The sequence below is a fragment of the Canis lupus genome, chromosome 13 (genome assembly GCF_048164855.1).
Source record: "Canis lupus baileyi chromosome 13, mCanLup2.hap1, whole genome shotgun sequence".
Lineage (NCBI taxonomy): Eukaryota > Metazoa > Chordata > Mammalia > Carnivora > Canidae > Canis > Canis lupus.
The window spans coordinates 8414812-8553603 of NC_132850.1; the positions used below are offsets into that span (position 1 = coordinate 8414812).

General features: G+C 56.0%; 4 protein-coding genes and 3 long non-coding RNA genes across 15 annotated transcripts; 3 read left to right on the plus strand and 4 right to left on the minus strand.

Annotated features, from left to right (window-relative positions):
• Positions 1–4640: 4640 nt before the first annotated feature.
• LOC140602479 (uncharacterized) lies at positions 4641–54704 on the plus strand. Its single transcript, XR_012005421.1, has 2 exons — positions 4641–4922; positions 54474–54704. It is a non-coding gene; the product is annotated as an uncharacterized lncRNA (long non-coding RNA).
• On the plus strand, positions 7292–30973 carry LOC140602478 (uncharacterized). Its single transcript, XR_012005420.1, has 3 exons — positions 7292–7554; positions 14939–15104; positions 27866–30973. It is a non-coding gene; the product is annotated as an uncharacterized lncRNA (long non-coding RNA).
• On the minus strand, positions 30228–32916 carry GJA4 (gap junction protein alpha 4). 2 transcript variants are annotated; one of them, XM_072772023.1, is made up of 2 exons: positions 32867–32916; positions 30228–31776 (listed from the first exon to the last, which is right to left on the minus strand). In XM_072772023.1, exon 2 carries the CDS (start codon positions 31757–31759, stop codon positions 30758–30760), a length of 1002 nt encoding a protein of 333 aa, XP_072628124.1. In that variant the 5' UTR covers positions 31760–31776; positions 32867–32916; the 3' UTR covers positions 30228–30757. The 2 variants fall into 2 exon arrangements, with proteins under 2 accessions (XP_072628124.1, XP_072628123.1); XM_072772022.1 differs by having other exon boundaries at positions 32681–32901.
• Positions 37579–43003, minus strand: GJB3 (gap junction protein beta 3). Of its 4 annotated transcripts, none has more exons than XM_072772017.1 (2): positions 42775–43003; positions 37579–39139 (listed from the first exon to the last, which is right to left on the minus strand). In XM_072772017.1, the coding sequence occupies exon 2, from the start codon at positions 39103–39105 to the stop codon at positions 38293–38295; it is 813 nt and encodes a 270-aa protein (XP_072628118.1). In that variant the 5' UTR covers positions 39106–39139; positions 42775–43003; the 3' UTR covers positions 37579–38292. The 4 variants fall into 4 exon arrangements, with proteins under 4 accessions (XP_072628118.1, XP_072628120.1, XP_072628119.1 ...); XM_072772019.1 differs by lacking the exon at positions 42775–43003 and adding an exon at positions 42387–42504; XM_072772018.1 differs by lacking the exon at positions 42775–43003 and adding an exon at positions 42221–42374.
• Positions 54705–56893: 2189 nt separating the features above from the next.
• Positions 56894–59473, minus strand: GJB4 (gap junction protein beta 4). 2 transcript variants are annotated; one of them, XM_072771540.1, is made up of 3 exons: positions 59090–59473; positions 58626–58828; positions 56894–57992 (listed from the first exon to the last, which is right to left on the minus strand). In XM_072771540.1, the coding sequence occupies exon 3, from the start codon at positions 57922–57924 to the stop codon at positions 57124–57126; it is 801 nt and encodes a 266-aa protein (XP_072627641.1). In that variant the 5' UTR covers positions 57925–57992; positions 58626–58828; positions 59090–59473; the 3' UTR covers positions 56894–57123. The 2 variants fall into 2 exon arrangements, with proteins under 2 accessions (XP_072627641.1, XP_072627640.1); XM_072771539.1 differs by lacking the exon at positions 58626–58828 and having other exon boundaries at positions 59090–59471.
• Positions 59474–60430: 957 nt separating this feature from the next.
• On the minus strand, positions 60431–63361 carry GJB5 (gap junction protein beta 5). Of its 4 annotated transcripts, none has more exons than XM_072772024.1 (2): positions 63261–63361; positions 60431–61519 (listed from the first exon to the last, which is right to left on the minus strand). In XM_072772024.1, the coding sequence occupies exon 2, from the start codon at positions 61493–61495 to the stop codon at positions 60674–60676; it is 822 nt and encodes a 273-aa protein (XP_072628125.1). In that variant the 5' UTR covers positions 61496–61519; positions 63261–63361; the 3' UTR covers positions 60431–60673. The 4 variants fall into 4 exon arrangements, with proteins under 4 accessions (XP_072628125.1, XP_072628126.1, XP_072628128.1 ...); XM_072772025.1 differs by having other exon boundaries at positions 60431–61522; positions 63261–63359; XM_072772027.1 differs by lacking the exon at positions 63261–63361 and adding an exon at positions 62699–63085.
• Positions 63362–103354: 39993 nt separating this feature from the next.
• LOC140602123 (uncharacterized) lies at positions 103355–104849 on the plus strand. Its single transcript, XR_012005119.1, has 2 exons — positions 103355–103403; positions 104645–104849. It is a non-coding gene; the product is annotated as an uncharacterized lncRNA (long non-coding RNA).
• Positions 104850–138792: the final 33943 nt, after the last annotated feature.

The window sequence follows — 138792 nt, forward strand, 5'->3', positions numbered from 1 at the left end:
CGGGTGTTAGGTGAGATGCGGCTGAGGCTGCTGCGGCCTGGGGCGCGGGCCGGAGTTCCGGAGACTCGCCAGGTAGTGGCTGAGGGGGCGCGATGGGGGGGGGGGCGATGTGACGGCGCCTCTGGGGCAGGACAGGAGTTGGCTGGGTGGCCCCGGCCTCTGTGCTGCCCTGCTGGCTCTGCTCAGGTGTACTAGTCTTGGGAAGGGCCGTGGGGTGGGACGGTGACTGGGGATTTCTGGGACCTTGGCATTGGAGCAGGCACCGGGGTCGCCAGGTGGACGAGTGTCCTGGAAGGGTCACGGCTGTGGAGCCGCATGCAAGTGACTTGGCCTCTGTGACCTCCACTGACACCCTAAAAGCCCATGCGACGTGGCTTCCCGTCCTTAGCCCCCCCAGGCGTCTGTCTCCCTCCAGAGTCCGGGATATTCACGTGCGCTCCTCGTCTGCTGTTTCCCAAGTGGCCCTGCAGGGGCTGGAGGACCCTGAACCCCAAGCCCAGGCCGCCCCCATCCCCTCAGACCTACACACAGGGTGCCAGGTGACATCACGTGTCCTTGCTCACTTGGAGCCGCGTGGAGCTGCGTGCAGAAGTGGGGAGAAGGGTCCTGTCGCCAAGTCCAGCCCCCAACCATGCGGCATGGGGGACTTCTCTCGCCTGCCCCCCCGCCAAGCTGCCGACCCGGTCCCGGGAGCCGGGCCCCGTTTCTCCAGGAGCCGGGCTCCTCCATACTCCCTGGCGCGGACCTTCCTCTCGCGGGGGCACCGCTAGCAGAGGGCATGGGCATTTCCCAGGCGTGGGACACAACCCGACTCTGAATCCCGACCCAGCCTCCTGTGCAGATCTCTTCTTCGCCAGAACAGGGCTTCCCCGATAGAAGGGGTGCTGTGCGTGGGTGCTCGCCCACCGTGGGTGCCCCGCCCTCAGGCCCTAAGTCTCCTTCTGGGGAGGTGGGGAGGACGGGGTCCCTCATGTGCCTGGGGAACCTGCTGGCCTGGAGACGGAGCTGGTGTGCGTGCAGCCTAGTGGCTCTTCTCTGGTTTTGGGGACGAGCCTCCTGGGCCCTGCACGTGGTGGGTCGAGGTCCTGGCTGTGTGAGCCCCGGGCCCGCAAGGTCGGGGGAGGCAGGAGAGCCCGGGCGGCTCCCCGCGGCCTCCCCCTGCAGTGGGAGTAGCTGCCCCCGCTGCAGGCCCAAGCCCCGCGTCCATCCAGGCAGGAGTGTCCCCTGCGGCCCCCAACGGCTGCTCCTGCTCGAGCCCCCGGGGTGGGGGGCGGAGGGCTCCACGGGGCCGGGTCTGTGCATCCCACCTCCACCCTGCATGCGGGGCCCTGGGACCGGGCTCAGCCCTGCGCATGTGCCGCCCACCCAGCCGGGCACCTGCTCTTGGGGGCTCGGGGGCTTGGGGGCTCGGGCACGACCGCCAACCCTTCCCACCCCCCCGGCTCTCGTCCTGTACGGTTGATCCAGGCCCAGGACCTCCTGTCCCCTCCTCCCCACCCCCCCGCCAGCCCCACCCCTGAGAAAGTCCAGCTCAGGGGTCCCCAGGGCTGCACAGGAAATGCTTTGCACACCACGGGTCAGCCAGGCTATTTTCTGTCCCAGAACCGGAGGGAGGCTGGGCTGCGAGCCGCCAGTCACGACAGGCCGCCCTTCTCGGCCTCGCTCCCGCGGCCTTCTCTCGGTCTCTACGAGTTTTCTAAAAAAGATTTTATTTATTTATTCCTGAGAGACACAGAGACAGAGAGAGGCAGAGACACAGGCAGAGGGAGAAGCAGGCTCCATGCAGGGAGCCCAGTGGGGGACTCCATCCCGGGACCCAGGGACCCCACCCTGCGCCCAAGGCAGGCGCTCATCTGCGGGGCCCCCGGGCGCCCCGCTGCCTCTCCCATCTCTACCTTGTCTCTGTCTTTCCTGCCCTGGAGGCTTTTAGACCCTCTGTCCTTTGCCTCCTCGTGCTTGACGGCCACCTGCACACCCTTCAAAGCTCAGCTCAGCGCCACCTCCTGCAGAAAGCCTCCCTGAGCCCCAGCCTCAGTCCCCGAGCCCCGAGCCCCAGCCCCGTGGGGATGAGCAGCGCTTATGCCCCGGGGCCAACCCCCCCCCCCTCCGGGGCTCAGGCTGCAGGGCGCCAGCCCGTGTCAAGGCTCCAGCCTTCCTAACAGCGGCCACTGAGCACCATCCGTGGGGTGGGGTGAGCCGCACCGGGTGGGATCAGGGCCCAATCCCTTGGGACCGTTGCCCCGCTATAAGGGGCGTGGGCTGCCCGAGGTCGTGGCGGGTCCCCCAACGACCTGCCACCAGGCCAGCAGGCCTAAAGCAACACGGTTTCGCTTTCACAGGCCTGGGGGTCGGTGTGTGAAATGCGCCCCCACCCCGGGTCCAAGGCCGCGTCTCTGCAGCCTCTGGAGGAGAACCCGTGTCCCCGCTTGTTTTCGCCCCCAGAGGCCACCTGGCCCCCTGGCCCGTGGCCCCCGTCCCTTTTCCCCATCGTTACAGCTCCTTGCAGTCCCCATATCCCGTTGCTCCAACGTCCGCCTTCCTCTCCCACTTCTCATGGCCCCATCGGTGATCTAGAACCGTCTCCCCGGCTGCTGTCAGCTGACCGATGACGCTGTGTCCCTCTGCGACCCCAACCCGCCTTTAATCCTCCGTGGAACCTAACACGCTCCGCAGGGGCCGAAGACCGGGATGTGGACATCGGGATGGGGGCCGGCCAGCTCGGTCCGCCAGCATGCTGGGAAGGGGACTGGGAGCACGTCCGGAGGCCTTGGGGGGCCGACCTCGTGAGGGGTGTGCAGGTCCTCTGTGCTCCTTACCCAGCCTCCAGCCCTCGGACGTGGGTACACATGTCGCCACGAGGAAAGACCCGGGGCTTCCCACAACGGGAGGAGCCGGGGACTGGGTCATGAGTCCCTTCCCTCCACCTGGTGCGCCAGGTGCGATCACGTGGGGTGGGGGGGTTGAGGCGTGAGGATCTCCCCCTATGGGGCTCAGAGGGGCCTCTGCTTCGTCTGTGGGGAGAAGAGGCCGGGGAGACCCAAGGAGGTTGCATCTCGTCCTCATCTGAGTTTTGAAGGCTGAATAGGAGTTCACTGGGTGAAGGGGGGAAAGCGTATGACTAGACTGGAGGCACCTCCTTTGGCCGAAGTCCCCCCGGAGTCGCCACAGCCCACCCGGGATGTCTTTGTCAGGGTCTCTCATCAGGGCAAAGAGGGGAGTTGATTTCACACCCGGTCTCTAACCTGAGACGGACTCTTCGTGTGCGAAGGCGTCACACTTGCCTACATCACCTGTAACGTCTCAACTGATTTTTGTGTTTTTTTTTTTTTCTTCCCAGCTAAAGAAACCAAGGCTCAGCGAAGGCATGAACCTTTCCCCCCGCCCCACGATCACGGCCCCACGGCAGGACCTCCACCCTCCTGCTTCCATGCCAGGCCCCGGGCTGCCGCTGACTGTGGGGTCCCCTCCCAGGTGCCAAGGCAGCTGGGACCCAGGCCTGGGCTGCCCAGTGTTCTTCCCCAAAGGGCTTTCCTTTTTTTTTTTTAATTTTTAAAATGTTTTTTTAATTTTTATTGGAGTTCAATTTGCCAACATATAGCATAACAACCAGTGCTCATCCCATCAAGTGCCAAAGGGCTTTCCTGAGGGTGGAAGTGGGTCCCGAGGCCCTGGCGGGTGTGCATTGTTCAGCTGCACCTGGAGAGTGAGCTCATGTCAGCAGACAGCAGGGAAGGCACTGCGGGCGGGGACAGGGGGGACGGGACGGGGGACGGGACGGGAGGCCTGAGCAGCCTGGGGCCTGGCCCTGCCTCCACCTCTGTCTCCTCTTCCCGGGAGCAGGTCCTTTCCCCGAGTCCTGGGCTGACCATCAGGACACCAGGGGACCTGGTGATGCCAGGAAAGTCCCTCCGTTTCCCTGTCTAAAAATGAGGGTTGAGTTAGATCGGGGTTTCCCTGTCTGCTGAAAACCAGTCCTACGGAATATTCTCCAAGAAAAGGGTTGCACAGTCAAACGAGGGAAAAGCCGGAGAGCCCTTCTGCTCCGGGACCTTCACAGTGCACATGACGTATTAAAGGCTCTGAGAAGTCCTGAAACGAGGAAACCCACGTTGGCGAGGGTCTGTCCTCCCCGCCTTTCTGGCAGCTTGGGCGGGGACACGTGATGTAGGCTCAGGACTGGGTCCCCGAACGTGAGGGACGGCAGTGGCTCCGCCGAGAGAGGCTGGGCCTGCAGGCAGGAGGCATGGGCGCCTGGAGCAGGACCCCGTGTGGGTCACCGCAGCTGGAGTGCCCGCCGTTGAGCTTGCCTGGGTTCACGGTGTTCTCTGAGCCGCGTTTTTCAGTCTTCCTGTTACTACCGCGTCTTCCTCCAAGAACATTTCCCACCCATGTGAGCCCACATGGTTACTATCGTGGACGCACCCGGCATCTTGACTGGGCACATGGCAGGTGCTCAATAAATGTTGGCCGAATGAACCTGTATAACCGTTTCCTTTTAGTTTTCTCTTTTTTAAAAAAGATTTTTGTTTTTATTTATTCATGAGAGACACACACAGAGAGAGAGGCAGAGACACAGGCAGAGGGAGAAGCAGGCCCCATGCAGGGAGCCCGATGTGGGACTCGATCCCAGGACCCCAGGTCACGCCCTGGGCTGAAGGCAGCACTAAACCGCTGAGCCATCCAGGGATCCCTACAACCTGTTTCTGACCCCTGATTGAGCCCACTTTCCTATTTTCAGCAATCCAATCCGACTTGATCCAGCTGCACGGCTCCTGAGGACGGACCTTCCGTGGGATGATGCCGCGGAGGGTCCTGTCCCCTGGGACCCCCAAGTCCGCTGCGGGAGATGGACCTGTGCCAGCGCAGAGGACCCGACAGTGTCTTCAGGGACACGGAGCGTCTTGCTAGCTGAGACCTTCCAGGTTGGTGCTCCCGACCCGGGTCTTGAGGAACGGAGAGGTCTGGTCGCACAGGAGAACATTCCAGGCTGAGGAAACAGCACAAGCCTGGGGCGGCAGCCTGGGACAGGCAGGCCTGGTCTGAGCACAGCGACAGGCAAGGCCCAGGGTGCAGGCCACAGAGACCGGCTTTCACTGAGGGTGAGAGTCGCAGAAGGGTGGAGCGGGGCGGGCCGTGGGGTCGGCCTCAAGGGCAGTGTGGTGCCCCCAGGAAGAGCGTGGGTTCTGGGGACCCACAGCCAGGTGTTGACGCTTAGGAGCTATGGCTTGGGCAGGTCGCTTGGACTTCCTGAGCCTCCGTTTCCTCCTCTGTAGGAAGGGACGTGATGACACTTGGTAGCATCACTGCAAAGGTTTGAGACATTTGAGGTTCACGGTACTTAGTGTATCGCAGGCGCCCACCAGGAGATCACGGGCCATCATCAGACCCCCGTGCGAGGAACGTGAGCTCCTTCACTACATGGGCTCCTGGATGGTAGGGCTCGGGCCTCCTATCCTGTCATCCTTCGCACGGCATCTGGCACAGGACAGGTGCGAGGCGACGTTGTTGGATGAGGATAGATGGGCGGAGAGTGGCACTGGCGTGGAGTAGGGGTGGGGGCGGCCTCTCGGTCCCCCCACGGGGGACGGACGTGTGCCGCGTGACCCTGCCACTTTCACTGCAGGGGCTGGGGAAGAGCAAGGCTTCAGAGACCCGAGAGGGTCTTGCCCTGTGCAACACAGAGAAATGAGAAGCTTTGGGTTTGGGACGTGCTGACTTGGGAGCGCCTGATGGGTCCAGGAGAGAGAGAGAGAGAGACCAGGCTGCTCTTGGGTGCTTCTAGGAGTTTGGCAGGGGAGGAGATGCAGGGGAGCAGGTGCAAACACGCAGGGGGGAGCAGATGCAAACACTCCAGGCTGGTACCTGGGCCGTCCTGTGGCATTTTGTTGGTCATAGCAGGCCAGGAGGCTGGCCCAGGGTCAAGGGGAAGGGAAGCAGCCTGCATCTCTTTAGTAAGAAAAGCTACAAAGGCACAGACAAAGGCGGTGGGGCCAGGGAGGGGTGAAGCTGTAGAGTCCCAGTGAGATGCAAAATGGGTGGGAATTAGCCCATTGTTTTAAAATCCGAATTCCCTGTCAACTAAAGGTTTTGAACGTTTTCCCCAGGGATCCTTGTAAGGCTTAGGGGAGGGTGACAGGGTGGAGGTTTTCTCTGGGCTGCTGTAAAAGGCCTCTTACCCTCGTATTAACGGTGTATTAGTCACTTGGCGATAAACACTGGTGAGGACTCTGCACATCTGGTGTGCGTTGGCTCCCGAGTGAATTCCCGTGAGAACCCTGGAGACGGGCATTCTCACTTTCCCCGCCTGGTTGGGGGAAAAGACAGCGGACCTTACAGAGCGTGAACTCATCCTGTCCGATTTCAGGGGGAGAGCCCAGCAGGGCCGGTGCGGAGAGGATGGGGTAGCGGGAGAGCGTGAGGGTCACTGCGGGTGAAGGAGGCTCAGAGGGTGACATCCCGCAGGCAGAGCCGTGCTGAGGCTGCCCTGGGTGTGTCTGGGCCTCAGGGGCCCGGGTGGGGGCCAAGGAGAGCATCTACTCCCTCCCCCTGCTAGAGGCTGGGTGCCTCTCCTATTCCAGGCCCTGCCCTGCGTGCTGGGCACACAGAAGGGAAGAGGGTGGACCAGGTTGCTGCCTTTTGGGAATTGATTCCCAAGGGGAGGGAGACACCAAAGCTGTAAGCAAACCCATCACGGAACTCCAGGTTGTGGGGAGTGCTGGGGCCAGGTCTCCGTGAGGGGCCTTCCCCCCAACCCCCCGAGGGCTCACGACCATGCACAGGTGAGAAGTCACCATCCAGAGTCCCCTCTGGGCCTGTGCCATGTGACTCTTGGGGGAGATCACGGCCCAGAGGTAGACAGGCTGGAGGCCAAGCGTTTGTGGATCCAATTCTAAGGCCAGGGCCCTAGGTGTCCTGGGGTCAGGAAGCAGGTGTGGAGCTGGACAGGAGCAGAGCAAAAATAGAGCCCCGAGGACAGTCAGGGAAGCTCCCTGAGGATTGTGACATCAGAGGGGTAGGCATGGGGTGATGCAGGCCAGGCCCCACCCTCACTTCTTGACCAGGGCTGGGTTGGTTGCTTAGAGCTGTGGGTAGAGGATGGGGTTGGAGGCAGCACCCCCTTCAGTGGAAAAGAGCCCTGATTGAGTCAACGAGCTTGTTGTGGATACAGGGGTGGGGGTGGGGTGGGGGGAGGAGTAGCAGAGCACAGTGGGGTGGGGGGTGGGAGCCTCTACCTGGGCGGGGGGGGGGGGGGTGCTATTTTGTTACTAATATTCTTGAGAGTTACCAGTGCTTGGTGATAATGGAAAGCACTCCGAGTTCTAGTCAGTTTTATAATTATTCCCTTTAATTTAGTACAGACGATGCACCCCTTTAGTACCCACATCTGGGGCGGACCATTCCCCCCACACACAACCCCTGGCCCCCCCCGGAATCCCTCTGCTCATATGCAAATGGTAGGACGAAAGGAGGAGGCCGCCCCTTTCTAGCATCTGTTATAAGGTCTCCAGCTACTGGATGCACATGCCCCCTTTCCCTGAGATAAGGAATCGGAAGGTAACCTGCTAGAGGGGGCACCTGGTGCCTCAGTTGGTTAAGTGTCCAGCTCCTAGTCCCGCCCCAGGGCTCGATCTAAGGGTCATGGGTTCAGTCCCTGCATTAAGGTCCATACTGGGTGTGAGCCTAGGAAGGAGAAGGAGAAAAAGAGGGGGAGTGGGAGGAGGAGGGGGGGAGGAGGAGGAGGAGGAGGAGGAGGAGGAGGAGGAGGAGGAGGAGGAGGAGAAAAGGAAGGGGAGGGGAGAAGGTGGCTTGCTGTGTTGAAGTTGGACAGATCACTTGAATTTCGAGCTTTTCCTCATCTGTGCGGGGAAGCGCCTGGTGCGGTGTCATTTGTACACCTGCTGCCCTGGGTGCTTGTCACCAAGTGACTAGGCCTCCCGGGGTAGTTTGCACAGAGCTGTGGGCGTAGTGAGGGGGATGGTGAAGGGTATTTTGGGGACTGATTGCTCCTGGACCTTCTCCCCAGGGGCACCTGAGTGGCTCAGACAGTTAAGTGTCTGACTCTTGATCTTTTTTTTTTTTTTTAAAGATTGTATTTATTTATTCATGAGAGACACACAGAGAGAGGCAGAGACACAGGCAGAGGGAGAAGCAGGCTCCCTGCAGGGAGCCCGATGGGGAACTCGATCCCGGGACCCCAGGGTCACGCCCTTGGCTGAAGGTGGACACTCAACCACTGAGCCACCAGGTGCCCTCAGCTCAGGCCGTGATCTCAGGGTTGTGGGTTCAAGCCCCACATCGGGCTCCACACTGGGGATGGAGCCTACTTAAAAAAAAACAAAAACCAAGGGCACCTTCTCCCCCAATAGGAGGCAGTAAATCCTGCCTCTGCCTTTTGGAGGGGGAGGTCGTGCATGGGGTTGGAAGACAGAGGTGGAAGGGAGAGGAATCCAGGGACGGGGTCAGAACGGGTGCGGATGGGGAGGCTCGCGGTGTCTGGGTGGGGTCCCCCGTGGGCCGTGCTGAGAGGTCGGGCGCTGACTTGGGGCTGAGGATGGGCCCAGGGCATCTGAGTCCCCGTGGGCAGGGCATGTGGGGTGGTGTCCTGTGCATCTCCTCTTCCACCTGGGGACGTCCTCGGGTTATGGGGACACGCCCAGCCCCCCACGGCACCGTCTCGGGGGCTCCAGGACTAGGCCTCAAGCTTGCCTGCCCGTCTGGGCGACAGTCCTGCTGTGTGCTGTGCCCCAGGGTCCCCGGTGTGACCGAGTGCTGTCTGCCCACGAGAGGTTCCTGGGGCTCACCGGCGATACAGTGCCTTGCACCATGGCCCACGGATGCGCGTGGGGCTGAGGCGGGAAGCCAGCAGGTGTGCCCGGAGCCTCCAGGTCGGGAACCGGGGGCCTTGGGAGGCGCTCGAGGCCTGCGGGAAGGGAAGGGCCGCAGGCTCCCGGGCGGCCTCGGCCGGGTCCCCGCGCGTCTCCAGCCCGTCGCCTCGGTCCCTCTGCAGCGTGGCTGGCAGTGATGCAGGGACAGGGGAGCGTCTGGACACGGGCCGAGAAGCAGGAGCCCCGCGGCTGTGGTGTTTGTGCTCTCCCTGCCAGTGTCCCCCCCCCAGCGCCTCCCGCGGCCCGAACTCCCTGTCCCCCCCCCCCCCCCCGTGACCGCGCCTGGGGCCTGGGGCCGCCCGTGGCCGCTTATCAGCACCCGTGTTTGCTCAGGAGGGCACCGGCCGCCTCCTCCCGCCCCGAAAACAAGCAAACATGTTTTGCCCCGGCGTCGGCGTCGGCGGAGCGCTGCCCCCTGGCTCCAGGCCCGGGGCCGCGGCGGGCGGCAGCTGCTGGTGGTGGCCGCGGCCTGCTTCCTCCAGCTGTCCAAGCACGGCCGCCCCGCCGGAGGAAGCCCGCTCGGCCCCGGCCTCTGTCACAACAAGGGACAATGGCCCGGGCGGGCGGCCGCGGGCCTGCTCCCGGGCGAGGGGCGCGGGTGTGGGGACGCGGGCTCCGGCTCCGGCTCCTGCCCGGCCCACCTTGTTTTCCAGCTTGCGGCCGGCGTGTCCCATCCCGGGGCCAAGGCAAACAGCGGTGGCAGGAAGCGGCCCTGGCCTGGTGCTGGGGCTGTGTGGCCCGGGAGGCCGCGGGGGCGGGGGTGGGGGGGCTCACCCAGCCTCTGTCCTGCCCAGTCTGTGTCCCCCAAGCGCCCCGAGCACCGTGTCCCCGCGTCTCCTGTCCAGTGCTCGGCCTGGCGCGGGGTGGAAACGGTTTCCTGCCTGAATCCCTCAAAGACTGAACATGTGAATAGGTTCGGTTTGTAGCTCTGCTCCGCGGCTGTGGGGCTTCCAGCAGGTCGCTCAGCGCCTCTGAACCCTGCTGACCTTGCCTGCAGAATAAGTACTTCACAGAATTGTTGTAAACATGAAATAGGCTTATGGATTTTTTTATTATTATTATTATTTATTAGAGGGAGAGAGAGAGAGAGAGAGAGAGAGCATGAGTGCAGGGGGAGCGGAGGGACAGCAACAAGCCGACTCCACGCCAAGCAGAGTCCAGCATGGGGCCCGATCCCACGGCCCTGAGGTCACACCCTGAGCCCAAGCCGAGAGGCAGAAGCTCAATGGACTGAGCCCCCCGCCCCACCCCGGGGAACCCCAGTGCTGAGCTTCGGCAGGTGCAGGCAAGGCAGTCAGCTCGGGCGGCCGCCCACAGCACTGACGCCTGCCTCGTCGGAGTCATTGGATCTGAACTTGTACAGCAGCGTGTGCGTCAGGGGGCTCGGGCGGTCTGCGAGCTTCCTGAAACGGCCCGAGCGGAGAAACCCGGCCCCATCCTCTTTGACGAGATTGATGCCACTGGAGGGGCTTGATCTGAGAATGGAGCTGGAGGGGCCATCAGTGCGCAGACTGATGTCGTCGCCGATCAATCAGGGGGACAGCTTTGATCCTCGAGGTGACAGTCAAGAGCTGATGGCCCCTCACGGATCGGACACTTGGGCTCCAGCCCCGGGAGGCCGGGGAGATAGGATGGGAAGCTTGGATTTCGCTCACCTGAGCCACAGAGGGCTGGACTCGCCTTTTTAAGAGTCACACTGGTTCGATGAGCGTTGAAGGAGGCATCAGATTTGAACTGTTAGTGTGACTGTGTCTAAACAGTCTGCCCTCAGAGCCGGGTAAAAAACTGCTACTGAGAAGGATTTCTTGGAGGCTGTAAATAAGGTCATTAAGTCTTTTTTTTTTTTTTTTTTGAGATTTATTTATTTATTTATTTATTTATTTATTTATTTATTTATTTATTTATGATAGACACAGAGAGAGAGGCAGAGACACAGGCAGAGGGAGGAGCAGGGACTCGATCCCAGGACCCCAGGGTCACGACCTGGGCCGAAGGTAGACGCTTACCTGCTGAGCCCCCCGGGCAGGGGTTGGGGGCCCCAGGTCACTAAGTCTTATACCAGATCCAGTACTACCCACCCCCCTTGCTCTATGACTTACAGCTGAGCCCTGAAGACTTCCACGAAAACACTTCTTTCAATGGGGACCTAACCTTATTACAGATGCGGGAATAACCATTGCATAGAGAGAAATCAAAGAATCGCGAAATTGAGTGCTTTCAGATGTCTTTTTCTCGGTAGTGCAATAAGAGAGATATCTAATGTCTCATATCTCGGGGCAGAAAAGCCGATTACAGTGCACACTGGCTGTTTTTCGATCCGCCGTCGTTTACGAGTCCCGTGTCCTAACGTGCTGGCTTCGAACACGCGTGTTCTAGGCACATGCTGGCTGCGGCCTGGTCGTATCCCTGCTGCCTGCCCAGTGAGGCGGACCCAACGCACATGCACAATCTCTCCCACCCAATTCACTCGCAGCAGAGCCGGGATTCAAGTCCGAGTGTGTCCGCTCTGTCGCCTGTGCTCCTCACCCTCCTACTCTCTGGCCTCCCGTCAAAAGAGCCCATCTGGGCACAGGGCCACCTGCGTTTCAACGTTTCGTTTTATTTTGCGTTCCTTCCACATCAAGTACGAAAGCCTCGGTGACTTGTTTTGTTTTGTTTTTTAAAGTGGAAGAAGCATCTGGTCACATTAAGTTTCGCTTTGGTGTTTGAGTTCAAGTTATCAAGAAGAACTAGCGATTGTCACGATGAGCGATGTAGTGAAGCAGACAGAAAACTGTACACGCATAATAATCTAATTTGGGAAATGCAGAGTTAGTTTCATACAGAGGAGTAGTTACTTTCGTCTTATAAGTTAATGGTTTACAATTTGGTGAGGGTCCTACTTCTGGCCCACAGTGAGGCATTTCTAAAAATAAGGTTGTCTTAAGATCCTAAAAAAAGAAAAAAAAAAGATACTGTGCTAAGGTCTCTATAGAGGTCGTCTCCTCGATCCTTGCAACAACTCTGGTTGGTTGGTGCGGAAGGAGCTGGCTTTGCCCTTCACAGTTGAGGAAACCAGCAACCGTTGATCTGCTTTCTCTCACTGAAGTTTTATCTTTTCCAGAATTTCAGAGAAATGGAATCATATAGTCTATCATCTTTTGTGTCTGTTTTTTTTTCCAGTTAGCGTGTTTCTGAGATTCATCGTGTGGTTGGTATGATCAGTTTTTTGGTTGTTGTTTTAGCCATCCTGGTGGGTTTCGTAGGGGCATTTCATTATGGTTTCCATTCATATTTCCTTAATTTCCAAAATGTCATTGAATACCTTTGCACGTACTTCAGTTATTGCTTCTGCTCAAGTCCCGTTTATCACTTTTTTCTTCTGTGATTTGTGCTTTTTACATTCTAGGAAATGTTTACTTAATCCACGAATTTCTCTTCTTCTTACTTGTAGAATTTTTATAATACGAGCGCTCATGGTTAGGCTTTATGACATACTTGCAGTTAATTTTGGTGTATGGTGTGAGCTAAGGGCTCGTGTTCCTTTTTCCCTCTCCCTAGCCAGTTGTCCCAGCATGGGTCGATGAGAAAACTATCCTTTACCCACTTACTTACCTTGGCATCTTTGCAAAAACTCAATGGACCACGTAGGTATGGATCTATTTCTGGACTTTCTGTTCTACTTATTATCTGTATGTCTATCTTTATACCAATACCACACGGGTTGATTATCATACTTTCATAGTAAGGCTTGAAAACAGGTGGTGTATGTATGTCTTCCAACCTAGTTCTTTTTCTAGGTATATTGCGTTTTTGTATACGTTTCGCATGAGCTTGTCAGTTTCTATCCAAAAAGCCGGCTGCAATTTTGATTGAGATTGTATTTAATCTATATTATATTTAACTTATGTTGTATTTAATTTAGAAACCAGTTTTTCAGGAGAATTGCCATCTTAAAAGCAACGAGTCTTGTTATTTGTGAACATGGTACATCTCTCACTTATTGAGACCTTCTTTAACTTCTCTCCACAGTGGGTTGTAGTTTTCAGTTCTTGTACATTTTGTTAAATTAACCCCTAGGTTTCCATATTTTTGATGCTGTTGCTAATAGCACTTTAAAAATCCCAGTTACAGGATCCCTGGGTGGCGCAGCGGTTTGGCGCCTGCCTTTGGCCCATGGCGCGATCCTGGAGACCCTGGATCGAATCCCACATCGGGCTCCCGGTGCATGGAGCCTGCTTCTCCCTCTGCCTGTGTCTCTGCCTCTCTCTCTCTCTCTGTGTGACTATCATAAATAAATAAAAATTAAAAAAAAATCCCAGTTCCAGTTATTTTTTGAGTATATAAAAATGAGGTTGAGTTTTTCATGTTGACCTTATAAGTTGGGATCTTACTAAACTAGGTCTAGTATCTCTTCTTTTATAGATTCCTCAGGATTTTCTAAATAATCATGGCTCCAGAGAATAAAGACAATTTGACTTTTTTCTTTACAAAGCCGCATGCCTTTTATTAATATTTTTTCTTGTCATTGCTTTGATCAGTATAACATGGACTAAAAGTGGCAAAATCAGACATTTTTGCCTGGTTCACCATTAAGTATGATGTCAACTGTAGGTTTTTTGTAGACACTCTATCAGATTGAGGAAATTCTCTTTTATTCCTAGATAATTGAAAGTTTTAAATCAAAAATACATGCTTAATTTTATTAAATGTTTTCCCCCACCCTCATCTATTGAAATGATCATGTGGTTTTGATTTTCTAATATTATATCCAACTTGCATTTCTGGAATAAAGCTCACCTGTAAAGTGACTTCTCTCTTTTCTATATATTCCTAAACTTTTGTTAAGGGCTTGTGTTGTCTATGTTCATGAGGGATATTGGTCCTTCCTTCCTTCCTTTTCCTTCCTTCCTTCCTTCCTTCCTTCCTTCCTTCCTTCCTTCCTTCCTTCCTTCCTTCTTTCCTTCCTCCTTCCTTTTTTTTTTTCTTGGAATGTCTTTATCTGTTGCTTTTATTAGAGTAATGCTTGCTTCATAAACTGAGCTGGGATATATTCCTTCCTTTTCTATTTTCTGAAAAAGTTTGTGTGAATTGTTAATATTTTTTCCTTATACATGTTTGGTAGAATTTGCCAATGATGTCATCTAGGTCTGGAGGTTTTTTTTTTTTTGTTTGTTTGTTTTTGTTTTGTTTTGTTTTGTTTTTGGCAGGAAGATTTTAAACTACAAATTCTATTTCTTTAGTAGGTATAGGGTTGTTCCTATTATTTGTTTCTTCTCCTCCTCCTCCTTTTCCTTCTTCTTCTATTTTACTTAGTAAATAATTTCTTATTTAAATGAAAAAAAATTAAAGACCCAACAAAACAGCTAAATGATAAGTTCAAGTTATGTTATTTAGTGAATTGAGGGCCTGTCCAAAAAGATTTTCTGGGAAGAACAAGTAATTAATACAAATGTGAGTGCAAATTTGCTTCTTTTTTGAACTTCACAGCATATTGTTCAGAGTCTTAGCTTGTGTGCATGATATAAATTCTACACATTGTTTTCTCAATGACAATAAAAAGCACGGCTTATAAAAAACTCAAGTCAAAATCAAAATAACTCTTTAAAACCTCAATCATGGTTGTGTCATTGGTATAGGGAGGTGGTTCCAGGGGCCCATCCAAAGCTGCTCATCCTCTGAGTGCGTGTGGTCACTTTGGAATTCCAAAGTCTCCTTGATGTTCTTACTGTCAACCACGACTCCTGTTCACCTGGGCTTGTCCGCCTGTGCCTCAGTGGCTTCCCTGCTGTACCGTCAGTCCCCGCAGGGCAAGGGGCAAGTGTAACCAAAGTTGGTCTCATGTTCATCTTCTCAGTAGAAAATGGGCCCTTCGATTATGTGTTCATGTGTCACTGTCAACTTGTTGAGTTGCTCAAAGGGTCTCCCCAGTCAGACGGAGGAAGTAGCTTTCAAGGTATCCCTGAGGCAGGCGCAGTGGGTTCTCACTACGGAAACATTCTGTGCAGTGTATACATTGCCGTTGATGTTACTTGTGTGTTTGGGTGGTAAAGACAGCTTCTCTGACATTCCAGAGCACCGTGTTCTCCAGTGAAGCTAGTTTCATGATCATGACCGACATCACCTCGACCACTCTATCTCGCCTGCTGCCGAAATAAAGAATGATGAGTCACTGTTAAAGGAATTACGGGGGCAAAGATGACAGTGAAATTCAAGACCTTGGATAAAAAGCTATCAAAGGTGAGGAATTCAAAAGACCTAGAGAGAAGCAACTCTTCACTAACATCACATTTTTCCTGCCAACTGTCCACTGGTTTTAGTGCTTAACTTCTCAACAAAGTATCGCTCAGTTAAGGAGCAGACATTTCAGGAAACACTTGTATATTTGTTTCTTCTTGAGTGTTCTTTGGCTGTTTGTTTCTTTCCGGGAACTTACCCATTTTATCTAAATTGTTGAATTTGTTGGCACGAAGTTGTTCATAATATTTCCTTATGCTTTTAATGTCTGTAGGATCTAGAGTAGTGGCCACTCTTTCATATTTGATATTTGTGATTTCTGTCTCTCTTTGTTCAATCTGGCTCATGATTTATCAATTGTATATTTTTAAAGAACAGCTTGGTTTCATTGACTTTCTCCATTATTCACCTTTTTTTCTTTTCTACTTCATGGACATCTGATCTTATCTTTGTTATTATTATCATTATTTTTTAAAAATTTAGATTCACTTTGATCTTCTTTCTAGCTTCCTAAAGCTTATTGTTTTTAGAACTTTTTCTTTTCTAATAGAAACATTTACATCTATCCATTTCCATGTAAGCACCGTTGAGCTGCATCACAAAATTTTACGTTGTGTTTTCATTTTCATTCAGTCTAACATGTTTTCTAATTTTCCTTGTGACTTCTTTTATTCCTGGCTTATTTATAAGTGTATTTTCCAAATGTTTTTTTCCTCCATCTTTCTATTGTTCATTTCAACTTTAATTCCATTGTGGTCAAAGAACATATTTTGAATGATTTCAATTCTTTAAAATTAATTCAGACCAGTGTTATAGCCCCAAATGTGATCTATCTTAGTGATGTTTCATGTGAACTCAAAAAAGTGTGTATTCTATTCTTGTTAGGCGGAGAGTTGTATAAATGTCAATTGGGTCAAACTGGTAAATAGTATTCTTTAAAAAGAATTTATTTGTTTATTTGAGGGGGGGAGCACATGAGTGGGAAGAGGGGCAGAGGGAGAGGGAGAAGCAGATTCCCTGCTGAGCAGGGAGCCCAATGTGGAGCTTGACCCCAGGACCCTGAGATCATGACCTGAGCTGAAGTCAGATGCTTAACTGACTGAGTCACGCAGGCGCCCCAGTTGATAGGATTGTTAAAGGCTTTTATATACTTATAAGATTTTTGGTCTATTTTTCTATCAGATTTACTGAAAGAAGGGAATTGAAACCTTTAGCTATAATTACAGATATATCTGTTTCTCCCTTCAGTTGTATCAGTTTTGCTTCATGTATTTGAGACTATTACTAGGTGCATGCATACCCCTTTAAGATTGGTACATTTTTTTTTTTTTTTTTTGTAAAGATTTTATTCACTTACTCATGAGAGACACACAGAGGCAGAAACAGGCAGAGGGAGAAGCAGGCCCCCTGGATCTGGGAACCCTGGGATCACGTCCTGAGCGCTCAAGGCAGATGCTCAACCACTGAGCCACCCAGGCATCCCTAATTGGTACATCTTCTTGAATTGGTGCCTCTACATGATAAGATGCCCTCTTATCCCTGGTTATATTCCTTGTTCCAAAGTCTATTGTGTCTGACATTAGTATAGCTACTTAACTATCGGTTAGTATTTGCATGGTATATTTTTTCCATCCTTTTTAACTTACAAAAAAATATTTTTTTAATTATTCATCTTTGTTATTCAGGACTATTCATCCCCTCCTCCTCCCTAATTCCTGGAAACCACTGTTGTTTTTACTATCTTCATAGTTTTACCTTTTCCGGAGTGTCACACAGTTGAAATCATATAGTATGTAGTCTTGTCAGATTGGCTTATTTTACTAAATAGTATGCATTTAAGGTTCCTTCATCTCTTTCCGTGGCTTAAAACTTGTTTCTTTTTAGTGGTGAATGATATATTCTATAATCTGCATGTACCTCAGTTTATTTATTTACCTACTGAAGGACCTCTTAGTTGTCTCCAAGTTTTGGCAATTATAAATAAAGCTATAACCACCTATGTAGAGGTTTTTGTGTAGACATGAAATTTCAAAATGGGTAGATACCAAGGAGCACAATTTCAGGATCATATGGTAAGAGTATATTTAGTTTTATAAGAGACCACCAAAGTGTCTTCCAGAGTGGCTGTACTAGTTTGCATTTCCACTAGCGATGAATGGGAGTCCTTGTTGCTCCATATTCTTTTTTTTTTTTTTTTTAATTTTTTTTATTTATTTATGATAGTCACAGAGAGAGGGAGAGAAAGAGAGACAGGCAGAGGGAGAAGCAGGCTCCATGCACCGGGAGCCCGATGTGGGATTCGATCCCGGGTCTCCAGGATCGCGCCCTGGGCCAAAGGCAGGCGCCAAACCGCTGCGCCACCCAGGGATCCCTTGTTGCTCCATATTCTTATTAATAATTGGTGTTCTGGACTTTGGGGGATTCTAATAGGTGTGTAGTGGTATCTTGTTTTAATTTCCCTCAGATAGCTGATGTATATCTTGTCATATGCTTATTTGCCATCTGTATATCTTCTTTGGTGAGATGTCTGGTAAGGTCTTTGGCCAATTTTTTAATTGGGCTGTTGATTTCTTATTGAGTTTTAAGAGTTCTTTGTATATTTTGGATTGACAGTTCTTTATCAGATGTCTTTGCAAATAATTTCTCTCAGTCTGGGGCTCGTCTTTTCATTTTCTTCACAGAGGAGAAATTTTAATAATTAAAAATTTTTAATTTTAATAAAGCGTAGCTTTTCAATTACGTCTTTTATGGATTGTGCCCTTGATGTTTATTTAAAAACTCATTGCCAAACCCAATGGCATTTAGAATTTCTCCTATGTTATCTTCTAGGAGTTTAATAGTTTTGCATCTTATGTTTAGGTCTATGATCCATTTTGAGCTAAATTTTTTTTAAAGATTTTATTTTTATTTATTTATTTATTTATTTATTTATTTATTTATTTATTTATTTATAGAATGTGAGCACAAGCAGGGGAAGTGGTAGAGGGAGAGGCAGAGGGAGAAAGAAAGGGAGAAGCAGACTCTCCACTGAGCAGGGATCCCAATGTGGAGCTCAATCTCAGGCCTCTGGGATCATGACCCAAGCCAAAGGCAGAGGCTTAACTGACTGAACCACCTAGGCTCTCCTTTTTTGAGCTAATTCTTATGGAAAGTTTAATATCTGTGTCTAGATTCTTTTTTTTTTTGCATGTGGATGTCCAGTTGTTTCATCATTTGTTGAAAAGACTACGCTTTATCCACTGTATTGCCTCTGTTCCCTTTTCAAAGATTGACCATATTTATATGGGTCTATTTCTGGGATCCCCATTCTGTTTCCCTGTCTATGTTTCTATTCTTTCATCAATACTGCATTGTCTTGATTCCTACAGCTTTATAGTAAAGAAGTTGGGTAGTGTCAATCTTCCAACTTTGTTCTTCTCTTTCAATGTCATGTTGACTATTATGGGTATTTTGCCTCTACCTATAAACTTTATGGCTGGCGTGTTGATATCCACAAAATAACTTGTTAGTTATTCCTTGTTAGGAATTTGATTTGGATTGCCTTTAATCTATAATCTATAGACGGAGTCTTCCAATCCATGAAACATGGAATATCTCTCCATTTATTGAATTCTTTGATTTCTTTCACCAGAGTTTTGTAGTTTTCCTTACATAGATCTTATACATATTTGTTAGATTTATACCTAAATATATAATTTGAGTGAGTGTTAATGTAAATGGTATTATGTTAATTTCAAATTCCAGTTGTTCATTGCTGGTATATACTAAAGTGATTGATTTTTGTGTATTAAACTTGCATTTTGGCAACCTTGCTACATTGCTTGTTAGGTCTGGGAGTTTCTTTGGTTGATTATTTTGGATTTTCTTTTTTTTTTTTTTTAAAGATTATTTTTTATTTGTAAGAGACACAGAGAGAGAGAGAGAGAGAGAAGCAGAGACACAGGCAGAGGGAGAAGCAGGCTCCATGCAGGGAGCCCAATGTGGGACTCGATCCCAGGACCCTGGGATCACACCTTGAGCTGATGGCAGATGCTCAACCATTGCACCATGCAGGTGCCCCTAAATTTCAATAACTTCTAAAAATTGCTCTATAAGTTTGATTTAGTTCTCTAAAATGCATGGTCCTTAATTTCTTAACAATATCTTTTTTGCTCACTTTTAAATTTCTTTTTCTTGATCATTTTAAACATACTTATTTGTATAATTTACCTAGTTACATAATAATATTGTGTAAGTTACCACCCCAAAACTTAGTGGCCTAAAACAAAAGTCACTTATTCTTATGCATCTCTTGATTGGCTGGAGCAACTCTGCAGAGCGAGACTAGGCTTAACTGGGAGCCTCTGCTTAACACAGCAGCTGGCATGGCTCCACTTTTCACTACAGATCTGTGGTCAGCTGGGGCAGCTCTGCTTCTAGAGTGTTTATTCAGGGCCCTGGCTGAAAGGGCAATAGACACCGAGGGAAGGATCTTCTCATGATGATTGAAGAGGCACAAAAGAACAAACAGAATAAGTGAGGCTTCTGAAGACTTATTCTGGGAACTGATCCATGGTTACTTCCTCCACATGCCACTGGTCAAAAGGAAGGCATCTACTTAAGCTCTAAGTTAAGGGGTCTAAAGGGTGTAAGTTAAGAGTGTAAAAGTACACTCTGCCTTTGATGAGGCCATTTGCCAGGGTGTAGACGCAAGGAGGGACAAAGTATTAGGGCCAGTAACTCAGTCTGTCACAATTCAATCTACTGAACCTATCCAGTGTTTCAGTGATTTGAAGCTTTGGGGGGGGATCAAATTCTTTATGTTGTTTTGCTTGAATTCATAGCACATTATTTTCTTGTGTGTTTTGTAATTTCGGATTGTGTTATCATATATGGTTGGACTCTTTCTATGGGATTTCCATGTGACTTTGCTTGAGGAAACAACCCTCAAGAGTGACTTTCTTTCAGTTTCTTCCAGGGGCCCTAAGGCTCATATTAGCCAAAGACTACTTATTATGTTAATTTCTGAGATTGGGCTATCTGGCTGTTACAAAGAGCAGAAATTGAACTCTATACTTGTGTGAGAATAGGTTTGTGGTTACTAAATCTCAAGGGAGGCACTTTCCCTCCTACTAGCACCAGGGCTGAGAGAGAAAGACACACACACACACTATTGGTTTTATCAGGAGTCTCAGTTCCAACTCTGCCATAAGTGGGCCCAAAGTCTTGTTTCCTGTTCCCATATCATTATTAAAGTGTAGACTGGCACTCTGACCTCTGTCTTCCTGGCCTCCAGAACTGTGAGAAATAAACTGTTGTTGTTTAAGCCACCTAGTTTATGGTATTTTTGTTATAGCAGCCCAAACTGACTAAGACTATCATACCACTGGGCTCATCTCAACCCGTCTTGTGTCTAGGCAGCACTTCCAGGAGGGTCCTAGGCAGAAACATCTGAGTGCCTGAACTTAAATCATGGTCCCTGGTAGCTGTGTTCCAGGGGAAAGATGTTTTCACTTCAGTTTCCATGCTGGGAGGTAGACCCATTTTGTTCTAGAACTCCCTCCCCACTGGGAAGGGTTTGGATACCTGTTCAGAGGCAGCTGAACTTCTCTTACGTGCCTGGGTCTCCGTTTGCCCCATTTCCCCCTACCTTTGCCACATGCTCCAGGGATGTAGCTTTCTTTCCTTTCCTTTTGTGACACTTACCTGCCTTCATGCAATCTCTTGGATTTCTCTCCTAAATTGGTTGCAAATCTCTTGCTTTCCACTTCTTCATATTGTGCAGATAAACTCATAGGCTTTACTCTTTTGAAAATGTTCCTGCTGTGCCCTGTTGGAATCTCTGAGTTCAGTTCAATTAAATTCTATAAACCTTAATGAATCCATTTTTTCTGGTTTAGAAAATGGTTATTTTTTTGTGGGAGTTTCCTGATTGTGGGTTTTGTGGATGCATATTCCAGGCCCTGGGGGATTTCCTGGTCCTGTGGAGGAGACCTAGAAACTCAGATTATTAAAATCGTTAGTCCAGGGGCACCTAGGTGGCTCAGTGGTTGAGTGTCTTGCCTTTGGCTCTGGTCCTGGGATCGGATCCTGCATCAGACTCCCCACAGGGAGCCTGCTTCTCCCTCTGCCTGTGTCTCTGCCTCTCTCTCTCTCTCATGCATAAATAGGTAAAATTAAAAAAAAAAAATCCTGAGTCCAGGTTTCTCTTTTCAAAGCCTGTCAGGTATTGAAAAGCCTGGACTAATTTTACTTCTTAAGGCTCTTGCTATATTAGATAGTAAATAATTGTGTATTAAAATTGTGGTATGTTTTAAAGATATAAATTTTGAATGCTTTTGACAGACTTGCTAAAGCACAATTGTATGTATAACCTCACTTGGAAATAGTGTCAAAACTTCCACTGATGTTACTGCTGGGTTGGTGTTCTCAGTCTTGGCTTGTCCCCTCATTGTCTCTACTCTGGTACGTCTGGCTCAGATACACCCTGCTGTTATCGCTCAGTTCCTAGGGAGGCCTCTCTCAAGCCAAACTCAGGAAGCTAACTGGGATCCCTGCCATACTGTGTTCTGTTCTCCGTAGGGACTGACTACTCTAAGGCTGAGAATGTTTCTTCCTATGGCTAAAGCTTGGCTTGGGCACCTGTAGTCCTAACCTAAGGCCTGGGCATCTGATCTTGAGAAGCTTTATGGGACCTGTGCTGAACTTGACTTTCCAAGTCTGTCTCTCATTCCCCTTGTAAGAATCGATCATCCCCCTACCCTTGAGTTTCGGTTTTTGCTTTCAGAGATCCTTTGGGTCACAGCCAACCTGGGCTGATTGAGATTCTCCAAGTGCAGGGCATGGCCTAGGTAATCAGGTCCCCCACGCCCTCAGGTTCTCTGTGATACATGCTGCCTCCCCTCCTGTGGAGTGGGCTGGAGCAAGGGGTATATAGGCTTTTAGGAATAGTATTTGCACTTGATAAACATACAGACCCAGGAATAAATGTAGACTCCATCAGGGAAAGCCCCTTAATTGTATTAAAGTCTCTGACTTACCAGATGAAGGATAAATCCGATTTATCAAAGCTAAGAGTGGCTAATACTCTGGATGAGAGTCCAGATTTAAGAGGATAGTTCTTGTCAGTTGGCATAATGGGCTGAAGTGGCCATGATGGCATTTTGCTGTTGGAGATGTCAGATGTGTAACTTTTATTGTCTAAATTCCCAATTACATAAGCTCATGCTTAGTAATAGCTTAGTGGCAGCCTACCAAACTAGTATAACTCTGACACAAAATGTCTCCACAGGGCACACAATGAAGCCAAGGAGCAATTTTATTTAGGGTGCCTAGAAGTGTAAGCAAAGCGAGAATAGGTGGTGTGATTACCTAAGGCTGCCCAAGTGCTGAATTTAAAATAGTATTTTGTCTATTAATCGTGGGAAAATATAAAGTTCTAAGATCCATGAAGAAGGAAATCTGAATAGGCAAATAGTTGCTGGAGACAGTAAAAAAAAAACTTTAAAGAACGACATAAAAAAAGACATTGAGAGAAGAGTTACCTATTCTTCTCAAACTATTCCAAAAAATAGAAGAGGAAGGAAAACTTCCAAGTTCCTTTTATGAGGCCACTATCACCATGATACCAAAATGAAATAAAGACATCACACACACACAAAATAACTACAGGCCAATATCTCTGATGAACATAGATCCAAAAATCCTCAACAAAATATTAGCAAACTGAATCCCATAATACATTGTTCTTTTTTTTTTTTTTTTTATGATAGTCACATAGAGGAGAGAGAGAGAGAGAGAGAGGCAAAGACATAGGCAGAGGGAGAAGCAGGCTCCATGCACCGGGAGCCTGACGTGGGATTCGATCCCGGGTCTCCAGGATCGCGCCCTGGGCCAAAGGCAGGCGCCAAACCGCTGCGCCACCCAGGGATCCCAATCCCATAATACATTGAAAAAAAATCATTCACCATGACCAAGTGGGATTTATTCCTGGGTCTCAAGGGTGGGTCAATATTTGCAAATCAATCAATGTGATATATCACATCCATAGGAGAAAGGATAAAAATCATATGGTCATTTCAATAGATGCAAAAAAAGCATTTGACAATGTCTAACATCTGTTCATGATAAAATTCCCCAACAAAGTAAGTTTAGAGTAAGTTTATGTTGCCTCAACATAATAAAGGCCATATGTGAAAAACCCACAGCGAGCTTCATACTCACTGGGGGAAAATTGAGAGCTTTTCCTCTAAGGACAGGAACAAGACATGGATATCCACCCTCACCACTTTTATTCAGCATAGTACTGGAAGTCCTAGACACAGCAATCAGACAAGAAAAAAAAAAAAAGGCATTCAAACTGATAAGAAGTAAAACTTTCACTATTTGCGGATGACATGACTATAAATAGAAAACCTGAAAGACCACCAGAAATCTCTTAGAACTGATAAATGAATTCAGTAAAGTCACAGATACAAAACCAATGTTTAGAAATGTATTGCATTTCTATACATTAATAATGAAGCAGCAGGAAATTAAAACACTCCCATTTACAATTGCACCAAAAATAAGATACCTAGGAATAAAGCTAACCAAAGAAATGAAAGACCTGTACTCTGAAAACTATAAAGCAATGATAAGAGAAATTGAAGATGACACAAAGAAATGGAAAGAAATTCCATGCTCATGGATTGGAAGAGCAAATATTGTTAAAGTGTTTATACTACCTGAAGCAATCTACAGATTTAATGCAATCTCTATCAAAATACCAACAGTATTTTCACAGACCTTGAACAATCAAAATTTGTATGGAAAAAAAAAAGACCCCAAATAAGCTGAAGTTATCTTGAAAAAAAAAAAAAAAGCAAAGCTGGAGATATCACAATTCCAGACTTCAAGTAATATAATCAAAACAGTTTTGTACTGGCACAAAAATAGACACATAAATCAATGGAACAGAATAGAAAACCCAGAAATAAACCCACAATTATATATCAATTAATCTTTGACAAAGAAGGGAAGGATATCCAATGGGAAAAAGACATTCTCTTCAACAAATGGTGCTGGGAAAACTGGACAGCTACATGCAAACGAATGAAACCGGACCACTTTTTTATACCAGATGCAAAAATAAATGCAAAATCAGTTAAAGACCTAGATGTGAGATCTGAGACCATCAAAATCCTAGAAGAGAGCACAAGCAGTAATTTCTTTGACATTGGCTCTAGTAGCATTTTTCTGGATTTGTCTTCTGAGGCAAGGGAAATGAAAACAAAAACTGTTGGGACTACATCAAAATGAAAAGCTTCTGCGTAGTGAAAGAAACAGTCAACGATACTAAAAGGCAACCTACTGAATAGGAGAAGCTATTTGCAAATAACATATCTGATAAAGGGTTAGTATCCAAAATACATAAAGAACTTCTACAACTAAGCACCAAAAAAACAAATAATCCAATTAAAAAGTGAGCAGAAGATATGAATGGATGAGTGACAACATCCAGATGGCCAACAGGCACATGAAAAGATGCTCAGCATCACTCAGCATCAGGGACATGCAAATAAGAACTATGAGATACCACCTCACATCTGTCAGAATGAAATTTTGCCATTTGCAATGACATAGATGGATTTAGAAAGCATAATGCTAAGCGAAATATGTCAGTCAGAGAAAGAAAAATACCATATGATCTCACTGATATGTGGAATTTTAGAAAACAGATGAGAGAAAGTGAAAAACAAAAGGAAAGAGAAAAGAGGAGGAGAAACAAATCAAGAAACAAGACTCAACTATCACCAGAGGGGAGGCGGTTTGAGGGGATGAGGATGAAGGAGGAGGAGGGCACTTGTGATGAGCACCAGGTGACCAGAGAAGTGTCGAGTCACTATAGTGTGCACCTGTATGTTAACTGTACTGGAACTAAAATTTAAAAAATATGGGGGTCCCTGGGTGGTTCAGCGGTTAAGCACCTCCCTTCGGCTCAGGGCGTGATCCTGGAGACCCGGGATCGAGTCCCACGTTGGGGGGTCCCTTCATGGAGCCTGCTTCTCCCTCTGCCTGTGCCTCTGCCTCTCTCTCTCTCTCTGAGTCTCTCATGAATAAATAACAAAATAAAATAAAATATTTTAAAAAACGTAAGTGAAGGCAAAAAAAAAAAAAGACATCATGTCCAACTGGCTTTTTTTTTTTTTTAATTTATGATAGTCATACAGAGAGAGAGAGGGAGAGGCAGAGACACAGGCAGAGGGAGAAGCAGGCTCCATGCACCGGGAGCCCAACGTTGGATTCGATCCCGGGTCTCCAGGATCGCGCCCTGGGCCAAAGGCAGGCGCCAAACCGCTGCGCCACCCAGGGATCCCCCAACTGGCTTTAAAGGCACATTTGTTCAAACCTTAGAGGAGTCATGCTATTGAAACCATTGCAGAGCGTATAGCCTACCTGCACCCGCCATTGGCCTGGATATAGAATTCCAGGTTGAAAGTCGTTTTCCTCAGAATTTGGAAGGCATTGATCCATTGTCCGGTAGCTTCCAGTATTGTTCCAAAGCGTGCTGGTGTTCTGATTCTTGAGACCGCGTGCGGAACTCTGTTATCTCTCTGCACACTTGTAGGCTCATCACTTGGTCTCCTGCATCCTGAAAATTTTCAGCAGTGTGGACCTATAATGTCCACTGGGCTGGGCACTCCGTGGCTTGTTTCAGACTCTTTCGTATGAGGTGCTTTCCTCAAATGTCTGGCGTTCTGGGTTGGGTGCTCATATTAAGGAAGGGTCACCAAAAAAAAAAAAAAAAAAAAAAAAAAAAGGCTGGGAAGCTCAGAGTGAATGGGTGGGGTCTCATGACTGGTCATCACTGCATGGCCACCAAGTGGTCTGTGACCTCCAGTGACCCTTAGGGCCCACATCTTCAGGGCTTTCCTGATGGACCCATCAGATTCCACTGAGAAGGTCTTCCAGACACCTGCCTAGGGACTATATACATGGCTTTCAGGATTCTGAAAAGAAGTAAAAAAATAGGAGAATATACCCTGCCAGATTTTAGAGTGTGTTCCCAAGCTACACTGGTGCAAGGGGCATTAGTACCATATGCATTAATAAATCAATGGAATGGCATTTTAGATAGTCCAGAAATGGATTATTTTTTTTAATTTTTATTTATTTATGATAGTCACACACAGAGGGAGATTGAGGCAGAGACATAGGCAGAGGGAGAAGCAGGCTCCATGCACCGGGAGCCCGACGTGGGATTCGACCCTGGGTCTCCAGGATCGTGCCCTGGGCTGGATTGTTTAATGTATAAAAATGTAGTGTGTGGTCAAGCCCATATCACAAATTAGTGTAGGAAGGCTCATGCAGTAAGCGCAGCTGGAATCGTTAGTCGGGGGCGGAGGGGGTGGGAAACGTCAGCATCTCACCTTATATGCTAAACTCAATGTATTTGTTCATTATTTTATTCAACAATTATTTATTTGTCTCCTATTATGTCCTAGACGAGTCAAACATTAGAAGCTGAAAAATAATTCTAGAGAGGCAGAAACGATCTGAACATGAGATTATTGTACAGAAAGGAATCCATAAACTTGACCACATAGCGGTGAGGAAGGACAAAATAACACACTAAGGAAATTTTTTATTTTATTTATTTATTTTTTTAAAGATTTATTTATTTATTCAGAGAGAGAGAAAGGAGGCAGAGACACAGGCAGAGGGAGAAGCAGGCTCCATGCAGGGAGCCCGACCGATGTGGGACTCGATCCCAGGCCTCCAGGATCACACCCCGGGCTGCAGGCAGCGTTAAACCGCTGTGCCACCGGAGCTGCCCAGGAAATTTTTTAATAACACGTATGCCCGATAAAGAGTTTTATCTTTAAAACTCAGGGCTGCTGAGAGACAGATACCCTCTGTCTATAAAGAGCTTAAGCAAATTGATTGGAAAACACCAAAACCCAAGAGAAGAATGGGCAAGGAAAATCCACAGAAGAAACATGAAGTGCCGAAGAAGTAGTTTTAAAATGTCCAGCCCCGGCAGTAATCAGGGCATATGTGTTAGAGGGTGATATCATATATATATATTTTTTCCTGACCAGTAATTAACAGAAGAATTGAAAAAAAATTTAATAATGTCACTGTGGGTGCCTTGAAACAGGCAATTTCATACAATGCTATTGAACGCATGAATAATTTTTTTTTTAGTCTCGGCTCCGTCCTCTCGTGAGCACAAGCTTGTGTCCCTGTAAGGGGGCGGGAGGAGGGATCCTTCCTGCCTCGTGCCTTAGGGCCCCTCTCCCCTCTTCCGCTGCACCTCGTCCCCCATGCGCAGAGGTGTCTGGTGCCTTCCCTTCTTAGAATTTGCTGGTGCGTGTCTGCATCTCTGAATCATCCACAGCGAATTACTTCCATAATCGGAAAAAAAAAGCCCCTAACTTTTTAGAATGAAAAATGCCCTACTTTTGACCCAGTAATTTCGCTTCTTGGAATGGCTGTCTTTTAAGGAAATAGGCAGTTTGGAAAACATTCGTGCACAGGCGCCTGCATCACAGCACAATTTATAAGAGAGGATAATTAATTGCAAACAACCTAAAAATCCAGTATCAGGGTCATGGTTAAGGAGATAACGATAAGGCCGTTAAGTCGCGTTTCCCTCTTGATGACGTGGGGAGAAGGCTTATGACTTATGTAAAGTGAAAAAAGAACACAAAACTGTAGGTACACCTTCACACCTTCATTCAGATTTTATTTAAAAATATGCATGGAGGAGCCTGAAAGCAATTATTTCCGAATATTCACAGTGATTATGGCTGGATGTTGGGATCTCATTGTCTACGATGATCTGAGCCTGACCTTTATAGTCTGAAAAAAAAAATGTCTATATATGGAGAAGAGAATAGAAAAGTTCATCTAATCCCACGTCGCACATAGAGGTGGACATTTTGAGTCCATAGAGGTGATAACCTGGATTCTGGCCACCTCGACTATCATGCCCAGTGCCCAGCGGAGTGAGGCTCGTGTTGAGCGGAAAGTAGACAAACATGCCGACTGGCCAGAGACTTCTGGAAATCCGAGGCGGCCGGAAGAATAGAAGGGCAGACTCAGCATCAGCCAGCGGCAGGTGCGTGTGACTCCGGGGCCTGCAGGGGAAGGACAGAGGGTTGAGCCTTGGTGGCTTTGGGGTCAGAGCCAGTGTTGGTGGGGGACGTCGTAAGGGGAGAAAGTACATTCTAAGGATCCCCGATGAGCCTTCGCCCGACAAACGTTGGTGGTCACGCTGAGGTCAGAGCCAGAAGGAAACGAAGGATCATGGGTGGAGGCGCGGGGGGCCGGGGGTGCAGTGGTGAGGTCGGCGCCCCAGCGGCCAGCGATGGGGAACAGGTCTGACATCACCAGCCCACCCGCCCACTCTGGTTACGCGCTGCCTGTGACGTTCACAGGCTCCCGTGGGTTGTAGATAAGGTGACCTTGGGTCACGCAGAATTCCCAGAGCACGCCACATAACCCCGACCCTTTCGTTCCTACTCAGGAAGGCAAGTGAGCTCAAGTGACTGGAACTGATCTTATTATAGGAACAAACCGGAATCTGTGCTGATTGTTGAAAACAGCACGTCACTCAGGAGCTGTAGGCTAGGGATGAGTGACAGGTCACTCCCCGCAACGCTCCTTGTATCTTATTGCTGCATACCTGTTTCTCGTTCAACCCTTTCGTTTCACGGTGGAGAAGCTGAGGCCCAGTGAGGCCAAAGGACCAGAGTCAAGGGAGTGTGAGGAGCTGGAGGCAGGAGTCAAGGCTCTTAGGGCTCTTGCCGTGACTGGGAATTGCCTGTCACCATCTTCGATGGTGGGGGTGGTGGTGAGGAATAGGCGGGTGGGAGGAAGAAGTGGAAGGTGGAAGGTGCCGGGTTCCCTCCAGGCCCACGTCACCAAAGAGACACCCGAGTCCCACACACACTTAACATTCTTCTTGGCCTCACCCCAGTGCTCACCAGTGCTTAGAGGTGAGGTAGGGCTGGTGCGGTGGCAGTGTGGGTGGTGTCCTCCCCCAAAGAGGTCGCCCGAGTCCTAGCCGCCAGGACCTCAGAACGTGACCTTATTTGGAAACAGGGTCTTTGCAGAGGTCATCAAGTTAAAGCCATTAGAATGGCCTTAAAAATCCAATATGGCTGTGGTGTCCTCATGACAAAATGTGGACGCAGAGGACAGATGCACACAGAGGGAGAATGTCACGTGAACATGAAGGCGGAGTTGGGGGTGATGCTTCCATCAGCCAAGACACGTGACAGCTGGCCAGCAACCACCAGAAGCTGGGAGGGAGGCCTGGAGCACACGCTCCTTCACAGCCCCCGAAGGAACCGACCCTACAGACACCTTGATCTAGGACTTCGAGCCTCCAGGGCCGTGAGAGTTTAGGTTTCTGTTGTTGAAGCCACCCCAGTCTGTTGCGCTTTGTTCCGAAAGCCCTAGGAAGGGAGTACTGGTGAGTCGGAGCTTATAGCTCCGTCTCTTCATTCGTAAGTCTTCACCCTCCTGCACGGTTCCCACCGCTTTGCGTGGCCCCGATCTCGCTACAGTGTTCTCATCCCTAGACTGCTGTCCCCACCGCTCTGCATGGCCCTGATCCCGCTACGGTGTTCTCATCCTTAGACCGCTGTCCCCACCACTCTGCGTGGCCCTGATCCCGCTACGGTTCTCATCCCTAGACCACTGCCCATTTGCCTCTGTGTTCGTGTGGCCACCTAGCCTGGTCTTGCCCAAGACCCAAGTCCCTGGTCTAACCTCAGACCCAAGACCCAGCTCACAACGGATGAACGGGCTGGCAGGCACGCTTGGGTAGCAGGGCGGCCAGGGTGTTGGATGGCCACGGGGGCAGGTTGGGGACTGGCATGGCTTTGGCTGCTGTGGGGGCCCAGGTGGTGAGGACGGGAAGGAGGACCGTGAGGGAGGCATTTCAAAAGATAAGTGTTTAAGACGCAGGGCTGCTGAGAGGCAGGATGTAGGGGTGTGAGGGTTCAAGGTGCTGGGTGGAGTTGGGGTCGCCGAGGCCGAAGACAGGTCACACAGGCGGGCCAAGAGGTGGGAGATGGGAGATGGGCGAAGGGCGAAGCAGCTGCCCCCCCCGCCCCTCGGAGGACACCACGACGGCATCAGTACACACCTAGCTTGTGATCAAGTCTTGTTTATTTTAGAAGCATAAACAGTGGAACTAGGGAGGATTGAGGAGAATGAGAACCAGTCCCTGTGGCAGAGCCGGATCCAGCACAGGCTCCGCGTGTGTGTGTGTGTGTGTGTGTGTGTGTGTGTGTGACCAAGGCCGACCCCGCGGCCTCCATCAGCCTCCTGGGGGGACAATGTGGGTGGAGGTGGAGCTGCCGTGAGGCTGGGGTAAAACTGGCTCCAGGTTTGCTCTGAACCAGGTGAAAAAGTCTGGAGGTGCCGCAACACCCTTGGCCCAGAGCACCCCAGGCTGGCTCTGTCCATGCCCAAGGCAAGGTCGTGCCCTGGAGGGGAGACCTTGGTGCCTCCTGCTCACCAGGAAGGCCCCAGGTGTCCAAGAACAAGCTGCAACGAGGCCCCTGGCCAGTGAGCACCTGCTCCCCTCCCCACGTCTTCCCTGCAGTCTTCAAGGACAGGGCATCCCAGGCCGCCAGACTTCTCCGGGCCCCTCGGTCGGGTGACCGAAGCCCCGGGCCCTACACATACTGCTTCTTGGAAGCAGAGCTGCTGGGGCGACTGGGGGATTTCTGGCCACTCTCGGGGGGTGGGTCCAGGAAGAGGGGGGCCCTGGAGGAAGCCAGCCTCTCCTCCGTAGTCAGGTTGGCCCAGTTCTGCTCGCTGGAGGAGAGCCCGTTGTAGGTGGGGCACGGCGGGGACGAGGGTCCCTCTCCCATGGGCAGGTAGAAGAAGACCTGGTCGGCATAGGGCTCCGAGGAGGCGCCCCGGGGTGGGGGGGCATCCTGGCCCCGCTGGGCCTTCATCCCCCGGCTGAGGCAGCGGCACAGCAGGTGAGCCAGCTCCAGTAGGTTGAGCACCAGGGAGATGAGTCCAACCACCAGCATGAAGATGATGAAGATAGTCTTCTCCGTGGGGCGCGAGACGAAGCAGTCCACGAGGTAGGGGCAGGGCGCGCGCTGGCACACAAACACGGGCTCCATGGTCCAGCCGTAGAGACGCCACTGGCCGTAGAGGAAGCCGGCCTCCAGCACGCTCTTACAGAGCACGCTGGCCACGTAGGTGCCCATCAGCGCCCCGCGGATCCGCAGGCGGCCGTCCTCCGCCACTGAGATCTTGGCCATCTGACGCTCGACGGCTGCCAGTGCCCGCTCCACGCGCGGGTCCTTGGCCGGCAGGGCCCGCAGCTCCCCCTCCTTCTGCCGCAGCCGCTCCTCGCGCCGAGACAGGTAGATGACGTGGCCCAGGTAGACCAGGGTGGGCGTGCTGACGAAGAGGAACTGCAGCACCCAGTAGCGGATGTGGGAGATGGGGAAGGCCTGGTCATAGCAGACGTTGGTGCAGCCCGGCTGGGCCGTGTTGCACTCGAAATCGGACTGCTCGTCGCCCCACACCGACTCGCCAGCCAGGCCCAGGATGAGGATGCGGAAGATGAAAAGCACCGTCAGCCAGATCTTGCCCACGACAGTCGAGTGCTCCTGGACCTGATCCAGCAGCTTCTCGAGGAAGCCCCAGTCGCCCATGGCTCGCTGGCCTCCGTCTGCGGGAGACAGGACCTGTCAGCACGGCCTCCTCCTTTGTGGTCCCGGCAACCAGCCCCAGGGAGGCGGGCCACGCCCATTTTGCCTACAGGGACACTGAGGCTCAAGGAGGGGGGCGCTGGCCGGGGGGGCTCCCACCCAGCAGGGTGGGCAGGACTAAAAGCCAGTCCTTGGATGATGGCGACTAAGCTCTGGCAGATAGACAGCCAGGGTCCTAGTCCTGTCACCTATCTGTGTCCCTCCTGTTCCCAGCCCGAGTCCCAGGCTGACACAGCCCAAGATCTGGGTCAAGTTGAGGCTCCTGAGCTCATAGGAACAGAGAATTTGAGGAACTTACTTGAGGCCACACAGCTATGCTTCGCCCCTCCTTCCTCCTGCCCCCGACACGCTGTCTGGGGTGCGGGTGGTGGTGGTGCTATCTTCACCTTCTCAGGGGCCCCAAAGCCTCAGGTCCCCACTCTTCTGCCCAGTGTAGCTCACCCAGCTGCCCTCACTCTAACCTTTCAGCTGGTGGTGGGGAGGGGGGCGGAGGGAGGGGCGTTAGGCGCTAAAGGTCATGGTCCCACCTGTCAGCAATAGCGACCACCTGCTGCTGAAGCGTGGCCGCTGCTCCAATCTCCTTCCTCCTTGCGCCCCCCGCCCCCCAAGCTGTTGCTACCAAGTTCTCAACTCTTGAAAGAATTGTCCTAGCGGGATGGCTGCCCCGGGGTTGGGGGTGGGGGCTGCAAAGTTCCCAGAACATCAGAGAGCGGAGGGAAGGGTGCAGGGAGGTGCCTCTTCTTGGAGCCACGCTGTTTAGAGCCAGGCGCTGGTCCTCCCTCCCCCTCGCCGACTCCCCCTGGGTGAGCAGCGACCTCTGCACCTGAGTGTCCTCTCCCCATAAAAGGGACGCAATACTCTTACCTCCTAGGGCTATAGGAACACAGGGACAGGCTGACGGGAAGCCTGGTCACGGGCCGGCTGGGTGAGCGCGGCCGTTGGGGCTCCCCACGACCCCGAGCAACCCCGGCCCCGGCGGTGGCGGACGTGTCCCCTGCTGCCTGGCAGGTGGCGCCCGGGTCCCCCAGCCCCTCTCTCCGCCCCACTCACCGCCTGCCTCCTGCCTGCTGGGCGGCGGGGAAGCTGGACGGCGCCGGGCGGCGGGGCCTTAAATAGCGCCGAGGGGCGGGGTGGGGGCAGGAAGCGGCGCTGTGGGGCGGGGACGGGCCGGGGAGGTGCAGGCGCCCCAGGCAGGCCGAGGATGGGCCTGGGGGGCCTGGGGGTGGGGGGGTCTGCGGCCCCTGCTTTGCCCTTTGCGCCGTGTTCCAGCCCGACCCTCCTGGTTCTGGAACCCGAGCGCCTTAGGACGGCTGGGCGTGAAGGGATCGCTGAGAACTTTCTGGTCCTGCAGCTGACCTGAGGGCTCGAGGGATGGGCAGATGGGGGTAAGGGTGTGGGCGCCTCCCCGGAAGGGCCTTTCTTTAACCCTAGGGGCCTCTTGCCCTTGGTAGAGGAAAGGAGCCAGAAGGCCGCTGATTTGTGGGTGGGCCAGCGGCCCGGGCTGTGCAGGACTCGGCGGCCCCTGGGGACCGGGAAAGCACCCTGGGAGAGGGGTTCTCTGCACCCCCAGAGTGTGGGGGAGCTGGCTCTCCACCCGGCCTGAAGCCTCCCCGGCTTCTCAAACATCCCCACTCGGGGCGGCCGATCAGAGGTCACTGAGCACCCCCCGAGGCCCTGGACGCTGAAGGGGAGGGCCCCCCACCTTGAGTTTGGATCCCACTCTCAGCAATAAGAGGTGGGCGGCACCCGCCTCCTTAACGGGGAGGATGAACCTCCAGGAGGGGTCGCCCTGGTCCGCGGGGTGGGGCTTGGCGGGAAACCTGCCAGGTGTGCCTGCCCCTCCCCCACCGACCCCTCCAGGGGGCAGGAACTGAGCATCCCAACCCTGGGGTAAGCCTGAGGTTGTAAATATGGAAAGTTTTCTTGCCGACTACAGGGTGAGTAAGGGGAGACTTGGTTAGTGAGGCTTTCGAGGAATTAGCCAGTTGAGGGGGCCTCAGAGACCTTGGCCGCTGCCCCTTGGGGGCTGAGATGTTGCTGGGCAGACGCAGAAGGGCCTAGAAGCTGCGACTCTGCTGTTGACCCCGGTGCCTCAGTTTCTTCCTCTGTAGAATGGGGATAGTAGTGGCTGGTAATGAGCAGGGGGCGGGGGGTGGCGGAGGGGATAGGAGATCCAGGCAGCCCACGGCTCGGCCCTGGAACTCAGAAACAAAGCAGTTGCCTTAAAAAGCTCCAGTCCTTGGACTCCCGGTGACCCAGGGATGGGTCCCTGAGAGCCACAGGACTTGTGGGCGGTGAGGGGGGTGGGCTTGGCCCAGACCTTGGCTCAGGCCTCCCTCCCAGGCCCGTCCCTTGGGGCCAGGCCGGGCCCAGCCTCCTGGATTTCCACCGCGGACAACTGCGCCCACTTAGCCCTGACCCCTGAGGGCATGAGAACGGAGGTCCCTGGAGGCCCCCCCCCAGGCCTCTGCTCCCAGAGTTCCTCTCCTGGGCCTGACGTCATCTGCTGGCAGGAGGGGGAGCAGGTGGGGACGGCAAGGCCCTTCACCGTGTCCTCAGCCCTTCCTCGGCGCCCTGGGGTCGCGCTTTCCAAGGAAGCAGGGTGGGGTCAGCCCCCGGGGTGGCCGCTCCGCCTGGGGGTCATCCCGGAGCCCCACCCTCCCTCTGTTCCCACTGCCTCAGTGGCCTCCCAGCCGGTCTCCTGGCCTCCCCCGCCAGGGTCTGGTGCACGCGGCCCCGCTGTGGCTCCCGTTGCCCTCCCGGCCTCATCCCCCTGCCCGCCTTCACTGCGGGGGGCCCCGGGCCTGTGTCCCTGCGTCCCCCCTGCAGCAGCGCCCTCACGTCATTCAGGATTCTGCTGTGTGCCACCCCCCCCCACCCCCGCCCCGTCCCCCAGAAGTCCCTGTGCTGGCCCCGGCCTGCGCCAGGTTGGCTAGGTGAGCCCTGGCGCTGCTGGGGGCTCAGATACCGCCCACGTTGTTTTATCTGCGGACCTGTTGTTGTTTTTAAAATTTTTATCTTTGTTGTTGAAAGACACACAACATAAAATTGACCGTTCTAACCATTTAGAAATGTGCCATTTAGAAATGTGCGTCCTAAGTACGTCCGCGGGGTCGAGGACCAAGCCCCTGAACTTTCTCATCTTGCAAATCTGAAGTTCTGTTCTGGCTAAACACCTGCTGCTTCAGTCCTCCCACCCTAGGGGCATCACGTACTGTCTCCGCCCCCTTGGCCTGGGGCTCCGGAGGGCAGGGGCTGGGTCGCATTTATACCCCCCCCAAGCCCCCCATCGTAGCAGGGTCCATGTAGGCATTTACTAATTCCACAGAGTTTTACTGAGCACCCCGGGTGCTGAGACACTGTCCTAGACACTGGAGATCAAGCCGGGGCCGACCTCAGAGTCCCTGCCCTGGTGGATTTTACGCTGTGGCTGTGGGGACCTGCGAGGTGGTGACAAATGCTTCGTGGGAAGCAGGGGCGGGAGGGTGCAGGGGGCGCAGTTTCCCTGTTGAAGGGAATTGCAACCTGAAGGGAGGGAGGGAGGGAGGGAGGGAGGGAGGGAGCCCTGTGGCTCTGGGGGGTGGGGGACAGCGCCTTCCAGGTGGAAGGAACCAAGAGAGAGTGCAAAGGCCCTGAGGCCCAGGGGCCGCTGATGGGGCTGCCCTCGCTCCTGCGCCAGGACCCAGTGCCACACACCGGGGGCTCAGATGGCGGAAATGTGCTTCTCGCAGTTCTGGGGGCCGGAGGCCCGGGATCGGGGTGGGGGGGGTCCAGCGTGGCTGGGCTCCTGGGGACGACCCCTTCCCGCTTTACCCGGGGCTGTCCTCCCAGGGTGAGGAGGCAAAGGTCATCCCTCCCGTGTCTCTTCTTTGAGTGGCACCAATCCCATTCCTGAGGCTCCATCTCGGAAGGCCCCCGTTCCACACGCCGTCACGCGGAGGGTAGGATTTCAACGTATGAATCTTGGGGGGACGCGAATATTCAGTCTGTAATAGCTTTGGACCAGGGTGACGGGTCCGAGACAGTCTCCCGTTCACCCTGGCGGCGTGGTGGCCGTGCTCCTTCCTGCAGGCGGCGTGGCCGCGGGGCTGCGGGTCTGACCCCAACCCAGCCTTTCTGCAATCCCAAGTGCGTCCTCCCGCCACGGGGACTGAGAGCAGACCGGGGGACACGAGAGCCACCTTGTGGCGACAGCCTGGTGCGGGGACTCGGACGGTGAACATGTGCTGCTGGGGACGCGGAGTGGTCCTGCTCAGGCCCAAGGTGGGCGCGGGGCGGGGACATTCCTTCCACCGCGTTCCAACCGCAATCTGCAGAAGCCCAGCTGGGGCTGGAGGAGCAGTCATGCCGGGATGGCGGGGGCGGGGGGGGGGGTGGCAGGTGGGTGAGCTCGGAGACCCCCAGGGCAGGGACGGCCAAGGGCATCCCGAGTGGGTGAGCTCGGGGCCTCTGGGGCAGGGACGGCCGAGGGGACCCTTGGGTGGGTGAGGTTGGGGACCCCTGGGCAGGGACGGCCAAGGGCATCCCCGGTGGCTGAGCTCGAGGTCCCCCGGGGCAGGGACGGCTGAGGGCATCCCGGGTGGGTGAGCTTGGGGTGCCTGGGGCAGGGACACCGGTGACTATGGGAGAAGGGAGACACAGAGCATCCCCAGCAGGCGCCACACCTGGCCTGGAGCCCGATGCTGGGCCGGGTCTCACGCCTCTGGGATCGTGACTTGAGCTGAAATCAGGAGTCAGACGCCTCATCCAGGGACCGGGTGCCCCAGTCGTGCCCATAACTTTTAAAGCAGCCCCTCAAAGAAGCCCTTCTAAGTGCCTGTCTCTGCTTGGGACCCTGACTGATGCACGTCCCCGGCACTGGTGACGGGTCTGAGGTCCTGAAGGTCTGCGCCAGGTGCAGCGCGGTGGCTCAGCTGTGATCCAGACCCGGGGGTGGGGGGGGTGTGTTCGCCCACCCCCGGCGCCCTCGAAGTCGGCTGGCATACCCAGCCTGCCGATGAAGGGGCACAGGTGAGCCACAGCCCGTCCCGTGGGCGCAGAGCCCTGCCCTCTCCTGCCTGCGTGGGCTCCTGGCTCGCGGCCCCTACGTCTCTGGCCACTGGCTCTGGCTGTCACGGTCGCTAAATGTCTTCCTGGATTTCGTCGAGCGCCGCACCCCCTTTGCTCTCCACTCTGGCCTGGCCTGGATGCCGGTGTCCTCTACGTGGCCGGTCCCCACCCCCTCTCCGGGGCGAGCGCATTCCTGTGTCCCCCAGGCCCTGGGCTGGTGAGCTCGGCTCCTCCTCCCGCCGCGGGCTCAGCCTCCAGCCAGGGCCCGGGGTGCTGACGCCGCTTGGGGAGAGGATGGAGCTGAATGACGCTGGAGTGGGGCTGGGAGTTTGGAGACCGGTGGCCTGCTGCGAGCACACGTAGGGAGCGAGAGCGTGAGTCACGGGGATGCTGTGCACGCAGGTGGGGATGCGGTTCCTGGGGAGCCCGGGCTGTCAAGGCGGAGGGGGGTGACTCGTCCACAGAGAGGACGCTGGTTTTGCGCGTGCGCTCCGGCGGCTCTGGAAAGGCCACCAGTGCTGTTGCGGAGGGAGCGCAGTGCCCTCCTGTGACCGCACCTGTAATCACAACGCGGCCGGTCGGTTCCCGGCCCAGCCCCTAACTTCTGCTCCAGCCTTGGCTCGGCCCCACCCTTGCTTCACCCCAACCCCGGGGTGCCATCCCTGCCCTCAGGCTCTTGGGGGGGGAGCGCAGGACACAGGATGGGGCCACTCTATAAAACACAGGCTTTATTGATTTCTAGGAGCATCGGCCTCAGGTCTCAGAGGCGGGTCAGCACATCTGGGGGGCAGATGGGAGCAAAGCTGCCTGAACCTGGGGGCGCAGCAGAGAATGGGATTGCGCAGGCTTCCCCTGAGGGCCGTGGGGTCGGAGAAGGTCACGGCGTCCCTCGGGCAGGAGCCAGTGTCCCCGGAGCCGCCTCCCGCTCCTCTTCACGCGCTCACTGTCCGGCCTCCAGATGTCCCACTGCTGGGACGACTTCCTCCCCAGCCCAGAAAGCTGGGCGCTCGTCCGGAGGGAGTGGGGACTCCCTTGGATCCGGTGGGTCCCACCAGGACAGGCATCTCCCTCCTCGTGGCCTCCGAGGCTCTGCACCTGCTGTTCTCTCTGCCAGAGAGCACCACTGCCTCGGGGAAGCCTCGCCCGGCCGGCCGCCGCCTCCCGTGGGCCCCCCCAGGTGTCCCCTTGCAGGCGGCAGGTGACTGGCTTGTTTCAGGGGCTGCGTCCCCCAGGGGCCGGCCGCTCATCCTGGGCTCCGATTTACCCCCAGGCAGACGGCGCAGTGCCCCGTGCTCAAAAAGTCTGCCCCTAAAATGAAACTGGATAGATGAGTGAGTTCAGAGTGGGGGCAGCCAGCACCTGTAGGACCCCCCGCCCCCGTACCTGGCCCCGGGGGTAGCTCCAGGGTCGCTGCCCCGCCGGGGAGGTCATATGGGGGTCATGTGGGGCGCTGATGCGTGCCCCTCGTCGTCACCGCCGTCGCAGCCCAGCTCTCCAGCGTCCACCAGCTTGTGGTGGCAGCGGCAGGTGGAGGCCCGGCTGGTGGAGGATGGGGGGCCGCGGCTCTTGGGGGACCTGTTCCTGGTTACGCGGCGCAGGAGCCTGTGGAAGATGAGATAGCAGATCTCGCAGATGGTGAGCACGATGCAGACGGCGGAGGCGCCCACCATGAAGTAGGTGAAGACCTTCTTCTCGGTGGGCCGCGCGATGTAGCAGTCCACCACGTTGGGGCAGGGGGCCACGTTGGCGCACTGCACCAGGCGCGGCATGGCAAAGCCGCGCCACAGCGTGTGCAGCACGTACAGAAAGAGGAGCTCGATGGCGAGCTTGAAGACGAGGCTGAGCAGGTAGGTCCACCACAGGCCGCCGTGCTTCTTGCCCGCGTCGGCGTACAGCCGGGCGCACTGGTCCCCGTGCTTGAGCCGGTGGCGGCGCTCGCGCTCCTCGCGGTAGGCCACATGCAGCATGACTAGCAGCGACGGGCAGGTGACGAAGATGAGCTGCAGCGCCCAGAGCCGGATGTTGGAGATGGGGAAGAAGTCGTCGTAGCAGACGTTGGTGCAGCCGGGCTGCTTGGTGTTGCAGTCGAAGTCCTTCTGCTCGTCACCCCACACGCGCTCGGCGGCCACCACGTACACCAGGACCCGGAAGACGAACACCACCGACAGCCAGATGCGCCCGAAGGCCGTGGAGTACTTGTTCACGCCGCTCAGCAGGGCCTGCAGCGTCTTCCAGTCCATGGCGTCCGGCCGGGCAGCCGGGGCCCGAGCCCACCTGCCGGAGTCAGAGGGAAAAGGCCGCGTCAGTGACTCAGGGACGCTGGTGGGGTGTGTGCGTCCGGGGTTCCCCTGGAGGGATCCGCTGGATCAGCCAATGACTTGGGGTCAGGGCTGCTCCTGTCCCCAGGCTCTGCGTCAGGTGGGGCAGGTGTAGGGAGGTCACATGACCATCCCAGCCTCAGGGCCTGAGCGTGGGGAGGAAGGGAACGTGTGCTTGCTGATCCACGGAGCTGGAGCTCCACAATGACCCTCCCCCACCATGAATAATTGGAAACAAACTACCTCTGAAGCTAATGATGTACACGTTGGCAAATTGAGTTTAAATTAAAAAAAAGTGAGCACACCAGGAAGATACTATTACGCTCCTCCTGTGCGGATGGAGGTAACAGCTGTAAAGCACTTAGCTCCGAGTAAGGGCTCAGTACCGCGGGCCACTCGCTGAAATCTAGATGCCACGTCACGCATTTAAAACTAGGGTTGGGGGGCACCTGGGCGGCTCAGGTGTGAAGCATCTGCCTGCAGCCCAGGGCATGATCCTGGAGACCTGGGATCGAGTCCCGCATCACCTCCCTGCATGGAGCCTGCTTCTCCCTTTGTCTTTGTCTCTGCCTCTCTGTCTCTGTCTTTCATGAATAAATACATGAATTCTTTAAAAAACAAAATAAAAGAAAAAATCTACAGTTGGGCTCAAGGCTGTGCTCTGCACCACCTCCCCTCCCCTTCTCTGTCCAATGCTGCCCCAGGCCAGGTTCTGGCCGATTTCACTGAGGCCCTGTGAGGGTGGGGCTGTGGGCCCCGAGGGGCAGAGGGTGGGCCACCCTGGAATAGGTCACTTGGCCATGAAGATCGCTTTGGGTTAAAAACAATCAAAACGGGGCCCCTGGGAAGGCTTGGAGGTTGAGCATCTGCCTTGGGTACAGGGCGTGACGGGGGGAGGGGGGCGGGAAGTGAGTCTCATGAATAAATAAATAAAATCTTAAAAAAAAAAATCAAAACCCATCAGATTCAGAAAAAGCTCTTCACCTGTCCTCCAGCTGCCTAAAGGAATTCAGATAGAGGACCTGCTCCGGGAAGAGAGGTGTCAGCACAGATAACTAGGGAGGAAACTGGCAAGGCCTGTTTGACCAAAGTCCTCTACGTCCCACTGTCTCTGAGTGGCCAAGAAGACATTTATTTCCTAAATGTGTCTACTTTCCTAAATATTTCCTAAATATCCCTTACCTCTGAAGTCCCTGACTCCCTATTCCCTTCTCTTTACTTCAGGATGACACGTCTACCTCATTTTACCTGTATTTGGAGTCTCATACCTGTGTGGGTTCCCCATATATACTCGATTAAACTAGATTTCCTCCTGTTAATTATTCTGAGTCCAGCTAGAAGGACTTTTTTAAAAAAATTTTTAAAGATTGTATTTATTTTTTCATGAGAGACCCACAGAGAGAGGCGGAGACACAGGCAGAGGAAGAAGCAGGCTCCATGCGGGAAGCCCGATGCGGGACTCGATCCCGGGACCCCGGGGTCATGCCCTGGGCCGAAGGCAGGAGCTCCAGCACTGAGCCCCCCGGGCGCCCCCAGCTAGAAGGACCCTGAAGGGCGGAGGAAACTCTCCCTCCCCAGCAACCCCCGTGCTAGAGAGGAAATTCCCGTGGAGAGGAGAAATAACCTCCCCAAGGTCTCACAGTCAGCAGGTGGTGAAGTTGGAAGACCATTCAGGTTGGGGGTGACTGGGGGATGTGATAACGGTCTGGCTCCCGGCGCCCCAGGCCCAGGGGAACTCTAGAGACTGCGTTCCCGCCTCTCGGTGCCAGAGCCTGGGGGGAGCCCCAGCCGGATGCCAGGCCTTTGTGGGAGGGAGCCATACTTTGTTCAGGCCCTTGAATCACACATTTTCTTCCCAGCGCTGGAGTGACTCAGAGGGTGTGGACGGGCGGGTCGGCCGGAGAACTTCTGGGTGCCGGCCTGGGTGTGGGAACACGTGTCTCCCCGTGTGCCTGTGTGGGCCTGTGCACACACGCGGGCGCTCTTGGAGCTGGGTGTGTGAGCGTGCAAGAGGCGTGCAGGTGCAGACCCTGCAAGATCGCCCTCCCCACCCCCCAGCCCCGTGGCGCCTGCGGGTGTCACACACGGTCTCCTCGCTGGCCTTTCAGCTTCCCGTCCTGGGTCCCTAGAGTCCGTTAGACTGGATCGCGTCACTGTTGTTTGAAACTTTCTACTGGCTTCACGTAACGCTCCGAATTATTCCCAGTTCTTGCCCTCCTCTCCTGTAGCCTCGCCCTGATCCTCTCGGCTCTGGCCACACTGGGGGTTTTTGGGGTTTTGCAAATGTCCCTGCGGCCTAGACGGCTCTGTCCCCAGAACCCTGTGTGGCCGGGTCCTTCTCATCACTGAGGGCTCTGCTCACACATCGCCTTGGTGGCCTCCACACATTACTCTGGATCAAGGAGCCCCTGCCCTCCCGTCCCCTTCATTTTCTTCCTTGAGTTTAACCACCACCTGAAGCCAAAACGCTGTTTTGTTTCTGCTTATCACCGTCGCCCTCACTGGGGCGCAGCGCCTCTTGCCTGCTGCTTTATGCCCAGCGCCCGCCCGGGCTGGCACATAGTAGGCCCCGGGATGCTGGGCGGGTAAACTAACCCCCACCCGCGGACTCCCCGGGTGAGGTGCAGGCGCTGCTCCCGAGGAACAGTCTGGACCCGGCAGCCCAGGGGAAGGGCTCCCCCACTCCGGACAGGAGGAGGCACGGTTGCCTCTGGACACCTGGGTCCCCGGGTGCCTGTTCTCTGGGGATGCGTGGCGGGATGGGGGTTCTGAACGAGACCTTCCCCCAGGAGACCATCCTCTTCTCCCGCACCTGCTCCTCCCACACCTGGCCTTGGGGGGCCGCAGCGGAATGGGCGCTGAGCCCTGCGTCCTACCTGGATCCTGGCCTCCGCTCGGCCACTGACTAGCCAGGTGACTTCCAAGAACCCCTTGATATTTTTGGCATCCACTCCTTATCTCTCCAGGGAAGGAATTCCTACTTTGTGGAGCTGCGGGGAGGCTCTTGGGCGCATTCCCTCCCCAGCCGGCCACTCACCTGGTGGGAGCTCCAAACCCCCGGAGTGGTGGTTGCAGCCCTGGCTGCCAGCCCTCCGGGAGGGGACCGTGCCTCGGACACCCACCTGGGTGCAGCCCCCTCCTGCGTGCACCTTCCGGCCCTGTCTGTCCAGCCCCACCTGACACAGCCCGGGGACTCGACTCACCTGCAAAGAATTTCCCTCCGAGCCCAGATCGGGGACTGGTGGAGCCGGTTCTGATTACCCCGGGCTGGCCCCCAACACCACCCGCTTTTTCCTACCCCGGGGTCGAGCCTTGCCCCGCGAGGCCAGGCCCCCCAGTGCCACCGCGGGGACCACCGACCCCCCACATACCGCTCACCCGCCGCCCCCGCCGCCCCCGCCTCTCTCTGTCCCCGGCAGCAGCTCGCGACTCTGCAGACGTGGGGGGGAGAGGGGTCCGCGGAACCGTCCACCCTGGGGCGCGCACCCCGCCCAGGATGCAGGGGCGAGAAGGCGGTGGGTGCCCGGGAGGCCCCTCGGCCCCCGCCCCGCCCGCGCCTCGCCGGGCCCCGGGGTCGCGGGGGGCACTCACCGGGGGGCGGGGGGCAGCCCGGGGCCCCCCCGGCCGGGCGGCCTTCCGCGGGGCGCGGCGCTGCTCCGAGCCTCGGTTTCTCCGTGCGGGAAATGGGGGCATCGGCGGCCGCGGGCAGGGCCGCGGCGAGGGCTCCACTGAGCTCCGGGGCGGGCGGCGCTGGGAAGCCGCGGCCGGGACAGCCCGGGACAGCCCGCAGCCTGCTCGCCCACGCCGCGCCGCGCCCTGCAGCCCGGGGCCGCCCGCGACCGAGGGGAGGGGCTGGGGGCTGGGGGCTGGGGGCCTCCCCCTGGCAGTGGGGCGGGGCTGGGGGCTCCCGGGGCCTCCCCCCGACGGTGGGGCGGGGCTGGGGGGCTCCGGGGCCTCCCCCAGACAGTGGGGCGGGGCTGGGGGGCTCCCGGGCCTCCCCCTGACAGTGGGGCGGGGCTGGGGGGCTCCGGGGCCTCCCCCCAGCAGGGGGGCGGGGCTCTGGGGGCTCCGGGGCCTCCCCCTGACAGTGGGGCGGGGCTGGGGGGCTCCGGGGCCTCCCCCAGACAGTGGGACGGGGCTCTGGGGGCTGGGGGCCTCCCCCTGGCAGTGGGGCGGGGCTGGGGGCTCCCGGGGGCTCCCCCCGACGGTGGGGCGGGGCTGGGGGGCTCCGGGGCCTCCCCCCGGGGTGGGGCGGGGCTGGGGGCTCCCGGGGCCTCCCCCCGACGGTGGGGCGGGGCTGGGGGGCTCCCGGGCCTCCCCCTGACAGTGGGGCGGGGCTGGGGGGCTCCCGGGCCTCCCCCTGACAGTGGGGCGGGGCTGGGGGGCTCCGGGGCCTCCCCCCAGCAGGGGGGCGGGGCTGGGGGGCTCCGGGGCCTCCCCCTGACAGTGGGGCGGGGCTCTGGGGGGCTCCGGGGCCTCCCCCTGACAGTGGGACGGGGCTCTGGGGGGCTCCGGGGCCTCCCCCAGACAGTGGGACTGGGCTCTGGGGGCTCCGGGGCCTCCCCCTGACAGTGGGGCGGGGCTGGGGGGCTCCGGGGCCTCCCCCCAGCAGTGGGGCGGGGCTCTGGAGGCTCCGGGGCCTCCCCCTGACGGTGGGGCGGGGCTGGGGGCTCCGGGGCCTCCCCCCAGGGTGGGCGCAGGACTCTGGGGGCTCCGGGGCCTCCCCCCAACAGTGGGGCGGGCTGGGGGGCTCCGGGGTCTTCCCCCACGGTGTCTGCCCCCCCAGGAGGCACCCTCTGCAGAGCCAGGTGCGGAGCAGACTGCGTCCACACTAATCGGGTGCCTGGGAAGGAGCCTGGGTGGGGGCCCGTGGTGGTTGCCAGTAATTATGAGGAGGGGCAGGCCCTGGGTGGGGGTGCTGGGGCTGGAGCGCCTGCCCCCGGGGTCTGCGGGAGGAGGCGGGCTGCCCGGGTCACAAGGGGCGGTGGGAGTCCTGGGAGCTTAGTCACCTCACTGTCTCCATGGAGATGGTGATGCTGACACCAGGGTTGCAGACAGCATTTTCCCAGGACTGCTTGGGTTGGCGCCTGTGGCCTGGGGTGAGGAACATCACCCCCTGACTCTCAGAAGTGCCCCCACACCTGGGAGATCACTTACGGGGTCACCCTACTTACTTACTCGTGGTTTGGACGGGGCGCCCACCCCGCACAGGGTGTTGGGAACCGTCTTTGCGGCAGGCACGGCCTGGAGACTTTGTCCCCCAGGGCGCCCCACGTGGGGGGCGCGGCTCTTCCCGCTTTTCAGAGTGAGGAGCCCGAGGCCCTGTAAGGCTGGGTGACACCCGGGGTCGCGCAGACAGGAAGCAGCAGAGCCGGCTCAGGGGGTGTCGGCCCGTGGCCGGAGAGCAAAACCAGGGGCAGACACCACCGTTACTCACTGGGCTGTGGCCCCCGACAAGCACTGAGACCCCGTGGTGGTGGCCCGGGTGCTCCTGTGTGTGTGTCGGGGGGCGGGGGGGCGGTGAGTTTGCAGTGTCCTGCGAGGACCCACCTGTTGCTCCCCGGCATTTCGGGGCAAAGCTGCCCCCACTGCCTTCCTAGTCCCTCTTGTACCCATTTGCACAGCGTCCTATCCACGGCGCGGATGGTCACCGCCGGTCACCACGGCGGCCGTGTCAAGGTCACTGCAACAGTCACAGCCGTCCTCACCACTGGGCCTACGGAAGCCCGTGGCACAGCGACCCAGTTCCTCCTCGGGACACTTCCTGCCTCTGGCATCCCAGGCTCCACCGTCTGAGCTTCCGGGTGCCTGGGAGGCTTCACGTGCTGGTGTCCCGCGTGGGCACGTCCCAGGGCTTGGCCTCTGTTCTCCTGGTGAAGGCCTGGGGCCCGGGGGCTCTGCTCCTGATGCCTCCCTGAACCCCAGCTCCCTGGGCGGGCTGCCCACCCCATCACCAGGTTCCACGTGCTTGCTTTTCCTTTCTGTCCCGATGGATGGACAACCCTCCATCTTTGACTGCGTAGATGCTCCTCCTTCGGCATTACCCAAGGGAGGCCAGCCGCGGTTCTGTGCTTTGCTGTATTTTTTTTTTTAAGATTTTATTTATCTATTTATTTGAGACGGGGGCCAGGGAGAGAGAGAGCATGGAGCTCTATGCGGGGCCCGATCCCGTGACCGCAAGATCACAACCAGCTCTGAAACCAAGAGCTGGACACTTAACTGACGGAGCCCCCAGGTGCCCCCTTTGCTGTTTTCATTTGACCAAGCGCAGGACGGTTTCCTCTGTGGGTACAACGATGTCCCACCCCCAGGACAGCGGCCCCCCTCCCGCCGGTGCCGGAGGCCCGTGTCTCTAGAGGGGACCGCACAGCCGGGTGGCGCATCTCCTGTGATACATTTAGCAGCCCCACGTTGATGGAGGGTCACGCCACGCGTGATCACCTGCTTCCCTCTTTCCACTATCAACGCCCCTGCGCCTCCTTGGACAAACTTCACTTAACACATTTTAAAATTCAGTCCGTAGGATTCCTTCTCCCAAGTACAGGTTTGGGGTTGCAGGTGCGCTTATTTGTAATTTTGACGGATAAGGCCAGACCTTCTCTGCGGACCCACGGCTCCGTCCTCCCCATCCTGGCCGATGGAGACCGTCACCCCGCGCGACCTTCGCCAGCGGCCTGTCCTTAGCTTCCGTTGTGTGTGATTTCTCTTATCACAGGGGAGGATGAGGGGCTTTGGGAAGCCTCCTCGTCCGTTTTGTTTTCCCGTGAACCATCCTTTGCCTTTACCGTGTCCTCCCCTGGACTCTTACATAATCGATTTTTCTTTCTTTCATTCCTTTTCTTTCTTTCTTTCTTTCTTTCCTTTCTTTCTCTCTCTCTCTCTTTCTTCTTCCTTCCTTCCTTCCTCCCTCCCTCTCCCTCCCTCCCTCCCTTCCTCCCTTCCTCCCTTCCTTTTTTTCCCCATAATGGAATTGTTAGGAGCCCTTGATAAATTCAACAAAGCAGCCCTCTGCCTACGAGCCCCACCCCCCCGTTGCACACTCAGGGTGTTCTGACATCATATAAGCAGTTCCTGCCACGCAGGATCAGAGCATTTTTCGTGCAGTCACACGTATTAAAATCTGATCTTTCACGACCTGTGGTTTAGTCGCGGTGAGGAGCGCCCCTCCCAGGATGCGGGCTGAGCAGCCTTTCTCCCACCATCCTCCTGGGAGGACTCCTGCAGCCCCAGGTGGGCCCAGGTCGCTGCCCCGTGGGTCGGGCACGCACCTGCCAAAGCCCGCTCTCCCCGCGGCACCCCCAAGTGCCGCCCGAGCCCCGCTTTGCCCTCTGGCCACACATGGTCCCGGGGTCCCTTTTGTCCCTTCGCAGCGGCTCCCACTCTCGGCTGCCATCAGGCCCTGCAGCGCCTCTGGTTTCCAGGACATGCCCAAGAGCCCTAAGGCCACAGGGAGCCCAGACGCTCCCTTACTGTTTGAAGCTGCGTCCAGTGGGGCGCACGGTCGTGCGTGGGACTGTGGCTGTGTGTTGGCGGGGCGGGGGTGCAGGGGCTCTGTGTGTGTGCGCGGTGCACGGTGGTGTGTGGGAACGTGGCCGTGTGTTGACGGGGAGGGGGCGGGGGGGGCTGTGCGAGTGCGTGGCCTGTGGTCGTGCGTGCGTCGGGTTTCACAGGTGGATCGCCAGGGTTCCGTGGCTCGTGCACCTGCGCGGCCCAGGTCTTGGGCTCCGGCGCCCTGGTGACTTCCTGGCGAGGGTGCTGCCGCGGGCCGGGCTTCCCTGGGGGACCCCACGCGGGGAGAGGCTGGAGGCTGCTGCCCCACTTCCCCGCTCTGCTCCGAGCCAGGAGTGTGTGGGAGGCCATGTAGGCCATAGCTGGCCTCGGGCTGGGGCTGGGGCTGCGGCTTAGAGGTGCCCGGCCGCCCACACCCGCCTCGGGGCCTACACCTGCTCTCGGGTGGGAGGCCCGAGTCCTGGCCCCGCGCTCCTCCCGCCCAGGTCTCGGCACCCGCTGGCCGTACTCTCGGGAGGCCCCTGGGGCTGGAACTGTGCCCAGGTGTCAGGCGGGCGCTTTCCTCTGGGGCTGGGGTATCCCGGGTCCACGGGCTGGGGTGTCCTCGGTCCACGGCGGCCAGGCCTGGGTGCCAGGCCCTCTCCTCTCTGGGGCAGCGACCCGCCGGCAGAAGGATGAGGGCTCTGGGCTGTGGGAGGGCCAGAGGGGCTGTCCCGGGATGCGCCTTCCCCCCGGGACACCAAGGCCCCCCCCCCCCCCCGGGCGTCTGTACCCACGTCGAGGGGCACAGGGCTGTTCTCAGTGCCGCCAGGCCTCTAGCACCCCACGTGCACCCAAGTCCCACCCTGGCCCAGTCCTCGTCTTTTCCCCCCGCCTTCCCCGTCTGCTCTGTTCTGGGTCTTTCCCTGATTCATGTGCTGCTGCTTCCCTGGCTGCAAAGCCACACAGTCCCCCTCACCCCAATTCTCCTTCGTAGTCAGACTCCTCAGAAGCAGCGCTGGTGCCCTGGGCCCTTGCTCGGCCCCTTCCAACCGAGCCCTCTGTCTCACGCTCCTCACTTCTCTTCCCTCCCGGTTGGTCTTCCTCCACCTCCTGCGTCTCCCCGACTGCCCTGGGGCTCGCCTCCCGGCTCCTTCTCTCCTCTGGACTCAGGGACTCACTCTTCGCCAGCTCATCCAGCTCATCCGGCCTCAGGGTTTAAGAGACCGGCGGGCGTCGGCTGACAAGGCCTGAGTGCTTCCCCTGAGCGGGGCCTGACCCCGACCCCTGGGCTCAGGTGTGCACCTGCCGCTCTCCCTCTCCTGTGGGGGGGCTGTGACCTGTCGCAGGCTTACCGGGTCCCGGACTAAACTCGTTCCTTAGTCGGACTGTCGGATTTAAACTAAAGCAAGCAAACAAAACGCCCCCAAATGGAACAAAACCCCAAAGCACATGCTCAGTGAAATTCAAATTTCAGATACTACGTGGTGGGACTCACTTATGCTAAAAAAAAAAAAAAAAAAAAAAAAAAAGTACCTAGTCATTATTTGAAATTAAAATCGAACTAGGAGTCTTGATTTTAGCTGACCCCTACCCCCTGGAAGCCTCCACATCCTTCTCCATCCTTGACTCGCCCAGATGACTCAACGGGGATTTGACTCATCTCCTTGGTAAGGGCCCAGGCTGGAGAGTCACTGTTGACTCTTCTCGTGTGTGGCCCACATTCACTGCCACTGAGTCATCTTGGTGCCCCTTTCACAGATGTGTATGTGTTCAAAGTCTGGGGTTGAGCGTCTGCCTTCGGTGCGGGTCACGATCCTGGGGTCCCGGGATGGAGCCCCACATCGGGCTCGCTGCTTCTCCCTCTGCCCGTCCCTCTGCCTGCCACTTCCCCTGCTTGTGCCCTCTTGCTCTCTCTCTGTCATGTAAACACGTAAATTATCTATAAAATAATCTGGCCGCGGCCCAGTGCCCCTGCGTGAGCACAGCCACCGAGAGGCCCCCCCCCCCCCAGGAGCCCTCCTGCTTTCCGCTGGCTCGGACCGACAGCCACAGGCATGGGGGTGGCCCATGGGACCCCGTGTGAGCCGGTCCTTCCCGGGCCTCGTCCGAGCACTGGCCTCTCGGCTCCCCTGTTGCTTGGCCTCGCTGGCGTCTACGCAGTCGCCGGCGTGTGCGGCTCTTCCCCAGTGCTCGCCTTTCCCTCCTGGCACACTTCCCAGCATCCCCGCGCAGCCCACCGCTTCGCCCTCCCTGGCCCCATCCAGCATCGCGGTTTCCCTCCCCCTCCGTCCTGCTTAGCCCTTCTCCTTAGCCGCCAAGACCGCTAAGCCATTTGGCATTTTGCTGTTTCTTCTTGCGCGTCGTCCTTCCCGTCGCCAGGACCTGTGAGGACGGTGGCCGCGTGTCCGGTCTGTGGTGTCCCCTGCTGTCTTCTCAGCCCCCAAACTGGCTGCTGCATTGTGGATGACTGAGTACTTGCCGAGTGAGTGGATAAAGCCGTCATGCACCATAAGCCCCGTCCCTGGCTGACCCGGAGCGGCTGTGGGATCAGTTCCTTGCATTTTTTTTTTTTTTTTTAAAGATTTTATTCATGAGAGACACAGAGAGAGGCAGAGACACAGGCCAAGGGAGAAGCAGGCTCCATGCAGGGAGCCCGAGGCGGAACTCGATGCCGGGACCCGTGTAGGAGCCCTGAGCTGAAGGCAGGTGCCAAACCGCTGAGCCCACCCCCGCCCCCCGCCCCGGGATCCCCGGGACCAGTTCCTTCTAGCTTAGCATCCCACCCGCCTGCCCCTCCAGGAAGCCTCCCTGACCCCCTGCCTCCTCCAAGAAGCCTTCGCTGACTGAGCCTCACTCGTCCCTTCCCACCGTCTCCACCTCCTGCCTACAGGCCCAAATCCCTGGTCTGGTGCTTAGGGGGAAGGTGGTTTGTGTGGCTGAGCCTGTGCACGTTCACGCAGCCCCGACCCCCTGGGTGGGAAGAGGCTCCTTGCCTGAGCTGTCCCTCGGGCTGCCAGGGTGTGGGCATCAGGCAGCGGGGGAGGCCAGCCTGGGGTGAGGCGTGTGCCGGATCCTTGAGCCCAGCCTGCCGCTCGCACCGTGGGAGCTTCCGGCGCCTTGATTCTGGGTCATCGAAGACGTGCTGGGCACTGGGCGTCAGCGGGGAGAGGCCGGGCCGGGTCTGGGCTGCAGGGCCCCGGCCCCGGGACTCGCTGCCCCTGCACACTGGGAGGCCCCGACGCGGGCACCTGGGCAGGTGCCATGGCTGAGCTGGGAGGCAGAGGGGAGGAAGCAGACACAAGCCGTAGGGTCATTATGTCGGGCGACGGCTAAGGCGTATGTGCGCTCGCAGACGATATTCCGGTTCTGGCAAGGCCGCCAGGACAGTCTTTTTTTTTTTTTTTTAAGATTTTACTTATTTATTCATGAGAGACACACAGAGAGAGGCAGAGGCACAGGCAGAGGGAGAAGCAGGCTCCCTGAGGGGACCCCGATGTGGGACTCGATCATCTTCCTCCTCTGTGACATCGTATCCCCTTGGCTTCTAGGATCCCCATCTGCCCTGCGGTCGGTCCCCTTTACTGGCCGCCCCCGTCCAGTCCCGTTTGACCCTTGAGCCTCCTTCCTGGGGCATCTTCTCACCCCTCCCCCACAGCCTCTGTGGTGGTCGCCACCTGCCGCGGGAGCCCAGGTATAACACGACCCCGAAGAGTGACCCCCTGTGTTCCCAGTGAGGAGACCCTCCAAGAGGTTTGGGGGCTGATTTGAACATATAAACTTTCAGCGTGGTTGAAATAATAATTTACTTTATTAACGTTACTTTGCTCCCGACATTTTTTTTCTTTGTAAGTTTTTATTTAAATCCCAATTAATAGTGTAAATTTAGTTTCAGGTGTAGATTTTAGTGATTCAACATTTAAAATACCTAGTTCTCCTCACAGCAAGTGCCCTCCTTAATCCCCATCACCTATTTTATTGATTGACTGACTGATTGATTGATTCCCTATCTGCCCCATCCCCACCCCCTCCCCTCTGGTAACTGTCAGGTTCTTTCTTTCTTTCTTTCTTTCTTTCTTTCTTTCTTTCTTTCTTTCTTTCTTTCTTTCTTTCTTTCTCTCTCTCTCTCTCTCTTTCTTTCTTCTTTCCTTTCCCTTTCTCTTCCTCTTTCTTTCTTTCTTCTTTCCTTCCTTCCTTCCTTCCTTTCCTTTCCTTTCCTTTTCTTTCTTACTTCTTTTCCTTTTCTTTCTTCCTTTCCTTTTTCTTTCTCTCTTTTTCTTTCTTTCCTTTTCTTTCTTCCTTTCCCTTTCTCTTTCTTTTTCTTCCTTTTTTTCTTTCTCTTCCTCTTTCTTTCTTTCTTTCTTTCTTTCTTTCTTTCTTTCTTTCTTTCTTTCTTTCTTTCTTTCCTTCTTTCTCTTCCTTCCTTCCTTCCTTCCTTCCTTCCTTCCTTCCTTCCTTCTTCCTTCCTTCCTTCCTTCCTTCCTTCCTTCTTTTCTCTTTTCTCCCTCCCTCCCTTTCTTCCTTCCTTCTTTTTCTTTTTTAGATTCTTTTTTTTTTTTGAGAGAAGAGCAAGAGTGAGAGAGCACAGGCAGGGGGAGCAGCAGAGCCACTAGCTGGGCTCCATCCCAGGACCCCGGGATCATGACCTGAACTGAAGGCAGACAACGACCGAGCCACCCAAGCGCCCCGGGTCACTTTGTTTTCCATAGTTAAGAGTCTGTTTCTTGGTTTTTCTCTCTCTCTCTCTCTCTCTCTCTCTCTCTCTCTCTCTCTCTCTCCACCCATGTTCGTTTGTTTTGTTTCTCATATCCTATTTATGCGTGAAATCATACGGTGTTTGTCTTTCTTTGCCTGACTTCTTTCACTTAGCATAATATTCTCTAGAGTTTGCTACCTATTTTAAGATCACATATTGCCTAGAACAACGTAGTAAACCTATTATTTTTTTCCTCCCCTGAGTAGTTTATGAAGCGATTTTATTTATTTATTTATTTTTATTTTTTTGCGATTTTGTTTAAACTTTGAACATTTTTCCCTAACACCTGGGTTAAGCTCATTAGAGTTTTGTTTGTTATCATTAACCTTTTACAGAATGTGCAGACTTTATTTTTTTGCCCAACTTATTTGTGACATAGTCCTTTTTAAATCCGTGAATGATACTGGGAACTTTATTTTCTGCCATAAAAGCCTGGTTGCATAATACTAGGTTGCATCACTTAAAAAAAAATCATCTGGTAGGTGTGTATTTGTCATCTTCATGACATAACCACTTCCTTTATTGTTCTTAAATTTTTTTTTAAAAAGATTTGCCTACAAAGACAATACTTGCTATTGTAAGGTCACAGCACCAGGAGTAATGGTTGAATCCGTGAGAAATGTCTTTCTCTCCATTTTTTTCTGATTCTACCCAGTGACCTCCACAAATATCCAAGACTTCATTGACTGGAGTTATTTCAGGCTAATGAGTTTCCCCTAAAGAGCATTCGGTTGTTCAAAATGCAGTAATTGAGAGCATGCCCCACAACGTGGGAGACTGTGAGGACTTGGATGTAAGACAGATCATTCTGACCCGAGGGATAATTTTGGAGCAAAGTCTTATCCCATGTTGAGGCACTTTGCTGACAATTCCCAAGTCAGCATTTCCTGACCAGTCCTTTCCTCCCCGCCATCCCATAGCCTACTAGACATCTCCACCTAGGTGCATTTTTATTGAGTGCCTACTACGTGTCAAGCGCTCTTCTCGGTGCTGGTGGATAAAGGAGTGTACACGACAGGGTCCCTGTTCTCAGGAGCGCATCCTAGTGAGAAGACACTGAGAACAGACAAATGTTAAACAACATTTCATTACTAGTAGATGCTACAAGGAAGATAAAATGGGGTCACGTGGCAGAGAGTGACTGTCTGTGGCATATGGGCATCACTGGGGAGGGCGGGTCAGAGATGGCCTCCTGGAGGAGATGTGGATGACAAGGAGACAAGTCATGGGAAGCTCTGCGGGGGAGGAATATTGCCAACAGGAGCCAGTGCAAAGCCTCTGAGATGGGACAAGACCAGCGTAGGGTGTGCGGAAAGGGGAGAGCCAAGGAAGAGGAGTTTGGGGAGGCAGCCAGGGCCTAACCGTGCAGGTCACGGCAATGGATTTGGCCTATTTTCATTTCTTATGACCATTGTGGGAAGCCACCGGGAGGGTTTTAAGCAAGGGAGTGGCTTGACTGATCTTGGCAGAAGATGTTGCAGGCTGCCGTGGGCAGGAGGGACCACAGGGGAGCAAGACAGGAGGCAGGGAGCCAGCTTCTGCAGCTACGCAGGTGTTCAGTGAGGTGGCTTGGCTGGCCGGGGTGGTGGTGGGGGAAGCACTCGGAGATGGTTGGGAGGGAATGGACTTTGAACTTGGAGTTATACCCAATGTGACTTATACTAATGGAGTGGATGTGGGGAATGAGGAAAGAGACGCCGAGGTTTTTGAACTGAGCAGCCGGGTGGATGGGGACATCACCATCCAAGGCAAGAAGACTGGGAGAGAGCATGTATCTGTTCTGTGTTGGGGGGATTAGGAGTTCTGCTTGGGATGGCCCACAGGAAGTTGGATGCATGAGGCCAACACTCGTGGGGGCGGTTAGGTCTGAAGGTATAAATGTGGGAGCCATCAGTTTTATAGATGGTTTTATAGCTGCTACTGGAGAAGATCACAGAGGGGAAAAGAGGGTAGAGAACTGGGCCCTAGGGCACCCCGCATTTGGAGATCAGTGAGAGGAAGAGGAGGGATCGGTGGAGACCAAGGAGGACCCCTTGCAAGGTGGCAGGGAAGCCAGGAGGGGCTGCTGCCCGGAAGCCCGGGGAAGCCGATGTGCCAGGAGGGAGCCCTCGACAGCCAAACGTCACTGAGGGCGTAGGATGAGGATGAAGAGCCGAGCCCTGGACTTGGCAGCTTGTTGGCCATTGGTGACCTTGGCAAGAACGGTCCTACCTAAGATGGGTAATGCGATAAGGGAGTGGAGACGGCAAGTGTAGACAGCGTTTAGGGGGTCGTGGTTTTTTGTAAAGAGGGTGGTAGCTGGAGGACAACGTGGTGTCAAATGGGAAGTTAAAAAAAGGAGAAAGGGCATTAAAGAGTATTTACGGGCTTGTGGGGCAAGACCTGTGGAGCCCCGTCCAGAGGAGGCAAGAGGCGAGGCTCCAGTGTCCAAGTGAAGGGGGTACGAGGAGCAAGGATGCGCATCCGCGTCCCAGGGGGGAGGCGGAGTAGATGGGAGGCCAATGCTGGCCTCCGTGCTGAGGAGGTTTCTGGGAGTCGAGGCTGGAGCTTTGGGGCAAGAGAAGGTATGATACGGTCATCTTGGAGACGATGGCTACAGTTTTAAGAAATGTAGAATTTGCTGGAGGGCCTGGGTGCCCGCCTGAGGTTCGCGGTCCGAAATCTCCCCCGAAACCCGCCGGTCCCGGTCGCTTTATTGTCCAGGACAATACTGGGGGACGGGGTGTGAGCACGCCCATGGGAGGCTGCGCAGGGCAACGAGGACGGGTGCAAACACGGGAGTCGAAGCCCGGGGAGGTGGGTGTGAGGTGCCAGGTCCCCAGGAATGGTAGGTGGTGTAGCATCGGAGGGAGAGACCCCGGGGACCCGGGGTGGGCGGGAGGGAGGAGATGACCGGGTGCCTTATTTATCTCCCTGATGCCACGTGTCTGCGCTGTGTCATCCGCGTGTCCCGCAAACCTGCTGCTCGGCCTTGTCACCAGGCTTGCTCTCCCTCTGCCTCGCACCCCCTCCTGCTCTGCTTGGCAAAATCCTCTTCTTTCCCCAGGTGTCAGCTTCAGGAGTCTCAGGGAAGGGGCGCCTGGGGGCTCAGTCGGTGAAGCGTCTGCCTGAGGCTCGGGTCTCGGTCCCGGGGGCCTGGGATCGAGCCCCGCGTCGGGCTCCCTGCTCAGCGGAGCGTCTGCGTCTCCGTCTCCTGCACCTGCTTCCCTCACCTGCCCCTGAGTCTGTGCACACATTCTCTCAAATGAGTAAATAAAATCTTTAAAAAAGTAAAGAAGCCCCCGAGCCGCCTGTCCTGCGCCCCGGATGTTGGATCCACCTTCCCCCGCCCCAGCGCCCTGTGCTCCCCAGCGGCCCAGGAACTGTCCTCTGGAGACCAGAGATTGTATCTAACGCCTCCCAGATGAACCCTCGGCGCCCAGCGTGGGGCTTGTCACGTAAACGTGAACAATAAATATTTGTTGACTGGAATCCACTGGGAGATTCTAGGGGTGGAGCAGTTTGGGTGAAGACAAGGCCCAGGTGTGGTCCTGTGAGTGGGCAGCTAAATGGGGCAGAGGAGGAGGCCACGGGAGACGCCGAGCATGGAATGAAGAGGACAGAGTGACCCCCGGGCGGCCCCGCAGCCCTGGGCTGTGAGGGGATCCCCAAGACCCTGACTCGGGTCCTCACATCTTCAGGAAGCGAGAAGCCATGAGGGGCGGCGATGCGGGTGGGGCGGTGGTGGGGGGACGGATGGCAGGGGCCGGGCGTGAGGGTGGGGCTGGGGGTGGGGGCGACCTGAGAGCATGGGGGGCGGTTACTGGGGATGGAAGCGCCAGAGCCCAACTCCTGGGGGAATCCTCGGGGTCCCCTGCGGCCTCCAGCTGCCCGGATGGTGCTCGGGATCAGGACCTGGGCCTCTGGGAACAGCACCCACAAAGAGGGCTCCTCGGATGGTCGGGTTCTGGGCTCCCCCCCACCCCGCCCCGTGGAGCGCTGGGGACCGGAGTGGGGACTCTGGACTCTTGGCTGGCCTGAGTCATGTGGGGCCCTCAGGGTCCGAACTGGTTCTGGGGCTGGGCGGTCACGGCTCTGGTCTGCATTGGAGGGGGCCTCCCTTATTTACTGTGGTCAGTGGATCCCCTTTAAATGGACATGCCTTCCCCAGCTGCTGTGAATATAGGGTGCTCCTGGCTTGAGGCTGCCCTCCCCCCAAGACTGACCCCGGTTGACTAGGAGTCACCAACCTGCCCCCGGGGCGGCCGGGAGCCAACGACGGGCTGGTACGGGAGCTCGTTCCGAAGCCTGATGCCCCCTCTTCCTCCAGCGGGGACAGCTCAGTGCTGGGATGGGTGGTCCCACGGCCCGGCAGCCCGCCGGGGTCAAGGCGAGGTTCCCTGAGCCGTACCCAGCTCAGCTCGGCCCCTCCCTCACGCTCCCCTCGCCCTCTGCTCCTCACACACCCTGATTCCCGCCCCCGGCTCTGCTTCCAGGGAGTCTGACCTAAGACCAGGTGGGTCCTGATGTCGTCCCACACCTGGGGTTGGGGAGGCTCAGGGGCTCCCTCCAGACCCCAGGAGACACGGCCCTGTGGACTCAGCCCACCAGGATGCACTTGGGCGGGGGCCTCCGTGCTCTGGGCCACTTCCTCAGCTATAAATGCAGCGTCAAGGCTACCCTCACTCAGAGCAACGGTGATGGGACTTGGGAACCAAGGAGGGGCCGCGCGGGGTGGGAAGGGTTCAGCTGAGCATGAGGACCCTTCCGCCGCGTGGCTTGTAGCTCGCTGACCCACGACCAAACAGTTTCTGAGGTGGATGGGGAGCGGGGTGGTCAGCGTCGTGCTGGGGACGGGCTCACAGATGGATGGCAAGCGGCCTCCGGGTCCTGCATGGGCGGCTGGGCGGCTGTAGGTGCCCCGGGGGCTGCTCCCTGGGGGGTCGGCGGGGGGCTCTAGGGCTCAGAGGCAGGGCCAGGCTGTGGGGGGGGTGGCTCTGGGGGCGCCAGGGGCTGGGGTGTGGCTGGGAGGGTGAGGGGATGTGTGCCTGGGGCGCAGGAGGGGGGTTCCTCCGACCTGGGGCTCTGCGCGGGTGTTCTTGGGAGGCCCCGCCTGTGGGCCAAACCCGCACCCTGGGCCCGGCCCCGCCCTGGAGGGGGGCTCGCCTCCCCGACTCCTGTGCTGCGGGAAGCAGAAGCCTCCTGCAGCCACGCGTGCCTGGAGGGTCTCCCCCTGAGAACCGGCCTGCATTGGGCCTGCGGTCCCCCAGCTCCCAGCCTCCTGCCAAGTCCAGGGACCCCTGGGGCAGCGTCTCGGCACTCCCCTGGCGTCCCGGGGCGCACCCTACATGCGTGTGAGCTGCGTGCTGCGGGGTGTGTGTGTGTTTATGACACGTGAGCTGGGCCCCGAGGTTCTGGGGTCAGGTGCCCACCGAGTGGTTGGGGCCTCCGTTCTGAGGTCCACTGTGAAGCCCCCGACCCTCAAAATACCAGGAAAATCATGTTTATTAATGGCTGTAACATACCCCATTGCCAGGTACAAAATTCCCACCAGCCGCCAACCTCCCTCCTCCGGGGCCCCGGACACCCGGCCGCGCCCCAGCCCTGGCCCCTGGCCGGGCTTCCTGAGCCCTGCCACCGTCTTCCTCACCTGTCCTGCCGCCAAAGAGATGCCACTGCCCGGCCGTGGCCTTAGGTCCTCGCTACCCACCTCCAGGCTATGGGAACCCACCTGCGTCCATCGAGGCTGACCCTGCCTTCATGAGGACAGAGTTCCCGTCCTGGGGGGGCTCTCCCTGGGAGAGGGCATAGGGGGGGCACGTATCGGGCAGGCGGTCCCGGTGGTGGGGCCGCCTGCGCCGCGGATGGAAGGTCTCCAGGCACCTCTTGCCCACCAGGTAGGTGACCTCGCTGAGGTTGAGCAGGATGCAGATGACGGCCGTGGCCACCATGAAGTAGGTGAAGACCTTCTTCTCGGTGGGCCGGGAGATGTAGCAGTCGACCGTGTGCGGGCACGGGGCCTCGGAGCAGGCCACCACGCGGGGCATGTCGTAGTCCTGGTACAGGCGGTGGAAGATGTACAGGAAGCCCGAGTCGACGGCCGCCTTGAAGATGAGGCTCAGCAGGTAGGTCCACCACAGGCCGCCACGCTTCTTGCTCGGGTTGTCGTACAGCGACGGCGCGCCGGGCCCGTGCTTCAGCCGGTGCTTGCGTTCGCGCTCCTGGCGGTAGGCCACGTGCATGACCACGAGCAGCGACGGGCAGGTGACCAGGATGAGCTGCAGCGCCCAGAGGCGCACGTGCGACACGGGGAAGAACTCGTCGTAGCAGACGTTGGGGCAGCCCGGCTGCCTGGTGTTGCACACGAAGTCCTTCTGCTCGTCGTCCCACACCTCCTCGGCCGCCACCACGTACACCAGCACGCGGAACAGGAACACCACCGACAGCCAGATGCGGCCCAGCGCCGTGGAGTACTTGTTCACGCCGCTCAGGAGCCCCTGCAGGGACGCCCAGTTCATGCCGGGGGAGTCCGTGGGCCCTCGGGGGGACCGTCGGCCGTCGGGAGCACCCACTCGGGGTGTGGAGCCTGCAGAGGGGGGCCCGGGGTCAAAGAAGGGGCCTGTGACCACGTCCTCATGGCGACGGTGTCGGGGGGTCGGGATGGCCATCCGCAGGAAGTGGCCGAGCTGCCCTTGACCCCCGTCTTCTAGCTCCAAAACTGGGGCCTTGTTTATGCTACAAAGTCATGGATACAGCTGCTCCCGCCCACTTCTTTGACCCCGACTCTTGGCCCTGCGGGTCACACGACCGCTGCTCCGGAACCGGGCAGAAGGTCTGGGTCGGATGACTGCCCCCCTTTGAGCTGCCAAGGGCAGCAGGGGTGGGAGTGGGGGGCTGTGTCAGCGGAGCCGGGCGTGCGGCACGCGTTCCCATTAGCCCCTCTCTCTGGCCAACCCAGATGACATGAGGACATCCCTCAACGTGAGCAGGCTGTTTGGAACCGTGGGGGGCTTGGCACCCCCCCACCCCTCCCTGCAGGGGTGCAGACTGTCCTGACCGCGTGGCTTCCTCTGGAATTCCAACCATTTGGGCTTTAGGGAGGGACTGGGGAGGGGACAGATGGGGCAGGCTCCGGCTGGCAGCTGGCTCCTGACCTTCCTCTGCCCTCCTTCTCTGTCTCCCCTTGTTCCGCTGGGCTCCATCCCCCACGCCCCCTTACCTGGAGCACCAGCAGGTCCAGCTCTGGCCCCGGCTCAGACCTCGGCCTCCACGGACCTGGTGATCCTGGGACGTTTCCTGAGTGCCCTCCTTTGTCCTTCCCAGCAGGACGGGGACAGGACTCTGTGGCCTGTGCACCTGGCTCGGGCTGTCAGCGCGGGGATTGTGGCTCTGCAGCCCACCCGGCGGCTCCCGGCCCCTGGCCTGCCCCGGGAGCACGATAGGCCTTGGCTGGACGGCAACTCCCCCTTCCTGGGGCCTCCTCTTTCTCGTCTCATCTCCGGTCCTCTGTCCTCCCTTTGGTCCCACAGGGCATCCCTTCCCTGCTCGTGGCTCCCTTGGGGTTTCTCCGGGGATCCTCCTCCCCGGACCCCAGCCTGCAGCCCGAGGTGCTGGGGATCCTCAGCCCGTCAGGTCCCTGCCCCCCAGCCCGATCCCCTGCAGGCTGCCCACATGGCTCCTCACCTTTCCTGGGTCTAGCAGCACCTCACCTCTCCGTCCCGGGCTTGTCTGTCTGCCTGAGGGCCTCCCGGGGGCAGCTTTTGTTCCTCGCTCCTGTGCAGGGTGGAGCTTTCTGGGCCAATGAGCCAAGGGAGAGTGAGCGGGTGGGCAGGCGGGCGGACTTCCCCGGGCACATGTTCAGAGCAAACACCTGGGGCCCTTCTCCCCCGGCCCACGCCCTCCCTGCAGCCCTATGGGCATGGCTGGTCTGCTGGGCTGGCAGGCTTGTGGGTGAGGGGGCAGGCTGTGCGCCGGTGGGGGCCGGGGGGGCAGCGCGGAGCCCAGAACCTGCTGCTCCGATGCCCGGGCCCAGGTCGGCCCAGCACCCCTGGGTGTGGCCCCCAGCCCTTGCCGTTGCCCTATTGCCCCCGGTCCCTCTGGCCCCAGGCCACTCCCTTGCCCTCTTCTCCAGAAGCACGGCTCCGAGGTCCTCTGCATCGATGGGACGGGGCCACCGGGATGTACTGGGGATCACGTCCCACCCCGCTGGGGATGTATCTGGGGTCAGAGCTTGGGCCGCTGGTGGGCTGCATAGGGGATGGGGGGGCCGGTTATGGTTCTTTCAGGGCAGGAGACCCATGGCCCCCCGGGGGGGGGGAAAGGGGGAGATGAAGAGTGTGGGGCGGCAGCCAGAAGCGCCCCAGTTGGCAGGACCTCGCCGCGGGGCCTGTTGGGCCGAGCCGTCCGGGAAGCCCTGTAGGGAAGTCGGGGTACTTCCCAGTGGGGGCGGCGTCCCGGCCGTGCTGGTGGCTGCGGCGTGGAGGTTAATGTGCAGCCAGGGAGGGGCTCCCCTGCTTCGTTTCCCACAAGCATTTATTGAGCACTTCCTAATACCAATGATTAACATTTATGTGGCCTTTTACAGCTGGCTTCCCCTGTCCACCCCGTGAGCTCATCCGGGGCCTCCCACCCCCGCCCCCAGGCTCTGTATTATTAACCCATTTTGGAGAGGAGCTGAAGTCCCTTTCCCAGCCTCCCCAGTGCAACCCGGGTGCGTGCGGATGCAAGTGTTCGGACTCAAAAGTTCATGAACTTTCCGTTGCAGCCCCCAGCTCCCCCCTACCCCACCCCGTGCAAAGCCCTGTCACGTTTGCAGGAAGCCCTCAGACCTCAGTTTGCAACCGCAGATGAAGGGTTGCCCTGAGCATGAGCAGGGGCAGGACCCCCACGAGGCCTGGGGGCCCTTTTCTGGGGGGGGAGGCCCCTCCTCTGGGTGGGTCAGGTGCAGCCTTTGCAGGGGCGGAGAGGTTGACCCAGTGACCTGAGAAGGGTCACAGGGGCCGAAGGACCGAAGGGCACCTTGAATCAGGTGGATGAGTCGACTTTTATTAAGCCTTGACTGTGTCCCCCCGTCCCTGCCGCCCCCCAGAGGTCCCGGCACATCCTCACGGCCACCTCCCTGTGATGCGGGCGTCGCTCCATCTTACACAGAAGGAAGCTGAGGTTCAGCAAGGAGGGGGTCACCTGCCGAGGCCCCACAGCTGCAGCAGGTGCAGGCCCCCCACCCGGGGCGGCCCCTGCGGGAGAGGTGGGCTCCACGGGCGGCTCTCACAGGATGGTCTTCTTCACGTGGTCCCGGGGGTGGTCGGGGGAGAGGGGAGGCTGAGGGTCGGAGCCCAGCAGGAGGAGGTCCCCCGAGAGGAGGTCGCGCCCCGCACGGGAGGAAGCGGTGCAGTCCGGGCAGCGGCACGCGCCCTCGGCCCGGGCTGTCCTCGGCGCCAAGCCCTCGCGGCACCTCTTGCCCACCAGGTAGGCCAGCTCGACGAGGTTGAGCAGGATGCAGACGACGGCCGTGGTCACCATGAAGAGCGTGAAGATGTTCTTCTCAGAGGGCTTGGAGATGAAGCAGTCCACCGTGTTGGGACACGGAGCAATGTGGCACTTGACCACGCGGGGGAGCGTGTACTTGGGGTAGAAGGAGTGGAACACGCACAGGAAGGCAGCGTCCACGCCCGCCTTGCACACCAGGCTGCAGACGTACGTCCACCAGAGCCCGCCCCGCTTCTTGCCGGGGTCCAGGTAGAGGCGGCCGCCGCCCTCCCCGGCCGCCTGGCGATGCTTCTTCTCCTGAGCCTCGCGGTAGGCCACGTGCATGAGCACGAGCAGCGACGGACAGGTGACCAGGATGAGCTGCAGCGCCCAGAGGCGCACGTGCGACACGGGGAAGAACTGGTCGAAGCAGACGTTGGTGCAGCCGGGCTGCCGGGTGTTGCAGTCGAAGTCCTTGTGGTCATCGCTCCACACGCGCTCGGCCGTCACCAGGTACACCAGCACGCGGAAGATGAAGACCAGGGACAGCCAGATGCGCCCGAAGGCCGTGGAGTACTTGTTCACGCCGCTCAGGAGCCCCTCGAACACCCCCCAGTTCATCGTGGCCCCGGGCGCGGGCCGCTCCTGCTGGGAGAGAATCACGGTTTCCCCGCGTGGGTAGCACTTGGGCCCTGAGCGCCTCGCGCGGGCGGGTCACCCGCGTTCCAGGCCCGCAGCGCAGCGGGGTGGCTTCTCTTACTGTTCCCGGGTTACAGGTGGAGGAGACGGCGGGCGGGGGGTGTCTACGGCTGCACAACGACCCGGGCTCACCCGGGCCACGTGGTGCACATCCCCTAACAGGGGCCCGGGGAGCCCCCCTTTCCTCCGGGGGCCCGGGGCTGGTCTCCCTCCGCTCCCCCGTGCTCAGGGGGGTTGGAGCCTCGGGAAGACTCCTCTCCTCCCGGCCCCTCCTCAGGGGAACCCGCTCCTGCCCTTTATTTGGCCGAGGGGACTGGGCTGCGGAAGCTGCTGGAACTTTGTCCCCGGACTCCCATGTGGTCTAACACTCAGGAGGCATCCAGGTGGCGTGACGGGAGCCCGGGGGCAATGCAGGGTAAGGGCAGGGCGGGCGGGGCGGCGGGGAGATGTTGTCCTCCTCCTACAGCCCTCCTGCCGGAGCCTGCTGTTCCGGGGACTCCCAAACTGCTGTTCCAGGGAACCCCGCCCCGTCGCTTGGCACCAGGAGCCGTGAGAGCGGGGAAAGGGCTCTGCGTCCCAGAGAGGGAGGTGCCCGCGGGTCCGCGACGCTCAGTACTCCCTGGACATGGCCGGGCTAAGGCGTCTACCCCAGGGAGCCCCCCAGGGGAACGTGTAGCAGAGCATGAACTTTGGGCACAGAACCCATTTTTTTAAAAAAAATCATTATGTGGAGCAGTCGTGTCAAAACAGCAAAGTGAAACCCACGGCTTCAGGGGGGGAGCCGGCCACGAAGGATTTACCTCCGTTTGCTCGGAGCCGGCCCCACGTGCTGTCTGGGGATGCTTTGGCCTGGTTCCCGGGTCGGAGGGGGCACAGGGGTGTCCCCGGAGGCCCCGGCGTGCCGGTCACACCCGCTGGGCTCCCCCCGGAGTCCCCGCCACCCCTCATGGGGTGGGTGTAACGGGCTCGTGGAGCCGTCCTGACTGCCAGCTCCAGCCGAGCAGCGAGGGGTTAGGGCCGACGTCCACGGGGGTGTGTGTGGCGCCCGGGCACCGTTCTGAGCACTTTGCGGGCACCCATGCAGCCCGTGCGTGACGGGGGTGATGTTTTCTGTCCCCAACTTACCGGGGAGCGACGTGAGCGCGGGGAGCAGCGGAGCGTCTGGGGTCCCCGAAGGGGCAGGAGGCCGCTTGCCCGGCTGCTCCCGGCCACCCCTCCCGAGTGTGGACGCCGGGCAAGGAGGCTGGGGGCGTCTCTGCTCCCACCCGGTCACCACCTACCACTTGGTCATGAGTCATCGGCTTGTCTGCTCCATCCCACCCAACGTGGGCGGGACCCCTGGCGGCCTGACAGGAGGCTCCAGCCCCTGGTCCCCGGAGGCTCTGGCACAGCCGCCCGGGTGTGGTGGGGCGAGGCCCGGCAAGCCCAGGCGGCGAGAGCTGCTGGAGTGCCGGCCTCCCGGCACCCCTGCGAGCCCCTCTCCCACTCGGTCTCTGGCTCCCGCACCTGCTCGGCCGGGTGGGGGGGGGGGCGGGGGGGTTGGGAGAGGCCGGGCAGGGGGCAGGACCTTCCGTCCCTCCAGCATCAGAGCCCGGGGGCTCGGCAGTGTCCAGGCCCCCCCGCCCTCCCCACTGGGGAAGTCCCCCCCTGCCATGTGCCCCGGGTCCTCGCACGCAGGGGACCTTACCGAGCGCGGCTCCTCAGGGCCCTCCACGCGGGCCGGCCCCGTCGGACCCAGCAGGGGCTGCGACTCACGGGAGCCGGAGGGACGGTGTGTCCCGCGGGCCGCCTGGGTGTGTCCGGCCTCGGAGGAGGAGCTGCCCCTGACACCGCCATTGGCTGGGCCGCGGCTCCCGCACTGCCTCCGAGGAGGCCCAGGAGCCTTGGGGTTTGAGGCTCGGTCTCCCCGGGGTGCGGAGTCCGGAGTCCGCACCCTGTGGGGGGAGAACCGCAGGGCCACTCGGAGCCCCTGCTCGTCCTCTCGTCCCCGGCCGTGTGCGGGGGCAGCGGGGGCCCGACCTGCCTTCTCCTTCCCTAGCCCCTGGGAGTCCAGGGGCTGCGCCCGGGCCTCCCACCCCTGTCTCCAGCACGTGCGGCGGCGGCATTCACGGCCCGTCCCGCGTGCCTTCCCCTCGCTGTTCTCATCACCTGCTACTCCTCCAAGAAGCCTTCCCTGACTGCCGCTCCAGGGGACTTAGGGGCCTCCCCTCTGGGCCCCGTGGCCTTGACCTCCCACATCGTCCTGGCTGTCCTGGAGCACTTGACCTCAGCGGAGCTCGTTCCAGGTAGGACCCACCTGTTGGATGAACAGGTCAACCCACAGGGATAGGGAGTGTGAGCAGGACGCAGAGGCCAGCCCGGACCCCCAGGAGCACACCCATGGCCTCCGGGGCCAGCTGAGAAGCCTAGACCAGCTGACAGGGCCTCACGGCCGCCGAGGGGCCTCGGGGACTCCCCGCCCCCGCCCCCCACGGCTGCTGGAACCCAGTCCAGGCTTCGTGCCCCTGCGGGGGGGAAGTGTGGGGTTGTGCAGAGAGCCTCCCCCCCCCAAACAGGCATGTGCACGGAACCCCCACCCCAGCACGCACAACGGCCCACAACGGCCTCTCCACCAACCGTGGTTTAAATTCAAGAATCGTTGCTGAGACCCTGCTGCGCGCCAGGTGCTGTGTTAGGTGTCTGGCTCCCACACAACGGCGGCATCCGAGAGCCCCGGCGGGCGTGCAGGGGGGCGGAGACACAGCAGGGTCCGAATGGGCTCAACGGGGAGCCTCAGTGGGACGAGACAGGCCCTGTCCAGAGCAGGTGCCTCCCTGTCCGATGGCGGAGGCATTTCAGGGAACTGCCTTAAGGCAGGGGACTCTTGCATTTGGGCCCTCACTCCTGCATCTGGACACTCACCCCTGCATCTGGGTCTCACACTCCTGCATCTGGACCCCATATATTCCTGCATCTGGACCCTCACCCCTGCATCTGGGGCCTCACCCCTGCATCTAGGCCCCGTACACCCCTGCAATCTGGACCCTTATCCCTGTATCTGGACCCTCACCCCTGCATCTGGGTCTCACACTCCTGCAATCTGGACCCTTACCCCTGTATCTGGACCCACACCCCTATATCTGACTCACACCCCTGCATCTGGACCCCATACACCCCTGTATGTAGACCCTCACCCCTCCATCTGGACCCTCCCTCCTGCACCTGAACCCACACCCCTGCATCTGAGCCCCATATACCCTGCATCTGGAAACTTACTTTTGCATCTGGACCCTCACCCCTGCATCTGGACCCTCACCCCTCATCTGGACCCTCACCCCTCATCTGGGCCATCACCCCTGCATTTGGGCCCTCACCCCTGCCTCTGGGTCTCACACTCCTGCATCTGGGTCTCATACTCCTGCATCTGGACCCCATATATTTCTGTATCTGGACAGATGTTGGTGTCATCCGCGTATCCCGCAAACCTGCTGCAGCCGGATGGATGGGGACATCACCATCCAACATCTGGGGCCTCACTCCTGCATCTAGTCCCCATACACCCCTGCATCTGGACCCTCACCCCTGCATCTGGGTATCACATCCCGGCAATCAGGACCCTTACCCCTGTATCTGGACCCTCACCCCTTCAACTGGGCCTTCACCCCTGCCTCTAGGCCCCATACACCCCTGCATCTGGACCCACACCCCTGCATCTGGACTCACATCCTTGCAAGTGGACCTTCACCCCTGCGTCTGGGCCCCATATACCCTTGCATCTGGACCCTTACTTCTGCGTCTGGACCCTCACTCCTGCATCTGGGCCCCATACACCCCTGTATCTGGACCCTCACCCCTGTATCTGGACCTTCACCCCTGCATCTGGGCCCTCACCCCTGCATCTGGAGACCCTCATCCCCGCGTCTGAACCTCACCTCTGGTGGCCTGCGTGGCCCCAATGCCACCTCTGTCTCTCCCTGTCCGTGTGACGCCCCAGTTTCTTACCCGCGTGGCAGGACAGTGACAGCACCGGCCTGGCAGGGCTGGGGTGCCGACAGGGCAGCTAGTGGAGGTACAGGGCTCGGACGGGGCCGGGCACAGGGAAGCCATCCCTAGGATGACCTGTGACGTCGGGGAGCGGCACTGCCCCGGTCACGGCCAGCACCTGGGGGGCCCCCCCAAGAAGTGGCTTCCTGCCCTTGTGCTTGCTCTGTGCCTCTGCGCCCGAGACATAGGGGAAGGGGGCCGGTGTGCCCACTGGCGGTCTCACGTGGATGAACGTTGACTTTGGGGCAGAAAGGCAAAGCCCAGGCCAGGCAGGGATTGCCAGCGAGGGGGGGTGGGGAGCACCCCAGACCTTGTCGTCAGTGCACAGACACAGCCTGTCATCCTACCGGCCGTCCCAGGTGCCCTTTATCAGCAGGCACCTTGTCCCTTTCTACGTCCTTCCCCCAACATGAGTCCCAAGTACAGGACAGAGGACACGCTGGGGAGGCTGCGGAGCAGCACCGGGAGGGGCCGGAGGGATGACGACAGGTCAGGCCTCTGAGGCAGAGGCATGGAGTGTGCAGAGCCGCTCGCACACAGCAGACGCGGGGTGCCTGGTCCGCTCCGCCCGCCAAGGGTCCGACTCCTAGCTTCGGCTCAGGTCACCATCTGGGGTCCTGGGACCGAGCCCCACGCCCGTGGCTCTGGGCTCAGCAGAGAGTCTGCTTGCAGATTCTCTCTCTCTCTCTCTGCCCCACCCCCCGCCAAAGAAATAGATAAATCTTAGAAAAAAAAAGCCCAGGGAAGAGCTTTAGGGAGAGGGCTGGGCGGGGGCACCACAAGGTGCCAGAAAGGTGGCGAGAACAGCCCGGATGGCCAAGGACCTAGGCCAGGGCGCTAAGGAGTGTGGGGGACCCCGAGGGCGGAGGGAGATGGGAGGGACGGAAGGGACTACGCGGTCGGGCGGGCACCCCGGGGTCCCCTCCCTTGCTCGTGGTCCAAAGGCTCCGCGAGGTCACCACGGACACCGAGGCCCAAGCGCTGGAACTTCGCCAGCGGGGGACACGCCCGGTTGGGGTCTGCGGGGTTTGGGGTGCAACACGTCCGGCAACCGGTCCGCAGGCGGCCTCGGGTTACGGGTGTTTCTGCGCAAACACAGCGTGTCTAAGGTATGGTGTGGAATCGCAGCCCACGGCCAGGAGTCTCCCCGGAACCGCCTCATCCAGCAGGTGCGTTTCCTCCCTGGGGTCACCGTCACCCCCGTGCTTAGGAGCCGGACGGCCCGTGCTGCTCCCGGGGGGCCCATTCAAGCGGCAAAATCGCCAACCGAAAGCCCCCAAAGGGGAACGCGCGGCGATCCGTCGCCCTCAAATGGCTTCGTTCAAGTCCCGGAGGCGAGATGGGGCCGCAGGGCGATCCTCGTGGGCCTCGGCTGGGGTCGTGCGTGTCGGGGGGCGGGCGGGGGCCCAGACTGGGTGCGGCGCTGTGCACCTGTGTGCGTCCCACCTGGGCTGCGGAGGCGAAGGTGCTGCGTGTATCCATTTGGGGGTGACACAAATACATTTTAGCGAGTGGATGGACTGCTGAATAGGGACTCCGTGGACGGTTCTAGGGAGCTCGCCCTGTCCGACAGAGGGGCCCATGAGATGCAAGGGAAGAGTTAGCCCCGTTGATTTGGGCGGAGGGGGGACGTAGTTGGTCAGTAGGGCCCGTGATGGGGCCTGAGTGGACCTGAGTGGACGCAGGGCCGGGCGTGAGGAAGGCCCCGCAGGTTCCCGGGTCGCTCGCTAGTTTGGGTGACTGGGCAGGTGGTGGGTCCAGGGCGCAGGTTAGGGGTCTAGAGGGAGAGCTCGCGGGTGTTTGGGGGAAGGGAGGGTGGGGCACGGGTTCCTTCCGGATGTTCGGGAGTGAGCGCAGCCCGCGGTGGGGGCGAGGGGGTGGGGGGCGAGGACGCTGGGGCTGGGACGTGCGGTGGGGGCGACGGAAGCCCCAGGATGTGGGGTGCGCGCCGGGTGGCGAGGGAACGGGGTCCAGGCAGAGGTCGGGGAGCACTGACGTTTCAGGAAGCGGGCCACGGAAAGGGACGAAGCAGGGCGGGCAGGGAGGGGTGGGGGCCCCCACAGAGGCCAGTTGGCCCCGGTGACTTTTGGCAGAAGAGCTCAGCAGAGCCGTGAGGCAGAGGTCAGAGGGCCGGGCTCCAGGACGCGCGGGGCACAGCTCCCCAGGAAGGCGGGGGCGTCGGGGGGCCGGAGGGTTAGGGTTTCCTCCTCTGCAGGGAGGTGGGAACACATGGAGGGGGAGGCCGGGGCCATGTGACCGCAGGCAGCTCAGGCCCGGCCCCTCTGCCCTCCGTGTTCTCTCCCGGGTTCCCCAGGCCCCTGTCCCTGTCCTGTGCCATCCCATCGCCGTTCCATCCCTGTCCCCAACTGGTCCCATTCCATTCCCGTCCCCACCCATCTCTGTCCCGTCCCCATCCCATTCCCATCCCATTGCCATCCCTGACCCCATACCATCCCTGTCCCCTCTCCGTCCCTGTCCTGTCCTGTCCCCATCCCCATCCCCGTCCTGGTCCTGTCCCATCCCTGTCCTGTCCTTATTCTTCCCCATCCCCAGTCCATCCTGTCCCTGTCCCTGTCCCTGTCCCCATCCCCACCCCCACCGTATCTCTGTCTCGTTCCCATCCCATTCCTATCCCATTCCCATCCCTGTTCTGTCCCTGTCCCCATCCCGTACCCATCCCGTCCCTGTCCCATCCCCGTCCTGTCCCCATCCCCATCCCATCCTGTCCTCATCCCATTCCCATCCGTTCCCATCCCTGTCCCATCCCTGTCCCTGTCCCATCCCGTCCCATCCCCGTCCTGTCCCCATCCCCACCCCGTCCTGTCCCCGTCCCATCCCTGTCCCATTCCCATCCTGTTCCCATCCCCGTCCTGTCCCCGTCCTGTTCCCATTCCCATTCTGTCCCATTCCCATCTCGTTCCCATCCCTGTCCCCGTCCTGTTCCCATCCCCATTCTGTCCCCGTTCCCATCCTGTCCCTGTCCTGTCCCCATCTGTCCCCGCCTGGGCATTCCTGCCTCTCCTTGTTGGCCCCACAAGCCCAGCTCGGGCCCCCCTCCCTCAGCCCTCACTTGGGGACACAGTCCTGGCCTCCTGTGGGGTCAGCGCTGCCATTTCCTGCCCGTCCTCCCCGGTCACAGGCGTCGGGTGGGTGGGGGTGCTGACTTCTGGAGACCAGCCCCCCGACCCCGGGCTCCTTTCTAGGTGCAGCCGGCAAAGGGCAGTGTGGGCACTGTGCCTGCGACCCCCCTGCTGACCAGTGACACCACGGTGTCCAGAGCACACTCAAGTTTTGGTCCGTGGGGCAAGAGATGTCGGCCCGTGGGGCCCGGGTGGTGCCTGTTCCCTCCCGCGGGAGAGGTGGAAAAGCGACCACGGCCCGTGAAGTCCTAGCACGCGGGCCTCTGCCCCCTGCGCTCTTGGCCCGCTCCCACCTGAGGTTCGTGTTCCAGCTGCACTGGCCTCTCCCTTCCCACAACATTGGGATCTCTTCCCCACCTCAGGGCCTTTGCACGTGCCATGACGCTCTTGCCTCACGTGCCCTGAGCTGGCATCAAGGCAGAGCCACACCTCATGGGAAGGCCCCTCCCGGAAGAGCCTCCCTGGACCTCCGACACCACCGGGTCCTCTGCCAGCCGGCCTTTCCGCACGCGGCTGCCCTCGGTGGCCGTATCCCAGCTGCACCTGTGGTTACGGGGTGCTCGGGTGTCCCGGAGGACGGGCCCAGGGGCTGGCCACGGGAGTCGTGCTCACTCATGTCTGCTCCACGTGGCACGGCACCTGGCCCGAGGTAGCTGCGTGGTGACTGAGGATAAACGAACGAATGAGTGAATGAATGATTCTATTTATCAAGAGGAGAGAGCCTGTATCGGGGGGAGCCTGTATCTGGGGAGCCCGTGTCCGGAGGGGCCCGTGTCCGGGGGGGCCCATGTTTGGGGAGCCCTAGGTCTGTCCCATTGGCCTGACAGCAACCCCGTTTCCTGGGGGAACGTACTCCCCCCCTCCGCCCAGCCGCCACCGCCTGACCCATGGGGCTTGCCTGGGGCTGGGACACCAGTCACCTCTCGCCCCACAGATCAGCTCACTGTGACAACAGAACCCCCACGGACCTCCTAGGGGTCCCTCCCGGGGATCTTGAACACGGGACGGGGGCAGCGTCCCCGGTATAACCCGGAGAGGTTGCGGCTGTGCTGGCAGGATGAGCCTCCGAGGACGCAGGGGGCGGCGGTGGCGGGAGGAGCCAGGGCACGCTCACAGCACCTGTACCCCGTCCAGGGGTCTGCAGAGCCTCAAGCTTTCCCTCCCCGCAGCACCGAGCCGCGAGCTTGTCCCCCTGCCGGAGCCCCGCTGGCCTGGGTTTCTGTCCCCTGCAGCCAAGGACACTCCGCGTGGCCCCGGGGTTGCCACTTAACGGAGCCCGGTGCACAGTACGTGTTTACCACGGTTTCGTCTGCTGCCTCACGCCCCTCGGGCCCCACTTCCCTCGTGTGTGTGTGTGACGAGGCGACGGTCCCTCCTCCGTGGGTCGCAGGTCGCCAATAACTGCGAACGCACCCTGCACCCCGATGAGCTGTTGGAAAGGGAAGTGGGAAAACCAAAGGGAGAGGATTTGCCAGCGGCGAGGTGTCCCCGGAGGAGGAGCCGGGGAGGGCGAGGCGCCTTGGGTGGGGGCGCTCGGGGCCCTGGGGGCATGTGGATGGACGGACAGACAGACGGCCGGGCCCGGGCTGCTGTCTCTGGAGCCGCATGAAGATGGTGAGGATGAGGGGAGCGCAGGAGGGGTGGCTTGGGGACACTTTGTTGTTTCGAGAACCAATAGAAGGGCAGAGAAGGGAATCTGTGTTTATCGCGGGTTAAGAGAGGGCCCGGGGGCGGGGGGGGGGCTGCTGCTGTCCAGGGGTCCAGGCTGGCGGCCCAGGGGGCGCCTTGTTCCGCCCTCTGCTGCGGAAGAAACGCTTCAGTTCACTGCCGGCATATACAGCTGTGGAGGTTCCATGTCGACACTGGCTGGGACACGGGAGGTTCCGGCAACAGGAGGCCCAGGGACCCTGACGGGGCACCTGCCCTCTCCCCTCAGGCGGGTCACCTGCTCGGCACCAGGGTCACCTGAGATCGTAAACTCTGGACTCCCGCCTGCAGCCCTGCAAGGCGGGCATCAGACCCACTTCCCAGGCGGTGACACTGAGGCCCAGAGGTCACGCCACCTCTCCGGGCCGCAGTCAGGGAATGATGGGTGCGGATCCCCGAGTCCATCCCCCTGCCCCGGCTTGGGTGCTGCGGGGATGCGTGTAGGGGGAGCGGGTGGAGAGGTTTGGGATCAGTGACTGGGGAGGCGGCGCCGTGGACAGAGGTGGGGAGGCTGGAGGTCGGACGTGGGGCCTCGTCAGTTGGATGTGGCTGCGGGCGGTCCAGGTGCAGAGGGGCCACCGCCCAGGTAGCTGAGGCGCGGAAGCGGTCCTGTGTCTCCATCTCTCACATCCCAGTCTGTCCTGGGGGGGCGGGGGCTCTGGGGAGCAGGCCGGGCCAGGCTAGGTTGGCCGTCGCACAAGGTGCCTGGTCCCTTTAGAAGTGGAGCAGGATGGCCGGTGGGGGCTGCCCTCTGCGGAGCTGGGTGCCCGCTCGTTTCCCCCCGTTTTGACCCCGGGCCGTGCAGGGCCGCCCAGCAGCAGCTGCCAGCATCTCAGGATGGTTCCTTAAGGGACAACCCCGAAGGCGAGTTCTGGGCCCAGCTGGGAGCTGGGCTGTGGGGCCCCCACGCGGCAGTGCCACCAGGCGCGGCCCATGAGGGCCCGTGGCACAGGGGGTAAGCGTATAGACTGTGCTCACCCAGGATTTTGTCCCCTGGGAGGACAGGGTGGGGGCACCCGGGCACCCCGGTGGCCTCTGCGACTGTGTCTGTCACATGCTGGCAGCCCCCCCCGCCCCGCCCCGCCGAATTCAGCATCCGTTTGAATCCTTACCAAGCGGCATTCGCAGAGTCGTCGGAGGCACAGAGAGGGTTGTAGGTCGCCCGAGGTTGAACAGTATGTTCCGGCCAGAGCTTCCTGACAGCGGGGCTGGGGCACTTGGTCAGAGCTGTGCCCCCCAGAGGGACCCGTGGCAGCAGCAGGGCCCCCAGATCTCTGGGGCGGGATCGGCCCGACGGTGGCCCAGAGCTGGGGAGCCAGCACCCTGACCTCGGCTCCAGGCCCCTGTTCTGGTGGCTTCTCGGGCGTTTCATCTTCGCGGTTCTGTACATCACTGCTGCGTCCTGTCTGACGTCCTGAAGGTCTGGGAGGCTGTGCTGTCCCTTTACTTTGTAGGGACGCTCTGTCTCCTTCGGCCTCCATGCCCGCTGCTCCCCGTTTGCGAAGGGAGTGGCCGATTGGCCCAGCTCCCCTTCTCCGGGCCGGGCCACCCTTGCATCCGGGCAGGCGAGGCCAGGTGGGGGTGGAGGGGGCGTGGGGGGATGCGCACAGGCCTGAATGGCTCCGTCTACACTGCTGCGGCGGCTGCGGCTGCTTGGCTCCAAGTCCCCACCTCTCCTGAGTGACCTCGGGCAAGTTACTTTACCTTCCTGGGCTGTCGGTTCATCCTCGGAGGTGCTAAGGGTATGCGCCTCGCCTCGCGTGGCTGCGGTGAACGTCTCAGGGGGGAGCCTGGTGCCCAGGAGGCACTGTCCTCCTCCTCCTCCTGATGGCCGTCATCATTATCACGACCCTTCTAGAAGGGAGCCGTGGGCCTGAGGAGTGGCGAGGGACCCATGGGCGACACCCAGCCCATCTGCAGACTAGTGACTCCGACGACACGCTCACTTGTAACCTGTTTGTGATTCCACGTGAAGGACTTGACCTAAGGACAGGGAGAGGCTTCAGGGGACAGGCGTGCGTGTGCGTGCACGCGCGTACACGTGTGTGCATGTAATTCTCAGGTCCCCACAGCGCGGCGGCAGCAGGGCTTCTCCCCGGCCCAGCACAGCGCAGGGGGTGGGCAGGCCGGGCGAGGGCTGCGCTGGAAGGAGGGGCTGTGTGTGGGAATCAGGGCGCTCCCAGGGCTCACGGGAGCCCAGGGAGGTGAGCACGGGGCTGGCAGGAAAAGAGGGCAGGAGTTCGGGGGAGAGGCTGCAAGACGGGAGCTCTCCTCATGCCACCTGTGGAGCTTCTCTCTGTCCCAGCTCAGTGCCTCTTCTGGAAGCCTCTCCGGACCCCCAGCTGCTGGACGCGTTGGTGGAGGTTGGGGGCGGAGGACCAGGGCGCCGGCAAGAGGCTCCGAACTCCAGGCTCCAGGTCCCGGCAGGACGCAGGAGGAGAAAGAGGCTGAGCAGCAAACTGAGCGCTTACCTCGTGGCACCTGCTGTGAATTAACCCCAGTAACAGCCCAGGTGAGGGGGGTGGTGATCATTATGCCTATTTTACAGATGAGAAAGCAGGTGTAAAGAGGTTGCGTAACTCCCCCCCCTCCCCCGCCCCGTTCACTCTGAATCTGCCAGGGTTACCTCTCCCCCAGGGCCTTTGCCTTGCCCTCCCCTGTCTGCAGCGCTCTGCCCTCAAGTCTTGGCAAGGCCAGCATCATTAGTGCTCTCTCGCCACGTGACGAGTCGCCCCAAAACTTAGTAGCTTAAAATAACAAATATGTACGATCTCAAAGTTTCTGTGAGTCAGGAATTCAAAGCAGCCTCAGGACCACATTAGGACTTTAATGGGCCTTCGGTACTTTTGCCCTTGCTGGCCCCTCCATTCTTAAAAGAGTATTAAAAACTATATTTTACGATTGTGCTACTGTAAAGATGGAGATAGTAATATATGGGAAAACACTGTCTTGGTTATAAAATTTCTTTTTTTTTATGGCAATACGCACAGCAAATTAAGTTTGGGAAAAGAGGTCCCTTTAATTTGATCGCAGGCTCCTACACCTTCCCTTTCTTTCTTTCTTTCTTTCTTTCTTTCTTTCTTTCTTTCTTTCTTTCTTTCTTTCTTTCTTTCTTTCTTTCTTTCTTTCTTTCTTTCTTTTCTTTCTTTCCTTTCTTTCCTTTCTTTCCTTTCTCTTTCTTTCTTTTCTTTTCCCCCAAATTAAAAGAAGTTCCACTCATTTCTCCGAGCCTCTGGCAACCACCAATCTGTTTTCTGTATCTATGAGCTTGTGGGTTTTTTTTTTTTTTTGTTGTTGTTGTTCTTTTTAAAAGATTTATTCATTTATTTTGGAGAGAGAAAGTGTGAGTGGGGGATGGGAGGGGGTGGGCAGAGGGAGAGGGAGAGAATCCCAAGCAGACTCCCTGCTGAGCACGGAGCTCGATGTCACGACCCTGAGATCCGGGGCCTGCCCGAGCGGAAATCAAGAGTCGGAGGCCTAACCGAGTCACCCAGGTGCCCCTGCTTTTCTGTTTTTGTTTTTATTTTATTTTAAAAAAATTCCATGTATAAGAGAGATCCACATATTTGTCTTTCTCTAATTTATTTCACTTAAGCATAATGCCTTTGAGGTGCATTTGTGTTGTGGCAAATGGCAAGATCTCACTCCTCTTTCAAGGCTAAATAATATTTCACTGCGTGTGTGTATATGTGCGTGCGCGCATGTTGGTCTAGCTCTGTCTCCCATTCTCTCTATTCGTTCACCCACCAGTGGGCACTTGCGTATCTTAGCTGCTGTAAGTAATGCTGTAGGGAATGTGGGGGTGCGTGTATCTTTTCAAGTTAGTGTTTCACTTTTCTTTGGAATAAACACTCAGAAATGGACCGGCTTGCTCCCATGCTGGTTCTATTTTTAATTTTTCGAGGAAGCTCAACACTGTTTCCCACCGTGGCTGCACTAATTTACATTCCCACCAACAGTGCACAAGGGTTCCTTTTCTCCACCTCCTGGCCAGCACTTGTTTATTTTATTTTATTTTATTTTATTTTATTTTATTTTATTTTATTTTATTTTATTTTATTTTATTTTATTTTATTTATTTTATTTTATTTCATTTCATTTTATTATTTTATTTTATTATTTTATTTTAGTCTTTTTGATAATGGTCATTTGAACAGGTGTGAGGTGATAGCTCACTGGTTTGGATTCACATTTCCCCGGTGGTTAATGGTGTTCAGCACTTTTCCATGTTTGTGTTGGCCATCTGTACGTCTTCTCTGGAAAAATGTCTATCCAGATCTTTTGTTCATTTTTAAACCAGATTATCTTTTTTTTTTACAGATGACTTGTATAAGTTCTTTTTTGTAAAAAAAAAATATTTTATTTATTTATTCATGAGAGACACAGAGAGAGTCAGAGACATAGGCAGAGGGAGAAGCAGGCTCCATGCAGGGAGCCCGATGTGGGACTCGATCCCTGGATGCCAGGGTCACCACCTGAGCCAAAGGCAGATGCTCAACTGCTGAGCCATCCAGGCATCCCAGTTCTTTATTTATTTTTTTATTAAGATTTTATGTATTTATTTGAGAGAGAGAAATAGAGGAAAAGAATGAGGAGAGGGGCAGAGGGAGAAGCAGACTCCCCTCAGAGGAGGGAGCCTGATATGGGACTCGACTCCTGGACCCTGGATCATGACCTGAGCCAAAGGCAGACACTCAACCGCCTAGAGCTACTGGGTGCCTCATAGGGGTTTTTAATATATTTTGAATATTAGCCCCTTATCAGATATGGACACACCTCATTTTATTGTGCTTCACTTTACTGCATGTTGCAGATACTGCATTTTTTCTTTACAAATTAATGGCTTGTGGCAACCTTCCATCGAGCACGTGTGTTGGCCTCCTTTTTCCAACGGCATTTGTCTACCTCCTGTCTCCACGTTACGTTTTGGTAATTCTCACAGTATCTCAGTTTTTCATTACTATTTTGTTTGTCGTGGCCGTCCACGACGGGCCGATCTTCGATGTTACTATCGGAGCTCGTAGAAGTGGCCGAATGGCTGCAATTTCACAATAAAACCCGAACGGATGAGGAGTTGCTTCCTCTGGGTGAGCAAGGCAAGTGCTTCCTTGAGATGGGATCTCCTAGTGAAGATGCTCTGAAGATGGTCGAAACAACAACACAGGCTTTAGACGAGTACATAAACTGACTTGATGAAGCGGTGGCAGGGTTTGAGAGGATTGACTCCAATCCTGAAAGAGGCTTTATTGTGGGTAAAATGCTGTCAAACATCACTGCATGCTGCAGGGAAGTCATTCCTGAAAGGAAGAGCCAAACGATGCAGCAACCTTCATTCTTTTTTTTTTAAATTAATTAATTAATTAATCAAAAAATTTTTAAAGAATAAATTTATTTTTTATTGGTGTTCAATTTGTCAACATACAGAATAACACCCAGTGCTCATGCAACCTTCATTCTTGTCTTATTTTAGGAAATTGCCCCAGCCGCCCCAGCCTTCAGCACGGACTGCCCCGACGAGTGAGCAAGACCCTCCACCAGCAAAAAGATTCCAACTCGCCGAAAGCTCGGATGACAGTTAGCATTTTTAAGCTAAGGTATGTGCATTTTTTTTAGACATATAATACCCTTAATAATAGACTACTTTATGGTATAAATATAACTTTTATATATACCTGGAAAACCAAAAAGTTCACTTGACTCACTTTATTGCAAACCTAGCTTTGAGGCCGTGGCCTGGGACTGAACCTGCCATATTTTCTCTCTCTTGGTAGGTTGCCTTTTCATTTGTTGATAGTCCCTTTGCTGTGCAGCAACTTTTTAGTTTGATGTACCCCCATCTGTTTGTTTGTACTTTTGTTGTTTGTGGTATCAGATTCAAAAAAATCATCACCAGGACCCAAGGAGCCTACCAACTCTGTTTTCTTCTAGGAGTTCCATGCGTCCAGGTCTTATGTTCAAGTCTTTCATTCATTTTGAGTTAATTTTTGTGTTTGGTGTAAGATAGCGGTCCAGTTTCATTCTTCTGCATGTGGCTGCCCAGCTTGCCCAACACCACTTGTGGAAGAGACTGTCCTTTCTTCATTGTATATCCTTGGCTCCTTTGTGATAAATTTACGGGACATACATGCATGGGTTTATTTCTGGGCTCTCTATTCTGTTTCCTTGATCCACGTGTCTGTTTTGATGCCAATAGCATACTGTTTTAATTACTATCACTTTGCAATATAGTTTGAAATCAGGGATCGTGATATCCTTCAGGTTTCCTCTTTTTTTTTCAAGATTATTTTGGATATTGAGGGTCTCCTGTGGTTCCATACAGATTTTAGGATTGTTTGTTCAAGTTCTATGAAAAATGCCATTGGAATTTAATAGGGATTGTGTTGACTATGGTTATCGTTTTGGGTAGTATGGACATTTTAATAACATTGATTCTTCTAATCCATGAGCATGGAATACCTTTCCATTCGTTTATGTCTTTCAATGTCTTTTTTTTAAGATTTTATTTATTTATTCATAGAGACACAGAAAGAGAGAGAGAGAGAGGCAGAGACACAGGCAGAGGGAGAAGCAGGCTTCATGCAGAGAGCCTGACGTGGGACTCGATCCCGGGTCTCCAGGATCACGCCCTGGGCTGCAGGCGGCACTAAACCACTGAGCCACCAGGGCTGCCCCTTTCAATGTCTTTTATTAAAGTCCTGAGTGGTTTTCAATATTGAGTCTTTTACCTCTTTAGTTAAATTTATTCTCAGATTTCTTTTTGGATGCAACTGTAAATAAAAATTTTTAAAAAGATTTTACTTATTATTCATGAGACACACACACACACACACACACACACACAGAGGCAGAGACAGAGGCAGAGGCAGAGGGAGAAGCAGGCTCCATCCAGGGAGCCTGATGTGGGACTCAATCCTGGGTCTCCAGGATCACGCCCTGGGCCGAAGGCAGGTGCTAAACCACTGAGCCACTCAGGGATCCCCTAACTAAACATTTTTAAATTTCTCTTTTTTACAGTTCATTATCACTATGTAGCAAAGCAACAGATTTTTGTGTGTTGCGTTTGTATCCTGAGAATTTATTAGTTAGTTTTAATGTTTTTTTTTTTTTGATAGAGCTTTTAGGATTTTTCATGTATAATATCATGTCGTCTGCAAATAGTGACAGTTTTACTTCTTTTTTTTTTTTTTTCAATTTGGATACCTTTAACTTTCTTTCTCTTGCCTGATTGCTTTGGCTAGTACTTTCAATACTATTTTGAATAAAAGTGGCACAAATGGGCATCCTCATCTTCTTCCTAATTTTAGAAGAAAAGCTTTCAGGTTTCCATTGAGTCTGACGTTAGCTGTAAACTTGTCCTATATGGCAATATAAGTTGCCATTATTATGTTGAGGTACGCTCTATACCGACACTGTTGAGAGTTTTTATCATAAACGGATGCTGAATTTTGTTAAGTGCTTTTCTACATCTGTTGAGATGGTCATAGGATTTTCATCCTTCATTTTGTTAACATGGTATATCACATTGACTAATTTGCCATTGAACCATCCTTGCATTCCTGAAATAAACCCCCACTTGATTATGGTGTGTGGTTCTTTTTTAATGCATTGTTGGATTTAGTTTGCTAATATTTTATGCGAGGATGTTACATCTCTGTTCATCAGGGATATTGGCCTGTAATGTTCTTGTGGTGTCCTTGTCTGGTTTTTACTTATCAGGGTAAGTAATTCTGGCTTCATTAGATGAGTTTGGAAGAGTTTCCTCCTCTTCTATTTTCTTGATAGAGTTCAAGAATTATTAGTGTTAATTCTTCTTTGAATGTTTGGTAGAATTCACCAGTGAAACTGTCTGGTCCTATTTGTTTGTTTGTTAGGAGGTTTTTGATGGATTCAATCTCCATACTAGTTATTGGTTTGTTCAGATTTTCTATTTTATCATGAATCAATCTTGGTGGGTTGTATGTTTCTAGGAATTTACCCATTTCTGCCAGATTGTCCAATTAGTTGGTGTGTAATTGTTCATAAGAGGCTCTTATGATCCTTTGTGGTTCTGTAGTACCAGTTGTAGTATCTCCTCTTATATTTCTGATTTTTTTAGAGGGAGGAGGGGCCAAAGGAGAGGGAGAGAGAGAATCTTAAAGAGGCTCCACACCCAGCATGGAGCCGAGAATAAGGCTCCATCTCACAACCCTGAGATCATGACCTGAGCTGAAAGCAAGAGTTAGAGCTGAATAGACTGAGCCACCCAGCCACCCCTCAATTCTGATTTTATTTGAGTCCTCTCTCTTTTTTTTCTTGGTGAATCTGCTAAAGGCTTGCCAGTTTTGTTTACCTTTTCAAAGAACTAACTCTTAGTTTCATTGGTATTCTCTATTGTCTTTTTAATTTCGATTTCATTTATTTCTGCTTTAGTCTTTGTTATTTTGTTCCTTCTACTAACATTAGGCTTTGCTTGTTCTTCTTTTTTTAGTTCTTTGTGGTATAAAGTCAAGTTGTTTATTTGAGACTTCCTGTTTCTTGGGACTCCTGGGTGGCTCAGCAGTTGAGCGTCTGCCTTTGGCTCAGGGCATGATCCTGAAGTCCCGGGATCGAGTCCCACATCGGGCTCCCTGCATGGAGCCTGCTTCTCCCTCTGCCTGTGTCTCTGCCTCTCTCTCTGTGTGTGTCTCTCATGAATAAATAAATAAAATCTAAAAAAAAAATAAAATAAAATAAATAAAATCTTAAAAAAAAGAGACTTCCTGTTTCTTAAGATGGTCATTTATCTCTATAAGCTTCCCTCTTAGAGCTGCTTTTGCTGCATGCCACAGATTTTGGTATATTATATTTCCCTTCTCATTTGTCTTTAGGTGTTTTTGATTTTTTTCTCTGTGACACATTGGTTATTCGGTAGTGTGTTGTTTAATCTGTATATATTTGTGATAAAATTCCTTTCTCTGAATTTTAATAGAAAATAAAGCATTTCTGTGGGTCCTCAAAGTATTGTGGGACCTGGGCAGTGTCCTTACTGCATCCAGTGAGGAAACAGCCCTGAGTGGCTTAGGCAGGGAGTTTTGGCTCATGGCCTCATGTGGCTGCAGTCAGGATGTTGGCACAGGCTGCAGACATTTAAAGGCTTGACTGAGACAGGATGATCCACTTCCAAGATGGTGCACTCACACAGCTTTTAGCAGGAGGCCTCAGTTCCCTACCATGTGGGCCTCTCCATGGGGCTACTTGAGCATCTTTGTGACATGGCAGCTGGTGTCCTCTAGACTGAGCGATCCAAGAGTGATGGAGCGTCAGGAGGCATCCACGGGGCCTTCTTTTTTTTTTTTAAAAGATTTTATGTATTTATTCATGAGAGACACACACACACACACAGAGGCAGAGACACAGGCAGAGGGAGAAGCAGGCTCCACACAGGGAGCCCGACGTGGGACTCGATCCCAGGTCTCTAGGGTCACGCCCTGGGCTGACGGCGGCACTAAACCGCTGAGTCACCGGGCTGCCTGGGGCCTTCTTCATCCTCTCTTGGAAGTCATATGTCGTCAACATGCCATTATTTATGCCACGTTCTTCTCGTTAGAAACGAATCACTTAGCACAGCCTGGGCTATGGGGCACTTACGGGGCTTATGCAGAGGGGAAGCAGATTCTACTTTTTGGAGGCACTGGACATACTTGAAAGCCTGGCTTCACGCCTGGCTTCAGAGAGGCCTTCCCTGACCGATTTCTTTCCCACTGCCCCCCTCCAGGTACGATTCAACGCATCGCTCCATGTATGGCTACCTGAAATTACCTTGTTCATTTATCAGATCATCTGCCCCTGCTAACATCAGCTGTGTGACGGGGGGATCTTGTCTCTCTGCTTGTTGAGCACAGGGCCAGGCCCGTTCGAGGCCCTCGGCGAGTATGTGCCAAAGGAACAAACGAGTGAGTGAACAGATGCATGTTGGGGTGAGAAGCAGGAGGCGCATGAGGCAAGTGGTGCAGAGGGCGTCCTGGGAGAGGCCGTGGCTGTGCTGGAGTCGGTGTCCTGGGATGGTTCCTCAGGGCCCAGGGGCTTGGGAAGAGGAGGGGAGAGTCGACAGGGGAGGAGGGCTGCTGAGGCTGGCTGCCCGGGGGACTAGGATGGCTCTGTGACCGGGGGCCCAGATCACAGGGTGTCGCTGGGGAGCCGGACAGAGGAACAGGGAAATCATGAAGCGTCATGACAGCTGCGTAATGGAGCCTGTTTGGGCCCCACGAGGCTGGATTCCAGTGCTGTCGCTGCCGGCTGAGGCCCCTGCATGGCCCTGGGAGGAGGTGGCTCCCTCGGGTGGCGCCGGGCCTGGGTGTCCTGCCCGCGCTGCTCCGCTCAGCCTCTGGGTGGCAGCAGAGGCCCAGGCTGCAGCGGTGGCCCAGCCCTGGTGAGGGTGGGGAGTCTTAGGGGCTCCCCGCTGTGCTGGGGGGGACGGGGCGCTGGGCCTAAGGCTTGGGCTCCCCCCCCCACATGTGCTTCTGGGTTCTTCCTCCCACTCCCCTTCCCAGGCTCTTCCTGTGTCCCTTCCTCCTCTTTCTGGAAGATGACAGCAGAGAGGGGGGCTGGGGGGCTGGGGGGGGTGCGGGCCGACCTCGTGCGGCCTCCGTGAAGGAGCTTGCACTTTACCCGAAGGCCACGGAAAGAAGGCCACGGAAAGTTCGGGAAATGATCGAAGCAGGGAAGCAATGGCAGCAAATCTGAGTCTTTAGAAAGGTCACTGGCTTCGGGAGGAGGGAGGCGGGAGGCTGCAGCCACGGGCACCGCTGTCGGGGCAGGACAGGCCGGGGCTGCCGGACCAGCGAGGCCTCTCTGCCGCGGGGGAGGCCTTCTGGCAACGGGCGCTGAGCGCGGTGGGGGCTGCTGGGCCCCAGGATGAGCAGGCAGCTGCCCCGGCGGCTGCCCGGGGGCGGAGGGCTCGGGACAAGGGCCCAGCCACACGGAGGCGCGTGTCCCACGCCTACAGAGGCTGCAGCTCCAGGGACCGGTCAGGGTTGCAGGTCGGGGCCAGTCGGGAAGCTCAATGTGCGGCGGCGATGTTGGCAGTAGGTGGCGTGGTGCTGGGCCCGGGGGTGCTGGCCCGAGACGCCCAGAGGTGCTGTTTCCACAGATCAGAGAGGGCCCAGAGGATTCCTTGGGGCTCGGCCGTGACCTGAGCTTGACCACAGTCCTACGCTGTCCTGCTCAGGGCTGCGTGTGGGTCCCAGCAGCCCTCACCGCCCCCTGGGGCCGGGTCCTACTTCAGGGCCGCTGTTGAGTTGGGCCCTGGTGCTGCGATCCTGGGTGCCCTTGTGCCCCGATGCTGCAGCTGGGCTGCCCCTTGGGGCTTGGGAAGTAGGGGGGGCAGCTGCTGTTCCTGCCTCTGGCCTGTGAGCTCAGCGACAGGTGACGAAGAACTCCTCTTGGAGCTCCTAGAAAACTTTGGGTTCGTCTCCTTTCCCCCTTCACCCGGGCTGTTACCTGTGTCTGGAACATTCTCCTACTGCTCCTTTTTACCTGACCAATTCCTATTCGTCTTTTACGTCTCGTAAAAGGAGGTTTAAACGTCACATCCTTGGAAACAATTTTAGTTCCCCCATTATTCCTGTTCGGTACATCCTTTGCTTTTTCTACAGGGCGCTTATTGTAAGTTATTGTATTTTTATGCGCGCGTGTGTGTGTGCGTGTGTGTGTTGCCGTCTTGATCCCCTGAACAGACAGGAAGCTCCCTGGAGGCGAGGAGCATCCCTCTGTTTCTCCTCAGCACACCCCATGCCCAGGATGCTGCAGGCCTTCCACAAGTATTTGTTGAATGAGTAAGGGAAAGAAAGAATGGACGCATCATGGGTGCCCCTGGGGACACCCTAGGTGGGTTGGGAATTCATCAGGCCACACAGTGAAGCTGGCATCTCCCTGGACCACCCATTTTACCTGCTAGTGAGGCCTGAGAAACATTATATTTACCCGTTAATTGAATATTTAATTTAATTTAATTTAATTTTATTATTTTTTTAATAGAATATTTTACACAACAAAAGTAATACATGCTCCGTGTCAAAATTCAACCAATAGGCATTATTTTTTTGAACTGAAACAAACCTTGACACATTATGGAGTAGCATGCAAAGTTCACCTGATGTGTGTGTGTGTGTGTGTGTTTTTAAGATTTTATGTATTTGTTTGAGAAAGCATGAGGTGGGGAGAGGGCAGAGGGAGCAGCTGACTCCACGCTCCCAGTGCAGGGCTTGATCCCAGGACCCGTGACCTGAGCTGAAGGCAGAGGCTTCACCGACTGAGCCGTCCAGGGGCCCCTCAGCTGGCTTTTGGAGAGAAGGCACAGTCTTCAAAGCAATTTTGGGCTTGGGAGGGGCCTGCAGCCTGGGCGTCTGCGGGTCTGGGGTCACTCCTGTGAGCTGGGGCACCTCCGCGGTCGGGCCTGGGGAGCTATCGTCAGGCGGCGGTACTGCTCTGGGTGCTGTGGTTGCAGAGCCCGGGACCCTGAGTCCTCCAATGAGGCTGTAGCTGTTGGGGCTGCAGGGACGGCACACGGTGGCCGTACAGCACGCAGAGCCCGGTGGCCTGTATGGTTCTGAGCTGCGCACAACCGGGGCCGTCAGAGCCGCAGGGAGCGGGTGTGGCCAGGACAGGAGGCACCCGGCCTCGGACCCCATCCGGCAGGGGCAGTGGTGTGGGTCCCCGGGGAATCCCAGCAGTCTTCCTGGGCTCTGGGGCCGGGCGGCCTCCTGGGACCGTCTGGGAGCAGCCTGTAGGGGCGGGGGCAGCGGGCCGTGCGCCCAGGAGCTCGGCTGCCTCCTGGCCTGTCCGATGGCCTTGGGGGCGACCGACGAGCAAAGGAGAGTGAGGCAGGGCCAGGCCCCGGGAGCGAGGGGCCCCCTTCCCACCCCCTATTGGAGCTGGAAGGCGAGGCTGCCTTGATGCTGCTGTTCGGCCTGCAGCCGGAGCCCCTGGCCCCCTGGAGGGCCTTCTAGAAACCCAGATTGCTGGGCCCCATTCCCAGACTTCCGGGCACAGCCTGTCTGGGTGTTAAGTGGCGCAGGTCGCGGTGTCGCAGGGAGCCTCTCCGGGAGCAGGAGGCTGCTGGCAGGTGTCACACCCCTGCGGGGGGTTCTGCGGTGACACTGAAGGCAGCCCGGGCAGGGGGGCCTCACGGCCGAGGAGCCATGGAGAAGCTGGGGGCACGGGGCTCTGGGACTCCTGTTGGGGGCAGAGGCCGGGGTGACCACGGCTGGGGGGTGGTGGGGACCCCTGATCACGTGGGGATGCACCAGCTGCTCTGCTTAGATGGACCGAGCGGGGTCCCCGGTTAACAGCGGCTGACGCCCAGGGGGCCCTGGGGACGCTGGGCTCTGGGAGTGGCTGGGAGAGCCGCCGGCTGCAAGAGCAGGCGAGACAGGTGGATGGATGGACAGACAGACGGAATGGGAGATCGAGAAGCCCAGGGGGCACCACCCCATTCACGCACATTCTCAGCCAGACGGAGACGTGGAGAGCCGGTCGGGCCCACGTAGGGGATGGATGGATGGGCCCAGGGAGGTGATGGACGGATGGACGGGCCTGGGGAGGTGACGGACAGACGGGCCCACAGAGATGACAGACAGATGATGGGCCCAGGGAGGTGACAGATGGAGGACAGGCCCAGGGAGGTGATGGACGGAGGGACGGGCCCAGGGAGGTGATGGGCAGACAGACAAGCCCAAGGATGTGACGGATGGACGGATGGGCCCACGGAGGGGACGGATGGATGGACGGGCCCAGGGAGGTGACGGACAGACAGACAGGCCCACAGGCGCGCTCTGGGACAGAGGTACCCAGGAGGCTGCGAGGCCCAGATGTGTGGAGGCAGAGCTGGGAGACAGAGGCCCTGCCCTGGGATGGCACCCCAGGTCAGAGGATGGCCAGAGACGGAGGGTGGAGGGGGGAGGAGGAGGGAGGGACGGGGCGCAGAGAAGGCAGGCGGACGGCAGCGTGAGCCGAGTGAAGCTCCTGCACAGCTTCCCAGGCTTCCCGGGGCCTCGGGCTGTGGCCCTTGTTTCGGGCGTGACGTGACTCGGGTTAAGTGCAACCACTGGCCGGCACCGCTGCGCGTCCCCAGGTGTGTAGTGGGGTGGGGGTGGGTCCCATGACCCCTGGGGCCCCTTTTCATGAAAACCGTCCATTGTGCTGCCTCGGCGCTACCCTTTCCTGCAGCATGTCCCCCCGCTCCCCCGTCCTGGGAAACGTCGTGCACAAGGGCCCCGGGGCACATCTATTTACGAGACACACACGTCGTAGGACATACATTAAATATACATCAAAGGACGAGATAAAAACACGACTGAGGAGTTGCAGTCCGTGTATTTTGCTGTCCCGGGGAGACCCGAGCCGCAGGCCCCGCTCCCGAGCGGCCGTCGACCGCCCCCACACAGGCCTTGCCGGGCCTCGGGGAGCCGCTCCGTGGTTCTTCCCAGGATCGTGTCCTGGGAGGTTTAGCGGCGCTCCCTCGTGGGAGGCAGGTGCCACGCGCAGCGCTTTCCGTGGGGTCCCTCCGTGGGGTCCCTCCGGGGGCCCCGTCACCGCCCCGCGAGGCGGCTACCACGGGCGTCTCTGCTTCTGAGGAGGGGAGACTGAGGCACAGCCTTCCTTGCCGCGGTGCGGCTGTGAACCCTGGTGGGGCCGCCTGGCTGAGCCGGGAAGCACTCGTGGAGCGCTCCCGGGGCTGCGGCCACCCTGGGGTGGGGGGGTGGCTGGCCAGCGGGGCCGAGGCGCCCTAACCGCGCTCCAGTTGCCCTAGAAACTAGACTCCAGCCAAGCGCCTGCGGGTAATTATAAACTCCGGAATATCCTGCAGCCGAGCAGGTGGCTGGGAAATCAGGAATCTATTTTGGAGGCACCTTCTGCTTTCCACAGAGGCCGACGCTCCGCTTGGGGCCGGCGAGCGCCCGTGGCTGTGGCGGAGTGCGCGTGTGCCCGCGTGTGCCCGCTCCCACGTGCTGGTGCCCGTGTGCCCTGTGTCCGTGTGCCCTGGGCCGTGTGCGCGTGTGCATGCATGTGTGTGCTGTGTGCTCATGTGCACGTGTGTGCCCGTCTGCCCGTGTCCACGTGTGGATGTTTGTCCATGTGTGTGTGTGTGCATGTGTGCCCGTGTGTGCACATGTACTATGTCCCTGCGAGGCCACCGTGGAGCAGCCTGGCCCGGGTTCCTTGTGGTGCTGAGGCAGCAGCGCCTCCTTCCAGTATCACCCTTCCTCCTGGTGTCACCCCTCCTACCATCCCGGTGTCAGTCTTCCCCCCGGTGTCAGTCCTCCTGGTGTCAGTCCCCCCCCCCAGTGTCAGTCCTCCTCCTGGTGTCAGTCCTCCTCCCGGTGTCAATCCTCCCTCCAGTGTCAGTCCTCCCCCCAGTGTCACCCCTCCTTCCCGTGTCAGTCTTCCTTCTGGTGTCACCCCTCCTACCATCCCGTTGTCAGTCCTCCTCCCGGTGTCACCCCTCCTCCCGGTGTCAGTCCTCCTCCTGGTGTCACCCCTCCTACCATCCCGGTGTCAGTCCTCCTCCTGGTGTCACCCCTCCTACCATCCCGGTGTCAGTCCTCCTCCTGGTGTCACCCCTCCTACCATCCCGGTGTCAGTCCTCCTCCTGGTGTCACCCTTCCCCCTGGTGTCACCCCTCCTCCTGGTGTCAGTCCTCCTCCCAGTGTCACCCCTCCTCCTGGTGTTACCCCTGAGAGCCGGGTTGCTAGGACACCAGAGCTGAGGAGATGCCAGCTGATTTGCCAAACAATTTTTCTTCCAATTAGGAATAATTAGACAAAGGGAGAAAGTGTGCGCTGCGATGGTGGCAAACAGGCTGGGAGCTCGGGGACCCGGAGGAGCCCTGAGGGCCTCGTGCCTGGAGGCAGCTGGGGCGGTTCAGGCCCCGAGGAGCGGCCGCTTTCTGGATGCAGAGCACCCGGCGAGGGGAGAGGTGGGGAGTCCCGTTCACTGTGTCCCACCCATCAGGCGTCCACCACCTGCCATCATGTCCACCACCTGCCAGACTCCACCCTCTTTCCTGCTCAGGACAAGCCAACCAGGGTGGAGGGGCATCTTTTTCTTTTTTTCTTTTTTTTAAAGATTTTATTTATTTATTCATGAGAGACACAGGGAGAGAGGCAGAGACCCAGGCAGAGGGAGAAGCAGGCTCCATGCAGGGGGCCTGATATGGGACTCGATCCCAGGACCCTGGGGTCACGCCCTGAGCCCAAGGCAGATGCTCCACCGCCGAGCCCCCCGGGCGCCCCGAGTGGAGGGCGTCTTGGGCTGCGATCCGTCCCCTGAGCACCAGGCCTGCTGGGCCTCTGTGGTTCGCGGGCTCCCGGGGCCCGTGCCTCGCTCGTCCTCTGCCCGGTGCTCCTACCTGCCCCCCCCCCCAGCTGTGGCTCCCCCTTCCCCGCCAGTGGCCACTCTTACCCAAAGCAGGTGCCCTGGCCCTCCCGCGCCCAGCCCTCGCTGGCATCCTCCACGGCGCTCTCTGGCTCTGGGGAATATTTGTTCCCTTGTTTTGTCATCCGTCTTCCTGGCTTGGATGTCAGATGTGCGAGGATGAGGGGACAGCGGGTCTCACTCGCGCCACAGGTCCTGGTGTGTAGAAGCCCCGGTGATTATTTGTGAAATGAATGAATGAACAGACGACGATGTCGGTGTTCCTGAAGGGAAGCTGAGGGTAGTGCGGCCCGTCCCCGGGGTCTGTGGTCGGGACGTGGTAGCACCAGGCCTGTCACTGGTGGGTCTGACGTCCCCGCAGCACCACGCCGCCTTGGTCCGTGGCCCCCTCCCCAAGCGGCTGCCGCGACGCCCGTGCGTCCCCTTGCGAGGACGAGGGCTGCGGGGTGTCCCGCCATCCTGTGGTGTGAGGATTCCTGATGCTGGCTGTTGGATAGCGGCCCTGGGTTCCAGGTACAGCTCTGGGCCTCTGCGTCCCCACCCGTGACACGGCCACGGCAGCAGAACCTACTTCATAAGCCCCGCCTGAGGACACAGTGAGGTGATACACGTACAAAGTTTAGAGCAGGTGCCTGGCTCGCCGGTCGCGCCTCCTACAGCCTGATTCTAGAGGAACCGGGGTGACACACTGGCCCCCTTGTGCATCTGTGACACATCAGGGGCCACATCACACGGCCCTCGGGGGCCTCGTGTGGATCAGCCAGCCACGCAGCTGGGCCCCCAGTTCCTAACAGCTCTGGGACGGTGAGAGGGGACCGCAGGGGAAGGGGAGCCTAGCACCGTGTCCGGCACGTAGTAGGTGTTCAGTAAACGGCCGCGGAGCAGCTGAGAGCGATGGCCATGCTGAAGAGGCGGCGGGTGGCTCGGAACTCCGCCCAGGGGTGCCACAGGCCCCTCGGAACAGCGATTGAGCAGTCGTGTGCCTGCAAGGACTTATTTATCCACCTCGTCCCTCTGCGTGGGATCATAAGCCCCACGGAGGTGGGGTCTCCGTGGTCTGTCCCCCGTGCGGTGTCGGCCTTAGGCATAGGCTTGTTGGGTGACCTAATACCTCATTTAATCTTCCCGATAACTTTATAGGGTAGATGATATTATTCCCATTCGGTGGAAACTAAGCTTGAGAAAGGGAAGGGTATCCCCTCAAGGTCACGCTGCCCCCGTTACCCCCCAGAGGCAGCTCGTCTAAAATGGGCTCTTCTCCCATCTGCCCCCGTCACCGTCCAAGAAAATGGGAAGGTGGGTGGTGAAGGTGGGAGGGTGCCCCCTCCCAGTTCTCCACCCCTTGTTGGGCCCATTGCAACAACGGCTTCCCCCCTCAGCCCCTCTACTCAGCAGGAAAGGCCACAAGGGAAATGGATGAATAAACAAAACCCACAGCAACACAAAAGCCAACCGCAAACCAAACACAAATGGCAAAACCAGGAAATCAAGCAGCCTCTACCGGGTGATAAAATTCAAGCTCCTGAGGGTCAAGCCGCCCAGCGGCCGCCTGCATCCCACCCCCCGCCCCCCACCCCCACTCCCTGCCCTCATCCTCCACCCCTCTGCTGGCGCATGTCTCCTGGCCACACGGCTGTCCTTGAGGTCGCCCAGGTGAGCCCCGGGCTCCTGTGAGTCCAGCACCTCTGGTGGACATGGTGGTGGAGGGTGAGCCCGGCAGGTCGGTCCTTGCCCGACAGAGGGAGCCTGTCCCTCCTCCCCCTTGAGTCGGGGCGGCCCTGCGACGGCTTTGGCCAATGAGGTGGGCAGAGACAACGCTGCGCCAGTTCTGGTCCCTGGACCAGCAGCTTCTGCTTCCTTCCTTTTGGAACCTGAGTCCCATCCCGTGAGGAAGCCCCGGCAGCCAGGAGGAGGGGACTGTCACCCGGTGGGCTCCCTGCCAACAGCTGGGCCCCCAGGTGGGTGGACCGTATTGGAAGCAGAGCCTCCAGCTAGGGCCATTGCAGTGGACGCCGCACGATGCAGACGTGAGCTGTTTCCCATGAGCTGCACCCAAATGGAAAATCGGGAGCAAATACTTGTTGTCTTACACCGTTAGGTTTTGGGGTGATGGGTGGCAGAGTGAGGGTGAAGGTACTCACCCGGCCACCTCCTTGGGGACGTGTTCCTGGGCCTTTCCGTGGGGGGAGCCCCTCCCTGCCACAGGTCACCACCCGTCGCGGCCGCCTTTCTCGTTTTCCTCACGCTCTCCTGGCGACTGGCATGACGCCGCGTGTGCTCGCGGACCGTGCCCAGGCAGTGGCGGGCACGCAGGCCGGGCCTCCCACTCACCGTGGTTGAACCAATTAGTCCGCTACGGGGTCCGTGTGGGTTTCCTACCGTCGCTGTGACAAATCGCCGCGGACCTGGTGGCTTTGACACGACAGCAGGTGCGTGATCTTACAGGCTTAGAGGTCAGAGGGCGGGCTGCCTCCGCGGGCTGCTCTCCACCTGGGCGCTCTGCGGGGAGGCTGTTGCCGAACCTTGTCTGGCTTCCCCAGGCCTCTGGCTCTGGCTCTCCGTCACTCTGACCTCCGCTTCCGTCCTCAGACCCTCCCGATGTCTGACCCTGACCCCTGCCTCCCTCCTGCGAGGATCCTGCCGTTACATTGAGCCCACTGGGAAGTCCAAGAAGCTGTCCCCTCCTGCAGGTCCTTGGGAGGTGACGACAAATCCCAGGGATGAAAACATGCACATCTTGGGGGGGGGAGGGGTCCTCTGCTGCTTGAGGCCCACCTGCCTTTTTCCAGTGATTTATTCCCTCTCGACTCCCTCCTTCCTCCCTGCCTCCCCCCAGGCTTCATGGCCTTGTGGCGTCGAGGAGTGGCCTCAAACAACCCTTGACCATGGAGTCTGGGAGTAATAAAGGGATTCTAAGACTTCTAAAGATTTAATATTCTGGTGTTCTGGAAACCACCTTTTTGTTGTGCTTTTTTTTTAAATAAAGATTTTATTTTATTTTATATTTTTTAAGATTTTATTTATTAAAAAAAGATTTTATTTATTTACTTGACACAGAGAGAGAGAGAGAGAGAGAGAGAGAGAGCATGTGCACAAGCAGGGGGAGCAAGAGAGGGAGCCTGATGCAGGGCTCCATCCTGGGACCCCAAGGTCGACGCTTCTCTGACTGAGCCTCCCAGGGGCTCCTGAGGTTTTATTTTATTTATTTTTATTTTTATTTTTATTTTTTTAATTAAAATTTTATTTATTTTATTTCATTAAAAATTTTTTTGAAAAAATAAATGTTTGGTAGAATTCGCCAGTAAAAATAAAAAATTATCGAAGTTCAATTTGCCAACATATAGCATAACACCCAGTGAGGTTTTATTTTTAAGTAACCTCTGCACCCCAGCCTGGGGCTCGAACATACGACCCTGAGATCAAGAGTCGCATGCTCTACGGACGGAGCCGGCCGGGCGCCCCTGCGTTCTCGTTAGGTACTGACCTGCGGCCCGTTCGGGCCTGTGTGCCAGTGTTATTTCAGTATTCAAACAACCTGAGCCGTGGATTTGCAAAGTCCGCCCTGAGAATTACATGCTGCATTAAGGTTTCCGACTGAATAGAGGTGCACTCGTTCAGGGGGCGCTGTGAGCGGGCCTCGCCCTCCCTCTCTGGCGTCTCCGCGCAGTCTGCACTCCCCTCCCTGGGTGACGATGGGACGCATGGCTGAGCATCTGCCCCAGGTTTTGATCCCCTCTCTTTCCTTCAGGGCCGCTTTGGGACTAGAATCGGGGCAGGTGTGGGGTGACGGTTGGGTGTGGGGGACTTTAAAGAAGGAGGAGGTTTGGTAATGAGACTAGGGGAGGCGAGGGGGCAAAGGTCAGGGAGGCTCCCCAAATCTCAACCCTCCTCTCCTCTCTCCACCAACTTAACAGGCCCGGGGGTAGAGCTTACCTCAGCCACGTTCCATGTTAAGCACTTTCTTGCTTTTTAAAAAAGATTTATTTATTTTGAGCAAGTGAGGGAGGGAGGGGGGGAGGGAGTTGCTTGTGAGGGGGGGCAGGGGCAGAGGAGAGAGCGGATGCTCACGCAGGCTCCCCACCACGCGGAACCCTGGACCCTGAGGTCGCACCTGAGCAACATGGGGAGCTGGCCACCCGGTACCCCCGTGCCAAGCACTTTCTGAATAATAACTAACCTAGGGGATCCCTGGATGGTGCAGCGGTTTAGTGCCTGCCTTTGGCCCAGGGGCGATCCTGGAGACCCGGGATCGAATCCCACGTCAGGCTCCCGGTGCATGGAGCCTGCTTCTCCCTCTGCCTGTGTCTCTGCCTTTCTCTCTCTCTCTCTCTCTCTGTGTGACTATTGTAAATAAGTAAAAATTAAAAAAAAATAACCTACTCCCCCAAACACCCCATTGAAGACGGGGCTGTTGTCACCGTGCTCCACAGCCAGGGGTGTAGAGGGGACAGGTCGCTCGGTTCCCCGCGGTCACCGCTGCACGAGCTGTGTTCCGTCCCTGGCCGAATGCCCGCCCCCCGCAGCTCCCCGCTTCCCCATGGGGTGTGCTCCTCCCCGGTGCCGCCATTTATTTTGCCCAGGACCTTCCCTTTACCCAAACACCGGTGGGAACACCAGCCTTTAACTGTCACGCAAGCAGATCGAGGTGCGACTGTGGATTGTGTTGCTACAGAACAGTGCCCTGGGCCGGTCCAGCCTGGTTGCCCATCGGCGTCAGGGCCATGACCTGCACCTCATCGCCCGGTGGGCCGGCGGAGTGTGCATGGTCCTGGCTCCGCCGAGGTGGGCCGCACCTCCCCGGACACGGCGACACGCCCACGGCGGGCTCTCCCACTGCTCGGGCGGAAGGCATCTCAGTGCGGGTGGCATTTCCACGGCCGAGGGGCCTGGAAGGGAGAGCAGCGCGGGTGCGGGCGCGGGAGGCCACGATCGGAGGGCTCGCACAGCCCCGCGGGCGTGGGGAAGGAGTCTGCGCTTTATTCCAGGTGACAGAGGAGCCACCGGAAGGTCGCGTCTTTAGGCTGCCACATGGAGGATGGACTGGAGGCTGCGGGGGACACACGGGGCCTTGGAGGGGGACGGTGGCTTCAGAGGTGACGGAGGTGGCTGCCTTGACAAATGGCCTGGATGTGCACGGCCGGGAAGACCGTAGACTCCAGGCTGATGGGCCGTTTGCGTGGCTCGGTCGGTCGGGCGCCCGACTCCCGGTTTCTGCTCAGGCTGTGGCCTCCGGGTCGTAGGCCTGAGCCCTGGGTTGGGACTCTCCCTCTCCCTCTTCCTCTGCCCCCTGCCCTGCTCATGCTCTCTTTCTCTTGCAAAAATAAATAAGTCAATCTTAAAAAAAAAAAAAGATTCCAGGGTGCCATTCAGGCTTTTGGTTGAGCCACTGGGCAAACGGTGGCATTTTTCAGAGACGAGAAGCTTCAGACAATCCAGAGTCCAGGCTGTTGGATGGTCACCCAGATGGCTGTTGGAGTTGGTAGGAATGCGAAATGTTTATTTGATTATGCATCTCCGTGGGCTGCATATGTATACACACTCCCCGCGGGTGGGTGTGCATTCATGTTTGTGCACATCTTTGCTTTGGGTAAAGTAGATGCATACATTGGGTGTGGGATGAGTGTGTATGCGTATGAATGTCTATATTTTGGATGAGCGTATATGAATGTGCCCACACATCCATGTAGATGTGGGTGGAGTCAGTGTGTGAGTGTGTACATCTGTGTGCGTCTGTCTGTGCAGTGAGAATGTCTGTCTCCCATCCAGGGTGAGCCTGGGCCTGGGTTTATCTTTGAGAGGTGTGTATAACCGAGGAGGGGTGTGCATGTGTGTGCATGTGTGTGCACGCCTGTGGAGCGTGTGTGTGTGAATCTGTGTGCAGGTGTGCGTGCAGCAGGTGTGCCTGTCCATGTACAAGGGTAGGACTGAACGTAGTCACGCATCTCCTCCTGCATGAGGGGTGGGTGCGCGTCCCGGGCTCTTTTTTGTGGACGCCCGTTTGGGGGACTGTGTGCACAGCTGTGCGTGTGTGTATCTGTGGGGAGAGCGCATGCACACGCATGCGCAGATGTGGAGGGGTGTGTTCCAGGGATGGGTACGCAGGGATGCGTGTGCCCATCTCCGTGCGGCGAACGTGCCTGCTTGCGCCCTCTGGGGCCCCCGTGCCCGCTAGTCACAGAGGCAGCAGCTTGCGGAGCGTGTTATGACATGTTTATAGGTCTCTCAACCTTAATGCATTTTAGATTTCCAACCCAAGGCGATCCCGGTGGATTGCAGAGCCATTTGTTTCTTGCTCTGCTTTAAAAGGGAAGCTTCCAGAGTAAGATCTCTTCTGCCTCCAGCTTGGCAGCTCCGTCCGACTCTTTGGGGTCCCCCCCGATGGAAGGACGGCACAGGCCAGGGCTCCAGGACTTTGGGGGGTGGGCATTGAAAGTGAGCTGGGGAGAGGGGTTAAGTGTGGAGAAAGAGGGTGGTAAGGGGACAACGAGGTGGGGGCATCCTGAGCCCCCTCCTCAGTGGGGCAGGCCCGGGACACGATGGCGGTGCATCCTCGTTGCATCCCCACTTTCTCTCCTGCGCCATATGGAAGACTTGCACCAGGCCCTCTGCTCCTCGTGTTACACACTCTCCCTGAGGCAGCTTAATCCCTCCCTGCTCTGTGGCGGCTCCCACAGCACAGACCCCTTCCCAGGTGGTTTGGGCATCCTGAGGATGGCAACCCGGAGCATCCACCATCGTCCTCTGGTTCCCCGGGGAAGCCCAACGCGTCAGCTGCGTGCCCCGGGCTGAAGGGGCCAAACTCCGTGCCCCGGGGCACACTGAGGTCGCTGAGGGGTGGCTGCTGGCTCAGAGGGTGTAGGAGACAAGCAGCTCCTCAGGCTTCCACTAGTGGTGATGGGCACCACCCAGACCAGGTCTTGGGCACCAGGCCGTTGGGGTTGCTCTGGGGCCCTCACCCGGCAGGGCTGTGCTCAGAATCGTCTCCACCCTCATCTTCAGACCAAGCCCGGGGCCTCAATTCTCCCTTCCCTTGGGATGAGCTTTCCCTAGAGACCCCTTTCATCCTTCATGCCGCAGCTTCTGCTCGCGCTGCCTCGGCCTCCTGCGGGCAGGCCTGGGTCCAAGGCTGTGAAGAGCTCCACCGACTGGTGACCTCACTCTCTAGCCAGTGAAGACTCCTTTGAAGTAGATATCTATCATAATACGTTTTTCTGGCCTTGCAGGAGCTATGGGTTGGGTCTGCAGCCTCTAGGGGTCTCTTTCTTGATCTTTAGGCTCCCACAGACTCGAAGGACTCCGTGTTTCCACCCAAGAGGAGGAACCTCCCATTGGGTCTCCTTAACATCCCGTTTGCTCCACGGGGGCTTCCTGGGGCAAACCTGGTTATGACCCTTGGACCTCTCCCAATTCTGCTATATACTCAACTGGGTGGAAGGACAAGAGAATCCCTCCGTAAGGACCCATGGCTGCACCTTCTGGAAACATAAAGCTTCTCAAGGCCAATTTGATGACTTCAAAAAAGGGCTTTATTGTTTTGGTAAAAATGCTCTATCAAGTCACTGCAGAGTGGTAGGATAGCTCGATGGGTAAGAGCCCGGACCCTGGAGGCTGACCGCCTGGGTTTGGCTCCCATCTTCGCCATTTACTGGCTGTGTGATGGTGGGAAAACTGTTTGACCTCCATGTGCCTCAGTATTCCTGTCCCCTAAAATGGAGACAATAACAGTATCCACTTACCAGGGTGGTTGGGGGGCTAAAGCGGGTTAATGCATGAAAGAGATTTGCAACAATCCATAGCACACAGTAGGTGTAAGATAAGCCTCCTTCTCATTAGTAAATATTTTAACAAGATTCATACCAAATGCTACCACCGAGGGGCCCTTCTTCTAGACATCTCTCTTTGGGCTGAAGCACACAGAGAGTTTTATATAAATGTGATTTATGATAGGTACCTTTCCAATACTTCCCCCCCCCCCCACTTAACCATATGTTTTGAAGATTTTTCCGTATAAGCCTGTACAGATCTACATCTTTCTTTGAAGATTAGTATTAATGAACCACAATTTATCTGCCTAATCTATCACTAGCTTGTGGGTGGGAAGGTTGTTTGCAATTTTTCGCATTATGAACAACACTGTGCGTACCTGCTTACGCACGTGCCCTCTTGCATTTGGGCCACTATCTCCTTGGGCTAAATTCTAAGAAGGGGGAAATGCTGGGTCAAAGAGTATGCGCAGATTACATTTTGATACGTTTGGCCGAGCCGCCCTTTGATAAAGGTGTTACCGATTTACACTCTCTGTCCATGACATCGTGTTGAGCCTTCCTCACTTTGATTCTGAGTCTCCCGTTAGACTTAATCCTCTGCCCCAGGTGAGGCCACCTGAATGCAGAAGAAAGCTGGGTGAACACCGCGACCGTGAGCTGCTGGGAAGGCCCTGTCACCGAGGGCTCTTCTCGTGGGTGGGTGGCCATCGAGGTGTGTGCTACAGCTGCGGCGGCTCTTCTGGAAGCAGAAAGGGTGAACCATGAAGTATGAGAAAGCCTGTCGAAAAAGTGACTTTGATGGATGTTAAGCATTGTTCTCTGCAGGCTGCTCCTTGAAGCGGTCTGGTTGATCTGATCCGATTTTGCAGGTGAGCAGAGGGTTCGAGTGGCAGATTGCCCTTTTCAAAGATGGCCGCGACACGGCTCCCATTGCATGTGCTGTGTACAATGGGACCTTGTCATGCCCATCAACACACAGAGTCTAATTCCTTTCCTCTTGAACGTGGGTCAGCTTGGGACCAATGGAGTCTGGTGGAGGTGATGTCCTTCCCGAATTCCTGAGCCACAGATAGGGGAGCAAGAAAAGATGAAAGATGGCGGTTGCTTTATGTCATTAAGTTTTGGGGTAATTCGTTAGAGAGCAATGATAACTGAACACTCGGCCACCACTTTTCAGGGAAGACAGTCTAGTGGAGCGTGGCAGGTTTCAGGCTTGGGGTATCTGTGAGAATCAACTGGGGGTCTTGTTAACAATGCAGAACATCCCGAGGTTCTGATTCATTAGACTTGATGTGGGGTTGGGAATCTGCATTTTTAAGTTTTGGCATCAAAACCTCGGGTGAATTGTTTAAGAGCAGGAGCTGTGGAATCAGAAAGACTTGGGTTTGAACTCTGATTCTGTGGCTACCATCCACAGAAGGATGGGATCTCTGTGCCTTCATTCTTCATCTGTGGAGTTGGGGTCCTTCATGGAGGTTTTGAGGGTATTAAACGAGGTAATGCCTGTAGTGCTTAGGACAGCCCTGACACGTAATAAACGCAGAAGAAAGATGACCACCTACCGTCATAGCATCATGGGGCATGGTTCTTAAGCTGAGGTCTCTTCTCCCTGACCTTTGATATTAAATGAAAAATGTGTTTGGTGTATTTAACTAGGAACGGGGTCCATAGTTTTAATCAGATTTTCAAAAGGTCCTTTATCTAAAGGATGTCGGGAATGATCAAGAGAAAGTTTCTGCCCGTTTGACCTGGCTCCAGTCCCAGGAACCCTTTTTCTTTTCAGCTGGGGCCTGTTGGTCACACTCCATGGGTCCGCTTTATCCCACAGCACGGAAGGAAGACTTTAAAGTATCCCTGTTCCACTCTCAACGAGTAGGACTCAATGAAAGGACAAGGTGGATGGAACAGCCTGGACACAGATCTGGAGGTGAGAGTAAGCTGGAGTTCATGGGGGCAGTGAGCTGATACTAACAGAGAGAGTCAGTGTGGGGTCTCAACATGAACTGTTTAGAGTTCCAGCCTGAAGGGTTGGGACCGAGGGTATAGGAAGCCATGGTGAATTTCTGAGTGGAGAAATAGCAGGATCACTGCTGTGATTCAGCAAGACCTCTCCGTGATGGTGGTTAGGGAAGAAAGCAGCCTGGTGGTTCAGGAAAGTGAAAAAGTCTGGGTTTAGGAGCAGGCCTGATGCAAGGGTGAGGTGTGATATTCCTACCTGGGAATCTTTGCAGGGCTTGTCACAGCTGACTGTTTCTGCAGCCTTCTCTGCCCAGGTGAACAGGATGGTGGAAGAGTAGGGGGCTCCATCCTTTAGGCTGGAATGCAAAGGCCGGGCGGCGGTGTAGCAGAGGGAAAATGAAACTCCCGTGTGTCCTTGGGAAAGCCACTCCTTCTGCGTCAATCTCAGTTTTCCCATTAGTGACATGAGGGTTGGGTGACCTTGGTGGGTTTGTGACGGCTTTGACCTATTTCTTCCAGACCCGCTATCATCGGATGAGGATGGCAAGCATATTTCAGCTCTTGTGTCAGTGCTGCCCAGAGCGCTGCATTGAGTTGGATTCTGAGCTGCAGTCTAGGTTCAGTGACAAAGATCTATGGTAGGTTAGCAAGGTCTGGCCTGGTTGTGCCATGTGCAGTGACAGCACGCCCCATCACTTGGAAATCTTTCCTATGCCGTGACTTCAGTCATTCTCGTTAATGCTGTCACGGTTTTTTTGCTGTATCCATGGACTGTCTTGGTTATTAATTTAAAATGGATTAGTGTTTCTTAAAAATAATTTACTTAAAAATTGTATTATTTGCATGATTGCGAAGTGAGATTGTTTAAAAAATAAAAAGATAGGGACACCTGGGTGGCTCAGCGGTTTAGCACCTGCCTTCGGCTCAGGGCGTGATCCTGGAGACCCGGGATCGAGTCGCATGTTGGGCTCCCCGCATGGAGCCTGCTTCTCCTTCTGCCTGTGTCTCTGCCTCTCTCTCTGTGTCTCTCTTGAATAAATAAATAAAATCTTAAAAAAAAGATAGATGCAGAGAAGTCTAATTTTTATTCCCAGTCCCTCCTCCCTATTCTCACTCTTCCCCTTGAAGGGAATCTTTTAAATTTATTTTTGGTCTATCTTTCTGTTGTTTCTTTTCCAAAGTTATGCAATGCATTATTATGTTTCTAAACTGTCTTTGGGCCAACAAAACCACAAAATGCTATTTATTTTTTTTCATCCAAATTTCTTTTTCAAAATAGTCTTTGTTGAGGTATAGTGTAGGTGCAGAAAAGTATACAGATCTTGAGCGTAGAGCTCCATGAATTGAAAATGTAAGAGTGAATGGACCCATCTGATGACCTCTGAGAGAACATAGCCGGTTCTCTTCTGTCATATGTTTGTGAGGTAATTGGGCTTCTTCATACGTGAAGTGCCTGTTTAAGCCTTTGGCTCATTTTTCAATTGTGTGGTCTATCTTTTTGTGATTGGTTTGTAGAGCTTTATATATACCGGAAGCGAATGTTGCTGATTATAAGTATTGCAACCATCTTCTACTCTTTTTCTTTTTTAAACTATCCTTTCAGTGGTGTCCTTTGAAAACAGAAGTTCCTAATTTTATTTTATTTTATTTTTATTTTTATTTTTTGAAGTTCCTAATTTTAAAGTAATCTGGTTTTTCAATCAATCATTTTTTTTTTTTTAGATGATCAGTAATGTTTTGTTTTGCTTGAGAAATCTTTGCGCCTCAAAGTCATGAAGAGATCCCGCTGGGTTTGCCATCTAGAAGCTTTGCTGCTTTGTCTTTAATGCTTAGGATACCTGGAACCAATCCAGGTATCCAGTGAGTAGGGGTCTAAATGACATTTCCTGCCTATAGATATTCTGCAGACCCAGAACCATTTACTGAAAAGATAATCCCTTCCCCTGCACGGCAGGCATCCCATTTTAAGAAATTTGAATATCCATTGAATGGATTTGATGTGTTAACTTATTTTTCTCCTACCTTATCATCTAGGAGTTTTATAGTTTTGTATTTCATATGTAGGTCTGTGATCCATTTTCAGTTAATTTTGGAGAAGGACGTAGGTCTGCATCCAGATTTATTTATTTAGTACATCAATGTCCAGTTGTTTCAGCATCATTTGTTGAAAGTAATCTGTTTTTGTGATATATGCTAAGATCAACATCCTGATGAATATAAGAAATGCTTAATCTACATGAAGCCACCTAAAATCCCTTGCATTCCATGCTTTGGGAAACCCCACAGTGGCATGTTGAGATCACGGCAGTGGGCGACGGAGCGTTTTCTGTTGGAGTCCATTTTAGAAAAATTGTTAAGAATTTCTTGTAAGAGAAGTTCGCATTTGTTTAGAAACTATAGGAAATATGATAAATATGAAGAAGCAAATGAAAGGCATTTATCATCCTCTTACCCTGAGCAGTAGTGCCATTTTGGTGTATTCTTTTCCAGTCCTTTCCCCCCTTCGCACATATATATTGTATCTTATAAAAAGGAGGTGATGAGAGACTACTCTTTGTACACTTAGTTTTCACTTTATATGTTTTTAGTAGCTATTTAAGTCAACAAATCATATTTTTATAAAATTGTTTTAATGGATATTGATGGCTGGTATGTCTATTGGCCCCACTTCCTCCCCACTCCTAGATGCAGATGATCACCCTCTTTAAGCCTCTGTCTTCCACAATCCCCTTTTATTTTATTTTTTAAAAGATTTTATTTATTTATTCATGAGACACACACAGAGAGAGGCAGAGACACAGGCAGAGGGAGAAGCAGGCTCCCTGTAAGGAGCCTGATGTAGGACTCAATCCTGGGACCTGGGGATCATGATCTGAGACAAAGGCAGGTGCTCAACCGCTGAGCCACCCAGGCGTCCCCACAACCCCCTTTTAATAGTACTCATTACCAAAGCTTAAGAAATAAACCCCAAAAGCCCTGTGTTCCTTTTCCTGATTCCATTTCCTTTCCTGCCCTCTTCAATAACCTATATTCTAGCATTAATAGATCTCCATTACTATATCCAAACATACCCATTAACCATGCATAGTACTGCATTGCAGGCTTTAAAATTTTATGAATATATATATATATACGCACACACACATCCTTTAAAATTTTATGTATATATATGTATGTATATATATGATGATATCCTACTGTACACATCCCTTTGTTGGTTGCTTTCTTCACCCAAAATGATACTTCTACATTTTATCCAAATTGCTGTATGTAGCTTTCATTTATTCCTTTTTAACTGCTGTCTAGGATTCCATTATTTGAATATACCACCATTGACTCACCCATGTCCTGCTGGTAGTACAAATAAGGAATGATGCCGTCTTCATGCGTCATCTGCAAGAATGTCTTTAGAGGTCATACCCAGCACCGAATAGCAGGGCTGGAGGGTGTATGTATCTTTAGCTTTACTAGATAGTGCCTGCTGACTTGCTCTCAGACATGGTCATACAGTAATCTCCCTTCTCTACTGGGATGTGTTCCGAGACCCCCAGCGGATGCCTGAAACCACAGCTAGTACCAAAACCTACATGTACTATGTGTTCTCCTGCACATACATACCCATGAGAAACTTTAATTTATAAATTAGACATAGCAAGGGATGAACAATAACTAATATCAATAGAACAATTATGACAACCTACTGAAATAAAAGTTATGTGAATGTGGTATCTCTTGCTCTTTCTCAGAATATCATATTGTACTGTATTTACCCTTCTTCCCGTGTTGAGAGGAGACCATAAAATGCCTACATGATGAGATTAAGTGAGGGGAATGACGTAGGCATGCTGACACAGCGTTAGGATATATCTGCTTCCAGGCAGGTGCCAGTTGGCTGTGGGCAACTGAAGCCGTGGAAAGAGAAGCCAGGGATAAGGGGCAGACCACTGTATAAAGTTACAGCCCATCAGCAGTGTATACACATTCCTGTCCTTCATATCCTAAATAACCCTTGGTATTGTCACATTTATAAATTCATTTTCCATTTGACGGGGGGTGAAGTGGCACCTACATCAGTCAGGACCCAGTTAGGAAATCAGACACCACACAAAGTATTTCACCCGGAGGGAATTTAATAGAGGCGATTGGCTACGTACTCGTTGGGAAGCAGATAGAGCAAGAAGGGGACACAGAGGTAACTCAGAGATAATAACCGCAGGAAGCAGGTGTCCCCTGTAGGGCTAGAGGAATGGAGGAAAAGATGGGGGGAAATCAGAACCTGGGAGTCCAGGGCAGGGTCCTTGGTGCTCAGACCGCGGAGGAGGACACCATCAGATGTTGATGTCTTGGAGGAATCTGCGGAGCCTGGTCTGGGAGCACAGAAACAGCGGGACGCTGGAGCTAGCTGCGGTCGGGGTGAGGCTGGCAGGAACAGAAGGAACAGGAGCTCAGTCCCTTCTCCTCTTGCCCGGCTTTCCAGTCTTCTCAAGTGCCTCCCCCACCCTGGAACTTAATGGGAGGCCAGCCAGTGCGGGGCCTGGGAGGTGAAGTACGTGCACTCCCCAGACCAGCAACGGAACAGAACACGGAAGGGGGTTCGGCCCGAGAGACATTAGTAGCTCCCTTAGCATCTCCCTGTGTGTGTATCACATCTAGGTTCTTTCCATTTTTATGTGTAGCTATTTTAAACAGCTCTCCACAAACGCCCTTGCACATACGTCTTCCTTAGAATAAGTTTCTGGAAGTAGAATTACAGCGTCAAAGAAAATGTATATTTTTAAGGCTTTTTGATCCGGGTTGACAATCACCGGAGGAGTCAGTTTTGGAGGAAAGGGAGTCCCCCCCCCCCCCCCCATGGTGTATTCCTGGAAACTGCATCATAGAGCAGATGGCAACTGGGAAGACCGTCTTTTTACACCGGGGTGCTACGTTCCCAAGGGGTTGCTTTCTGCCCGGGGAGTGAATGCCAGGAGAGTGTAGCTCTAGCTATTGTGTGTCGGAAAAAGAGATAGGCCTTCAGCTTCTGTGTGTCATTTACACTAGTTATATTAGTCTCTGAATTCCATAAAAAAGATATAAATATCCATTACTCAATGACCACAGAAAAGCTACAGTGAATTATGAGTCGTACTTACACAATTAGAGCGTACAAAAATATGATTCCATAGTATCATTCATGCAGTGTACCTCCGAGTGATCTATCTCGATGCAAAGTGCTCAGTATTTAATGAACTGTGGAGTTGTGTGTGTGTGTGTGTGTGTCTTAATTGGGCTTACAGGGACCAGGGGGGTGCATGGGGAGTCTAGGGGGAGCAGGAGTAGAGAGGGAAATAAGAGTCTTAGTTTGGGATGGTGGAGGAAGTGGAGGCCCGTTGGCCCATTAGGGATGCTGGAAGAATACAGGGACCTGAATGTGCTGTGGGAGGGAGGACTGTGGGGGTGAACGTGGGGCAGCGCTGAGGTGGGGGGTCCCGCCTCGTCACACGGTAGTGGCCCTCCAGCGTCCTGCCCAGGTTGGTTGGCACGGCCTCTGCTCAGCTCACGGAGGGGGAATTGCTAGTCGGGTGGCTGGGGTCACGGGACCCCTCGGCCTCCAGTCATTAGGAGCCCGGCACCCTGCCTGTTGGGCCCACACGCCTCCAAGGGGGCCGCCTCTGCTGCACTTACCTTGCAAAGGACCCTGCCGGGCCTTGAAGGAGGCTCCAGTGACTTCTCCGGCTCTTGCTGCCACATGTCCGGGGCAGCTGGGAGGAGGACACAAGACCTCTTCAAGCCCTCACAGCTCTCCGGATTGGCCCCGGACGTCTCTAGCTGGAGGTCCCGTAGGCACCTCGGCGTCACCCTGTCGCCAGGCCATGCCTCCCACGCGGGCGGGAGCTGTGCGGCTCGAATTCTGACTCTGAAGGGGTGGGGTTCTGAGACAGAAGCTATCACTTTCCACTTGGGATGATTCCGCATCTGCACACCACCCGGTCGGTCACGGACGTCCCCAGTGTCGTCGTCACACCGATTGTCCGGCTTCTTCCCGCTGCAGCCAGTTGGTAGCGAGGCCTGGGCCGTGTCTCCCCGCAGTATCTCTTGAGCCGCTGGTAACAGTCCCCGCCCCTTACTAGGCACCTCCCTTGGCTGCACTGCATGCCTCCTCTCCAGTCCCCCGTGGCCCCGCATCACGGTGTTCAACAGGGTTCCATGCCAGCTGTGCGTCCTGCTGGCCCGAGCAAGTGGGGGGATGTGGCTCAGCGGGTAGAGGGAGTTACAACTGGGGAGGACACCAGACGTCACTCCGTGGCTGCTGGGCTCCTGGAGAAGGCGAGAGGGGGGGAAAAGGTGGGTGCAGGGGGATTCTCCCCACCCATTAGTGTCAAATTATTTCTCTCCTCAAGGAAGATGAGATAAAATTTGGAGGTTCGCCTGGTGTTGTGGTTCTGTCTCTACATAGGAAACACTTGAGTTGCTTTTTATTTTTATTAATTATTAATTTTTTATTTATTATTTTATCGATTTTATTTATTCATGAGAGACACACAGAGAGAGGCAGAGACCCAGGCAGAGGGAGAAGCAGGCTCCATGCAGGGAGTCACGGCCTGAGCCGAGGGCAGACGCTCCACCCCTGAGCCACCCTGGGGCCCCCACTTGAGTCGTGTTTTAAAGGTATCAGTGCAGGTTCTGATTCAGCCCACCTAGGACCCTGCATGTCTACCCAGCATCCTCGAGCGAGGGAAGGGCCCGCACCAGCATCCTGTTCCACAGCCCTCCTGCCTCTGGGGTGAGCGCTGTTATTTCCACTTTGCAGATGTAGGAGCCGAGCCGCGGAGAGACGATGACTGGCTCAAGGGCGTGCAGCTGGTAAGGGCCAGAGCCTGAACTTGAACCCAGATCTGCCGACCTGGCGCTAGGGCCACCATGGGGTTGGGGTGGGGGCCTGCGGTCCTTGGGCTTGTTGGTCGCTGGGGCAGCTCGGGAGGGGCTTGTGGTGCAGGGGGGGGCGTGCGGGGTTACAAACTTGGTGACAGGGCTGTTCTTGGACAGCAGGGGGGGTGGAGGACGCATGGGACTGAAGATGCATGGTAAGCCGTCCTGTGGGACGTCCGTCCGTCCAGGAGGGAATCGGGGTCGCCGCAGGCCCACGGGGCGGTGGGGCCTCACTGAAGGTCGAATGCGGTGGTCTGTCCTCGGCCGGGGGGCAGGGGAACCAGCCTGCCTCCGACACGGTTTGGGGGCCCGGGGCCCTGAGATAAACCAGGCCCAGGCTCCGATGCTGCTCAGCCGAGCAGAGCAGGCCCCTAGGTGTGCAAGGACGCAGCCCCGAGGAGACCCGCTGAGCGGCCCCTCCCCAGCCCGGCGGCTGCAGGTGCACTTCGCATGATCCCCGCCTCCTGGGTTCCAGCGGCCTCCCTGGAGAGGGGCCTAGGGGGAGCGTCCAGCACCCTGGGAAGATGGGCTGACCGCTGCCCCGACGGCCTTTCAAGTCTCCCCGCTTGGCTGCCGGGGGCTTAGGATGTCTCCCGTTCAAAGGCTGGTGGGCTGAGCCAGCCGCCGGGGGAGCTTCAGGCACCTTGGCGGGAAGCCTGTCAAGACGTGGCGGGTGTCTGGGTCTGGCTTGTGGGGAGACGGGAGAGGGATCACAGGGAGTCCTTTGGACCCCGTGGGCTGCGGGGTGTGGGAGTTGTTCCCCTGACGTCAGGCCCGCTGGTGGGTCCGACTTCCACGCGAGGTTCGGCCACGGGGCTCGGCCTGGAGGGAGGGAAGGGCAGTGGCCTGAGCTCTGGGAGCCAGGGGTGACTCTGTGAGGCCCCATTTCCAGGTCCAGATGGAGAAACAGGGCCCAGAGCGACCACGTGACCCGTCCAGGGCCTGGCAGCCGCTTCCCAGCAGGACCGGACTCCCAGCAGGGGCAGGGCCGAGGCTCAGGCTCTTGGGGCCACTGACTCATGTATTTGTTTTTCCCACAGAGATTTATTGAGCCTCTGAAATAGGTGCCAGGCACATTCTAGAAAAGGGGCTGCTGTCCTCGGAGACGTGTGCCAGGAACCGCTTAGCAGAACATCCCAGCTCTGCCCCAGCTTGGCCCCTGCCTTTGTTTCCAGGTCCCCTCCACGCGCTGTGGTCCAAGTCACGGAGCTGCCCTTTGTCCTTTGGATTCGCCGGCCGTTTAACCGGATGTTCCTTCTGCTGGAAATGCCCTCGCCTCCCGTCTTGGCCCCAACGAGCCCTCTCACCTGTCGGGTGCGGCGGTGTCCCCTGAGAGAGGAGCGCTCCTGCTTCCCCTCCAGCAAGGTTCCTGTTGTATCATCTGCGCGCGTGTCAGTGTCTGAGTCGCGGAGTCGCCAGCAGATCTCAGAGCCGCGCAGTGTTTTAGGGCCTCCCCCGAGGGCACACAGCTCCTTACGGTTTGAGTCGGGATCTGAACTTGGGGCCTTCTAACCCCCAAGCCAACAAAGCTGGGTAACCCCCGGAAGCCGTGGCGGCTACAGTAGGCGGTATCTTCTCTGCAGTGGGCACCTGGGCTCCCCGCGTTCACTCGCTGGGGAAGATTTCCCGGGGGGAGGGTGGTGGGCAGCGGGGGCGCCGTCGGGACTTCCAGCGAAGAACAGATGGATGGATCGTGTGGATGCGCGTGGGACGATCCCCAAGGCAGTGAGCGGGCCCAGGAGTGGGCTGCCCTCCCCATTCTCAGGGCAGCTTGTGCTGCTCCGCTTACTCCTCCTGTTTCACACCGGCGCCCACTGAAACCCGGACCCCCGGACACCCGACAGGACTCGCCTGAGCCCGAGTCCAAGACGCAGGGGTGGGACGCAGACTCGGGTCGGGTTTATGCCCGAGCTTGGTGTCTCCACTGCTGCGTGTCTCTGCTCGTCCCGCACCTGTTGCAGCAGAGCCCGGGGTGGTCCGGCCCCTTCCCTCTGGGAGCCCACAGCCATGGGGGGCCGGGGGGTGGGATGGAAACCCCCACAGGCATCGCTGGGGCCCGGAGGACAGAAGGAGTCGTGCCAGGCCCGGGAAAGATTGCGCAGGACAGGGGAGACCTGAACGGGGCTTTGAAGGTCAAATAAGAGTTTTCTAGGAGGCAGGGAGGTGGAGGGATGTGCTGAGCCCATATGGAGGCAGAGAGAGAGTCAGGGTGAAGGGAGACGCTGAGGTTCCGAAGCTCCGCCTGCCCGTCTCCTCCTCACGGCAGACTGTGCCAGAAGCTGCGGAGTCCCAGCTGCAGACAGCTGGCGGCACCCGCCCCCCCGGAATTCTCACGTCTTTTCTCACACCTGCCTGTTTGGAAAGGAGCAGCAGGTGGGCTGTGAAGCTCTGTGGGATTCTTCTCAGTGCTGGGTCTGGGGGAGGAACGAGGGGGGAGACATCCACCCCGGGCACCGAGTCCGACACCTGCTGCCCATCCCTCTCAGGTGTGCGGCTCGCAGCCCGAAGAGGGAGCAGGAAGCGTCCGTGAGCCTCGGAGCTGCGGCGGCAGGGCCCTGCAGGCAGCTTGTGGGGGAGGGCGAGTCATCTCGACCTGGTTCTGAGTGCGGAGCCCAACCTGAAGGGCCTGGTTCCCTCTCTGCCCCCCTGGATACAGAATCTGGGAGCCGGGGGGGGGGGGCCCTGGGCGCCTGGACTCCTGGGCTCCAGTTCTCCCCTCACTGCAGGGCCCTCAGCCCTGTGGCTGGTGCTCTGGTTTCACCTGTTCTTCTCTGAGATGAGGCCCTAATATCCAGCTTCACCTTTGGTAGTGAGGCCTTCCCTGGGTGGCGGGAAGCGGTTCCTGGTCCTGCAGTTCTCTCGGAAGTCGGGGACCCTGTTTTGCCCAGGAAGGCTCCCCCACACCTGGCTCCCCCTTGCCCCAACCCCAGTTTGCCACAGCTCCTTGGGGCCACCTGGAAACCTGGGCCAGCAGGGTCTAGCTCCTGGCCCGGCTTTCCCCTCCTCAGCCTCATGTGCATCCGACTACACGTGTCAGACACGGAGCACACGTACAGGCCGGCGGGACCTGTACGTGTCGGTGTGCACGTGTGCACCAAGGCCGCCTGGGCGGCTGTGCACGCACGGCAGCCTGACCCTGTGTTAGACGTGGACGTGAACACGCCGGTTCGGGGGTCAGATGCCCGACATCGAGGTGCAGGGCTGTGTGTCTCTGTACACGCGTGTAGCTCTCAAGATGCACGTGTGCCTACATGTGCGCGTGGGGCCGGGTGTGTGCGAGTGTTGGCCCGTGTTTCAGGACCATTCAGGAAGGAAAGGGGACAGGGGTTCGCTCTTGCTTTCTGTGGTCCTGCTGGGGGCTGGGCTGGCTTGTGACCAAGGGAGTAGAGGTGGGTGGACTCCGAAGCTCCTAGAGTCTCTGACCCTGTGGCACCACCCCAGCTGTCCCCTGGTCCTGTGGCCTTGGCTCTGAGTCCTTTATGATTATCTGGTGCCCTGGCCCAGGCTCTATCCCTTTCCTCCCAAAAGTCTGTGCCTACGAAAGGTGAATCAGCACCCCTAAAATCCACCTGGATGAGGGGGCCCGTCATTCTGGAGTCTCCCGTGGTGGCCCACGCATGCCCGGCTTCACCACTAATGTCCGGGCTGTTTCTCTGTGAGCCAGAGGGGTCCGAGGACAAGAGTCCTGGCCTGGGTGCATGCCTACGGCTCCCCCTTCCCGGCTAACCTTGAGAATCCCGGGATGGGCAGGGAGAGTGCTTGTGGGGAAATTACCAATTTAAATAGGGAACGCAAGTAATTTGGATGGAACCCCAGGACGGCAGTTTGAGAGCTCATTCTCCGCCTCGTGGGGGTTTGATTACAACCAACTTGGCTGATAACGTGCAGAGAGGGCCAGAGAAATGGTTTCCAAGGAAACTCAGATCTTTCCAAAGCCCTCGGGCTCAGGCGGGAGCCAGGGCTGGCGGGAAAATGAGAGGTCGAGCCCAGTGCCCGGATCTCTGCGCCCCTGCACGCCCTGCCCAGCCCGGCTGCTCCACTCCTCCGTGTCCAGAAGAGCCCTCTCCTCTTCTGTCTGTGCGCTCCCTCCGTCTCAGCCTTTGCACAGACTTTAAACACTGGGGAAAGTTGGCAAACGGGTAAAAAAAAAAAAGGCTACAAAAGGCTACTCTTCTCTTCTATAACATCGACTGTGTTCCAGAAAGGTCACAGGATTCACTTCTGTGGTTTCCATCTTCACAGCCACCCACCGAGAGATGGATCCCGTGTGTTCATCACATCCCCTTTCTTCCCCCCTTGGAACTACATTTCCCAGCATCCCTTGCTAACAGGTGAAGTCATGTGACTGAGTTCTGACCAATGGAATGTGAGTAGGAGAAATCGATGCCACCTGTGTGTCCCCTAAAAATATCATGCACAATCTGATGCAGGCATCTCCCTTAATCTTTTAAAAAATTAAAAAAAAAACATTTTATTTATTTATAGAGACACATATATAGAGAGAGATGCAGAGACACAGGCAGAGGGAGAAGCAGGCTGCATGCAGGGAGCCTGATGTGGGACTCGATCCCGGGTCTCCAGGGTCACAACCTGGGCTGAAGGTGGTGCTAAATCCACTGAGCCACCAGGGCTGCCCAATCATTTCTGTCTTTCTTTTTTTTTTCCTTGTGGTCTGCTGAGACCCGGTGGAGGACCCCAAGCCCTAGGGGACAGTAGGGCCCCTGGACCCCGTCCCTGTGTAATCTTCTAGGAGCCCCTAGCCTCCGCTCGTTCACTGGGCTGTAACGCTGGTTCCTAAGCCTCTGAAGTTTGCAGGTTGCTTATTAAGCAGGTGCCTTCCCTGATAATAGCAAGCCTGAGAGTGGGGCATTTGCGAGGAAAGGGACTCACAGGTGCTAAGTAGTTGGTGGAGGTCACACAGCAAACAAGGGGCCAGTCGGAGGCTGGAGCCCAGGTGGTATCTCAGTCGCTGCTGCAAGATGACCGCCCCCCACAGAGGTTACACCAGCCTCCGTCTGCCTTCCAAGGAGTCTCAGAACGAAAGACCCAGGGCAAGGCTAGGAGCTGATGAGGAAGGGCAGGCGCGTGGGGTGGCACATCACGGCAGCCGGGACAGGTAGCGCTTGGAGGACAGGATGGCCATTTGTGTCTAAGGAGACCCCGCTGGGTGGAGGAGGAAGAGGGCCAAGGAAAGAGCCATTACATTTAATGACAGAGGTAACCGTGTCAGCTGAGTGGTGGGGCAGCTGCCAGGTTGCAGGGGCTTTGGGAATAAGTTGGTGGGTGTAGTGGTGAAGGGAAGAGGGGCAGAAATGAAGGGTTTGCTTTAAGCAGCAGCCAGCCCAGGGGAAGGAGTTTCGAGGAGAGCGTCAGTGGCTAGGAGGAGATTAAAAGCAAAAAAGGGAATCATGACCTGTGTAGTGCAAAGCACCTGACCGGGCTGATTTCCCCTTTCTGCCTGGCTCTGCTGTGCATCCCCGAGCGAAGCTGACGGGCTGAGAGGCAGGGAGGGGAGGGTTTGGACACCGCCAGTGGGTCACGAAGCTTTAACCCGGCTGCAAGGCCATCTCCGGGGTGGGCAAAAGGAGGCGGCAGCTGAAATGTGCTTGGAGAACCTGGACTTCCTCAGGGTTTCCTAAGATTGTCCCTGTTCTTCTATGTGTGAAAGTTCTTAGATTTTTTTCCTTCTTGTCCCTTCCAAGTTCTCCCCCCCACCCCCAGCTTTGTTGACATATAATTGACAAAATGGTCAAATATTTGCAGTGTACCATGTGATGATTTGATACACATACACGTCGTGAAAGGGTTCCCACAGTCAAGTTCATTAACACATCCATCACAGAGTTGTATCCCCTCCCTCCCCACCCCCGCCTTTTTTTTTTTTTTTTTTTTTTTTTTGGTGAGAAGGTTTAAGATCTACTGTCGGCCAATTTCAGTCCTACAACACGGTGTCATCAGCTCTAGTGACCACGCTGTACATTGGCTCCTCGAGCCTTACTCGTAAGGCCTTACCGGTAAGATTGGGTTAAGGTACCGATGCAGATAAGCCGAGATGATAAGCTTGAGGAGTAGAGGGGGTCGTTGCCTAAACAGCACCTACCACAGCTTTCTAGAACCCAGTGCCAGAGCTTGCTAAGTGTCCCCACATGTCCATTGTCTCCCAACCTCCTTTGTGGTAGGGTGTGGCCATGGACTCCGTTCTTGCTGAAAGGATGTGTGCAGCTCCCTTCCAGACTGCGTCCCTATGTGGGAGCTGTTTGCATGGAGCATGGAAAGGGAAACCTTTGCTCATGGGCTGGAATTTGGAAAGTACCAGTGAGGAAGCATCTGTGGCTCTGTGGACAAAGGCAAGACGCCATGCATGGCCCAGTGACCAGTCAGAGGAACCTGGGCCCCTTGAGACTTGGTGGAGAAGAACTGATTACTGCTCGGGACTCTCTCTCCCTCTGGACTGTCATGTGGGGGAGAAAGGAGCTTCCATTTTATTTAAGCCACTGTGTTTATGAGTCTCGTTGTTACAGCAGCTTGGCCTGCCCCTCAATTAGAGTCCCCTTCTGTCCGTGTCTGTCTCTCTGTCCACACTGTTCTTCACCATTCAGTAGGTATCCCATCCCTCCCGTCCCACTTCTTTTTATTTTTCTCCTCTTCCCACTTCTGGGGTCATAGTCCTTCAGGCTCCTCCCCACATTGAGAACTTCTTCACTTCCTTCTACTCCTTTGTTTTCTTCAGAGCCGCCCCTCCTCATGCTAGCATTTCTTTATTTATTTTTATTTATTTAGCATTTCTTTATTTTTAAATTTTTTTTTTATTTTTTCAAGCATTTCTTTAGAGCCCCCCACCCAATGCTAGCATTTCCCAGGATTCCGCCCTTGACCCTGCTCTTCTCTCTCCATTCTATACGCTTTCCTTGGTCCATCTTGGCTACTTTCTCTCAGTTTACATCCCAGCTGATGACACCACAAACGTACCTTCAGCTTGACTCCTTCCCTGAGCATCAGATTGAAGCGCCATCTAGCCGCCTGATGGGCACCACTTCCTTTGTGTCCTACAGGTCACCCTGGGCATGCTGTGTTGCCCAACTCCAGGGGACTCCATGGACTGGGCTCCTGATTCAACATATCCACATCGGGTTGGAAGCTTGAGACTGTACGGGGCAGAAATCCCACCTCAGAGTAGCTAAAGCAATAAAGAAAAGTATTGGCTCACATAGGAGGATAGTTTGAGCTTTGGGGTGGCTCAATCCATTGGTTTAATGAATTATCCAGGGTCCAGGGTTTTCTCTCTCTCCATTATATTCTTCTCCCAGAATTACCTTATCCCAAGCGTCCTGAGCTGGAGTGCTGTCAGGAGCAATCAGGACTACTTGTTTTCTTATTCTCATCAGGAGGGAGCTCCTCTCCCGAGACTGTTGAAAAAAGATGCTTTCCTATGGTCCAAATGGGTCACTTTATGGCGTCTACACCAGTGAAGTCTCAAAGGAAAGGCTATGTGCTCGTTGGTTTATACCCATGCGCTGTACCAGTCATGGCATGGGCATTATTATGGGAATGGCTTATTGTGATTGGGTGAGTGAGGGTCCGTCCTGGATCGCAGTGAATTCCTCCTCAGACTGCACTTTTGTGATGGACGGCAGAGGGGCTGAAGGGATGCTGGACAGTCGATCTCAATGTCAACCCTGATATTGAAATCTGAACCCATCGTGTCTACTCATTCCCTTCAATCCAGATCTTCCTCCTGTATTTCCCGTTTTGGTTAGTGGCCTCACTACTTAAACCAGGAACCAGGATCATCCTCCACTTTCTCTGTGTTGCCCCCACCCAACGATTCCTCCATCACTGAGGCCCACTTCTTCCATCCACTATGGTTCACCCTCGTATCTACTGTCACCACTCAGAGAGGTTCCCATTGGTTTCCTTTCTCCAGCACCTAGCTCCTTCCAATCTACCCTCACTGCAGCCAGCAGAAGGAGCTTTCTAAAAACGACATCTGGTCTTTGTTGTCACCCCCTTTGCTTAAATCCTTCCCTGGCTTCGTATCATTTGCAGGATCGGATCCAACCTCTTCCCAGATGACTGGGAGCGAAGCAGGATATAGAAGCTTTATCTTGGCTATGGAGGGACCGCAGCGAACACCAACACAGTGAGGCGCCAATAAGCGTTGGCTCAACTAGAGAGAGTGCTGGGTGGTGTGTGTGCCTGTGGGGAAGGGCTGCACAGGAGGGAGCTGACCTAGCCCAGGTGTAAAGAAGTCAACATGAGGCCGCTGAAGTTTCGACTGGCATGGCGGGTGGTTCTGGTTTTAGTTGGAATCTAGTGTTTACGGAGCTTTGGTTTAGAAGTTAGACCCCCCCCCCCAAGGGCTGGGTTCGAATCCTGACATTGCTGTTCGCCCGCCACCTTGGGCAGGTCGTTGAACCCCCAGTCTCAGCACCTTCCTCTGCAAGTGAAGAGAAGGACCCGACCCACTTCAGAGATTTATTGTGAGGATTTGATGAGGACGTCCACGAAGCACATGCTCAAATCTGTGATAAGTGTTGGTCGTTCAGTTACCACTGAACCGAAATCTGATGTAAATCACTGATGTGTAAAACAGATTGAGATGTTTTATGGTACCAACTTCTTGTGTAAGAGGACGACTTAACATTGCCTCTCAGATACAAACATATTTTTCTGTTGATTGTCTTCAATGTGTTAAAATCTGGGGACGGGGCATCTATCTGTGTGGATTCTTAAATATTGCCAAGTCAAACAGTTTAAATCCACTAAAAATGAGAATAAGACTGAGCATTTTGGGAATCCCTGTAATACTCCTGTGGGGTGCTAGATTCCACGGAACATAATTTAAAAATCATGACTCCACTGCCCAGTACGGTAGCTACTAGCTACATGTGGCTGTTGAGCCCCTGAAATCAGCCCTTCCGACCTGAGATGGGCTGTAGTGTGTAAAATACACATGGGACTTCAAAGACTTAGTTCAAGAAATGGAAAGTCTCATTAACACGTTTTTTATATTGATTATATGTTGAAATAACATTTGAGATATACTGGATTAGACATGGTATCAATATTAATTTCACCTGTTCCTTTTTTTTTTAAAGATTTATTTATTTATGATAGACAGAGAGAGAGAGAGAGAGAGAGAGAGAGGCAGAGACACAGGAGGAGGGAGAAACAGGCTCCATGCAGGGAGCCCGACGTGGGACTCGATCCTGGGTGTCCAGGATCATGCCCTTGGCCAAAGGCAGGCGCCAAACCGCTGCGCCACCCAGGGATCCCCTTCCTTTTTCCTTTTTAAAGATTTTATTTATTCATGAGAGACACAGAGAGAAGAGAGAGAGGCAGAGACACAGGCAGAGGGAGAAGCAGGCTCCACGCAGGGAGCCCGACATGGGACTAGATCCCGGGACCCCAGGGTCACACCCTGGGCCGAAGGCGGCGCTAAACCACTGAGCTACCGGGGTGTCCCTTCCATTTTACTTTTCAAAATGTGGCCTAAAATTTGACATTAGTTATGTAGTTCACGTTGTATTTCTACTGACCAGGGCTGGCCTGGACTTTTTCTCGCATCGCCCCTTCTCCGTCCTGGAATTCACTGCCTCTCTCCGCTTTCAGGGGCCTCCAGCGCCCGCTCTGGGGCTGCGCCTCTCGCAGGTGACCTGCGGCCGGAGGGCTGCGGTCTGGTCCTGCCGTGGGGACCTGTGAATCCTCAATTAGAACTTCCCTGGCCGGGTCTACCGCCTCCCGTGGGTGGAGCCGAGCCTCCGGAGCACATCCTGTGTCCCTGGAGACTTCATTAGGGCCAGTCCCCGGGGGTAGAGCTCAGCAGAGCGGGGACAGCGGGTGCAGGGCGCAGCACGTTTCTGTGTCCCCGGGGGACGCTGCTCTCCGGAACACGGGCGCTGCAGTTTCTGCACCGTCGTGGTTCTCGGCGTAATGGAGCGAAATGCTGAGAACACGAGCTTCGGACTCAGAGGCCTCATCCAGTTCCACCTCGCCAGCCGTGTGACAGTGGGCTTGTTTCTTGACCTCTTTGTCCCTCAGTTTCCCATTCTGTGAAACGGGGGCGATCCCAGTCTCTGGGAATTAGGCCCTCCCTGGGTCTTAGTGTTTGTCCTGCGCCCTGGGCTCCGTGCTGGGTGGAGGGGGAGTCCTGGGAAGGGAAAAGGGGCGAGCCAGCAGACAGCAAGGGCTCGCAAGGGGAAGGCCGAGGGCACCAAGGGCAACTTCCCAGCGGCCTGTTTCTTGCCCAGGGTCCCGAGGGAGGAGCTCGGGCTGTGGCTGCCGGGGCTCTGGGGCAGTGACGAGCCCGAGCCCACTCCGCTGCTGTCACCATTGATTTTTCGTTCCAGGCAGCTTGCGAGCTGCCCCAGGAATCGATGTCGGAAGGTGAAAGCAAATTTCTAAAATTAGCCTGGAATCTACTGCGAGAAAAAGCGTTGTGCGACAAATCGTGATGGAGCAAAGGCCCGGGGAGGGTGTCCTCGTGGAGGAGGCAGGGAACAGCGGACAGGGAGCACCCCGGGCTTGCCCTCTCAGCGTCGGGGGCCGGCCGTCCCCACACGTGACGGTTCCACGGGCTGGGAATGGAGGCGATCCGTCAGCCCGCGTGCCAGCACCTCGTGGGGCCTGTTCTGTGGCCGCTGAACTAGCATGGGCGGGGGGGCCGAGCCAGGAGCTGACTTTGGGGTGCAGGGAGCGTGTGCACCTGCGCCCTGCTGCTGGTCCTGGGACCCGGCCTGAGCTGCTGGGGGCTCCCAGGGGCCGCGGGCTCTGCTGGGCAGCGTGGGCTGTGAGTGTGGGCACTGGGCTGGGAACCCTGGACGCGACCACGGCGAGTCCGAGGCCTACAGATCCCGTGTCCGACGGGAGCACCGTCATGGGAGGTGAGGTGCCTGCGTGTCGAGCTCTGGGGTCTGCTGCCTCCCGCCCACAGCCCGAAGAGGAAAGGGAGCAGAGTGAGTTTCAGGAGATCCATTTGGTCCTCGCAGGACCCGTCTCCAGGAGCTGTTCCGTGTTGGCGGAGCTTCAGGGGAGGCTGCATGAAGTGGGGGGACATCCACCCTGGCTTTGGTGACCCGGGGGTGACCTGGGGGTGACCGGGATACACTGAGGCACGGTCCTCTGGCTCTGACATCCTCAGCTGCCTGGGATGTTCCAGAACAACCAAGCGTCTGGGTGACACGTCTCTTGCTCGTCTCATGTCCTTGCTGGGGGACTGGGAGGTCTCTACAATGCAGAAGCTGCTGGAAGAACTCAGGCTTGATGCTCCGGGAAGGCCGGTCACCAACTGGGTTGAAAACATCCAACAATTCCCTTTTGCAAAGTGGAATCCCAGGAAATTACTGAGAAGGAAAACAGACAAGCATTTGTTTGCAGCCCGGTGCTCGGGGCGGCCTACGTCATCCGTGCGAGGCCCCGGAGGTCTGCGTGCAGCCCCTGGGCCTCGGCAGGTGGCCTTGCAGAGCCTCGGGGTGCGGGCCATGTGCACGGCCTGCAGGAGGGGCGGGGCAAGGTGCCCCCAGGTAAGTGAGGGCGCGGAGGCGGGAGGGATGAGTCAGGGCGACCATCGGGAGAACTTCACAGCACGGGTCCTAAATCCCACGGGGTCACAGGCTCAGAGTTCCAGAAGGGCCCTGGGTGGTAACTGCTCTGGCTCCTCCTCACGCTGTGTGTTCTTTCCTCAACTCAACAGGTCTGCTTTTTTTTTGAGCATCTGCCGTCATTCAGACCTGGGGACATAACGCTGAATATCCCAGAGTCCTGACCCTCATGACCTCCGAAGTCTAGGGCGCAGGTCCCTCCTACAGGTGTCCCTTCTGACCACCAGGGCCCGCCCAGCGCCCGCGGAGTCGAGGCTGCCGGCAGGTGCCTCTCTTGTGTCCGCACGTTAAGCGGGTCTCGCTGCACAGGCCCTTCCTCCTTCAGGCGAACCTGCGGGTTTTCAGGACGGGAGACCTAGCCCTGGTCCCAGCTGGCACGTCCCGGGAGGAAAGGTTGGCTCAGAGCTGCCCCCGCTCCCCCTTGCTCTGCTCCTTTCCTCTCGGGACCCACCTGCCACGGGTTTTCTTCCCTCAAAGGAAATTTTCCTGAGGGACGAGGGTCCCCTCCTTCGGCTGTCCTCTTAGGGGCGGGCACCCAAGGAGTTACAGACCTCGGTTCTTCAGTTCTTGGGAGAAGGCGCTGAGGCCGAGGCCCCAGGGCCAGGCTGGGCTGAGGGGGGAGGAGGTCACTGATTTTTTGACACGGTCCTGTGCTAACTTTCCTAGTTTTCTCCCCAACCTGATTTTCGTCTTTAATTTCTCCAAACCCAATGATTGGACTTTCTTCACCTTCCGTGAGACGGTGTCTTAACTAGAGTCCAGGGTTCCGACGTTCTGTCCCGGTGGCCCCGGCATCCGGCCTCCGTGCCACCTTCCCGGTGTTTCCCAGAACGATGGACCCTGAGTCGTCTGGAGCCCCTGGTGGCCGGTCCCCACACAAGGCCTGATGCTCGGAAGCACCTGCGGTGCTCGCAGGGCAGCGGGCCGTCCCGAGGCCGTTTCTGTTCCTAAATGCAAATCCTGGCTCTGCTGTTCGTTAGATGTCGGGCGCGGTCCTGGCCTCCCTGAGCCTTGCCCATGAGATGCGAGGAGCCCTGGTGACAAGAGCTCAGCCCACGTGCAGCTGCCCTGCCCGCGCCGAGCCCGCTGACCAACGTGTCCTGCGGTAAAGGGACGCGCCTGAGACTCTACCGCGACCCTGGGTTCGGCTGCACCCAAGGACGGCTGCACCTCGCTCTCCAGCTTAACCGACGCCAGGCTCCTACCTGTGGGCGGATTGCGTTCACGCCCTGAAAACTTCAAAAAACATTACACACTTAGTAAAAATCTAACCCGCCCCCCCCAGTGCCCAAACCACCCCAAATACCATCTAGTAATTTCTTTTTCAATGAAAAAAAAAAAAAAACGGGGGCTCAAACGGCACATATTGCTTCATAACCTTTTAACGTTTTTTCATTTCATGCTATTTTTTTTGTTTTGCTTTATTTTATTTATTTTTAACTTCTTATTTTTTTCACAGTATTTTTATAATAAGTCATTAAGGTATTCTCACGCCACGCATTTTGACGGGTACAGAGGTGTCAGCTGTGCCGATGAATCAGGAGCGTCAGACGCCGAGACCGTTCCCAGGGTCCCGCTGCTGTAAACCGCGCTGTGCCGAACACCCCGGATGGATGGTGGTCTTCGCCTGGCTGTGCTGTGTGGACGAGAGCTCAGCCTTCATTCAAGCCTGCTGCCGCTAAATCCCGGCCGCCTCGACCCTGTCCTTGAGCAGGGGTGGTTTGGAAGCCGCGTTCAGGACCTGACATTTATCCCTGGTTTATTTTATCTTCTTAGATGCAGCCCATCGGTCCAGCCTGTGTAGAGCCCCCTGGATCCCATCGATGTTTCTGCAATCTGCTCATTCTTTTTTAATTTAATTTAATTTTATTTTATTAATTTTTATTTTATTATATTTATTTTATTTTATTTATTTTATTTTTTAAAGATTTTATTTATTTATTCATGAGAGACACAGAGAGAGAGAAAGAGGCAGAGACACAGGCAGAGGGAGAAGCAGGCTCCATGCAGGGAGCCCGACATGGGACTTGATCTGGGGTCTCCAGGATGGCGCCCTGGGCCAAAGGCAGGTGCTAAACCACTGTGCCACCCGGGGATCCCCTCATTCTTTTTTTAATTGACTACAAATTTGGTAAACAGAACTTTTTTAAAAAAATGTTTTCGACGAAGTCATTAATAAAAATGTTGAGGTCAAAGCTGAGGCCAGACCCCCGTGGGTGGCCATGGTGCAGCACTCACGGGGCTCGGCAAGCTACCGAGTCCCCGAGTCGAGGCAACAATCTGCCTGCGTCCTCCTGTACAATGACGTTCCATCCCTGCCATAAAGTCCGTAAAACAAAGTTGGGCCAGATGGTGTCAACATCCAGACTCCGTCAAGGGGAACCATCCTCAGTAGCAGATGCTCGGGTTCTGGATGGAGAGTTGGACTCCCGCTGTTTCTGTTTCAACTGGGGTGCTTGGCCACCTGGTCTACTCGGTGTGGCCCCGGGCCGAGGGCTTTTTTTGGGATTGCCGTGTCCCCTCGTCCGCCAGGGATGGCCCTGGGGAAACGGCTGACAACCCCAGCCGAGCCCAGGCAGGAGTGAAATCTGACCCTGAAGGGACCCAGCAGGAGAGTGGACCTCTGGGAGCTGCACCAGAGCGTCAGCCCTCACCCCACGGGCGGCCCTGAGTGACAGACACCACGGCCAGGGGGACCCCCCGCCCCGGCTCTCACTGTCTGGGGAGACGCCTGGCGTGGTGAGTGCGGCTCACGGCCCAGCAGAAAGCACACACTCCAGTGTGGGTGCCATCAGCTGTGCGACCGTGGGCTGGGCCGCTCCCTGCGTGTCCGTGTCCTTATTTATCAGAGGGGGTGGATGGTGCTTGCTTGGCGGGGCCCAGCCCATGCGCGTGACGGGCTGCAGGGGAAGTGATGGGGCAGGCCGGTGACTAATGGGCTGGGCTTGGCCCGCCCACGTGTCTTGCTTGGCCTCATAGTTGTTTCCAAAAGTTTGGGTCAGTTTCCAAAAACTCGGGAGATGTTTCACTCAAAACTCTGGATCCTGTTTCTCTTGAAAAGTCAGAAAACCAGGCCAAGAGAGGAGGCCCCCGCTCCCAGCTTCCTGCACGTGGCAGCGAGGTGGTGGCTGTGTCCTGGACGGACCCCTTCCCCTCGCCCAGCCAGCGGGTAGTTGAAGTCCCCACCCTTGGGTCATAGGCTGGCCCCGAGGCCCAGGTGGCTGGCTCTCCTGTGACCTCTCGCTCCCCTCGCCCCTCTCGCACCCCGGGCAGCACTAGGGTCCATATGGAGGCCGCGTCTGTTGCACCTGTTGGTGGCCACCCCCAGGGCGCCCGCTGAGGGCCCACCAAGGAGCTGGGGTGGCAGGGGGAGCTCCCGAGTGCAGAGAAGCAGTCCGCCCAGCACCTGCCCCGTAGCTGCGTCTTCAGTCACGGGGGCACGGAAACCCCTCCGAGGGACGGGGTGCCCGCGGGCGGCGGTCACCCGACATGGTGCAGGTACTAAGAGAAGATGCCACCTGCCGCAGGGGTGACAGCCGGTCTCTGCACTCCTGGAGCCTCAACCTCCTCAGTCCACGTCTCTCCAAGGTCCCCGTGGATCGTGTCTCCCCGTCCCCGGTCTGTCTCCCCCTCTCTTCAGTGCATTAGGGGCTCTTGGAGACGAGTTTTTGGGAAACCAGGACCCCCCCACCCCGACCTTGGACGTGCCACGTGTCACTTCTGTCGTCCAGTGACTGGGAAGTGTCGGGCGGTGAGCAGCTGGCCGCTGCCTGTTGGCCCAGTCTCCGGCCTGCTGGGCCAGTTTGTAGGTGTCAGGGCCTCCCAGCCCTGTATTGGGGTCTCTCCCCGGGTGGGGGAGTGAGGGTGGGCCTTGGTGGATCCCAGCGAGCACAGCTACGGAACCCGCTGGAACCGGACCCCAGCCTGCTCTGCTAGCCTTCCCCACTTTTGTGAAGCCACTGACTCCCACGACCTGGTTCATTGTCTTTACCTCTCTTAGAGGGTGAAGACCGTCAGGCTGGACTCCCTGTCTCAACACGTCCCCGCGAATCTACCCAGGGCTTTCTTCCTCCCGCGGCAGAGTCCGGGAGCTCGCGTCAGCGCTCGGGGTGCACCTGTCCCGTGCTGCCCCGCCCCCCCGCCCCCCGCAGTGTATTCCCCAGGCTGCTTCGCCCAAGCACCAGCTGCACCCTGTACTCTGGATCAGCTGTTGGCAGACTTGGGCCCAGGGCCACGTCTCACCTGCCGTCTGTTTGTGTAAATAAAGTTTTATTGGAACACTGTAAACAGAACACACCGTGGAGCACACACGTGCGGTCTTTGCACCTCGGGGGCGTCTGGGAAGGTGCCACAGAGACCTTGTGGCCCGCAGAGCTGAAAATATTTACTCTCTGAACCTTTTGCAGGAAAAGTCTGCGGCCCCGGGTCTAGAGCCCATGGCCTCCCGCCTCTCCTCGCCCTCGGGAACGCGAGCCGGGCCGGGCAGCTGCGTCTCTCCGTCCGTCGCTCTCCGTGTCCTGCGCTATTCACCTCCGTGGACTTGCTTCCCTCTGGGCCGGGCTGCTTGCCCGGATCCTACACGACGTCCTCTCTTCCTGCCACGCGAAGGGCTCTCCCGAGGGACTTGCCCCCATCATCTCCGCTGTGTCCCGTGTTGCCACCCGGGGGGGTGAGGGCACCTGTCCTCCCAGGCACCGAAGGCCACTGTCTGGATAGAGACTGTGGGTGCAGAGGGGGCGTGCGGGTGCTGCCGAGACCCCCTCCCCGGTGGAGCTCCCAGCCCCCACCTCTCCACGTTCACTGATGATGTGGGGAGCTGGGAGGGCAGCAGGACCACAAAGATGAAGGAACATGAACTAGGATGTCAGGGCGTGGGAGGGACTCCGCCTCTGGCTAAATGTGACCTTGCTTTGGTCCCTTCACCTTGTAAGACCCCCCATTGGTGGAACGCGAGGCCCTCCCTCCGGATCGCTGTGAGCGTGCAGGTGCCCGGCGTCCGGCAGGTAGGAGGCTCCCACCCCAACATCTGCCTCCCTGGGGGCCCGAGTCACTACTCGGTTCTACCACGAGCACAGTCCTGGACAGACCGACAGCCCTTCCGTCCTCACACATTTCACGGGGCCGCCTCAGTTTGGACGGAGCCCGAAGCTTCCTTCTGTTCCACTCTGGCTCTGCCCCCGGGGCGGGCGTGTTGAGCCCCAACCACTCTGGATGCCAGATGGGGCCAGAGGGGACAGCGTGGCCCTCGTCCAGTGGGAGACCCTTGCAGGATGCGGGAGTCCTTGCACAGGAGGAGGGACTCCCCTTCCCACGTGGGGCGGGGGAGGCAAAGGACGTGGAAGTGACGGGAGCTGCAGGGATCCCACGCCTGCCCTGACCCCCCCGCCCCGCCCTGTGTCCGTCTGTTGGCCGTCGGGGTGCCGGGGCGCTCTTGGTGGCAAGCGACTGAATTGCAGTGCCAACCGGCTTCGAGCGAGAGATGACTGGGGCCCGAATTACAGGCCAGGCTGTGTGACCGGGCGGCCTGGTGGGAAGGGCCCGGCTGCGCCCGGCAGCACCGTCTGTCCCTCGGGGGGGACATCTGCCCTTCTCCTGGCTGTGGCTTAGACTCTGCTGGGCCCTGAGCGAGGCGCGCTCGACTCCCCATCCGTCACCGTGGCCAGCGTGGGAGGAGCCGCATCTGGGAGCAGGGGATGTGTTGGTGGCACACAAAGGTCGCTCGACAGCCACCCGGGATTTTTTTCTGTTATTCACTCAACAAAATTTGATGACCAGCAGCCGCATGCCAGGCATTGCTCTGCGGCCGTGAGCGGCTGTGACCGAAGCAGTCCCTGTCCTCCAGAGCCCAGTGAGCCGGCGGGCCAGGAGCCGCCGTTGGGAGAGTGTTAGGCCCCTCGCGGAACCAAGAAAAATAGAGATTAGGAAAGGTGCAGGTGGGAGCCGGTTTAGATGGGAGGCCTTGCTGAGAACTGCCCCAGGGGGCGGGAGTCAAGCCGAGAGCCTTCGGGGGAACAGCCTGTGCAAAGGCCCTGAGGTGGGGACCAGCCTGGGTCCCGGAACAGGGTCCGAGTGAATGGGGCCAGGTCACAGCAGGCCACCCCGGCTGCCGCCCTGAGGGCTTCCGGTCTCCCGTGATGTGGGGCGGCGGGTCGCCCTCTGGAAGCGCTGACCTCTGTCCCGCATGTAAAGGAACTGAGCTGCAGGGAGGGGAGTTAGCTCGTGGAGAAGAGGGGTCCTGCGTGGGAGGCCGTGTGTCAGGGTGCGTCCTGAGAGTGTGGGAGGGGGTGAGCCAAGTGGACGGGTGGGATGGGAAGGGGCTGCACAGCTGGGGGGGGTGGGGAGGGGGATGGTGGGATTGGAAGGGGTGGCACAGTGGCCAGGGGTGGAGGGAGGCAGGGGGAGGCAGGGGGAGGTGGCCAGGGTGAGGGGAGGCAGGGCGGGGTGGGAAGGGGACACAGGCCTTGGAGCCCCCCCTGCCGGCTCCTGGAACTCGCAGCCCCGCCCCCAGAACTGTGGGAGAGTAAGCTGTGCCCCGCAGCCCTTGTGCGCCCTGGGGCGGCAGCCGTGGCTGGCAGGTTCCTTCCTACTGACCCTAACCTGCGGGCTGGGGGCCCCCCCGCAGCTGGGCCCCCACCTACACCCCCCTCCAGCCCGTGTGATGGGTGCATCAGGGTTGAAAGACCTTGAGGGAAGGCCCTGCGGCCGGGAAGCCTCATCATCCCAGGAGAAACGGGGGCGGCGAGAGGGGGTGTCAGTCCATTTGCAGCCGCCGCGTGCTGGGCCCTTGTCCCTTTAGCCCCGGGACCCAGGACTGTGGTGGCCCCGATGGCCTGACGAGGGGTCGGGTGTCTGAGAGGCCCGAGCGCTGGCAGCCGGGACGCCCCCGAGCCCGCAGCAGCTCCGAGGCTCGTCGCAGGTGGAGTCGGGCCGGCCCGTGGCTCCTCGGGCCCCTGCGCCCCGGGGGTCACTCCTTCGCTCCCACAGCCTCTCGCCAGCTGGTGCAGCCAGCCGGGTTCCTGCTGACCCATGGCGTGGCCCGGCCGCCTCACCCCCTGTGGCCGTACCTGGGCCACCGCGATGGGCATTGGGGTGTCCCGGGCTCTCCGGGCACATGGTCAGGCCACATCCTGGTTCATGCCGACCGGTGGCACCCCTTGCCCTTTGGAGGGGCTTCGCGGCCTGACTCGACGCTGCCGACGGGGGTTCGGCCACTTTGCCGAAGCTCAGAGAGGTGGAGTCTCTAGCCTCTGGCCTTCAGTCACTGGAACCCGGATTTCGGCCGGGCCTCTTGGCTCCGTTGGGTGGTCAAGTCCAGGCTGCGCTCCCCCGGGGGGCTCCGGGGAGAGGCTGTCTGTGGGTCTGCTCGCAGGGTCCCCCAGGACTTGGAGGGGCCCGGGTGGCTGGTTTGGCTACCAGCCGCCAGGTGGCATCTGCTCCCAGGCCTGTGGGAGCCCGGCCCGCCCGCGCGGCTGCCTGCAGGTGGGGTGAATGGAGGCTGGAGCGGAGGAGCCTCCTTGTCGGCCTCCTTGTTGCTCGCTGAGCTGTGCGCCTTGGTTTGCGGCACCTTAGTCTGGAGGAAGGAGCCCCTTCTCCCTACCATCGGGGGGTTTGCGAGCACCCCTGGGGGAGACTCCTCTCCGACTCTGGCTGAAGCCTCCCCGTGGGCCGTGACTGCTCCTCGCTCCCTTCCGCACGCCCGCGCCCTCCTGCAGGTGAGCGCGCATCCACGCACTTGACCGCAGCCCTGCAGGGCCCAACGGGGCAGCCTGGGCACCCACTGGCCAGGCCGGAGCTCCTCGGGCCCTGCCGCCGCCCCTTGCCTTCTGGAAAGCCCTCCGGGCGGCCAGCACAAGGTCAGACACTTCTGCACAGCGAGTCCCTGCAAGGGGATTCGTTCCGGGAAGGGAATTACATTTCAATTTGATTTAATTCAATGAGAATGACACCAAATTGATCAGCTGGTAAAATGCCATTTGATGGGCAGATCTTCTCTTTCCAAGTCGATAGGAACCACCAGAAAAATTAGTCTTGCTCTTTCAGACAGAGCTGAAGGTTTTACCCGTTGCCTTTGCCTTTTAGAAAGGGCTCCCGTTCCCGGAAGGCCGAGAGCATTTCCTCACAGCGCTGCTGACCTGGGCAAAGTCATCAGCCAGTAGGTACCGGGGGTACGAGCTCTGGATCTGATTAACCATCTTGTACCAGATGTCTGTGTGATTTTTAAAAAAAATTTTATTTATTTATTCATGAGAGACACAGAGAGACAGAGACACAGGCAGAGGGAGAAGCGGGGAGCCGGATGTGGGACTTGATCCCGGGATTCCAGGATCACGCCCTGGGCGGAAGGCAGGCGCTAAACCGCTGAGCCACCGGGGCTGCCCCATCTATGTGATCTTGAGGATGTCTCAGATTCTTTGGGCCTCAGTTCTGCAGTCTGTAAAGTGGGCGTGTGGCCTCCGTTGGTCCACGTCTGGGTGAGTCTCTGTAGTGCCAGCCTGAGCAATACCCATGGTGTCCCGATGACCACTGCCATTGTCCTCACGGCCACAACCATGGTACTTTAGAGCAGTCACTGAACGTCGGGCACTATGGAAAGCTTCCTACACATTGGATCACACATCATAATAAATCCCATCAGCTACGTACGATCATTCCTCCCACTGTGCTGGCTTTGAACAGCAGACGTGCTGTGATGCCACAGATGTGTTACAGGACGACCTGAGCATGACATTGACTTTGCACTTGCTCATGTGTGATTTTGTGCATCAAACACTAGCGAGCCCACCCCGGATGCCCATGGCTGAGTCGAGCCATGCAGGAATACGCGACATGCACACATGCCTACGTGTCCAACGTCTCGAGCTTGCTCAGTTCCCCGAGTGGTGTGTGAGCCATGAGCCACACGTCTGGTGTAGGAGCATTTTCTGATCTCGGATAGCTCTCCTTACACCATGTCCTAGAAACTCAAGCTGTGCCCCCTCCCATGTCCACTTCCATAAGCAAATGAAAGACTTAAAATTTTTTTTAATTTTTAATTTTTAACTTATTTAATTTTTAAAATGTATTTTTATTCTATTTTAATTTTTATTTATTTATTTTTATTTATTTCTATTTCATTTATTTTTATTTTATCTTAAATTTATTTTTATTTTATTTATTTTATTTTTAATTTATTTTTATTTATTTCTATTTTTAATTTATTTTTATTTTATATCATTTATTTATTTTTATTTTTATTAATTAATTAATTAATTTTATTTATTTATTATTTATTTTTATTTTTATTTTTTATTTTAATTTTATTAATTAATTAATTTAATTTTTATTTTTTATTTTATTTTTATTTATTTTTATTTTATTTACTTATTTACTTATTTTTATTTTATTTTTATTTATTTTTATTTTATTATTTATTTTATTTTTTATTTATTTTTATTTTTTATTTATTTTTATTCCATTTTTATTTATTTTATTTTATTTTATTTTTAAATTTTAAAATTTTATTTTATTATTTATTTATTTTATTTTTAATTTATTTTATTTAATTTTTATTCATTTTTATTTATTTATTTTCATTTTATTTTTTATTTATCTATTTTTTTTTGAAAGACGTTTCTGAAGGTGAAGTGTCACACATCTTGTAGTATCTACACCCGTCCCAACCACTGCCCATGTGTAAAACTGTGCTGCTGTTTTCATTCGGTTGCTTTTTCTTTTCCAATAGGTCGCTGATGAAGTTCTTGAGCGCCGTGCCTTAACGCCACTGTTCCGTTGGCTCTGTGGGTTTTGGCAAGTGATGATTTCTCTTATATTTAATTTTAAAAAATTAGGATAAAACACACATGATATAAAACTCATCACCTTCATCCTTGGTCACCGTCCAGGTGTCTGTTATTAAGTATATTTGCACTATCACGTCACTGAGGTCAGCTGGCTGGGGCTGGGGCCGCGGAGGGGTTGGTCCTATGGGACCAGCCTAGAGGGCCCTTGGCGTCGTGCAGGATAGAGAGCAAACGTGAGCAGGGAGGAGGTGAGAGCAGAGTTTATTGGAAAGAGAGAGAGCGAGGGAGCGGGAGAGCGCGCAGACACAGAGCCCCCGGGAGACTCTACGAGGAAGCGGAGCCGGTAGTCGCCCGGGGCCTGGGGTGTTCCCCGAGGACTGTGGTCGGGCGCACCTGTCTCCTGGGGCTTCCAGGGACTGGTTACAGCCGAGGGCGCAGCTGTCCTTGCAAGTCACTGTGCCCTGGGGGGGGGGGGGTCGTGCTGGGTCAGGGGTCTTGGAGAACAAGCTGACGCCCTCCTGGTCCCTCCTTAGTGTCACCCATCACACTGGAAGATCATCACCTCCTTGGCCCTCAGGAAGCGGACCTGCGGTGTCTGCACCATAGGTGTCTGGGGCTGGGCGGGGGGGTTGGTGTCTCAGCAAGAACAGAAGGACAAGGAGCGCGGAAAGCTGACTTGGACTGTGCATGTCTCACGCCGTGGCCCCTCCGTCCGTGGACTCGTGCGGTCTTCCACGCACACACTGTGCCCCGTGGACGGCGATGCCTGGGGCCTCGGGCCGCCCGTCGCTGGCAGCCATGGTTCTCCGGTCCCTGGCAGCACGGCCGCGGGTGCAGCCACGCAGTGGCCTCCTGGAGTGGCTCATGTCCCTCAGCTCGCCGTGCTCCAGGCTCGCCCGCGGGCATCAGCACCTCCTTCCTGCCCGAGGCCGAAGGCTGCCCGCGGGTGCACCCCTTGATCGCCCGGCCTGCAGGGGCTTCCAGGCCACCAGCCGGTCCTCGCCTCCGGCCGAAATCAGCTCGGAGCCCAGGGCTCAGGGCGGCGAGCCTGCAGGGGCCAGTTGCGAAGTGGGGGCCCCTGGTACTTCTGGTTGACTCGGCTCTGAACTGGAGGTGCCCGTGACCCCCTTCTAAGGTTGGGTGATTTGCTCGAATGGCTCACAGAGGCCAGGAAGGGGCTCTACTCACCCTGACCTCTTTACCGTGAAGGCTGCAGCCAAGTGGAGGAGGGGCCCAGGGCAGGTGCAGGGGTGGGTGCGGGGGGCCTGGAGCTATGCCGCCCTCCGGGAGCGCCACCCTGCTGCCACTTGCGGGTGTTCACTGGCCCCCGAATGTCGTCGTTCAAGAATTTTCCTGACGCTTCGTCTCCAGCTCCCTTCCCTGCACCCGAGGGCCCGGCGAGGGCTCCTCGAGTCACTTGGCCTCCCTGATGACCACCCCCTTCCAGGGAGGATCTGGGGACTCCATCCTAAGTCACCTGTTTCGCCTGAGCCTGGGTGTGATTTGCAAAAGGCCCGAAAAATGAATAATGAAACATAAAAGATGCTCCTCTGACTGAGGGCGTTCGGGTGCTTCCAGGAGCTCCGTGCCGGGAACCCGGGGCCCAGAACACACCTGCTCTGCGTCTCGTCACCCAGCGCCCTGGAGGTGGCTTCCAGCAGAGCACACGTGGTGCAGCTCACTGTACCTTTAGGGCTCCGTTGCGCACACGAGGACATGGAGGCACAGGGGTGTTGGGGGACACCCCTCCCCGTTTCTCAGGCAGTAAACGGGCGATTCGGGGTGCACACCCAGGCCTTCCAGCTCCACAACCTGCGCCGCACGCTGTGTGGCCCCACTCCCTCTTTCTCACGTATCGTCCCCTATCCAGATGACCATGACCGCAAGTCAATTTGGTTATTAATTTCCTGTTGTTAACAGAAGCTGTACTGTCTGAAATCTCTGCTGTGCCATCTGGAATTTTTAATAGAAACCTGAGGAATTTCCAGGGGTTTCTGTGCATTGCTTCCGTGTAACAGCCAGGGGAAAAAAATCGCTATTTAAAACCAGAGATGCCTACAGCCACCCTTACACTCCAGGTGGGGGGTGAGGGGCTGCCCAACAGAAGGCAGGCTGCATTTTTTATTTAAGAAAACACTATAAATAGTTTTTTTTTTTTGATTATTCAAAGGAAGGCTCCCTCCTTCCCTGCCCCCAACCTCGCATAGTCTGGAAGGAGGGGGCTCCGCTGAGCCTGAGGTTGCTCAACAAAGCAAACCAGTGGGAAGCAGACACGGTGCACGGGTGGCAGCTTGTTGAGGCAGGGAGTTTGCAGCATCTTGCAGGGCCCGAGGACGAGAGAGGGTTGGGGAAAACTCCTGGTGGGGCAGTTAGTGCCCTCAAAGGTGGCAGCGGGCTCTGGCCCCAGAAGAAGACACTGATGGAGTCCCGCGTTGGGCTGCTTGGGGGACTCTGAGGTCGGGGCTCCGTCTGGAAGGTCTGCAGTTGTCCGCGGTTCTGTAAGGTCCCCGTGGCTCAGTTAGAGCTGCCTTTTAGGGCGGCAGGTGGGGGCACTGGCTTCCTGAGTGGGGGTGGGAGCCAGGCAGCAGGGGTGCGGAGAGGGAGGTGGGAGGAGCCTTGAGATAGGGGACAGGGAGCCGAACCCCAAGAGACCCTTCACCTTAGGAAACAAGCTGCGCGTGGCAGGTGGGGAGGGGGTCGGGGTGACGGGCACGGAGGAGGGCGTGAGATGGGGGAGCCCCGGGAGTTATACGGAAGGATCCCTGGCCTCGGCCTCTGCAACTCATAATGCATGCTATGTTCATCGGTTGAATTTACATAAAAATAATAAAAAAAAATAAAGAGGCCGCAGTTGTTACCTCCATTCTGGCCTCGCGCTGTACTTTCTGATTCAGATGTGTCAGCTTAGTTCTTCACGCAGGCAGGAGGCCTGGTGGCAAAGCATCCCGATGGCCCCGGTGCCAGCGGGACCCCGTGAGCCTGACCCCCACCGTCAGGCCCGAGCTGCCCGCCGGCCTCTGTCACGTGTGTTCTCCGTGTGACCTGGGAAGCAGGAGACAGGCTGTGCGACGCGAGCCTGCTGTCGTTGGGGCTCCTCTGGTTTCACGGCCCCCTCTCCCTCGGCCTCAGGGTTGGAGGCGAGTGGCCTAGCCGGCTGTTTGCAGACCCCCCAGGGCCTGAAGCTCAGGGGCTCCGGTTCGAGCCCTAGGACTGAGTGGAGAGCAGGGGAGCGAGAGGGGACCAGGAGAGCAAAAGCACCTCTGACAAGGGTAGGACTTGCTGGAGAGAAGCCTATTCTCCCCGCAGATGGCTGGGTTGGAGGTGGAGGTGATTTCTGCAGCCAAGAGAGGAAAGAATGTTCCGGAAGACACTCCACTGGGTGGAGAAGTAGCTCCAGTGGGGGCGGGGGGGGGGGTGCCCAGGGCCGTGTACCCCACGTCTGCACTTCAGAGCGCGTCCTTCGTAATGACGAACACAACCAGGGCCACTTGGGGTCCTCTCTGGCACATCTCCGGGGCTGGCGTGACTCAGAGAGGTGCCCTCCTGCAGCTCCTTGCTTTCTGGGTAGTACGATGTGTCGTGGAGATGCACGAGGAGGGTGCCGCTTGGTCTCACGTGCCCAGAGCCACCACCCACGCTCGAGGCGGGTCTACACGGCTGCTGGGGGTTGAGTCCTTACTACGTGTCCCGCCCTCCGTGCAGAGTGCCTATAGGGTCAGCTTTGTCCGGTCCTGACGGAGAGGACAGCAAGGCTTAGGGGGCTCAGGGCTGCGCAGCTGGACGTGCCAGAGCTGGAACATGAGCCAGGACCCCTCCATCTCTAACCCTGGCGTGGCTCATAGCCCCAGCAGCTCTATCCTTTGTCCTTTGAAAGGACCGACCAGTTCTTACGTCCATACTTTGGCCCAGAACTTCCCTCTGCAAGGCCGGAGGAATCTGACCCTTGCCGGGCCTCACCCCCCCAGGGCCTCCAGGTGGAGCCTGGAGTTTGCATTTTTGACGGGTGATTAGGTGACCAGGGGAGCTGCCCTGAGGACCACAGCCAAGAGGCGCTGTGCGAGGCTCATAGAAGTTGCTAGATAAACTGGCCGGCGTGCTCTGCTGCGTGATCCTTCTGCAGCCAGACATCCAGGCTGTAGAGGGCCTGATGAGTCATCCTCTGGGACTGAGCTCCAGGCAGCTTGGGGTGTCATCCTGGCCAGCTCCCCAGCCCTGCCTGGGCCGGGCTTGTCTGGTCTGGGCGTTCTTCCCTCCTCCTTGTAGGAATAATCGCACTGTCTGTGGCTCCGGCTACATCAGTGCCGCGGACCTGGTGGGCTGGAGGGACAGGGAAGCAGGGCCCTGCAGCCAAAGTGGATGGAGGTCGCTGGCTTCATCTCTTCCCTCCTTCTAGATGCTGGGGTGGCGCTTGGGGGCTTGGGGTGCATCTGCTTGGGGATCCAGATGGCCTCTGCAACAGCTCAGTGGCTCCTCTGCTCCCCCCGCCTTGCATAGACAGCCTCAACCTGGGAGACAGACAGGTTGGAATTCTAAGCAGAGAGAAAAACATCTCAATACATCAAGTGTCTTTGGGTGGTGGTTTAAAGGGCCCAAGAGACAGCCTGTCAAATGCAGTCCTTGGATACCCAGACCAATATGCCTCTGCTCCCGATGCCTGTCTCTCGTCTCTACAGCTGGAAGGGGAGCAGCAGCGTGTGATGTGGCCACGATGAGCTAGCCCTGCGTTCCTGCCAGGACGGCTGACATGAAGCGAGCTGGCCAGGCCAGGGCTGCCGGGGACACGGAGGGGCCGGAACTCTCCTACTCTGCTGCTGGGAATGTAAAGTGATGCCGCCGCTCTGCAAGTCAATTTGGGCAGGGTTTTTTTTTTTTTTTTTTTAAGGTAAACGTTTGGGATCTCTGGGTTGCGCAGTGGTTTAGCGCCTGCCTTTGGCCCAGGGCGCGATCCTGGAGACCCGGGATCAAATCCCACATCGGGCTCCCGGTGCATGGAGCCTGCTTCTCCCTCCTCCTGTGTCTCTGCCTCTCTCTCTCTCTCTCTCTCTGTGACTATCATAAATAAAAAAAAAATTAAATTAAAAAAAAAAGGTAAACGTCCACCTGTCATGGGAATTGCCGTTCCACTCCTAGGTGTTTACCCAGGAGAAAAGAAAGCATAGATCCGCCCAGAGATGCGGATGTGTATGCTCCTAGTTGGAAATAACCTAAACGTCAATCAACAGGTGAACTGATAACAAACAGTGACAAACCCATACGACGGAATAATACAAAGCAACAGAAGGAAACGAACCGTCAATATGTGCAGCCACACAGATGCACCTCAAAGCAGTCACGCCGAGTGAAAGAAGCCGGATACAAGAGGATGTGCACTGTGTGATTCCATTTATATAAAATTTGGGAAAATACACGCTAATCTGCAGTGACAGGAATCAGATGGGGGGCCGCCTGAAGACGGGGTGGGGGAGGCGGTGATGGGGAATGGGGAGGGCCTGGCGGGGGCTTACAAGGGACACAGGGACATGTCGTGGGGGCGGAGATGTTCATTATCTTGCTTGTGGTGCCAGGTTCAAAGATGTATACGGGTGTTCGTATTTATCAAATGTGCATGGCAAAGGTGCAGATTTTTATAGGTCAGTCACAGCTCAATGAAGCTGTGAGTAGTAATAATAATAATAATAGTAATAATAATAATAATAATAATACCCAGCCAGTAGTTTGCATCTAGAGCTGGCACTTGCGTATCCACGACTGTGTGTGCTCCTTCCCCCCCGGAGCAGGGCTGGCTGCAGGTCCGTCCCGGGCGAATGACAACAGCAGGTGCTCTGTGCTGGGTCCTCCCACCTGCCGGTCGTCTTCAAGCAGGTCCTGTTCTTTTTTTTTTTTTCCTTTTTTAATTTTAATTTTATTTTTTATAAATTTATTTTTAATTGGTGTTCAATTAAGCAGGTCCTGTTCACTGTGCCCGCTGAGCATATGTGGTTAGAAGTCGAGACCTTCTTGGGAAGACTCAAGGTCATGCGGGTGGGACCTGGAGGAGAGTGAAACCTTCACAACCGCTGCTCGGGGAGGGAGACAGAGAAGAGCCTCTGGCCGGGGTCTACGAGCAGGTGGGCCAGGGCTGCGGACTCCTCTTCCCGCACAGGCCTTGGGCAGACTGCTGAGTCCCTCCAGTCTCATGTCCCCCCTGAGTCTCTAAAAGGAAAACGCTTCCGTTCCTTAAGGGGCCGGCCACCTGCAGAGGCTCCTTGGCCTGTGTTTTATTAATTTTTTAAAAAATATTTTATTTATTTATTCATGAGAGACATAGATTGAGAGAAAGAGAGAGGCAGAGACACAGGCAGAGGGAGAAGCAGGCTCCATGCAGGGAGCCCGACGTGGGACTTGATCTCAGGACCCCGGGGTCACGACCTGAACTGAATGCAGATGCTCAACCATGAAGCCACCCAGGTGTCTCTGTTTCTGGGACTTTTTTTTATTTCGTGCCCATGGAACACAAGCTCCCCATTCCAGATCCCCCCACCCCAGCCCCTCCACTGGGGAAATGACTCCCCTCCTCTGTGTCTCCCAGAACTTGCCTGTTCTAGGTCCCTCGGGTAAGGGGAGCCATACGATACCCTACTCGTCAACCCCACTTTTGGTTTTGGTAGCAGGGATAAGAGGAGATGGGACCATGGTGACTGCTTTGTAGATAAGGGAGCCTGCTGTCCCCAGAGCAGAAGATGGGGTGCTGGGGTGTTCTAGCTGAGACGGGCCCAGGGCTCTCCCGAGACTGGACTTGGCACCTGCTCCTGCCCAGCGGCTGTGTGGTTCGCAGATGTTTCCGTGTGTCCTACTAGATCCGGGCTGCGGCTCCCAAGCCGTTCAGCAGGTGCCTCAGGAGTTCTGCAAATGCCTGATCCGGATTTCATTTCATCCCTTAAAAAAGGCCTGTAAACACACCCTCTCACGCGTACCTCACATGAACACGCTGGTGGTGCGGATTGGGCAGGTGCTAGGACGGGACGGGCCCTGACATTCCCGGTTAATTAAAGAGAATCCTGAGATTGCAGGAACTTCTACCATGTGCATCGACCTCTGCGCACGATTAGAGATTGCCGGGAGGTGTGGCGATTCACTGTCCGTGGAGGCGGCCGCCGGTGGCGTGCAGCATTGTCCTAAGATGGTGACACTATCTCCCACCGTCTCCTTTTAACGTGACTGGTATGGTTTTACTTGTGTCCCCAAATTGCTGTGTTGAAGCCATGGCCCCTGGTTCCCGAGAAGGTGACCTTATTTGGATATAGCATCGTTGCAGATGTAATTAGTTGAGCTGAGGCCAAACTGGAGCCGGGTGGTCCCCACGCCGATAGGACCGGCGTCCTTACTAAAGGGGAGGTTTGCACACAGGAAAGAACACCCCGTAAAGAGAAGATAGAGACCGGGCGGTGTGGCCATGAGCGCCAGGGCGCTAGAGACTGCAGGTGAAGCCCCGGGAGCTCGGAGACGCCCGGGACAGACTCTCCCCGCGCCCCCGGGAAGACCCGACCCTGTGACCCCTCGACCTTGGGCTTCAGGTCCTAAGTGGGGACGCACAGTCCTGTGCTCGGAGCCGCCTGGCCTGTGCTATTCCGTTGCAGCCCCTGGGAGACCAGTGCAGTTTAGCTTTCCCAGCGCAGGCGCTTACGGGTGTGCTCTGTGGGCCCTCCCCAGGGACCGGGGGGCTTTTGTGACCAACAGGTTGGATCTTTTGTGACCAACAGGTTGGACCAATTGGTTGGACAAACAAGGGACAGCGGAAAGACGTCGTGTGGCTTCTGAGGCCAAGCTGGGCGTGGGGGGATGCCGACTGGGGGGGATGCTGGCGGCATGGCTGGTGAGAGTCCATCCAAGGCTGCACAGCAGAGATAGAAGCTTCTTGAACTCACTGCAAGGGAGTAGCCGGGAGGACCGCGAAGGAGAGATGGGCTGCGGGAGGCCGTGGTGGGCGGCGGGGAGACCCGGAGAAGTGCCCCTTCTAGGCACCCGTGCCGGCCGTCAGCGGCCGTTGGGCAGCCGGGCTCAGTGGACTGGAGGTGGGCCTGGGGTGCTGGGGCGCCCTGCCTCCCATGGCCGCTGCTCGGGCTGGTGCCTCTAGGCATCCTGGCCACCACGGCAGGTGCTGAAGGCTTGCTGTGACACCTGCTCTGGACGCCTTCGGCCACCGTGCAAGAGTATGAGAGCCCAGGCTCCTGCCGTTTTGGGGTGTGTGAGGCAATGGGATCTCTAAGGTAGGGGTAGGGGGCGGGGAAACTGCCTCTGGGTGGGCGGCAGCACCGGGCCCCTCTCTGAAAGCCCAGCTGACCCCCCCTAACAGCTCAGATGCCACACCACGTCTAGTTGAGAGTTCTAGAAAGCCATCTGCACTCAGGCGACTGGTTCTTTCTCCCCGCTGGGGGAGCGGATCATTGTCCACAGTCCAAACCCCGAATGGAGAGGGGTCAGCGGATCGGAGGCTCTTTCCAGCAGGGAGGCCGCCCCAGGCGGGGGCCCAGACGCACCCTCTGCTCCCCTACGTCTTCCCCTATATTGGCCGTGCCTTCAAGGAGCCATGGTCACTCACCCTCAGAACAACTTCTTTGTTTGGCGGGCGGAGGGGAGGTCCCTGCCCCTGCCAGACGCTTGACCTGCGTGACCTCGTTCAGTCCCGGCAACAACTCTGGCAAACGGGTTTGTGGTCTTTCTGCTGCGCCAGCCACATCTCAGTAGGGATCACGTAACCAGGCTCATCCTCTAAGCGAATCTCAGTAGCACCAGGAACGTTCCAGATGAAGGAACGGGCTGTACCTACCGTGGAGGGAGGCCGGCCCCTTGAGGGAGAAGTCACCGCCACCAAGAGCCTAAGCAGGTTGCATACTGTTGAAATCTGCTGAACTCCCAATGGAAATTTCTTTCAATGCAGATTAGGCCTTGGCTGGGGGGGGGGGGGGCCCAGGACCCCCGGTTCCCGGGGCAACCGCCTTCCTGTCGGAAGGAGTCCGGAGCTCAGAGAAGGAGCCACTGGGAAGGCGTGTGGGACTCGCCCACAGGTGGGCAGGAAAGTGAAAAGCAGCTGCAGGTGCAGCTATGGAGGAGCGGGCTTCTCCCTCCTTTTTATCAACCTGCTGAGGTCTTGGGGGTGGGGGATCCCAGGTCCCGAGGAAGGGGCCGGGCCTGCCTGCCCCCTGGTCAGAGAGAAAGTTGTCCTGTCTCCCCCGAGAGCTCGGAAGTCTTCCTCTGCTCCGTCCTCTGAGCATAGAGACAGAGGAGGTCAGACAAGGTGCCCCCGGAATGTGCAGGCAGCTGCTGGAACCTTCCGGGCAGAAGCGCGGCCCCGGGCAGGGGCACAAGCACCTTCAGTAGCAGCCAGGAGGCAGGACAGGGAGCTCCGGAAATGCCAGTGGCGGCTTCCTCCCAGAGCCCAGCCTCTGATCAGAGTTGGTGGAGAGGGGCGCCCGGGGGGCTCAGCGGGTGAGCTCTGCCCTCGGCCCAGGGCGTGACCTGGGGCTCCCGGGATCGAGTCCCACATTGGGCTCCCTGAATGGAGCCTGCTTCTCCCTCTGCTTGGGTCTCTGCCTCTCTCTGTGTCTCTCATGAATAAATAAATAAAATCTTACAAAAGGAACCCGCAGATCTGATGATGGCACCCCCTCCGCGGAAGCATCCTCACATGTGAAATACCGACTCCCTGGCCGGTCACAGGGGGCCTCCCTATCCGACCCACCCCACTGCATTCCTGCTGCTCCAAAGCCCCCAGGACACTTGCTCGAGTGTCCCTCTTCCCGTGGCAGGGCTGGCGTGTGCGCCCCCTTCCCCGATGCCCGCTCTCACTAGATGAAGCCACTTCTGAGAAGCGGCCTCCTTCGTGGGACCGTTGGGTAATCACAGACACAACCAACACCGGAGCACAAAGATGCAATAACCATAAACCTCAACAATAATTTTAGAACAAGAAAACAAGTGTTGAGTTCTAGGAAATGAGCACACGAACATTAATTGTACAACAGACCCTCATGTGCCATAAGGTGTGAGTGAAGAAAAACCCCCTCAAATATACCATAAACTGGATATAATGTGGATGTGCTGGGAGGCAGAGTCGAATGCTACCCATGCCACCACTGGCTGCACCCCTTGGGGCCAATAAACCTCTCCAAGCCTCAGTTTCCTAGACAGTAAAGAGGAATAATAGTAACCTTCAGGACGTGATGGTGTCAGGAGCATTAAATGAGATGATATGTGCAAGGCTCTGAGCAGGGTCCTTGGTCTTGTGCTTCCTGACCCGCAGGAGACATTAAACAACAACCAACAGCGACTCTCTTTGCTCTCAGGGTGATGTTCCCTAGGGAGAGCCATGTTTTGCCGTGTGACATTTAAACTCCTTCCATATACTTGGAACCACTTGGAGACACTTGGAATCTTTCCCCGGGAGCGTTTTTCAGGGTGGCCCTAGGCCCACGCAGTGCCCCCTGATGGGTTGTGGAGGGCTCTCAAAATCAGACATCTTGTTTTCTTTGGTTTTGTTTTGCCTTTTTTTTTTTTTTTAAATAAGGCTAATCCTGTGCAAAAGCCCCCATAGTTTCGTTTTTGTGTAGGATTCAGCTTTACCTACTGAGTGAGTTAATAAAGGGTTGCCAACATCATTATTTAAAACAATTATTTACTAATTTGTTAAGTGATGGAGCCCTGTAACCTTTTTAGGTCTTTTTTTTTTAAACGCTTTATTGAGATATGATCCACAGACCACACAACTAACCCACTGAAAGTGTGCTGTGCAATGGTTTTTAGTATATTCACACATTTAGTATATTTAGTATATATTTAGTATATTCACATAGTATATTTTGTTTTAGTAAAGCAAAAAAGCTTTGTTTTTCTCCATTTTTTTTTTCTATCATAGGGCTTTTCCGACTCCCTCCCCCCCTCTAGAAAGTTTTAACAGGTGGGGAGGTTAGTGGTGGGTCTCCTGCCTCAGCTACGAGGGTGCACGTTATTTGGAGGCCCTGCCCGGGCACGGCTGTATGCCTGGCCTGGCACCGAGGCTCTGCAGACAAACGCGAACAAAAGAAAGGGGGTAAAAATCAGACCTCATGGAATGATTAGAGCTTTAAAATTTCCTGTGTTTTACTTGGCCCGGGCTTGGAAAACTGCTTTACATTTGCTTAGGCATTTGGCAAAAAAAATTAGAATCCTTTCCTCCCCCTCCTGCCTCCCAGACTTATTCCTTCATTTCAACATGTCAGGAACCGTACGTGTCGTTTGCCTACCCCAGACACTCCCTGGCTGTTTATGTACATTATCACATTCAATCTTCCAACAGCCCCTGCAAGGAGGGATCTATTAGATCCGTTTTTCAGATGAGGAACCTGATGTACCGAAAGATACAACAGCCTCCCCAAGATCTGAGAATATAATTAAATCGTACGAGCCGGTGGTGCAGTCGGATGAAGACTCAGGCAGCGTGACTCTGAAGCCAGAATTTGAGCCAGGTCTGATCCACTCAAGGGCTCAGGTACTTAGCCACCGGGCAGGATGCTTCAGACCTTCCCCTAGAGCGCCTTGGCTCTGGAGACCACCAGGACGACATTTGATCCTCATCTAAACCATGTGAGGTAGGAAGGAGCAAGTGTTTATACTGTCATTTTACAGCAAAGAACATTGCAGATCAAGGGGAGAAAGGTTTTTCTTTGATCATCTGTGCAAACAAAACAAAACAACTCTGATCCATATCTCACACCATATAAAAATTTTCTTCAGGCGTTGATCGTCGAAGTAAATGTAGAATCCCCCCAAGCTATAAGATTTCCAGAAGAAAACAAGGGAAGGTTTTTGTGCCCTTGGGTTAGGCAAAGATATCTAGAGAAGACACCAAAAAAGCACATCTATAAGAGAACAAGTTGATAAATTTGGACTCATCAAAATTAAAAACTTTTCTGCTCTTCAAGAGACTCTGTTAAGTGAATGAAAAGACAACTCACAAACTGGGAGAAAACGTTTGCACAGAATATATCAGATGGAGGGCTTGTGTCCAGAAAATATGAAGAACTCTCAAAACCCAATAACACAAAAACAAATAACCCAATTAAAAATTAGCTTAAGATTTAAACAGACAGTTCACTAAAGAAGATATATGGACTGCAAATAAGTGCATGAAAGGAACACAGCATCATTAATCACCAGGAAAGTATAAATTAAAAGCTATATACTGTATGATTCTATTTATATGACATTCTGGAAAACTACACTTATAGAGGGTGGGTAAGTGGTTGCTGATGGTAGGAGGAGAACTAGACTATGAAGGGGCCGTGGGCGGGCATTTTCTGGGGTGAAGAAACTGTCTCGTTTCCTGATTGTGGGAGTCGTTACATGAATCTGTACACATGTTGAAGCTCATCGAGCTGTACCCTGAAAAGAAGTCAATTTCACCATATTTAAATTAAAAAAATATTAATGTGACACAGCTAATGATGTGCCTAAGCAGGAAATTTTTATCATTGTGTGCTCTTATCAGATAGGATGAAAACCTGAAGATTAATGGGCTAGAACAGGTTTTCTCAACCTCATCCATATTGACATTTGGAAATTTGTTGCAGTGGGAGGCTGTGGGGTGCATTTAAGACCCTGGATGCTCCCTTCCAGGTCAATACCAGCCTCCCCCAAGTTGTGACAACCAAAGGAAGTCTCTGGATATTGCTAAATGTTCCCTATGGGGCAACATTGCCCCTGGTTGAGAAGCCCCAAACTAAATACCCAACCTAGGAATTCAGAAGTGAATAACAGGGGTGCTTGAGTGGCTCAGTTGGTTGAGGGTCTGACTCCTGATTCTGGCTCAGGTCATGGTCTCAGAGTCATGAGATTGAGGCCCTCATTGGGCTTTGCCCTCAGTGTGGAGTCTGCTTGAGATTCTTTCTCTCCCTCTCCCCTCACTCATGCTCTCTCTCTGAAATAAAAAAAAGTGAATAATATGAAAATTATCCACAAAAGTAGGATATAGGAAATACTAATAACAAGAGCAAACATTTATGAAATGGAAATGAAATGTACAGTAGAAAAACTCAACTCAGCCAAGAGTTGTTTCTTTGAGAAAACCAATAAAATTGAAAAATCTCTGGTGAGATCGACTAAAGGAAAATGAAAGAAGACAGACAAAGCCATAGAACGTGTGATAAAGGGAACATATTTCCAGATGCAGCAGAGATGTAAAAATGAGAAGGTGTAGTGGGCAACTTTATGTTAATATTTTGGAAAATTTAAATGAAATGACAAAAATTCTAGAGAAATATAAGAACTAACTCAAGAAAAAATATAAAACTTGAACAGTATGATAGTCATTAAATAAACTGAATTATTAGTTTAAAAATATACCCCAAAAGCAGGCAGCCAGGGTGGCTCAGCGATTTAGCGCCGCCTTCAGCCCAGAGCATGATCCTGGAGACCCGGGATTCGCGTCCCGCGTCGGGCTCCCTGCATGGAGCCTGCTTCTCCCTCTGCCTGTGTCTCTGCCTCTCTCTCTCTGTGTCTCTCATGAATAAATAAAATCTTTTAAAAAAATAAAAATATACCCTAAGGGAAACACCAGAACCTCCCAAATGGTTTAACTGTTGAGTTCTACCAAACATTCAAGAAACGGATATTTCTGATCTTATACAAACTGTTCCATAATGTAGAAAAAGAGGAAATATGACCCAACCCACTTTATAAGGTTAGCATAAACTTGATACAACACTAAATCCTGACAATGGCAGTATGAGAAAAAAAAAATTATAGGGTAATCTCACTCAAGAACACAGATACCTAAACCAAATATTGGCAAGTAAATCTTGCAATGTAGAAAAATGATAATATGCCATGACCTAGTTTATTCAAGGTATATAAGATTGGGTAAATATTGAAGCATAAAAAATTAATGTGATTCCCTACATTAACAAAATAAAGAAGAAAAGTAGGATAATC

Coding starts and splice junctions, on each gene's coding strand:
- GJA4 (XM_072772023.1), bottom strand. CDS start 31,759: ATGGGCGACTGGGGCTTCCTCGAGAAGCTGCTGGATCAGGTCCAGGAG.
- GJB3 (XM_072772017.1), bottom strand. CDS start 39,105: ATGGACTGGAAGACGCTGCAGGCCCTGCTGAGCGGCGTGAACAAGTAC.
- GJB4 (XM_072771540.1), bottom strand. CDS start 57,924: ATGAACTGGGCGTCCCTGCAGGGGCTCCTGAGCGGCGTGAACAAGTAC.
- GJB5 (XM_072772024.1), bottom strand. CDS start 61,495: ATGAACTGGGGGGTGTTCGAGGGGCTCCTGAGCGGCGTGAACAAGTAC.